This window comes from Ixodes scapularis, unplaced genomic scaffold (genome assembly GCF_016920785.2).
Source record: "Ixodes scapularis isolate PalLabHiFi unplaced genomic scaffold, ASM1692078v2 PGA_scaffold0__279_contigs__length_252992795, whole genome shotgun sequence".
Taxonomy (NCBI): domain Eukaryota; kingdom Metazoa; phylum Arthropoda; class Arachnida; order Ixodida; family Ixodidae; genus Ixodes; species Ixodes scapularis.
The window spans coordinates 39,986,274-40,130,452 of NW_024609835.1; the positions used below are offsets into that span (position 1 = coordinate 39,986,274).

A 144,179-nucleotide genomic window follows, 5' to 3' on the forward strand; every position below is an offset into this window, starting at 1 on the left:
GCTCCTAATTAACTTGCATGATAAACGTTTTAATTGTAAACCTGAACGGACAATTCTTAAAAAAAAAATTAACTTCACGGGCAGCATTGAAAAACAGTTAATTTGGAATAAAAGATCGGTTGTGCGTGCTTGGTTTTTGCCCTTTTTTGTTGTGCTACTGATGATGATGATAACGATGATAATGATGATTCTGCAGCCTTTCCCTCTTCAGCGGGCGAACTGGACGAAATTTACTGCCGTAAACTAAACTCTATCTTTCAAAGTTTAGTGTCATCTGGTGGCTGAAAAATCAGTATTACTTCCGATAAAAGAATGGCGGTCATGAAACTATTTCATCGGGCGCCGTCATTTTCACACGTCAATGGCAGATGAGAATCGCTGCTTCGATCGCCTCATAATTATTTTTTCTATCTGTTTCAGTTTCGATAGTATGAACACAATAACTGACCAGTACAAAGCAGGGACCCATAAGCACCTTGACTAAACTTTCCTCGACAAAATGCTTTAGAGCCAAATTCCAAGAGGTTTGTCGAACTACACTTCGACAAAAATACTCACGCAGCCGTTATATCTAATTCGTGCATCGTGTTGTGCTGACGTTTCGAACGATGCATCCTCCGCTTGGTAGAATCCTTAATGCCATACATTGAGGAAATGATAGTGACCAAAATTTTCCAGACTGAATTTCGAAAACTTTCTATTGTGAGAAATGTTCAATCTTGTTGGGAAAAGTTAGCTCCAAGGAACAAACGTGTTCGTAACCTGAAATCATATAAAATATATAAAATAAGTTTTAATATATCCCTTATTTCACATGCCTTCAAATTTAGTTTCCCTTTTTTCCTTCTAGTTATGTTTATGAGAAAGTTCCCACGATTCGGCAACACAGCAGAAATGCACCCAACTTTAACGCACCTGCGTCGTTTATCTATTTCTTATACCCGCATTTTGCCTCCCCGAGCTCTATTCAAATACAAACCATTTTTTTTTCTTTTATGCGCTTGTGCGAAAAGAGGAAACGCCAGTATATCGGAATGCCATGGCAGTGTGTGTAGACCACCCGAAAGGCTTTAAATGTTGCGTACCGAGATTTGACGTTATTCAATCAAACGCCGCAAGCGTGTTCTGTTTCGTCTGATTCAGACACGATAAACGAAAGTCAGCTACGGGATTCTGTAGAAAAAACATCTCCAAGATATCCGTACTTGGAAAGTTGCCGATGCTTGAAGACAAACACCACTGCGAATTTAATGTGCACCCCGGCGAGCTCATCGTTAATCACTTTCGTCTTGGCAGCGTTCCCGACGCAACTTCGAGACGAGTCTTGCTGAGACTCGCGAATAAGAGATAAGTGAGCAGGAACTGTACGCGCTCTCCAAATATCGGTCTCAAAGAGGTCTGCCCAAGATCGCACTTCTCCTCTGCAAAAACCTGCACAATGTCGATATTTTTTTGTTTTGTTTTTTTATCTTACATGCTTTCATTTATTACCATAACTGCCATTAAATGCTAGTCGCCCGGGGCGTTTCGTCACTTAATAGCACTCTTTTCAGCTCTTCTTTCTTGTGTGAGATGACAAAAGGTAGATAGATATGAAGATGAGACGTAGGTGGTTACTTCTGCAGTGTCGATATTCTTTTTGACACTTCAATGGGCGTCAGTCGAACGCTTCGAAACGTGTGTTCCCTACTCTATGTGGAACTGTACTCCGTTTCACCTTAAGATGGACAGCAGCGGACGCTGCGGGACATTCCAGCCAATCCAGCACGGCGAATGTCTCTCGTGACCACGTGCCCCCGGGCCCCGCGCACTGCTGCAGGTACAAGCTGGTGATGCAAAAACACAAACTTAATATTTTTAACGTTCGCGTTTTCTTTTTTTTTTTTTTTCTTCTTCTTTTTTTTTGCATGAGAAGAATATTATTGGTGAATATCATGATAAAAATATCCCTGGCCAAACATAGAGCGGAAGATGCGCGCTCTCAATTTCGAATAGGATCTTCTGTCACGTGGTCGCCAGTTTTAATAAATGGTACTTATATTGGAAATCTCAACTTACTACGCATATCACCAGATGCGACCAAAAACTGTCGCTTGTTGACGTAAGCCGCCACCCACTTCAAAAAAAAAAAAAAAGTTTATCTCCATACATCTAGCCATCCAACCATCCAGCGCGGTCGAAATTTTACATCATTCGGCTACAATAGATAGGGAAGTGTATAAGACAGAACGTGTAAAGAATGTGCCACGACTAACATTAGAGGCGCTAGATTGCGATGTCAAGAAGTGGACGCTGGCGTAGCCGGGGGTCTTGATAAAATCCAGGGGCCAAGCCTTGACAACTATGACAACAACAAAACCGCACGTGCGTTTAAAGGTGGTTAGCATTAAAGTATAGAGAGGGTAATACTTACACATTGCGTACTCACCGCTATGATGAAAAAAGTGAAAGAGAACTTTTCGTGGTGTTTTTTCTTGTTTTTTTAAAGGCAGTTTACAAAAATCAATCATATTTGTGGAATAAATGCTCCATGTATATAGCACAAGCCAAGCAAAATTTTAAACAAAAACAAAAAACTCTCGTCACTTTCTGTTTCATCCCAAAACCTAGAGTACGTAGTGTGAGAATATTTAGTGTAAGAGGAAACAGCATAAAACCCGTAGCGCTGTTTAGCCGTTAATAATCTAATTAAATAGACAGCCTACACCTTTCGATTATTGATAGGGTGACCATATTCATCAAGGCAGAAAACGGGACATCCCAGCCGCGGAGGGGGGGGGGGGGGGGGGGGGGGGGGGGGGCTAGAGGGAGAACAAAAGATTGAAATTGGGAGAACAAATTTAATTAAATAACTGGTCCTATTACAAAACTTTATCATATTACACTGAGCCCTGGAACAGTCACACTCAGAGTTCAGTTCCATGCACCCGTTTGGAAGCTGTTTGTGCCCGGGTAAGACCAGTTCTGAATTTTACTCGCTGGGTAAATATATTAAAGTACCTCGGTAATTTTTGTAAACTATGCTTTTAACGAGTAGGCATAGTTTCGGTTTGCTTTAGCTCGCTTGGTGCCAATTTCAAAACTATGCACTCCTGCGAAAACGGGACATGATTCTTTATTGGGACAAAAAAAACGGGACTGTCCCGGCCAAAACGGGACGTCTAGTCACCCTAATTATAGATTTATAAGGTTATCTATCGTACCATTTGTTTGTTTGCTGCAGCACTTCAGGTCTCTTGACAGAGTGCAAAGTGATGTTGACTAAGATGCAGATTAACTTTTCTTCTTCGCAATAGGCACACATACATTTCGCATAAATCTTGTATGTGCACAACACGTTCAGATCACGGAAGAAGCTATCATATTATTTTTGGTTTAACTGACTCGGTATTTCTTGCATATGCATTCACCTATTCCCAGTCATCAATCGCTCAGATGCAGAATTCTCCCCGGCGGTCTAATTAACTTTCAGATTTTATTAAAGTTAGTGTCTAATTATGACGCTGTCCACCTCATGTATTCAGCTGAGGGTTTCGCCATTTACATTCCAATGTTTCTTTTGCCTTCAGGACTAATTAACCCATTTGTAGATCTGTTCCTTCCTTAGGAAATATCCGATTTGATAGCTAGTTTTTGTTTGTTTGGCCTTCACATTTAAAATAAGAGATACCTTGAAAAACGTTGACCCCTCCTCAGGTCTGAAGAGTTTCTTTAAAGTCACAACAGCATATGCTACCTATTGTAGCTTACCTATGCCAAGGAAATTACTATGATTTGTTTTATTTTCAGCTGCTTAGGAGGCTTATGATTAAAAGTTCACATTCCGCCTCACTTTACACCGCAGTATTTTGCACGAACAAATATTTTGTTTTTCTTACCTTTTGTTCATAAGAAAAAAAAACATTCACAGGTATTTGTCGTGTCCTCCATAACCACACTGCACACAAACCATGACGCCACGATGCACATCATTGCTCCCCGTGAAGTTACGGTGTTCTTACGCGACGTCACAATTCCGCGTGACGTCATGCTGTACATGATGCCACAGTGTCACGTGGCGTCATGTGGAAACAGCGTGGAGATTTCGCCTCGACATTCAGCGAATTGTTTATGATATCACGTGACGTCAATGACATCGTGACATCATGCCACTACTTACACGGAACAGCCCAGGATCCGCCGCAAAATTTCGCCAATAACGGCTGTCACCGTAAAGGGTGGGGGTAGCTCCCCTTACTACTCCGTGATGTCAGGGAAGTAGCGCTAAGGCCTTGTCTTGCTGCACGCGAGGCGTGTGCGGCCTGGTGCAGTTTGTGCTTTCGAAGGTGCAGACGAGAGTAAAGACCGTCACTCCTTTATTTAACCCAGAAAATACAGAGTAACGAACAGAAAGGTTTCTATAAAAATCAACAAGTTCCGTCAACACATGTTACGCCAATGGCCGAATCACAGATCAGAGTAGTTAAACCTAAGCACGTCTCTTTTGGCGAGCAGGAAGCAGCTAAGTACGAGGCCTGGTACTGCCAGCAGGCTCGCCGCAGTCAAGAACGCCGGCACGGACGGCATGTATTTTTCCGCGAACGTGTCCACGAATGGTTGGCTCACGATCAGCTGCAGAGAGAAAGTCATCAGTGTTCCTCCTGCAGGAATGAGTGAACTTGGAGCAATTTTTTACCACGTGTTTGTTGCTAAGCATAGTAACATAGATGAAATAAAAGGACAGCACAAATATAAAAGAACAGCATTAAAAAAACGAACAAATACAGTGCTCCCTGTGCGTTTGTTTTTTCAAACATTCTTGTTATTTTACGATGTAATGGAACTGCACTGCCACATCAAGCTGACATCCGGGCGAAGAAGAACCGTCGGCTTGTGTGATCAATGAATTAAAAATCAGCCCTAAAACGTTTCCGGTAGGCAGTGGGCATTTAAAGTGACAACGGCGACGAGCACAAGAGTCCATGTTGTTCAGGTGTGTTCAGGTTTTTGTTTAAAAGAAACTTCCATCTGACGTGTAAAAACTTTCATCTGAAGCGGTTCCGCCCACGACAAAATCTTCTCGCGCCTGCTGTCACCCCTATCTTAGTGCAGTGTTCAGAAGGTGCTATCTTCCATGCACTGCACGATCCTGGATGTCCCAAAATAATAACCTAATCATCGTGACCCACAGGCACCGGTACTAGAGCACTGCACGGGCCCGTGCCGGGCAGCCCACGCTTCAGCTGGGCCCGGGCCGGGCACGTGCCACACCCGGGAGGCATCCGGGCCGTATCTTGGAGCGACTAGAGTGACCCAATAAAGCACAGAAGTTCACTCAATCGCTAAAACAGAAGGGCAATATGCATACAGAACACCAACTGAACCGACCGACACCCTAAAAGGGGGTCTTTCGTTTTTTTCGCTATTGGACGTTTCTTTAAACCTCCGCCGTCCCCCCCCCCCCCCCCCCCCCCCCTCCCCCGCTTACCGCGGTCCGGAGGTTCGGGTAAACACGTCCCTTGAACGTGTTTATCGTTTACTCTATTTGTCCGCGCATTCTTTTTCTAAAGCGTGTTTCACATGCAGCGATTTTGGCCCTAGAGCGGCGCGATTTCTGCCGTCGCGGCGCGCGTGCCGCTCAACCGCTGGTGCTGGCCAGAGCGCCGCGACGGCAGAAATCGCGCCGCTCTAGGGCCAAAACCGCTGCATGTGAAACACGCTTAAGAGTGGGTTGGTGAACGCGAGGCCTTCGCTGGGGTCATATCGTTTGGCGGCCCTGGATGTGGGCTTCTCGTGCGTTGCGGTCTCCAAAAACAGGTCGCGTACGGGTCCGTCGACGGCTGACAGTGCCTTGTAGATGCATGTGGCTCTGGACGAATACTGTTCCCAAGCTGTGGGCATAATGGCCGTGAGCGTTGATTTGGACTTCGCGGAGTGGGCTCCTCTCGGACGATCGCTTGACTTCAAAGAAGTCTGCCACCCGACCAGCAATATTGTTTTTCTTAAAGTTGTCAGGGGTTCTAGAGTGGACTGTCTTTGTGCTGTTGTTTCTTTCTTTCCCGTCCCATAAAGCGAACCGACGTCATCAGCTTTCAAGCCGCACCAAACGGCCCCTTTCCCTGTCCCAAGGAACAAGGCTCCCATTTGCTCTCGAGCGGCGTAGTTCCAAAAAATTCCACCAGGGAAGCCCTCTCCATGGCGACCAACGAGGTAGAGGGCCTTAGAGCGATAAACCGGGGTTCCGGTCTGCACTCGAAAGTGACCGCCATAAGGCGGCTGCCATTGTACGCAAATTTGACCACTCGTCACATGACCAAACCAAATACGTGACGTCACAGGAAAGATGGCAGCGCCCATGGAGCGGCTAGCCCCAGCTGGGCCGGAGCTTGTCGGATGCTTTGTTGGTTGTCGTTCGTCTCGGCGAGTTGATTTCAGATGCGGAAGCCGTCATATGAGGCCGGTCGAAAGCGACTTTAGAGTTCAGCGTGGTGTCTGACGTAGGTATAACGTGAAAATACGGAGGAACGGTGTGCATTTCGCTGGTGACCGACGGCGATATTGCCACGGAAGAGACAATCTGTCCTACGTTGCTCGGACCTCAAATTGACTCGGATGCTGCTAGGATAAAATTAAGGCGACGTTTCTGTGCTCTCGTTGACCATCGGAATCTTCGAGGTCTGCAGTGAAGCGTGTGCAATATATTTGGATACACAGTTTAGCGACGGAAATTGCGTGAGTTGTGCTTGACAGTGCGCAATCGTGGTGCAGCTTCGTTCAAATGACCGAAGGCTCATTTTGGTTGTGCGGCGCACCGGAGAGCTGCCTTGAAGCTGGTAGTTCCCGTGCCGTGCTAAATGATTCTGTGCTGCTTCCCAAATTGTTCCGGCGTACACGTGCACTTTCACGGAGCACAGGTGTTGCGATTGGTATTGATTCCGCTGGTCTGTCGCACGCTTCGTCGACACAAAAGTTTCATCAACACTCGTTACGCGAATTGCAAGCCGTATGGACATTTCACTGTGCGTGTTACCTACCCAGTCCACCCGTTCACGCCGCTTTGCGGCGACAGTCTGCAGCGGCTCATTCATTACCAGAAAAGTGGTCCCACATCCATTTCAGTTCACCCACGGCAGTCGCCAAACCCCGAGGAAGAGAATTTATTCGGACAGAATGCCACTAAAGCAATGCAGCTTCTTTAGTAGTCAGGGTGGTCTTTCTTCTGTCAGTTTTGTTATATTGTCCCGGATGCTTGCTCCAGTCCTATCTTCTATCAATATTTACTATTCTGGAAAGTTTCAGGCCATGCTCAGCTGTCATCGTATGTTTTGGTGGAGTTGCTCGGTACTTTACCTATAGTACCCAGCACCTCCACCAAAACATACGACACGTCGCACCTTCACTCTGTGTGCACCTTGGCGGCTCCTCAGCCGAGTTGTCCGATAACGGGACACGGGTGGCGGACCATCCCGCTTCTTAAACCCCCGGCGAGCCGTGAACCAAGTCCTATACCGAGCCCAGCAGAAAGACCGCAAGACGAGCAAGTACCACAAGGGCGAACTTCGAAAATACACCACGAAGAACCTGAAATCCGAGATGGTCGCTGCTACCAGCAGGAACCACCGGAATTCGGTCTTTTGCCAGAAAAACCGAAGCTGACTAAGCCAACAATGACAAACCTGTAGCAGCGAACCGCATCCACTCCCACCATTGTTTGTATGCCCGTCGCACCTCACACTCCGACGCCCTTTCATGCATGGTATATGAAGACGCCGAGGGCTGGATTGAACAATATGACCGTGTTTCCCGCCACAGTGGGTGGACAGACAACCAAGCCCTGCAGACCCTATACTTCTCGTGGAAGAAACTGTCAGGCACTTGTTTGAGAACCCCGAATCCTCCTCAACGTCATGGGAGTTTGCAAGATTGAGCTGAGGTGCACGTTCATCAGCCAGCATTAACGAGAGAGAGCCGAATTGCTGATTCTGTCCAGGACACTGCCCCAACAAGAACGCCGCTGCCTTCGTGGAGGATGTTTGGCGCCTGATCGAGCACCTACGCCAACGCTGGTGCTATAGACGACGAGAAACTAAGAATTCCATGCCCCTCATATGAGGGACAACACCTTCGGTAGCCTTGTCCGCAACCCCACGACAACAGTCGAAGGGTTCATATCACCGAGGCTTCCAACATTGAATGTATACTGCAGGCCCGAGCCTGTCACTCTCAACAACTCCCCAGCGTCTCGATACTCGAGTCATCCAGCTGCAACTTGGACGCCAGACTCCCAGGCATCCGCAACATCATCCACATTGTTGTCCGGGAGGAGATCAGGAAGCTACTTTCTGCCATCAGTTGCCCAGATTTTATTTTGATTGCCGAAATTGTTTCGGAACGAGTTGGACAGGCATTTCAACTGAATACTTCTTCGAGCAAAGCGGCATCTGACGAACTGAGGGCGACTTATGCCACAAAGCCACGACGTTTACCACCGGCTACCCGTTAGCATTCAATGCCCATTCAACGAGACACCCCAACGCCGAAGCATTACCGACATCGGAAAGAAGCAGTGTAGGTTCTCGCTGAACAAACTACACCGAGAAAAACGGAGGTGCTGCGAATGGTCGGCCGAAAACCACTCTGCTACCACTGCATGAGGCCGACCATGTCTACTGGAGGTGCCCGTATACCGATGGATTGGCTTGCCAGAGTTTGTGCCGAACGACCTTCGACCATGTCTTCGGCCACGATTATTTTCGGCGGCCTTTGACCCCGGTGCTGACATTACCCCGAAGCTCCTGATCCCGATCACCTCGACGGAAGGTAAGCCCGACAAAGCACGTGAGCGGCAATGCAAGGACAGTTGATTTGGTGTTGGTTGTCGTTCAAGGACAATACCTAATAATTTGCTGACACCAATTATCTGTGCCCACGCAATGAAGCACACAATTTCCAACTTTGACGGAGAATGCCGCTGAGTGACTTGAAGAAATAGAATGGTTGGTTGTTCTCAAAAGTGGCCATCAAGCATCACCCGACTTCACTTTGCCACACGAGACTTACACAAATTGCAGTGGTCGCGGAATGCAGAAAAAAACGCCATTACTAAATGGAAGTGAAATGGCTTGGATGGCAAACAAACACTGTTGCCTGTTGCCAGCCATCAAGTCAACACTACAGCAAAAGGAACAGCCACGTAAGCACTACATGCCCGAGCTTGCTGCATTGACGCAGAGAACTACCAGGAAAATTTGCGGATTAGAAGCCAGCTCCGCAGCTTCAGTGCATCAAATGTCAGTGGCCGCACACGACGTATGATTGCAAGACGGCATCTGTCGGTCAAAGTTGCCACTCGACCAAACTGAACACCGACGTGCCAGGAGCGTCATCCGACAGCAAGGAGCACAGGTACTACGACTGAACGCCTGACACGAGACTGCCACAGAAAGAACTCGTTATGGAACCATTTTCTAAGAATCAATAATGATGTAATTAAGTGGAAATAAACATATTTGATACACTAACCAGATAAACATATTTCCTCTCGCCTTTACACCTTCAGAGTCTCTACACAAAGAATTATGTTCACCGCTCGTGCTGGACCTTTTGAGGACACCCGCATCTCTGACCAATCAATATTAATTGATGGGACATACCAGACTGACAGACTGGTTGCATTGGGCTGCAGTCGTTCCACTTCTCTTGAACCTGTGGCGCATCTGAAGACCAACTCCACTGATGTGAAAATGTTGTTTATTAATTTATTCCCTCCAAGGGCCTCTGTAGGCATTGCAGAGAGGATACTTAAAGCTACACTTATGATAACATCAAAGCACACGGACATTAATGAACACAAGCCGGGCTCAGCTACCGAAAAAAAAATATTGCACTCGTAAGAAATAATTATTGCTGCAACTTGTTGAGTGCAAAAACAAGTACACCTCTGAGCACGTAGTTTAATATTATGGGTGTATTGTTATATAGCAGGACACTTCCTATACGTATGACACAATAGACCCTTTGCAAAACCTCATAAAGCAGCACATCTGTCACCAATTTTTTTCTGCGTAAAGCACACAAATGGGCCCCAGTTCACGTCAAAGGCTAATGCAGCATTCGAGTCCAATAGGCGCTGAGCCAAGTTCACAATGATGGCTGACATAACATTCTTGTCGAACAAATGCCCAAAGTATGAAGGCTTTGGGTAAATAAAGTAGTAGTTACTGTAATCTGTTTCATCACAATTTAGCAAACAGCGAAGGCTACAGTCTCGGTCAGTCAGTATGTACGTTGGAGAGAGGCACATGACAACATATCATCACAGTGCTCATCTGCACAGATTTGTCCCACACCTTCACTCCGTCTCTCCGATTTGGTTGAGGGGGCTGTGGCGGTTGCCCTTTTCCAAGTTATGGTGAAACAAAGTATAAGCGGTCCACACTTTTGAAAAAGTCGTTTGAAGAGATTGAAAGGGATGGTAGACATCATTTTTCAACTTTCTCGGGAGCTTCCTCGCTAAAAGTTGCTGCGATTGTGCAGTTGCCTAGGGCTGAAACAAATTTCCCTGGGCCCTACGTCCGACCCATACATTTCGCGTCGATTCTCAGACATTCAACATTCCAACGTTCAAAAGCTAAGAGAATGCGAAAATTTCATTCTAAAAGCACTCAAAGTACTATCGATCCTCGAACACATCCGGGAATCCAAGCAACGGTACGGCGATACGGTTGATGCTGTCTCACAGGTGTTAATATCCAGATGATCCAGAGCGATCTTGCGCAAAACGGGTATAAAGTATCATTCCTTCATATTTTCACATTATACCTGCGTCAGCGAGCGCGAAAAAGGCCGAAGTCGTCGGAAAGCAGCTGCACATCATGGATACCGCGCACCGAACGAACTCGCATCCGCCAGCTCTGGGCGCTGCCATCTTCCCGATGACGTCACGGCTCTTGGCAGGTCACGTGACGAGTGGTCACATTTGCGTAAAACATGGCGGCAACCGGGGGGTGTCACTTCCGAACTTCCGGTTTAGCACTCTAATGGCGCATTCACACTGGAAGCGGATCCGCGTTCGCGAAGCGGTCGCGGATGCGGTTCGCGAGCGACCCCGTTCAGACACGCCGAGAGGCGGTTGGCGGTTTTTCGGCGATCACGCGTGGTCTTTTGAGACTTGCTTTTGGCAACTCTGTTTTACAATCCAAAATCCACTTTAACCCCCGATCCGAAGCCAAAGTCTTGCTCTTTTGGCACTCGGAATATTTTCTCCGGAATGTTCGCACGCATCACAAGTTCAGGCAGCGGAAAAAGAAGCCTGGACCCGCCAAAATCTCCTGTGATTCCCTCGACTTCGCCCACAAGCAAAGCACAGCTAGGCGCGCCTTGCTGACTTAGAACAGGATGCTCCCGGCCTTTTCTTCGAAGTGAACCCTTCCCGCATAAATAGCTGACCTTGTTTTCGGGATAGAGGGCCAGTTTCCCCCACCACTTCGTTGTTGTTCGCTCTTATCATTTTCGAAGTTGTGAGCGGTGGGGTGGACCGTGGTGCGGGGGAATGTGTTCGGTGCTAGCCGGTCGTGGCTTCGTTGGTGGCGGACTCTCCTTTCGTCACTCGCTCGTCGATCGAGTCTACTGTTTGTTTGACATTAAGCTCAAATAAACGCCGTATCGATTACCTCTGCATTGTCTGGTACGTACACTTTATTCCTTGAGTAGGCTCCCCTTATTTATTTTATTAGTAGTAGACGTTAAAGGTCGAGCTAGCGCAGGTACCCTGCCCCCTCCGCGGTAGTGCGTTGGCTACGCAATCAAGCTCACGACGTCTCTATCGGCCTTCGTGGTAGTCATGCACGGTGTCGACAGCTTTCAATAGTTAACGCGATTATCCTAGAGGGTAGAAAAGCTGACATTAATGTCACATTCAATTGGGGCGCACCACACCGCACCGCACTGCACCGACGGACGCGTCGCGTTCACATGGTCGTGACGGTGCGGCTGCACTACGTTCATTTGGGACTTGGTGCGGCGCACGACACCGGCGCGTTGCTGCACCAGCTGCACCGTCGAAAGGAGACCGTGCAGCAGCTGCACGGTCTCCTTTCGACGGTGCAGCTGGTGCAGCTTCCGAAGCCAAAGTCTTGCTCTTTTGGCACTCGGAATATTTTCTCCGGAATGTTCGCACGCATCACAAGTTCAGGCAGCGGAAAAAGAAGCCTGGACCCGCCAAAATCTCCTGTGATTCCCTCGACTTCGCCCACAAGCAAAGCACAGCTAGGCGCGCCTTGCTGACTTAGAACAGGATGCTCCCGGCCTTTTCTTCGAAGTGAACCCTTCCCGCATAAATAGCTGACCTTGTTTTCGGGATAGAGGGCCAGTTTCCCCCACCACTTCGTTGTTGTTCGCTCTTATCATTTTCGAAGTTGTGAGCGCGCCGGTCCACAGTGCGCGAAGCTGCACTGCAGCTTCGCGCACTGTGGACCGGCGCGGCCTTGAGCTACCGCTCTCCGCCTCCTTCGGCCCCTTCTTTCCCTCGCTTCGTCTTCCCCGTCGCGGTAAACATGGCGGCTCGGGAGACTCTCGCTAGATGGCGCGCGCCGCCGCCCCACTCGCGGCGGATTTTGTTCAGTGGTCCACCCGTTTATGTTTTGCCCTTGAAGTGACCGCGCCAAGCCAACACGGCCAAGCGCGTTGCACGGCGGAATGCTTCGTGTTCACTTGGTAATCCGTCATACGCTGCATCCGCGCGGTGGCGCGGCCTTGGGGGCAGCACTTTCTCGGTGCTGCGTGCGCCCCAATTGAATGTGACATTAGGTAGATCAGGGGCGGGTTCCGACGTTCTACAGGCAGAGATTAACAAGGCAGCGAGCTTGGGCTGTGGCACCCGGAATAATAAACAAACTCTTACCCGAACCAAATCACCGTTGCGAAGCCCGTTAAAATTACGAGTCAATTCTTTTCGCGGTGGATTCAAGTGACGGATCTGAACATCAAGTTTCTCCGAAGATTTGTCGAAAGCTAAGACTACAGCGCTAGGACTACAGCGCCTTCGACGCCTCACCAGCGACAGGTGCCATCTTGTTTTGAAAGTCACTGACGTCACGTTAGCGTCGCGTTGTGATTGGTTGCCGCTTTGCGGTTCGTGAAAGCGGTGTGGAGAAATCGGTCCAGAAGCGGTTGGCAAAAACGCGCTCCAACCGCTCGATCCTAGCCGCTCTGCGGTTGAGAACGCGCGGATCCGCTTCGCGAACGCGGATCCGCTTCCAGTGTGAACGCGCCATAAGCCCCTCTACCTCGTTGATGGCGACACAGCGCACGCAGCGGCCCTGCCGCCGGTAAGAGGGAGCGGTGGCAGGGCGTTCAAGGAATCCTCGGTAGAGGCCGCCAAGAGACCTGGTGACGTCAACACGATGTCAAATATGTTAATAACCTACTCCGGCCATTAGGACGGGTACAACAGTTAACACCCATGTTACATCGGAGCGCACTTTCTGCGCTCAAGCCTAGGGTTGTTTCCGCCGCCTCAAAACGTGGCGTTACAATCGACACTGCCGCCGGGCGCCGCCGCCGGCTGTGGCAACCTAGAGTTCCTGTATACACTCCGTGCGACGCGACTGGCGCGCCGCCGCGCGGCCGGTACCGAAGGTAGGCAGTGAGAACCCCAGAGAAAACGAAACCGAAACCACGCCGCGTACGTTGGTACGCATTGAAGTCGGAGTGGTGCGGTTGCGCTGGGTTCACGGCATGAAGTGCTGCCTGTGCTGCGTCATTAAGTGCTTTAATAGTTACGCGTCGTTTCTCGTGGAGACAAAGTTTCACAGTTTTTCACCTTGCCGATGTTTTGTGGGACAGCGACAACGATGGAGCCGTGCCGTATGACGCGAGAAATTGGGTCTCCCGATCATGTCTGCTACTGTGTCGGCACGGCTGACATATTCTACACTGCCGCTTTGCGCTCTGCGTTTGTTTTTGTACCAGTAACGCCTACATGTGTCAGCGCCGATGGGACGAACTGAAATGCCATCCCACACTCGCGGGTATGAAGTGCCAATTTCGTTGGAGGAATGAACTTCAAAGAAGTTTCGTCCCCATCGTACGTGTCGATGATATTTCCGGACAAGTATGGCACGCAATCTGTACTTCACGAAGAAAGATTCGAACGGTAAAAAAAGTGACAAATATGCATCTAAAGAAAACAACAGTGAAACTCGGAATCACTGGAGAATCGACGCTTGAGTGTGGAAGTTTATGTGGTGTGCTTTCTTTCTTGGTCAGCCTCTTTTTGGATGTGGAAACGCTGACACCCCGACTTCTGTAGACAAAAATTTTTTTTCTCGGCTTTAGAGCCACCTATCACAAAGTGGTTCGAATTGGAAGTACCGTCCACTGGTCCCTTCCTACCTGTAAAGTGTGCACCTCCCACGATGAGTGGTATTACCTTGGCAGCCTTTCACGGTCAAAACTGGTTGCCATTTAGTTACGCTGCCAACACTAAATTTTCACCTGGTTTCCCTACGCCACCTTTTTTTTTTTTTGTATAATAGGTGCTTTGTCATGTTACTGTCAAGTCCAAGCACCTGTGTGCCCAAATCTGCACTTTGCACAGCCCGCTACAACACAACATTTTGGGTCCAATATTGGATATCCCGTACAGCTTTATTTCTTTATTCGTTAGAAACATAACTTTCACTTGGCACTCTTCGTGCACAAACTTGGTGAACATCTCACTCGCCTCCAAATATCATCGTATCAGCAGTCCTACGTTTACAGCGACGAGCGAAATAAATTTCCCACTCAGAGCAATTATGCTAGCGGCCGTCTTGTTTTTTGAAAAATTCCTCCAACTCATTTTTCGGCCGCAACTAGAGAAATTACCCCAGAACAGCTAAATGCCCTTCTGCCCCAGCACTCATGCAACGTCACCCTCAACTTATTGGCTCAAAAAGCAAAAGTTTCGTCCGTGCGCGCTTCCGCCGCCACAGCTTGGCATGCGAAAAGGCGCCGCAGGCTGCTGAACGCGCCTCACAGTCGAACGCCAGCTCCTCCGCTAGCGGCGCCGCGCGCGTTTTTCAAAGCGCCCCCTATAGTTCCCGCACGGAGTGTATTAGCCCCGAGAAGTTCGCGTGGCGCCCCCTTACAGCGAACCGGGGTGACGTCACGGCGAGGAGAGAATTTTTCCCCGACTCGCTCCGCTTGCCCCCTGTGGAGGCTGTGACGACGCTAGCTGTCGGCGCGCTCGTTTCTATTTAATTTTTTTAGGCGTGTTTTCTGTAGGAAGTGTAAATTTTTATATGAGCCTTTATTTAGGTATGGCCTGTAGTTACAGTCGAAACTTCAACCAACATTTTAAGCATGCTTGACAGGGCAGGCAACGCATGAATCGCAGCTGGTATATGAAAATAAAGAAATATGGCCACAATTGCAGGAGTATCATTATAGATTTACATCTCGCACAATAAATGCTGTTGATGGTCTGAATAAATTGGCAGGCTATGTATACTATTTTTCTTTTGTACCTCTGTTTTTAAACAAGATCGCCGAAGCAGAAAAGCTGCATGCTCCTCGATCAACATGCTAAATACACTCTGAGCCATGGGGAGAGAATCACAAGTAAGACAGCCCAAGCGCGGGAGCAAAGTAAAAAAAAACAAACACAAGGAACATTTATTATATACATTGATCGCATTTAACCTTTGCTGGATTCGGATAGTATTTCAAAGGACTACACGGGTGATATTTGTGGACTTGTTTATATCAACCCTTAAGTAATGTATAACAAACGTAAGCGAAGGTGTCTAGCTCGTTATTAGTCCCTTAAGCCCTAAAATTGAGATTTTACTTAAGTCAAAGTGTCCTGAAGCTAAAATACCAGAAGCTTTTCTCACGCAGACTGTCGCCCTTCACAGGTTCCACATTTTCTGTTACTGGAGCTGCATCTAACGCTGGACAGACGTTCGAATGCTTGCTTTTACTCCTGTTTTGCTCTGTTGTTAGAGAGTCCAGCTGTAGGGAGTTTGAAGGCTGAGGAAGCTTTTGGGGAGCTGCAGCAGTGTCTCTTTTATTGGAAATGACAATTCAGACTAAGCGGTGTATTTTCCGAATTCCCCAGGCTGGAATATAAATGTCAGGAAAAAGTATAAACATTCCAAATTACGGCACTATTGCTGTGCATATTTTGGGCAGTTCAATACATATCATACAGGCACCTGAGGGCAATTCGGCCGTTTTTGCTGCTACCATACAAACTAATTTTCAGTAATTGTGCATATTCTAAGAAATATGCCTGCATACGTGTATAAACTATAAACTACTATGTGTATAAACTATATAATTAATTCACGAAGAAGCTACATTTATGTAAAACAGCCCTGTTCCACGAGCACTTCAAAGATCACCAGACGCAGGGCCTTTAAAACATCTGCGAACTAGCGCATGCAGAGTGGAAGCGCAGAGTCGGGGTCGCGAGCTAATTTGCCGACCACTCGAAGGCCCATGATATAAATGCCACTTCAAATGCCTTGAAAGCGGGATGTAATATCGTCCTAAATCATGAACATGCAAGGAACAGAATTCCAGCGTCTGAAACACCTGCGCCACCGCTTCACCGACCCCTCGCAAGATTGCTTTGTGTCGTGTGGACGGGCGGGAAGGTTCATCGGCGGAATTGCCTCCTCCTATAGCTTTCGGGATGTGTAACCCAATTTTAAAAGTAAAAGGGACGAGCAGGCTTATAAAATGTACGGAAGCACGTCAATATCGGCCTAACTCAACGTCTTGTACACCGGGTAAACGAAGTCCAGCGCTTCGAAGAGCTTGCGGCACACAACGCCAAACCAGGAAACCGGTGCTGGGAAGCGAGCCGATGAGAGATCGCGGAGCGGAGTACTCCCCCTGACGTCACGGTACACCTCACCCAATCAGGGCGCGGCGACCGCAGCGACGCTTGTGTTCGCTCTCGGGGCTAATAGACTCCCTACAGGAGCCAGAGTTGCGCATTTGTTTTCCCCGCGCCGCCACGCCGCTATTCGCCGAGATCCATCACGTGAGGAGCAAAGCATCCGTTGGCGTGCAAGAAAGCCACCTTTACGGTCGCTCCGCCGACGTTTCTCTTGCCCCGGCGTATGTTTCCCTGCTTTCCGCCTCCTTTTCCTCCTCTCCAGTTTTCCACGCGCGGCGGCGCGCGCGGCGCCGCTATTCGCCAAATTAGTCAAGTGAGGAGCAAAGCATCCAGCTCGTGCGGGGAAGCCGGCGCTACGGCCACGCGCCGAGGCTGAATGCGCAACTCTGCTACCGTAGGTAGCATATACAGGAACTCTATGGCAACCGTTGCCACGGCGAAACCTGCGCAACGGACGCCGACATCCGATGTGCGTCGCCGCCTGCTCCGAGTGTTCTGCGGAAAAAGTGGCGTTCGATCGGTCCGCGTTAATTTGACTTCGAAAGTTCTGGTGCTCTCGGGAGAGGATGCCCTGGCGCTACTGCGCTGCGAAATGGTGCAGGAACTCCGTCAAGTCGAAAGTCTTGTCGTTCTTTCTATTCCCAAAGGAGTCCCGAAGCGAGAGGTAAGGTTTCGTTTTTCGTCGGTTTCGTTTGAAGCCCGTTTCATGTGGTGCGATCCAGGTTTGCGATTTTCAGTCTCGTTCGGCAGAAACCCCGTGAACACAGCACTTAAGTTGCTGCCCACGTTCATTTTTTTTTTTTTTTTCTTCTTAAGTAGGAGCGACGTTGCACCTAAAATTCGCAAGCAGATCGAACTGCACCAAGTACTAAGCGGACAGGACGACGCAGGCATGTTTTATGCCCTCGTTGTGCCCACAGACGCTTGCCTTGGTTTCGCGGGCAAGCTTGAAGAGTCCTTTTTGGCGTACATTCTCATGGTATACAAGGATGATGTGATGAACAATCTTTGTGCTTTCATGGAAGAACAGTCGGAATACCTTTGTTCAGCTATCTCCAAGAAGTTCGTCCAGATGTTCTGCTATGAACCCTGGGCATGTTCTGCTACGAACCCTGGGACTGCAGACCTAATTCTGAAAGGTATGCAGCTGCTAGGAATTGAGCACGAAAACTGTGAAGTGGGTCATCTATCAGCTGAGTACCAAAAAAAACAAACTATTTTTGTCTCTGCAGAAAAGTTTCTGCTGATCAAAACTGTAATGGTGCGATATATTTTATAAATGTATATTTCTGTAACTTGTACTCTTACGTGTTTCTTGTGATGTCCATTCTGTTATTGCTTAGTTGTATTATCTCTATATATATCTTATTCTATGTATGAGATCTGTGCAAATAAAAACGTATATATAAAAAGTAAATGTGTGCTCGTTGCCTCCTACTCACTTGAGGAGTGGCCCGGCGGCAGTAGGGGTGGCGATTGTAACGCCATGTTTTGAGGCGGCGGAAACAAGTGCCCTACGCTTGTGCGCCCCAATGAAACATGGGTGTTAACGGCTGTACCCGTTTAATGGCCAGGATGGGGTATTAACATATTTGACGTCGTCGTGACGTAATCCCACTTTTCTCTTTTTCTTTTTTCCCCGCTCATCGGTGGCTCTTTTTCTTGCTTGTTCGCTCGCTCGGACGGCCGGAGCGCTTTACAATAGCCAAGGCTACGGCTGCGCCTGCCCGGTCAAACTCCGGAGAGGCTGCACGGCCCACCTCAGCGCGGCGCGGCCAGTTCGCGAGAGCGCGCGCTCGGCCGTCGGCCGGCGAAACCTGGCCGTCTACGCCGGAGACGAGCTAAGGGGGCGGAAGAACGACATTCATGCTTTCGCATTTTTTAACACGAAATTCCCGGAGGTGAGTGCAACATGGCTGCAGTCTAAGATAATCTTCAGCTGTGTCGAGCTGACCTTTGCTGCAAGTAGATGCGGTCTTCAGTTTCCCTTTCGTGAACTTTAAAACAAACGTCGCCAAGTTGAAGGAAGCACTTGCATCGGGGCAGCTGAAGCTTGTCGCCAAGGACTCCAAAATCGAAACAAAGTGATGTGTGAAAGAAATTTGGGAAAGTTGTTGACGCAACCACGTCAGCACCGCTGGGACATGTTCAATGCAGCCCCTGCAAAGCATTTCTGACGTACACGATGGCACAAAGACTGGAACCTCGCATTCGAGCCGGCACAAACTTAAGTCATCCACGTTCGAGTATGCGAGTGTTACTTCTTTTTTCGCTACAAAGAAGTCCAGCTATCCTGCGATTGTCAAAGAGAAGTTGACAACGACTTGCGTTGGCTTATGCGCCAAAGATATGCGGCCATTTGATATAGTTCACGGAGACGGCTTTGTTCATCTAGCAGACGAGCTGATTAGCATTGGCGCCCGTTACGAAAATATCTCTGCGAATAACATGCTTCCACATCAAACAACTGTGTCCCGAAAAGTAGCCGATATAGTGAAGGAAAGTCGCTGCGCTGTTACAACTGGCATATGGACAGACGACTTTAAAAAAGATCGCATGTAGTGCCACGACGTTTAACTTCATTGATGAAAACTGGGTTTTGTAGAGCAAATTTTTCTTCACTTGCGATTTTCCGAAAGAAATAAAGACGGGCGAAAACATACGCAAAAAAAATTATTCACAATTTTTCAAAGCTCGGTTTCAGTGAAGACCTTCTGGCGAAAGTGGTGTTCGTGACCGACTAAGATACGAATATTATAAGTGCACTCCGTCCGTACACAAAGGTGAGTTGTACCGCTCACATCGAACACCCTACTCTCGGATATACTTGTCGAGTCGTCCGTTACAGAAGAGCTGTCCTCACTGCACGAAAATATCAAAGGTGTGAAATCTGTTGTGACATTTCTAAAGCCAAGTGTACTTGCTAGCGTGTTGCCACATGATGTGTATCAAGATGTGAGCACAAGGTGCTACTCCAAGCTGGCAATAACCCGGTCGGTCTTTGTCCAGTTTGAAGATATCGAACGTATTTTGGACACCAGAAGCAGCTGCTCGTTTGATGAGGTGAACAAGTCTAGCCTCATAAGAAATGACTGATTTCTTAGAGCCTTTCAGGGAGACAAGCGACGAGTTGGAACAATACAAACACACCACTTTGCTCTTTGTGCCGTTGTGCTGTTGTGCTTTGCCAAATTTAGCTAGTATTTTCAAGTGGAGCCTCGCGACTCATTCCTTATTGTAAAGTTCAAGGAGAGGGAAAAGCATTTCCTGGAAGGCAAACTACAGCTCGAAGAAATGCACAAGATAGCTACATTATGGTGTCCACATTACCGAAAACTCCGTATGCTTCCTGAAAACGAAAGAAATTTGGACTCCGCCAAAGTAAAAGAGCCAGCCGCAGTGCCGGCAAGCGCGGCACTGTGGCTGGCATCGATGAGAGACGACGTGAATATTTGAGACTTCAGCTTCGGCGAAGCGTAGATGTCTGGGTGAGTTGCAAGAATGGTGCCATCTGGAAGTAGTGCCAGAACAAAGTGATGTGGTTCACAAGTAATTTTGTGCCGAGTGTGCTGGCGAAGGTGGAATGAAGGACTTGATGCTATGGTGACAGGCTCACCGGATCACTTTTCCGCAACTTGAAGCCCTAGCAAAGAAAGTACTCTGCATCCAAGCCACAAGTGCCAGCAGTGAAAGAAACTTACGTGCGTGCAGCTGGGTACGCCATAAATGAGCGACCAACCTGCCTAAAGCAAGACTCTCTAAACAATTCATTATTTTTGCACAAAAATATGTAATATGTAAGCTTGTTCCATTCTGGCGCTGTTTGCAAAAAGAACGAGTAGCTAAAACAGTCCTTGGAAAACTTCCGCTCTTCCACGTACTGAGCATGCTTGTTTCGGTAATACGCGACATGCTCTCCTTAATATACTGTGGCTTATTTACTAGAACCAGCTTATTCATTATGTTATAAAAAAAAGGTTAAGCCGCTTCTACTTCCTCCGCACTTAATGGAGGGGTAGATTTGTCCTTTTATAAAGAGGTGACACAGAGTCCAGCCGTCTATAGCAAGAGAAAACAAAACGTAACGCACGCCGTTGAACTTGCTCCAGATTTGATGAGATATTTAACATATGCGGGTCCCAGACTTCCCGTGTGTATTCAAATAAAGACCTTATTAGTATCTTGTATGCTGTGAGTTTTGTTTCTGAGGAAGCGAGTTTAAGAGAGCGCCTAATATATTCTAGTATTTTATTAGCTTTTCCGATTATCTTGCTAACGTGTGGTGTCCAACTTAGGTGTGAGGCTATTGTAAGACCAAGGTATCTAAACTCTCATACTCGGCTTAGTGCTTTTCCGTGCATCATATACACATATTCTAACGGCGTTCGTTTATGAGTGATCGTCATACATACTGTATGGTCTAAGTTTAACGACATTTCACACTTAACACACCATTCAATAATCTGAAACAAATATTCGTTTAGCATAATTTGCTTATTAACGGACTTTACTTCAGTATAAATTACACAATCATCGGCAAACCATCTGGCTTTCACAGGTAAATCTTCGATATGATCATTAACAAAAATTAAAAACAGCAGAGGGACCAGAACAGAACCCTGTGGAACACCCGAGTTCACATCACATTCATCCGGAGCTAACCCCTTCAATACATACAAACTGTCGATGATTATTTAGAAAGGCCTTAATCCACCGAACAATCTTATTATCTCCCAAGATGGAAATCAATTGAATTAAGATTTTTTTATGATTGACTTTGTCGAATGCCTTCTTAAAGTCTAAAAATATGATGTCTGTTTGTCCCTTACAATCCGATACCTCAGAAAAATGATGCATGGTTTCTACTAGTTGCGTGACCGTTGACAGCCCATTACGGAAGCCGTACTCGTACTGGCTGAGAACGTTATTTGATAATAGAAATTGCCGGATATGTTTAGAAACGATATGCTCACGAACATTGCACAATGTAGACGTAAATGCGATAGGCCTGTGATTGCATACTGACTTAGCATCTCCACTTTTCAGTATTGGAGTTATCTTGCTGAGCTTCCAGTCATAGGGTACAGTGCTAGTCAAAATCGACTTTTTAAAAATTAAGTGTAGATACATTGCCGTCCATTCTGCATATCGCTTTAGAAAATAATTTGGAATTTCGTCTTGCCCCATGAATTTGGAAGTTTTTAAGTCAAGGAACAAAGCCAACATACCCTCAACTGACAGTTGCAGGTCATCATCGGCCCGTGTAATTTCGGCAGGTGATCTAAACTCTACGGACTGCTTATCGTCTTTTGTGAAGACGCTTGCAAAGAACTCGCTGAATGGAACTGCAATCTCTCGCTTGTCATTTATAATTCCTTGCTCCGGAGTCCGTTCTGATCTCGGAAACTGACTTCCTGGCTGGTGCCAAATGCCTCGAAAGCTTTTGCGGTGACTCACGGATAAACTTTTGGATTGTCACGTTATAAAACTTGCGTTTAGATTCTTTTAGCACAAATTTCAGCTCCATGCTTAAAGCCAAAATATCATTCCATAATTCGGAATTAGGCGTACGACGATACCGTAATCTGCGTCGTCCTATTTTACCTTTTTAAGTGAATAGCTTCTCTCGTCACCCAAGAATTATGCATTCGTTTACGTTTTCTTTTCAAGGGTACATACATATTTATACATTTATGAACGAGTGTTTTAAATTTCAACCAGAGGTCCTTAACACTTATTGACTCATCATGACTAAGTTCCTCAAACGGTCCATAGGTCCATAGTGGTAATCTAGTTCGTCAAAAAATAGCAGTGTCATCAGCCATGCCGAACTCTCTGTAAGACGAAACTGGTCTGGGCATTTTTCTAAACGGCGTCAAAGTCATGGTCACGCTAACTATCAGGTGATCTGAAAAACCGGGGAAGAGTTAAACTTCGTACAGCCGAGATGCAACCCCTTCGCTTAAAAATATGAGATCGAGAACTGACTTACTATTCCCTTGAATACGTGTATACTCTCGAAAAACCTGTTTTAGCCCATGGGAAAAAAGAAATCTAGGATCCCAGTGGCGGTTTCACGTTCCCGCGTTCCGGGCAACATTTCATCCCACATTACGCCCGCTATATTGAAATCTCCCGCAATTACAACATTTTTGTGCTGTACGCGCAAGTGGCGCAGAAAGTCATCTAATTTATTAACAGCATCCACATCTACTCCCGGAGAACGGTAAACAGTACCAATAATCGATTCTTGGGATCCTAAATACACCTTACACTACACTGTTTCCATGTCAGGCGGACTCTGTAGCACGGAGTACTTTATTCTTTTATCAATGAAGATGGGCACACCTCCCCCTCGACTGCTACGGTCATTTCTTATCACGTTATATCTAGGCGGACAAATTTACGTCCGTGCGTACGTGCGTGTAAATATACGTGCGTTCGTGCGTGTGTGAGTGTGTGCGCATGTGTGTGCGTGCGTGCGCACATGTGAGTGAATGTGGATGTGCGTGCGTCCGTGCGCGTGTTCATGCGTGCGTGCGCGCGCGTGTGTGTCTGTGTGTTTGTGCGTGGATGTTTGCGTTTTGTGCGTGAGTGTACGTCCGTACGTGCCTGCGTGTGCGCGCGTGTGTTTGTGTACGTGCGTGCGTACGTGCGTGTAAATATACGTGCGTTCGTGCGTGTGTGAGTGTGTGCGCATGTGTGTGCGTGCGTGCGCACATGTGAGTGAATGCGGATGTGCGTGCGTCCGTGCGCGTGTTCATGCGTGCGTGCGCGCGCGTGTGTGTCTGTGTGTTTGTGCGTGGATGTTTGCGTTTTGTGCGTGAGTGTACGTCCGTACGTGCCTGCGTGTGCGCGCGTGTGTTCGTGTACGTGGGTGCGTACGTGCGCACGTGCGGGCGTGTGTGTGTGTTCGTGCGTGCATGTGCGTTTTTCCGTGTGTATGTGCGCGTGCGTGCGTGCGTGCGAAACTCGCAAACTTTATACTTTCTACAGTTCGTTTACCTTTAATACCTGACGTTAAGAAAAACTTGGCACCACAACACTCAAGTACCGATCTTCCAGAATCTTCCACAAAACTCTTTACTTTCTTCATCATGGTCTTGAAGAAGGTAAGTGTCGTGACAAAAACGCCGGCTGCCACTTGACCTTTCAAGTACCTTCTACCAGCTTCGACTACCACGAAGAAGTCTTTCGTCTCCTCATTGGCACCTTGATGCATTTTCAGAAAACCTGCAGCAAGTCGAGTAATCGAAATTCTCACGTCATTGGGAGGCTCCTTCTGCCAGACCTGGTCCTTGGGAAGCTTTCCCTGGGCGTGCAGCACCTCTCGTGCCGCTCTCTCTCCGGCCTGGATGCCGCCGTTGATGTAGCCCGACCACTCGGTCGCCGTCTCCGTGCCCGCAAAGAACAGGCGTCCAATGGGATCTCGAAGCACGCTGCAAGGAAACGCAAACTCCGGTTCGTTGTCGGTTAAGGTGTTGTCGGCGCGTTCTTTACTGACGAAAACGAAGGAAGGGGACATTGCGACTAAAGACCGCTGATAAAATTCACACTTCACGTTTATGACAAATACCGTCAGCCATTATTGTACGAACGTGCGATACATGCTCTGCCCGCTCTTCAATGGGAAGAGCGGGCAGAGCCAGGGCGTGAATCAGATGCAGAAAGAGTGCTTGACATGCTCTCTTGGCCAACCAGAAGCCGAAAAGAATCCCCTAGTGGTGGTAGAGAGAAACAGTTTCAATCATAGATATGTGGTTTTATTAAGTGCGTAAGAGTGAAATGTAGTCACCCTTCATGGTTTAAAATAGGGTACATGTGATGTTTCGATTATGATCATGCAGAAAGACCAAAGAAACGAATATGCTGCTCGAACTCTGTTTTGCTCGAACAAAGTGTGACCGCTCGGACGGCAGATTCCCGGCCTTCGGCGCCTGGCGTACGGAATATGTCGATCGTTCTGCCAGTCGCGCTCTTCCACCATGATCTTGGATGATCGTGATTGAAACACCACATGGGCCATATTTTCAGTCACCACGAGTTACTCCGACGCACTTATTAATTTCGATTCCTGCGAGAAACATTATGTAAAGAAACATTGCTGCTGTTGGAAGCTTTTATTATTATTATTATTATTATTATTATTACTTTTATTACTATTATTACTATTATTATTCCTGACTGCCTGCCACAACCGTCGGCCGACAACGACAGCCCCAGACACAACACCCGCTGCTGCGCATGGTGACTCAAAGACATGGTGACTGTTGCGTTTTCCTGCCTTCCATTTTTTTACTAAGTTTTCCTATTTCTTTTAGTATATCCATATGAACTCTTTGATATCTTTTGTAAATACATGTTTTAAGAAAAACGAAGGACATTGAATCTTGTCAATTATTAACCCCAAAGAACCTCGCAACAATTAACTGGCATTCCCTCTAAGGAGACTGACATTTCGGGTGACTTCTTATACTTTGTATGCCCATGTGAATGCACGATTTTCCTCTTCCTTTTATTTTACAATGGTGGACTTGATCCTACAAGCCTCTGTGGCTTTGATCAGTCCTGGAACTGAAATGGCATATTTGCACCACGGAATAAAACTATTATTATTATTATTATTATTACTATTATTATCTTTCTCTCCGCGAGCGTTTGTGCGAAGGCAGCCATTCGTTACTTTTCTTTCTTTCGCTTCATCTGCTTTGTTTCGACGTGTTTAGATAGATGGCATTCGGGCCACATCCGGCCGCCATGACAGGGAGCCGAGAACACTTCCGGTTCGTGTCTTGTTTGTATGCTTTCAAAGGACAACAACACAGCTTGCGACTAGTATGCAGCGCCCCCCTCCAGTCCGCCCGTCTGTGGCCGCCAGGCTCGGCGGACAACATTGGTCACCGCGCCGAATAAACGCCGTGGAGCGCACGCCGCCCCGGTCAGTCATCGCCAACGTTACTAGAACACTCAGTTGGGAAACTCGCCGTCGAAACTTGGGCCGCTGGCGTCCACCGAGACCAAGCTAAATACGACAACAGCGCCACTCTTTATAATTTCTCTGTACTGTGGTCACCTTGAGCTTTTACAAAGCATGTTTTTTGCGTAAAAACAAACGAAAAAGACACTTTTTCTATCAAATTTATTGGAGTTTAGTACCAAATGGTGGGCGCGTGATGTTTTTAAAATCTTTAGGTTGCAGGGTCTTGCGGCACAATTAATATTGTTTTTATACAACCATGCCTCAGCGGTGCTTTCAGGTAGCGCGTCCCGACCTAGGTGCATTTTAACTTCGGTAGTAAGTCGCGGCGCGTCCGCTGGGGAGACGGGGGTGGCGCCCCTGTGCCCCTGTAACCTCTTCCGCTGTATCTGTTTTGGCTCCAAAGTGGTCGATTAAAGCCAAAATAGAAGTAACGTACAGCTCCTCGAGTGGCCGTGTTCGTCATTAGCTCGGTGCTCGGAGACAGATCGGGGCCACTTTTTCAGATCAGTCTCTATGGCAGTTTCCCAACTGAGTGTTTTAGTAACGTTGGTCATCGCCCACCCTCACAACCAGGCTGCGTGTCGTCTCTTCTCGGCGGGTGCTTCGGCCCCCTTCGTCCACGTTCTAGAAGGATCGTGACACTGGCGACGAGGAACCGTGGCACTGGGGTCCAACAACGAGCACGCGTTGTTGGACCCTACAGTGAACATTTTTGCCAGTCCCGCGGAATTCGTTATAAAGGCGCTTGACTTCGCGACGCAAAGCCTAGTGTTGCGCATATTTCCAAACGGATACGAAGTATATTTCTTCAGTTGGCTGGCGGTTCTTATTTTAGCGTACCTCCGGAAGGTCGTGAGCAGGCCGGGGGGCATCATGGAAGTGTAGCAACCACCAGAGTATTGCCTCCAGCCCAGTTGAACTTTTCGTAATGAATGGGCTGAAATAATACAAAAAAAAAAAAAGAAATTCCCACCGTTCAATTAATAATTTCACAGTTTCGAAACGCTGAAAAAAATGATCGTATTTTGGTGATTTCGCTAAATTTCTGAGCAGGTACAACAAAGATTTATCTGATCTTCTTTTTTTTTTTTTGGATTGATTGGTAAGTAAACTGTGACGTCATGGGAAAGGCTTCCCGTTTGCGCCCGACCGAAATATCTCGTTCACACCAGGGGCCTTTGCGCTCATGAACTTACCAGGCACTGCTCAAAGGAAGGAAGGCGAGTTCTAGATAGGAAAGATATTATCTTGTTTGCACTTTGGGGCCCTTCCTTTACATCTCTAGCTTTAGATGTGCCTTCTCAGAGTATTTACCATAATAATTCTAAAGAAAATTCTAAAGAAAAAAACAGGAAGGGTCCTAATATTTTTACGACAAAGAACAAAGCAACGCTTAATAAAACTCCACCGAGCAAAGCATTACGTAATTCCGTTCAACATTTTCTTGAAAAAAAAAAAAAAGAGGCGATCATCATATTTTCATTATTAAAAGTGTAATCTGCGAAATAGTTGTAATTTGCGTAAGATGGCATCTCATTCATATTTATACTCTTCTGTGACCACAAGACATTGTCCTAAGATGCTCAGCCATTGCAATACTGACCGAACAGGATATTAGCCAGTCAACGGCGTTTCAGCCAGCAATGCAAAAACGATAATGGAGGAAAAAAAAAAAGAGCGCCTACATGAAGTGCTTCCTCGGTATTCATGGCCTCTGCGTAACCCTTGCTTATCAACTGTTTTCTCTGTTCAGGCTACAGCTTCAACAGTGCTGTGGCTTTGTTGGCCGGAAGGAAGCTGGAAGATAACAACCAGTGTTTGGGCCCCGACGCTGAGTTCGATTAAACACGTGTATTCTATTATTTACGCATAAATTGTCAGAAGACACAAAGCATGGCGCTTGACACATACTTACGTTCTACTCCGTGTCGTATAGCGGATTTCATTTCTATGTCGAACGAGTTTTTAGGCTAGGTCACTTGCCAAGCTCTTTCCAAAGGTATCAGTGATTCGGTGATTTGGTTTACAGGATATTCCAATCGCGGACATGTTTTGGAGAGTACAATATATGCTTAGGAAGTCGCAGACAAAAAAAGCCGAATAAGGCGAAACGGTCCCACGCTGCGCAGATATTTTTTTTTTTAATTATAAAGAGATGTAAAAGCGCTTCAGGCGTTGAAGGACTTGTTGTATAAGTACTTTTGCGAGCAAGATTTATACGAGTTCAAGTAGTACTTCGCTGCAGCACAATAAATCAGCGCATTGCCATCCGTTTGAAAAACTCGAAATTCTTGAAAGTACTGTCATTAAAAAAAAACTTTTAGAGCAGTTAGAAAGTTCTTAGCGTGATAATTGCGACAGGTGAGCGAACGTAATTAGCATACCCGATGATGGCTAGATAGCTCCCGTCAGGCTTGGTGTCATCGATGGTGTAGACAGCGGGGCAGTCCTCTGCCATAGTGAACAACATAGAGCCGGAGTAACCTGGAAGCGAAAATACCTTGAAGGGCACTGGAAGGGTGGTTCGAACCTTCAGGGTGGGCGCGTCTCAGGTTTGCCGCGAAAACAGACATTCAGAAAACATTGCAATGAAAGTGACAGCATGAGTTTCCGTCATGAGGTTTTTCTACTTCTGTATAAAGAACGCTTGAATGGAATAAAAGTATAAGGATGCCCTGTTTTCAGTTGAGAAAATGTTTATAAGAGAACCACGAATATGGGCTTTATGGGAGGGCCACGTATATTGTGTTGAAAAGTTCTGAGCGAACGTCTATCTTTTGTGAAAACGTTTTATGTGTACGTTTTACGTCTGCGTGCATTGTGCATTTATGCAATGTATTGAATTCAACTTGCTTTGCTACATATAGACTTGTGCAAAAAGAGCTTTCTGTCCGCCGCCATTTTGCGAATCGAGCGACCCCTATCAGCCAGAAATTTCTACCACCCGCCTGAGCTGTGGAAACCCGGTCAGCGTGACTCCCCACCTGCATTGTGCATTAGGAGTTCGCCGGCTTCTCTTGGAAGTTTTTAACTTTATTTGCCTGTTCAGGATGCTTATTCTTTGCGTGTTACCTTCCACTGTGAGAACCAAAGAATACCAGGGCTCGTAGACTTCTCGGTCCTTGCAGGAAACGAACGAAGAGAGCGAACGTCAAGCAGCCCACGACGCCGGCACTTCGACGGTCTTGGAGAGTTATTTCTGCTGAGATAATCTCTAAAAAGCCTTCCTGGCTATGTTTCGGGTCTTCGCGAAAAATGGCTAATAGCTGACAGGGTCGGGTCCTGGGTGCGGGGGCGGAATAGACACGCATGTTCATTTGCTTTGAAGCTGTGCAGAAAAGAACCTCTCTTCTACATGTGCCCCAAAACACGCCGAATTCTGTCCGATCGTCGTGAAGTGACTATCGTCGACACTACATATTGAATATGCTGCGTTATTTTTGACCTTTCTCAACTCCTGTTCGGATAACGCGACACCGTGGGGAACGTACAATTTCTGCTCTTCGATTGATGAGACTCGTTGAATTTCATGTCGTGGGTGGAGAATATCTATGAAGTTCAGATATCCTGTGTGGTCAAATATTTTCGACGGTAAATACCTTTGGAGATTGACACGGCTGATTGTATGGTGCCGTAAAAAGATCAACATAAAATGAAACGAACATTCCAGTTGCATTTGTTCAGTCGCGCACGGACTCACCAAAGCAGCTTTCATTTCTTTGTTTTTGTTCCCAAAAATAGTACAATACCTTCTTAAAAACTCCGAGAAATTCTGTTCGCCATAGAACACAGAATAAAAAAATGGAACGCGGCAATTCAGCCGCTACCAGCGTCCGGAAGTGCGCCTACGCAGGCTGCCACAGCCCACTGACTAGAAAACCCACCGCCCAGTGCAGTCGGGCAACACTGACGTACCCTCACAAAACCAGGGACGCGCGCTATAAATCGCTTCGTTCGAGACTGCCGCTGGAAAGGTCTATATATCGAACAAAGGTTCGAGGTGTAACCGCGTCGTAAGTATAGCTTTTGTTTTCCGGAATGGCTCTATATTTCTTTTGTAAGCAGTGGCAAATGTGAACATTTTACGGTCGCTTACTTTGTGCACTCTTCTATTGGAAGCGTGCGACCAGACAGTGGTGCCACGGTGCGGCTCCTAGCAAAAGCAATTCGCATTAAAACCGGCCAGACCGGCATAAACATCCTGCGTAGCAGCCAACCTTAGTTCTTTAAAGAACGTCAGCTTATCTGAGCACAGCGCTATACAAAACGTTCGGGATCACACTCGGCGCAAACTTCCTTTTACACGAGACACAGATATCCCGTTCATGCGCCGGCGAATACCGCCTCGATCCTCTCAATCCCAGCACGTCTACTCGATCCGCCGGCGAGCGAAGGGAAATCTGATAATAAGATGAGCAGAAAATACTTCTCATGTAGATTTCAACAATTATTGGCTCTGATGAACGTCGCCTCGTCGTGATTTCCGGACCGACGAGCACACAAACGCTTCGCAGGGGCATATTCGAGCACGGATAAACGAAAAACACGGGGATGCGTTGCAGTCGTTGCAGCTGTTGCTGCGGTAGACATGTGATTACAATCGAGCTCCGAGCAACTTGTGCGGCCCGAATGACGTCCAAACACAGAGCAACGCCTGACGCGGATGGGTTTTCGAATTTCAAAGTGCGAAACCTTAATTCCGGAGCAAGGTCGAGAAACACGGCCGCGGAAAGGCACAGACGCGACGAATCCGCTAAGGGCCTTGCGGATCGCAGGTCGCTCTGCTTTTTGCGAGGGGGTTGTGGTGACGTCAGAACGCCGAGCTCTCATTGGCTCCGACGGAAGGATAGTGGGTAGGCCTCAAGGCTAGCTGCCTCGAGGTCTATTCACTTTCCTTCCAATCGAAGCCAATCAGAGCTCGGCGTTCCGACGACACCGCAACCTCTGCTCAAGAGAGCAGACGAGCTTGCGCCCCACGTATATCGGAGCTGGCAGCGTTTCATTCATGCGACGTACCGTGGATGGTGTCACTGGTGGTACCGCAAACCAGTTGCCAAGGTGGAGCACCGCGCTTCGCATTGGTGTCACAGGCTTTTGGTACAGCGTGTTTGCACGCGCTTACACACGGGGCTCGGTAAAATGTTTGACGCGTACCGCGAAGTGAGCGTACCTTTTTTTCTCCAGAAGGGCTCCTTGTAGTACACTAGGCACTTCCATACAGAGCCCAAGGGCATACGTTGAAGCAACTGGTTGCGGAGAGGTGGCAGAGGCGGCGAGTAGTGCATCTTCATCTGGATGGTAGGCGACATACCCATGATGACGTGGCTGCCCAGGAATAAAAACGAAGACGGTTGAAAAAAAACCGAGACTGCGGGTAAACGACACAACACTACAAAGTACACCAGCAATGTACACCAGCTCGTTTGCGCCCTTACTTTTTAACCATAAAAACGAAGAAGGTTAATTTTCTGACCCCTAATGTTCTCTGATATTTTGTGTTACAAAATTTAAATACTGGCAGAATGGAATCGGATATAAGCACTATAGGAATTCTGCGCGGCAAATGCAATTCAATCGAGCGCTACTGTTCATCGAGACACTTCGGCGTCTCGTTGGGGGATATACGATCACGAATCTCGAAAGCCATGTGACGATTTTGAGCGGAAAGGCCAGACCGAAGGCTTTTAAAGCCAGCAGGGTACGGCAAGGGATACAAATCCCTTTGTTACGGTCAGCTCAAAACAAAGAATCGAAAACAAAAAGAATGTAATCAGACAAATTAAAAAAAAAAAACAAGTAACTACAAGAATAACCAAAATTATAGGCGCCCGTACACATTATCGAACACAAATAAGTTAAGGAATGGTGTTGTCCAGAGGTAAGCTGGAAGTTGTTCAATACGAGAGCGAACAGCGTCTGGTGCCCTCGCATGGCTCATATTGAAGTCGTTTTCCCAGCAGGGCTGTTTTTCAGCGTATGCGGAGTGCAAGTTCGTCTGCTTCTTCCGCTGGCGTTGCGATGAAGTCAGAACGGAGAAATCCGATTGGCTCTGATCGAAAAGATGGTTGGCAGACCTCAATGCTAAATGCCTTGAGGTCTACCCACTATCCTTCCAATCGAATGAATCAGAGTTCGGCGTTCTGACGTCACCGTAACCCCCTGAGCAAAGGGGCAGACCAACGTGTGTTCCGCATAGCACAGGAAGCGTTGGCTGTCTCTTCCAGATGCCCGGCCTCCAGCAAGTACTCGATGTTCACGCTACTGGCTTCGTGACTGGTGTTTCGGGAGTTCCCTGATGGCTGAATCCTCAATTATTCACCGCGGAGCGATCACAAGATGCATCGGACTCCCACGCCCTGCGTTTCTTCAGCTATCAGCGACCACAGGGGACCATAATCGCGCTCGCTGCATGCAGTATGACATTCCCGCGCTATATGTCAGTGATTTCAGTACTGCCCCTTAATGTTGTACAAATACGAAAAACGCACAACGCTCTCGAGTTTTCAGAACAAGGGAAATCTGTCCAGAAACTGCCGTTTGACCACAGCCGCTTCGTTGTCGCCTGCCGCTTCACCAGAAAATACATAGAAAAAAATACTCCAGTCGAGTTTTCTGAGTTCTTCGATATACACAAGCAATGCTGTTGCGTTGATGTAGGGTCTCGCGCTGGTCCTGCCCGTTCGCCGCCGGCTACCGGAGCCGATGGTCACCGCCACCAGGCTGAATACCACTGAATGCAGCGACTCTGAAATCTCCCGTTTCACATGGCAAATAAGAAAAAAAAAAAAGGAAGATCCATTGGCGATTCCTTTAGGAATGTGTTAGCGATGACCCTTGGCAAAAGCCACATACGTCCCCCATAGCGCTGACCTCTTGACTCAGTTTTGGCTTCTTCTTTCGTCTCTTCAAGTTTTTCGACCTCTTTCTGGCTTCGTTACGGGGTTAGCGTTAGCGTTTCCCAAAGGGGGACCCGTGTGGCGTTTCCAACTTTCATGCTAAGGCATTCTATAAGAGCCCACCAATGGATCTTCACCTAATTTTTTTGCCGCCTACTTGAACCAGCGCTAGTAACTGGTTCACACCCCTTTTTCTAGCACAAACCAAGGCATAGGCGCTCCGCACACTTGCAAGTTCAGACTCACCCAACATCCGCGCGCGCATTGGCGTCCGCCCCGTGAAGTTGCCTCCCTTTCGCCTTTGTCCTTCACTACCCTTCTACTCTCTATGCGGCGCGCTTACTTTTCCCATTGTTTTGTCCACAAACGGACGCCATCAGCTTTTGCCTGTCATGTAGGTACAAAACAAAATCACTTAGCAGGCCGTTTTTAGAGAACCGGGAGTAGGAACCCAGCAGCCGTGGTTAAGAGCTCAGACCCTTGCTCTGGCACATTACACAGGGCACTCGCTTCATGCACAGGCTCACTTCGCTCGTATTAACATATATACTTTAGCATATTATCCTGAATGCACAACAGTCGATACTGTAACAGCGCGCGTTTGCTCAATATGGCGAAGAGTTTGGCCAGTGCCTATATGCGAAGCGAAGCTGACACACCTTGAATCGCTGGCCATCCTGAGTGGTTACGGCGACGTGGTCCGTCTCCTGCGCGACGGCCAAGACAGGCGATCTTAACTTCACTCAGTCTGCCAACAAAACAGCCAGAGACCCCAATCATGAAACAAGCGGACGAATATTAACATCGCCCATCCGCCGCGTCAGCCGGAAGTATGTTTCCAGCCCTAAACGTCATCTATTTTTAAGCATGGAATGTTTTTAACTGAACACTCTAATCCCAGGAATTAATCCGTCCATCCGTCTGCCGTGCATTTCCCCGCTAAATTTAGAAAAGAAATTGACGACAGGTAACGAGCGGTATACCGTGATGTCACAAGAGGGGGTGTCGCGTCACAGCATGATGTCAGGTCACGTGGAGTCAATTTGCCAGTTGAATTCATCGGGGAAGTCAATAGAAAATATGTCCGTAGTCACTCGCGAAAACAACTATTGAATGCCTTCTAAAGACTGGAGGTCAATTGTCGGCAAGTCCTTGCCGGCGGAACCGGCAACCATACGCGTCGGCGGAGCATCACGTGGCCCCCTCCATTGAACACAAAACGCCGGTAACAAGAGTTTTCGTTTGTACGCTGAGTGCGTCAAAATGAAATTGGAGTCTTTGAGATGTGCCGATATAAACAAGTGGCTCCACAGTATTTTTTTTTTAAATATAGACATTACCACAGCCCTCGCACCTTACAGAGTGGGATCGGTAGCCGAGTACGCTGGCGCACACCAGCTTGGAGCACACCCCAGGCAAGCAGTCGTACTGTACTGGCTAAATTTCTCGTCTGCACCTGAGACAGCAGACGCCCACTGAAGCTCACGAACTTCCAGTTTTATAAAAACACACTCAACATTATTATTATTACAGCTTACAAGATCTTAAATTATAAAATTAATGAGAGGGCAGAATATTGAATACGTGTGGTGCCGCCCACACCCACGTCGCATTTTAATTGGTACAGTTTTTTGTGTTCTTCTTCGCAGAACTGTTGCCGTCTATCAAGGCTCCCAAAAAGTCTTTCCAGCATAGTTTTTTTTTTTTTTTTATTATATGTTTTCTTTTCTTTTCCCGGGCAACTCAGTCTTCTCATTGCGGTCACCCCTCTTTTGATGTAATGTATGTTCAAGCGTCCCCCCCCCCCCCCCCCCTCCCCAAGCTGCATCACTCTACCAATATACTTTTTTTTACGGTAGGACACGCCGTGTCCCAGTGCACACTGACCTTCCGCAAGCTGACAGAAACTTTGAAAAAAAAATGGCCTCCTTTTCCCTTAATTATTTTACCTGCTCGTTGACTCTAACCATATCCATTATTTTTTTTTTTCTTCGTTGTTTTTGCTGTCTTTCTCGGAGCACCAAAGGGTGTTTGACTCGATGGCTTCATTTGCAGATTAGCGGCTCGATCCTGCCATCCGCGAGCTTGGTTTCATTTGGTTCCCTTTCCCGATACGGATGTGACGATACCGAATACAGTCCGACAGACTAGCCGCCCGACCTGTTCTAGTTCGGGCAAATTGCCGGCATGCACCTGAAAGCGCCACCCGTACGGCGCCCACTCGCCAGCCTTTGACCACGCGAACGCCCTCGCCGAAAAAAATGACATATTTTGCCGGGAAATGACCACCCGAATTAGACATAAACAAGCTTAAACGATTGTTAAATATTGCGTTCCATGGATTATAAATAGCAGTTAATAGTAAAGGTCGCGAGCCATTCATGATAAAGCCGGAGTCTAGGTAACCTAAATGTACAAATGTGCAGAAACACTGTTTAGATTTTCTCGCTACAACATACCAAATGCGCTATCAAACGTATACAGTCTCGGACGCAAGAAGCTGGATGGAACATGCCAACATCACCGCTCTAGTTTTCGCGTGCAGCTGTTTTCCCAACACCACGTAAAATTGTTTTTGTCCCTCCCTTAGATGCAGATCTGTTCGTTCACTCGCCTTTTGTTTTCGCTCTTATTTTTGCTGAAAATAAATTTATTACATTCGTGAGGCCAAGCATTACAATTCTATATACCCTTTGTTTGCAGCAATCGTTCGATTTTTTCGCTATATGAGGGTGGGGGGGGGGGGGGGGGATATCTTAAGTAATTGTCCGAGCTCGTCAAAAGGTCGTGACGATTTCGTGTGCTTCAGAAGCGTTAAATTAATCTTCGCTCTACAAACCTCCCAAGCTTTCCGCCAACCTCAAGCTGACTTGCATCATGCCTCCTTTGAGTTTTCGTTCCTGAAATTAAAAGAAACAAAAATACGCCGCAATGCATGTAAACCTTAGAAACATTTAGTAGATCATTGAATTGTGTATTCCATGACGTGCTACAAGAACAAAACAGTAACATTTTCCTTTATACAGAAAAACCTACAATAGCGTTTCCCATAAAAGAATAGTGTTTTTAATGTGATTTGAGCCCAGTACCTTGCGAATAAAGTATATCAATTGTCGCTAGAAAAAAAAAGTGTTTCAATATACCCCTTAGAAGTGCTACTTTCCCTGAAGGTATCCGCGAGCATTTTAGTGTGTCTTCATGTTCCATGCATCGCCCGCGCGATTTTTTGTGTTCTGTCCTCCCCGGAGCATTAAAAAGGAAAGTTCTAAAAACGTCACATGGTCTCTCAACCACCGACATCACTGTAGCCGGTAGGTGACGAAACAAAAATAAAAATCAAAGACCTTTACAAATCTCTGTGACGTGAAATTATAGTGCAGCTCTTGAGGAGGAAGGTGGGAGGGCACGACGAGGAGAGTATGCCTTCCTCCTCCTTCTGCGTATCGTATCCTCCTCCTCTCCTCCGCCCGCTGAATTTGTTCATGGGTGAGGTGTCACGAAGTCATGTGACGTCATTTACCCCACTAAACTTAGCGGGGAAACTGAATTGGTGTTGAGGTCGAGTGACGTCAATTCACCCACTAAATTTAGCGGGAAAATTAACATCACGTGACCTCCACCAATTCAATTTTCCCGATAAACTTAGCGGGGAACCTGTGACATCCCATAGTGCAACGCGCGTGGTTACGCCAACGGCGACGCCGCTCAACCCAGAAACGGGCGCCTAAGAGCTGCGTTCTAAAATTTAACGATGTTTACAAATCTCTGTAATGCGAAATTAGAGCGCAGCTCTTGAGGACGAGGAGAGAAGGGTATGCCCCTCCTCCCCTCCTCCACTACTCCGATCGTCCTCCTCTTCCATTCCTCCTCCTCCTCCTCCGTACATTCCCCTCCTCCTCCTCAGCACGTGACTTCAATTTTCCCGCTAAATCTAGCAGAGAAACTGAATTTGTTCATAGGTGTTCCCTGCTAAACTTAGCGGGGAAACTGAATTGGTGTTGAAGTAAGGTGACGTCAATTTTCTTGCTAAATCTAGCGAAGAAACTGAATTGGTTTATAACACAGGTGACACAAAGTCATGTGACTTCATTTTCCCCGCTAAATCTAGCGGAGAAACTGAATTGGGGTTAAGATGACGTGACGTCAATTTCCCCGCTAAATTTAGCGAGGAATTAAATTTCTGTTGAGGTCACGTGACGTTAATTTTCCCGCTAAGTCTAGTGGAGAAACTGACTTTGTTCATAGGTGACGTGACACCAAGTCATGTGACGTCATTTACCCCCTAAATTTAGCGGGGATACTAAATTGGTGTTAAGGTAACGCGACGTCATTTTTCCCGCTAAATCTAGCGGAGGAACTGAATTTGTTCGTAGGTGACGTCACACCAAGTCATGTAACATCATTTACCCCGCTATATTGAGAGTGGAAACTGAATTGGTGTTAAGGTCACGTGACGTCGATTTTCCCGCTAAATTTAGTGGGGAATTGAATTGCTGGTGAGGTCACGTGACGTCAGTTTTCCCGCTAAATCTAGCGGAGAAACTAAATTTCTTCATAGGTGACGTGACACTAAATCATGTCACGTCATTTTCTCCGCTAAATTTAGCGGGGAATTGAAATAGGTTTTGGTTCACGTGACGTCAATTTCCCCGATAAATTTAGCGCGGTTACGCCGACGGCGACGCCGACGTCGCGAAACCCGGAAACGGGCGCTGAAGAGCTGCGCTCTAAAATATAAATAATTGAAAGGTGAAATAATTTCGAGGTTATAGTTTCCAATTTTTCGTTCGAACGCTTTGGTGACGTGGCTAGAACCAAATACCATGTAAGCCAATACTGGGAACTACCGCGTAGCGCGGACGAAAAGTGATCGCAGCGCCACTGGCGAGCTCGGAGTCTCCTCTAGCAGACGAATCATGCACGACGCATCGGTTTTGCCTATCTCCCTGCGAGGTGACCAAGGGGAAAAAATTGGCACGGGTATTCGCTACTTTCAATGTTAAAAGTAGGTGCCACCTCATGTGTGAACGACATTTTCTTCGCGTGGGAACGATGCTAAAGCTTTCAGGTTTCAATATTAAAAAACTCCGTCACAACTTATGTAAGCCAGGCAAAACACGAACAAAACACAAATGTACATTCGCGCTGGTTTTTTTGTTTTCGTTCTTTTAAGGGCAATGTACAATCATTCCAGAACATAGCTGCATTTCCACTTTACTGTTGTTATCAATCGATTCGTTTTGTTGTTGCAATTCCTTAGTTCTCATGAATGTCTTGCTTATAGCCGTTTTGTCCAATAGGCGAGCTGGCTAATCCCGTTAAGATCGTCTCCAGATGAAGAAGCAAAAGGCAATTTCGAACCATGTACGTTACTGCGATCTCAGTATGCCTTGGAAGAAGTCGATTAGTCGATTATGCACATGCAAATGTGCGCCTGTTACACAAATCAATAAAAGCGGAGTTACAAGAAAAAAAAAAAGCAGACTTCTTGCGCGTGCAAAAGAAAAAAAGAGAAGAGCGTCGTTGTGCAAACAAAGTGAGTGAGAAAACGCATTTATTAAAAGAATGGGATACATCACGATTAGGTGATTTCGGTCACGGTATATAGACCTTTCCAAGAAAGAGCGTGTGGCCGGTGCCATCTTCAGTGTTCGTGCGTATGGCGAGTGCTTTCCTCGCTTTCCGAAGCGACGAACACGCACATGCTGGGCTGTGAAGATCGCACGCTGGACTGTGATTTTGTAAACATTGGAAATGTCTATACGGTGCACAAATTCCGATCGTTAGAGCCGGGGCAACTATAGTCTTCGCCTTCTTCTGCGTTAAAGGCCGACACCGTTGAACCGTCTCGCAACTCCTTCCAATTTTCAGTCTACTTTCCGTTTATGTTTGAGGCGACGCTACGCCGCTGCGTTCTTTCTTCCTCCTGCTTTTATGTTGTTGTTTTGCTTGTTTTTTTTCTGATTTTTCCCCTCTTGTTTATTTCACGTTCGGACAATCGCTTATCTTGCTTTCCCTTGTTTGGCTTATAGTTTTTACTCTCTTTCCTACGCTTCGGCGCTTACTACGGCCGGTTCGCCTGCTAAGCTGTGCCCGGACATTTTGAGTGCCGTCTGCAACTTTGTTGTTGTTGCTTTGTTCCACTGTCGTCTGCGATAACCTCTTATTTTCGCCTTTGAGTAAGTTTCTAATCCGAAATCTTCGTATCTGCTTTTCAGAATGTATTAAATACATTAAAAAGTGTAAGCTCGTTATACATTTCTCTTCGAATTCTATTTGTGTGCGCTGGCATGTGTGCTATGGATCATCGATTGTTGATCAACCGGCCGCCTTCGGGCCTACACCAGCGCATAGTTGGAGATGGCAGGCACGCCATGTAGTGCCTACCACTGCAAAAACAGGTTTTTGCGATGAGGTGGAAAATACTTCTTCCGCTTCCCGAAGACCGAAGAAACGTGAGTAATTACGTTGCTGCCGCATTCAAATTAGACTGGAAAAGCTATTCAAGTCTGGCTTCAAAATCGCCACTGACGCCTCACGAGACGATTATAACAACTCCATGGAGACCGCGAAGAACTTCACGGACGACAGGCCAGATGTTGTTGTGTGTATGTTTATACAGTTCGTCTGCCTCAGGGGGCGTCTGGTGTCTCCACTGTAGATGAGCAATTTAGCCAGCGAAGTACAACCGCTAGCCTAAGGTCTTTAACGTGCACCACGCAGTAGTGATACGCGACCGCACGCCGGTACAATGCTCATCCAGATCGAAACGGGCAGAGGTGGGGATTGAGCCCAGGATCCCTGGGTTCTGCAGCGCAAGCTTTCGCTCCACGTGCTCCGAGCTGGTGAGCGCTATAGACCACTCGGTCACCGATCCCCCCAACAGACCAGATGCAAAACTGAACACCCAGTCCTACGTAGCCGGGTGGGCAGCCAGTCAGATCTGTCATAATGCTTGCTAAGTCCAATGGCAACAATAAAAATGGAACACCTCGAAAGACATTCTGCTGAAGAACAAGAAATATTCATATGCGAAAATGACACCACCTTCTGACCTAGCTCGTCACCTACCCGGTAACATCAGCCGTGCCTTCGAAAAACAGATCTCACTGATGCATTCCACCAGACAAGAGTTCAGCTGAAGGCTGACTTGAGGCCGCTGATCGACACTCGAAACAAAGGCACGGCGTGCAACGATTGCCTGGACACGTACGTCAACAAGTATACTTGTATGTACTTTTTAACTCCTCCGTCAAGCGAGCAAGAAAAATCACGCCAAAGTCACTGAGAGAAGAAATGCAAACTTAAAACAATACACTGCTGGCACGTTGCAGATTGCAGCGTGGGACTCGTGAGGCATGGCTCGCGTGTAGCGTGGGGCATGTGTCAGCTGAACTGGCTGGACTTCGTTATTCCTAGTTATTCCTTTCCCCTGTTTGAAGTTCCTACCACTGATCTCTACTATAGGGGGCTGGATGGCGCTCAGCTGCTCTCCGAGCCTGGCTCAAGTGAAGCCACCGGAAGTTCGATTCTTATCCCGGAAGTCGGGCGTGCGCTGGGCTTCCTAGTGCATTGAGTCGATATTTTGGACCATGCTCTTTTGTGTCTTTGATTGGGTTTTAATACTCCCATTCTGGATCAAATTCCGAAAATGAGGCATTCGAACTTGAGACATATTCACAACTTTATCAACTAGAATCTCAAAATGTTTACATTGAATGGCTTCCCATGATACTTCTCGGGTCCGCATGCGCTCTTACTGCGCAAACAGCAGGCTCTCTTGAGGGAACAAGTGAAAATCCAGCGCCCTCGACGCTTTTCGAACCAGCACTCGGAAGGGTTACAAAGCCTGCCAAGCGCTCACTTCCGGGACAAGCCGCTCACCTCCGGTGGCTTCATACTTGTTTGCTCAATGCAGAGCCGTGTATTGGGAGAGTTTGGCCAATAGGCGGAGCAAAGGCCGCCGCCAGCGCCGAATATTCCCCCCACGTTTAGAACGTAAACTAAATTTGTGACACAGCGTCGACCAATCAGGAGACCGCGACGTCACAATATTGCAAACGACGTTTAAAGCGTGAAATAGAAGCGTTCAATCTCGGCCTCTCTGCTCCATCTCACAAATGTCGGCAGTAAAGACAAAAGTACAGGCGCGTGAACCTAGCTCAGCAAAACGCTTTTGTTTGTACGAGAACTCGTTCATAGGAGCCACTTTCCAAAGCCACACGCTCGTGCCCATACCTTTCTCTGTACTGCTGATGTTGGCTTGTTAGAACAGCGTCCTGTGACTGGCGGAAAGAAAACAGTGCAAAGGGTGGGGCGCGCGAGCGTCTGGAGACGCAGAGTCCCGCTCGGCTCGTGCGCTGGCTTTGGCAGTGCTTTCTTTCACCGTCTCAGATGAGACGCTGTTTCTAGCAAGTTGGCCCTGGTTTGGAGCGCACGTTCGTTTGTTCTACACTTGAATACTGGCGTGACGAACACCTCGCACGCACAAAGTTTTCAGTCACTGAGAGTCACACCTTTTCACTCTAGCGACGCTAAAACGGCTTGAATTAGTCGTGTCACAAATTTAGAGCTCACGACCACCGCTAGGGGCTGTTTCGCGGCCTGTGGTTGGCCCCGAGACGCTCGCCTATTCAAACCAATGTATGGCCAAACTCTCTCGATAAACGGCTCTGGCTCAATGCACCATCCAGCCCCCTCTAGTGGAGATCAGTGGTTCCTACCAACAGCGCGAAAGCAAATAAACAGACGTGTGACAAGCAGCTGCAAAAAAAAAAAAAGTGATGCTCTTTTTTTTTTTTATTCTGCTGCTTTCCATTGTTCTTTTTTTTTTCTTTTTTCCCTAAGCGCCGCAACGATCTTCGTTGCTGAATTGGACCACTTTGCTAGGTGATTTGTATCTTAGTATCCCCTGCTAACTTCTTTGTTTTATTCGCCGTTGTTCGCGACTGTTCCCCATTTTTTTTTTTTTTTTTTTTCGTGTGGGATGACTTTCCTGCAATGTGCGGAAAATGTTTGCACGCTCGTTACTTGTTTGTTTTTGTGATGCTCCAGCGGGTGGTGCGCTTGCTCTTGTATCATAACATATTGTTTGCGCACGTTTTAATTATCGCCTATTCAAGTAAGAAATTGTGACAACGAAGTTTGTAACGGATAAACAGCAACCCCTTACGACGTAGTTCAAGTACCTAAGCGCCTTTTTCGCGCTTCGGAGATGCGCTTCAAATGCGTGTGATCCCCTGAGTGACGTTTGAGACCGCGAAATAAACTACTCCATCTGTGCTTCTGCGCGCGTTGTTATTTGAATGTCGTTGCAGTTGCGATCAGTCGATTCCGCTTTACAATCGGACTGACCGTAATGAATTGTTTCAGCTGTTGGGGTGACGAAACGGGGCTTGCAAAGCTCGAGGACGTCGCGGAGCCTATACCTTTCCATTGCGTCGTCTGCTTCTGTAGATTGAAAAGGTTTACTCCGACTTAACATAACAAATTAATAACAAAAGGTACAGACGTTTCGCCACCTATGCAGGTGGCGAAACGTGTGATAAGTGTGATAATAACGTGTGTGTGATAAGTAGACTGGTCGACCTCACCTCATTTGTGTCAGTGTATACTGAAGATGCCACCTGCAGAGGTGGCAAAACGTCTGTACCTTTTGTTATTAATTTGTTATGTTAAGTCGGAGTAAACCTTTTCAATCATGAATTCACCCGGCTTTTGGAACATTTTTGCTTCTGTAGACTCCAAGTCCGCTAGAGGCGTCACTGTCGCGTTCGCCGCCGCCGCTCCCATGGGTTTTCGGAGGAGTTTCCAGTATTGGCGAAGCTATATCGCATTTGCTAGAACTGCGTGTCGTCAAGTCTTTCGAACGCACATTTCAATTAGTCCGGAGTGGTGCTATTAAGCCAATCCCAGGCTCCGAAAAAAGCACGTGACTAGGCGCGTCGCTGCGATTCTCCTGAAGGTCAAGTGACGCTCACAAGGCATGGGATTGGATCCGATGGCTCGTGTCATCCTTTGTGTCCCTCCGTACGATGCGACGGAGCACAGAGGATTCCCCAATTTCCATGTCACGTCGACGCTACTATTATGTTTATTCGTTACCTCTGTGTAGGTGAACAGGCTGGATGGTGGTTGTGAGTATAGTTTCTGAACGTTAATATTCTAGCTAATATACGGACATGTCGGAGTTGTCTTAGACCATATTCTTTCCATAATAACTCTAATATCTTGCCTGGCCACCGTTCTTTACGAGGAAGAGCCTCTTGACCCCACCGCACTGCTTCACGTACCACAGGAACCAGAGCAAGGATGATTCGTAGGCCTCTGAAGCCACGCTGATAGCAATGAAGAACTGGGCAAACACTTTGCCGGCACTGAAAAAAACGCAATACAAAAAGGCACGAAGTTATACAATCACTGTAACAAAACGTGGCTAGAACAGGCGAGCTTAGAGGAAGCGTCACTCAGTATGACGTCAGCTAAATAGTTTCCTAAATAATTTCTAACAAAGGAGATGAAGGCGGATCTCGCATTGCAGATTGTTTGAGGCGAAATTGACACGGAGATGGGGAATTTAATGGCTAATTTTGTATGCCCTAATATTTTTAGGCATTTGATCAATCAAAAGGTACCTCATCTCGTTTGGCCAGTTGAACGTCTGCTAGGTCTTTCATAAAACATATCTGCAGCCACACAAAATATGGGTAAAGCCGCATGTTCCACTGCAAGCCTTTCTTTTCGCTTTAGGACTCTGTAAAGTATTTTATTATTATTATTATTATTCTATTCACTAAAGCCTTCCGGGCAGCTTCTTTTTTCTGGACAATTATTCATCATAAAACCTACGATACTATCCCATAATCATGTATTGTTTCCTGTGTACATGCACGGAAAAATTAGGTGAATCTACCCGTTACGTTTTCTTCAGTGTCGGCCTGTCTTGTATCAGTATTCCTGCAGCCCCCACATTACCCAAACATGTTCATTCTCAGCGCTGGTCAGCTAAAACTACAACTGACTCGCGCTGCATAAATATGGGATTGTCTTAAACCCGTACTTTCTTATAATTTTACCTTTATATATATATATATATATATATATATATATCTTAGCAACAATTAGTCAATCAAATAGGCATTGATGTCTGATCATCAGCAGATCTTCACAAACTGTGAAGTTCAAGAAAACGTCAAACCCTTAAGGCTCGTTCACACAATTGCGTCGACTGCATTGCGCTGCGTTTCGTCGTGCAGCACAGCCCCTCCCCATTGACTCGCCGTAAAGCGCGAAACACATGTACGACGAAACCGTCCGATCCGACGTCCGACCGCGCAATACGACGGTCGGAGGCGAGGGTTTTCAACGCTCTCCGATGCTACGAAAACCCTCTCCCCCCAAAGTCATTCCGGCAGTCCGCACGTCGGATCGGAAGGTTTCGTCGTACATGTGTTTCGCGCTTAAGGGTGGCCGTACCAACAGCTCGGCGCAACCAGGCTTAACCAGACGCACGTGGTCGCAGCCGCACTCCAACGCAATTGCGTGACCGAGCGTTAATACTCGAAAAAAGAAAGTATGTAGGTTCACTTCCCTGCAGAACATGGAGACAGCCAATCACTGCAGGGAAGAGAAGAATTACAGCGAATAACGTTGCGTAAGTGAAACGTAACGCTAATTGTTCCTCAGAACATCGCATCGTTCAGATATAATCGTACGCTGGGCTTCGCTTTAAGTTGGATATTAGGGGCGAAGCTCCTTAGAGTCTAGCCTTGTCCATCCATCCGTCCGTCCGGTCGGCCGGCGTCCGTGCTCACATAAAAGAAAAAAAGTTTGCGACGGGATTCGAACTTGTGCGGGGAGACCCCAATGGATTTCTAGTCCATCGCCTTAACCACTCGGCCACGACTGCGGGACGGGGGCTCTGAGCTGTGGTAGTAACTCAAGAGCTAAGGTTTCTGTCATGGATGAAACGTTGCATGTAGCCGCTCAACGTCTATACAGGAGAGGTCGCTGCGGTCAAATGCGTGTATAATCGCGTTAAACTTTGCATGCATTGGCTCAACGTTTTGTAGACGAGAGGGCGCTGCGGTCAAATGCTCAAATGCGTATATAACCACGTTCCATACCACACATTTTCTTTCTGACATGGACCGTTGACTTAAGCGGTGGAGATGCGTTCCCACGGCTTCTAGCAGATCCAAGCTGATCCGCCAGAAGAACCACTGGCTCTGCATTTCATCGACTTTAAAGCAGTATAATAATGAAGTCGAAACGCAACTCGGAACTCAGCACTACCTGTGAGCAATAAAAAAAAATCAGCACTGTCAGCACTACCTATCAACAATAAAATCAGTATCATCAGTACCACCAGAGCTTCGCCCCAGTCAACATTATTCACCACGTGGAGATGCGGTCATTTTTCCTATGCTCGCTATGATTGCTGTTTCCGCAAAAATGAACTGATAGACTTTCTTTAAAAGTGTACAATGCCGAAGCTCATTGAATTGTTAAGGGGAACACACCTGAGAATGGAAGCTCTTCGTACGTTCAAACTCCAAATGAAGCTCACCTAGTCCAGCAGGTTTTGTTAATGAAGTCTTGGAACGTCATTCGGTCCCACTCTTCAGCGTGAGGCGCGTCCCACGGAGCATCGGCAGGAATCTGAGGATAATAAGACAGATAAGCTTTAGTGGCGTGAAACGGGTTGTCGCTACTTTTCCCCACCTCAAACCTAATACTAGGTATAGTCACTGACAGCCTGAGAAGCGCAGGGCGTGGCCAAATATGTTCAGGCTTCTTGCCTCGTGATTGGTCCTTTGGTGTTCTTATCGATTGATGACGCAATCTTATTGGCCGCGGGGCAATAGTAAGAAGCTAGCAACTCGCCACACTCTCCGTTTCTTAAGCTCTCAGTGACTATAGTTCTCTATAGTCAAGATGTTCGTTGTAAGTCGTTACAAACGCTATTCACGGAAATGCTCGCCCCCCCCCCCCCCCCCCCCCCTCCGTCACTACTGTTAGTATGGTGGGCGCCTTCCGATAAAACTACTATCGTTTATTAGTAATGTTTAGCAACCAACCGAAAAGGGACGAATACTCTCGTATTTAATCCTATCCCCTATGTGGTTAACTGAAGGCTCATTTTCGAGATGTGCGTACATGCTTTTTGTGCAATGATGTTTTCGTTGTTTCAGCGCCTCGGAGTTCGGCCTCACACATCCGTCTTGCTAGTTTGGAAAAGCGAAAGGTGCCCAAGCGTCAGGCCTATCAAGCGTAAGCTAGCACTACCTGAGCGTGAGCTTCAGACTTCCAATATAGCCGCTGATTAGCAACTAAATTACTGTGGTCCATCCACACTCACTTACGATCCGCTTTGCTGTACGAGACAGGCTCGTAACCAGGGAAGGGTTCATGGGGCCCGTCCTCCCCCCCCCCCCCCCCCCCCCCGATACATTTTGCTGCGACTTCCTCTCCCCCCTCCCCCCCTTGCAGCATTCTGTCACGGGCCCCAAGCAGTCCACCGCCAGCAAAAGGATGGCATGGAGATTTTTACCATGAGCTCAACAGGGTGACACCGCACGGACCGTATCCAAAATTCCTTGTGACATTGAAGATCGAAGGCAAATCACTAAAATTTGAAGTGGATGCTGGTGCCTCTTGCGCCCTGATCAGCGAGGAAACGTACCAAAAGGTGTGGCCCTGCAACCCTCCTCAGCTCCACGAGGACAACCTGCAGTTGCGCACCTGGACTGGAGAAGGCCTGCAACTTCTGGATTCAGCGCAAGTGTCCGTTCGCTCCAAGACCAACGACTTCTTGCTGCCACTACTCGTCATGAAAGGGACTGGATGCAACCTTCTTTATATATATTGGTTTCAAGTGCTTCGGATTCGCGTCTGTGGCATAAACCAAATGCAGCCAACTTCAGCAGCCGTCATGACGCCGGAGACACAGGAAGTCCTCGAGAAACACCGACAGATCTTCGACTATGATATTTCCGGCTACACAGGACGACCGGTTGACTTGGATCTGATCGAGGGAGCATCTCCAAGGTTCTGCAAGGCCCGCTTTGTTCCGCTAGCGCTGTGTGCAGCAGTATCGACGAAACTTGATCGCCTGGAAACTCAAAGCATCATCGAACCAGTTCAGCACGCCGACTAGGTTACCCCACTAGTGCTAGTGCGCAAGAAAGATGGCACAGTCCGACTTTGCGGAGACTACCGTTCTACAATGAACGCAGCTTCAAAGAAAGCCTCGTACCCGCTGCCCACGACAAGTGAAGTGATGGCAAATCTCCGAGGAGCAACAGTTTTCTCCACGCTGGATTTGTCTCTATCAACAGTTGAGAATCACCGAAGCAGCTGCCAAGGTCCTAACATTACATCAACACGATCAAAGGCTTTGATCGCGTTGGGGCTGTGTCGGGCAATGTGGGCAAGAGTTTCTGGATGATATTTGGATGATGTGCGTACCTCTTCTCCCATTTGATCCAACTTTCTGAGGAAGTTGTTGGTGTCCATGTTCACGAGCGGGTTCCAGAAGGTTGGGAAGTCGCCATCCCGGGTCACGTACCGCCTTCCCTGAAACATTCAGGACAGAATAGGTTTTGTACGCGGTGCCAATTGCGTTTTCAAAGGGTTGTAGCACATTGAAACTGCGCTGAACGGTCATTAGACACTGTGCTTTTTGTTTTAAGAGTTGCAAGAAGTCGGGACTACGCTGAATGGACATTAATCGCTTTATGTGGTTGTATTTTTTTTCAAGAACTGCAGATTAGTATTATGCATATTTTAGCTGAAGGTTGCAGCGATTGGCTCTACTAAGTGCACTGTAAAAAAATAACCGCACTGGATGTTGTTGTTTTTGTTGTTGTTTACAGTACATGGGTTCTTTACTATTCAAACACTAAGTTAAAGCCGACTGTTCATGAAGCGCGCCGATTGGACTTTGGCAAGGAAAAAAAAGCGCACTGTCACCGTCGCGAGAGTCCAATCGGCACTCCCGGTAAACTTCCGGCACCAAACTTTACGTTTGACGAGTCTGTGGCTCCCCGGGCTTCAATATCTCGCCCCTTTTTACATACATGTTCGCCGCACACGACGTCAGTGACTCACACGAACCGATCGCCTCGCCGCTGGTGACATGGCGATTGGCCAGTAAACAGAACCCACGATCCCCGACTATGTGTAAAGACTACGCGCCCAAAAGAAAGTAAAAGCCCAACGAACGTTGAGTGCATATTCAGGGAAGTCTACGCTCCAGGAAAGCGCGAGTCAGGGTGAGCGAGCACGTTCACTGAAATGAACGTCAGCTAGCGCTCTCGCGCCCTCGAAGAAATAAAACCAAACGCTTTATTTTTACTCCGTTTCACATCAAGTCTGACTGCAGCCAACGCTACGCGATCCAACGGAATCAATCACGCGACGGCAAAAGTGAATAGTCACGGCGATTGTTGTCCTAGTGGGCTTGCTATCGTCTGCTAAACCGATCACGCAAAGAAAAAAGCGAAGGATCGCGGAGAATTTACTGTGAGTGATTGGCTTAGACGGGGATAAGAACCATGCAGACACGACGAGCGCCGCCCTGACGATGCATTTTTTTGGCGTTGCTTCATTGGCTACATTGAATCGTAGTATCGGCTGTGATTGGACCTAAAGTGAAAAGGAGTTATAGAACATCCCGAAAGACCATTCAAAAAAGATTAGATTCTCACCCATCGTTTTTTAGGCTAGCGATTTGAGTTAAAATTATCAAAGAAATCGTGTGCGCGCACGCTACACATGTTCTCCTTACAATCTACGAAATCCGGATAGTCTACTTCACCGCAAAGCACTTGGAAGAGTAGCCAATCTCTGCAATCTTTGGAGGGAGCGCGGCGATCATCGATGTTGTAGGCTGACGTGATACGTTCCTTGGTTAAGTGTTCGGCATTTCGTGAAGCCCCAAAACTGAAGCCTGGAAGCAAGGAAGAGTGAGATAGAGGAGGAAGAACTCGACCACCTGTACGCACTGAGGGAGAGGTGGGATATCACCAGGGCCCGTTTGCTCGAAGCGCTAACCGCGGCTAAAGTTAGCCGCAGTACCTAGGAGAGGGATTTTAAAATCACATGACTAGCTCGGTAGGAATGCGGGGAAACATGGCGGTGCCCCGGTCAGTGAACACCGCTCGCTTTAAAACTAATATGTCGTTGTAGCTGTAATATCGGGCGCGTTAGTCACCAACGAATGGCGCAGGAGGCTTTCGCTTTGCCTTACTTCACTTAAATCGCAAAGCGTGAGCAATTACCTCGCCACATTTTTCTTAGCTAGTCTTTCGATTCTCGCCATTCCTAAGCCTAAATGAACGCGATAATTGTCGGTATTGCAACGTCTTTGGAAAGTGGATTGCCTTGACTCAATCGGCCAGGTATTGATAGCACACAAAAGCAGGCAGCGCCCCAATAGACCTTTTTCTAAATTTCCCAAGCACCGAGCTGCATGCTACGAGTGCAATTACGCGCGCTGCACGAGCTCGCGTCTGCAGTAGTAGATGTTCTAAAGCAAAATGTCTAAAACAAATTTTGCCTTGCACGCGCGTTCGTCAAAGCCTCATGATTATTTACTTAGAATCTTTTTTAAGAGGAAGGCCAGCGCGCGCGTACCGTAAAATTACGCTTCCAGCGTTCTCCTCGATGCTTGGGTAATTTAGAAAAAGGGTCTATTGGGACGCTGTCCGCTTTCGTGTGCGATCAGTACCCGGCCGATTGAGTTAAAGCAATCCACTTTCCAGAGAGGTTGCCGTGCCGACAATTTTCGCGTCCGTTTAGGCTTAGGAATGGCCAGAATCGAAAGACTATCTAAAAAATGCGGCGATGTCATTGCTCATGCTTTGCGATTTAAGTGAGGTAAGGCAAAGCGAAAGCCTCCTGCACCATTCGTTGCTGACTAACGCGCCCGATATTGCAGCTACAACGACATATTAGTTCCAAAGCGAGCGGCGCTCACTCACGGGGGCACCACCTTGTTTCCCCGCATCCTATACCGAGCCAGTCACGTGATTTCAGAATCCCTCTCTTAGGTACAGCGGCTAACTTTAGCCGCGGTTAGCGCTTCGAGCAAACGGGCCCAGGCGTATCAGCCCGAATAACGGTAGTATCGTGTTATTCTATAGGAACAACTCTCAAGTGTACACGTGGTACGCGTTAAACCTTCTGATGTAGAGCGCCCTGAATGGAGGTGACTGGCGTCGGGAAACTCACGGTATCGCTAAACGTTTGTAATGCTAGAACCTTTCACGTATGCGACACAATTGCCTAGTTATTCGAGATCAATTTTCAGACCCCCAAAAATGCAGTCCACCTTATACGGCGTACAAATTCGTCTGCTCTTTGCGCACGTCGTGCGTTTTTTTTTTTACCCTCGAGACGCGCCCATGTGCTATTGTTTCCCCCCGACCTCAGTCAATGATGCCCGCGCGCTTGGCTGCTTCCTCACGCCGCGTTCTTTTCGCGTTCATTATGCTGCCCTTTGATTGGTGTACCTCTCCTTTCGGTCCGATGCGCCAAAAACGCATTTTGGAACACTTGCCCGCCGTACGACACTCAGCATGCATGTAAGAAGACGTCATGCTCACGACTAAAGCTCAGACTATTGATTTAGTTATACACACATTTTCAGCTCCGTCATTCGGCTGACTCCCTTCATAGATTGCAGCGATTGACTCTCCTAGTTGCATTGCGTGGAGGTAGACGCTTCATATTTCTGAAGAGTCCTTGATGCCATACCAGGATCGTGAAGACTGATTTGTTCTCGTAGTAGACGCAGTACATCTTGTCTGCCAGGCCAACTTCTTGGCGAACGCGGAGGAGATGGTCTTGAGTTCCTCCGATGTAGGCGCCTCCCACGTCCAAGTAGCCGAAGTGTTCTCCCTGTGTTACCGAAACATAACAAACGTAAGGGTCGGAAGAGTAGTGAACGCATCATGAGTGCATGGACGCTGAAGGAACATCGTGTGAAGGCACGCTGTTCCAGTATGTTTCCCTTTTAAAATTTTAATCTGGTCAATAATGGCGGAAAATAAAAAATTCAAACAAAACAAACGGCTTTTGTGAATAGACAAGAGCTAGAAAACTATGTTAGTTTCAGTATGACTTGTTTACTCATACCCTTTTGAAACCTCTTCATGACCCAGACTCACCAAATGAAAGGTTAAGACTGCCGCCAAACCCCTAATGATAAGAATATTTTTTTTATTATTAAACAATTCTTCCCGCTGCTCAGTACAAAGTAATTATCTTAGACCTTTGATGACTGGAAAGACCCTTGAGACTTCGGGAGAAGGGATTCACCGAATCCGCATGAGAAGACATCATGCTTGCACCAAATCATCGATTGACACACTACAGCTTATTAGCAGACTGTGCAAGACGACTTAGAATTATTTTGGCTGTTTTCATTGCTTCGTTATTTCTATCATTTGACTGCTGATAATTTCACTTCCTTCAAAATTATTGCACACCTCATTACCTGCTAATGTCAGCGATTGCGAGTAACAAAGCCCAGGAAACGCCAACACTCTAAAGAACTCTCGAGCGTCTCCATTCCCGCCGAGCACATTGGAAGATCTCATTGCTGCAATCTACAGAAGCGCAGCCAATATCGGGACTGACCAGATGTTTAGGTCTAAGAAAACAGCCTCCTTTGCAATAAAGTACGTGAAACGTCTCGCTCAATCTCATATGGCAGACAGTGTTTTTATGCCTTAGCATATCTCCAGACTCGTGATTCGCCGAGCGTAATCCGTAGCTAACAGCAATTAGCTCTCCCAACTGACGCTCCCGATTTTTTAGAGTGCAGATTCAATTGGCGACGTGAGCGACCGAAATCGCCGCTGCGGTCGGCTCACCACAATTGGCCGAATGCTGACTATGACGTCAGCAAAGGATGTCTCATCGACAGGAATAAGAGGAATACAAGAACTTCAATTCTTACGGTGTTGGCAGTGTTGCTTTAAGAGCGCTATGATTTCAGGCTTCCACCATGCCCATTACAAACACCATCGAACTTGTTGTTCACAAACAAGGTAATGACGTCACGAAAGGTAACCGAACGAGGGCACCACCGAAACATCTCGCCGCTAATAGCGAGTATTCACCGGACGCCATATTTGAGGGCGCTGTTTAGAGCCCATGCTCAGAAGGAGCTCACATTATTAGGCAGCCAGGATCGGCAATCTTCATGGTGTTTAATGCACGTTGCAAAAATGACTGTGGAACAACGCTTTCGGCGCGTTCTCAGCAGTCGCGCACACAGCTACGGCCGTCAGTGAATATCAACTGGACGCCATACTTGTGGATGCTGCTCAGAGCGCGTGCTCAGAAGGAGCTCACATTAATAGGTTGACAAGACCGGCAATTTTGCTGGTGTGGAACGCACATTGCAAAAATAACTGTGGAAGCCCGCCATCAGCATGCGTTCAGCAGTCGCGCACACAGCTATGACCGCCAGTGAATACTCTCCTATAGACCAACACACTGTTTACAAACAAGCCCGCGTTTGCCCACACCATGCAGGTGTGGGCACTGCGCAAGCGCATGAACCAGATTCGCGTGAGGTGAAGCTTCTGCGCATGCGCAGTGGCGACAACAGCGCCACCGCAGAGGTGTGACGTCAAAGCCGTGTGTTAGTCTGTAGGGACTTTTAGCAAACCGTTACCACGTTCCACGTACCGCAACACTGGAACCTTTGAAGCATGCTTTTAAGCGCAGGCCCCGCGGTTACGGTATCACTCCCGGCGCGCACTGTGTGAAAGCGTGCTTTGAACGTGTTTCAAGCGTGTCCACAGATATTGGAGAGTTTTAGGGAACCGTCTCTGCACGTCCTATGCGGTATACGATGGGCAATCCGGTACGCACTGTTTCGTTTTACGTTCTTTGGCGAAGCTAGAGAACACACAGACAACCTTTCGTGCCGGAGTCAGGCTGAAGACTGAGGTCTCGTTTATTATGAGTAAAACGAAATAAAAAAAAGGCGCCTCTGGTACAGGGCGCTCAGGTTACGCGCGAAGCGGGGGAACGAATGTTTATATCTCGGGCTGCGCGCGAACGGTGGTTCTCAGTCGCTTGGACTTTGGAGCTCGCGAGCGCCGGCCCGTCGGCGACTCCATAACACGCACTGCGCATCCGCTACCACAGAAGACTCTCACATTCCGAGTACTTACCGGACGGCCCATTGTACCTTATGGATGAGCAAAAAAACGGTACCCTAAAACTCCCTCATTCTGGCATCGGGACTACAGCGAACACTGCGTCTCTTGTTTGGCGTATATATATGAGCAGAGCTTGACTGCCGCTTTAAAAGGGGCAACTTTCCGTAGCAGTGCCCATAAAGGAAAGAATGCGCGTCCATAGCTTTCACTGCATTGCCTCGGAAAGCAGTCCAGGAGTCACGAAGGCAAGTGATCTATATCCCTGCGTGTTCTACGGGGGATATGCAAAGCGCGGATATGTCGCCATACTACTTTTTACTTAAAGTGTGACCGCAGCCGACTCTATACCAACCTGTGAAGCCAATCAAGCAGTCCCAAAAGTGCATCATCATGGCGATCGTTGCGTTAGTGGCTTTGCAGTGAATGGTTAAGCCGATCACACCGAGAGAAAAACAAAGCGCAGGATTGCGGTGCATCTACTGTGCGTGACTGGCTTCATCGGGGATAAGAGACGCACAAAGGTGATGAGCGCCGCGACGACGCACTTTTGGCGCTCCACGATCGGCTCCGTCGGAGTATACAGCGTCGCCTGCGATCAAACTCGAAGTAACACTGAGTGTATAGATGGCCTAAGACTAACCGGTGCGTTTTTGTAATCTCTCACAGTCATCTCGTAAAAATATAACAGTGCAGAAGGCCCAAAGAGAGGGCGGTGTCTGAGCGAAGCTTGCAGTGGACTTTCGCCAGAAGATAACTTGACGAGGGGGAAAACCAGTGTAACATTACGGCGACACTGGATAAGAGGTGCATGTGAGGCTAAGCAACGAGCGTGGAATGAGAAGCAAAAGTTGCATTTCGCTTTCACGCGAATCGTTGCAAAATATGCAGGTTCTTCCAAAAAGCTTGCAAATCATAGCGAATGTGAGGTAGCTTTTTGAAGAAAAAAAAACAGTCAGATTCGTTGCACGACGGTTAAAAGAGCCAGAAGCACGGGTGGAATGTTGTGTGCCTTGAAATGACTTCAAGTTTCTTTGCTGAAAATGGTCAAGGTACGCCGGGCGGTGCGACGGCTAACCATTAATGCGCACCACGAGGTAGTGACTGATTACACGGCCGTGCGCGTTGCGATATTCGTCCAAGTCAAAACGGTCAGGGATGGGGATCAGACTCGTCGACGCACATCTTGGAGGTGTATTAGCTTTACCCGCTGCTAGAGAAAGACAACTCAAGGTGTTTCGCTGACAGTAAAGCACTCCAAACTTGGTTCCAAAACCAGACGCTTCATGTGATTGGATACTTTTGCGTTCATCTGCATGCTGTGTTGCTGTGTTACGCATGGTTCTCCGCGTAACACAGCAATCGTGACCGCGGTCATTGGGTGTCTTCATAGTCTGGGTTCAAACCCCATCCCTGTCCGCTTGGACCTGGACGAGCATCGTCCCAATTAGTGTCTGGTGTTTCAGCCCTAGATGAGCAATTTAGACAGTGCAGTACAACCTCTAGCCTGGGATATTTTACGTGCACCAGGCAGTAGAAAAACTCGACCGCACGCCGGTATACCGGCGTGCGGTCGAGTTTTTCTACTGCCTGGTGCAAGTAAAATATCCCAGGCTAGAGGTTGTACTGCACTGTCTAAATTGCTCATCTAGGGCTGAAACACCAGACACTAATTGGGACTGACTATGCTTCTAAACACAGAGCACAATTATTTTATTTTGGTCGGTTCCCTTCCCAACCACGTAGAGATCACGGATGTTGTTGCAGTTTCCTATTCCCCGGTATTTATGCCAACAATACACGGATTTGTCTCGACTTGTCATAACCTTATCAACACTCTAAGAAAAAGGAAAGGTCCAACAGTTCACTTTCCTTCGAAGCACAGAGCGAATAGCAATGCTCACAATCCTATTAGATATGAAAAATGGGACAGTGAGCAAGTGAAACGTCGTGTTCATTGTTCCTCCGCACATCGCATTTCTTTTTCTTTAACTGTATTTAGAACATTGTCATTCGCTGGTACTCTATTTTTACCGTGATGGCTGTCTCCATGTCTTGGAGAAAAGTGAAGTCGGATACTTTTGGGGGGTGAATGGAGTTTGTATACTGTGTTCAATACACGAAAGAGGATTTTAGTATCTTCAATGAAAGCGCAATCTGTACCTCGTTCATCGCCAGGCTCCATCTATAGACTGAATTTATTAGATTTCTCCGTTGTCTACAAGAGAGAGAGAAAAAAACGCCCCAATCCTTCCTCCGTGTGTATAGCCACTCGCATCTCAGCTGACAGTGGGGGCAACGCATCAGACACAGCAATAAAACGCGGGTGCAAGGTATGATTGCGGTCGCGTCGTGGACGTCACAGAGACCACGGCCTTATTCTTTATGTTAACCCAGCTTTCTCCATGTAAGGTTCAGTATCAGTTTTAGAAAAATGTATATAAAAGGGTCCTGAACAATCAGGAAATGTAAATTCATCTGTGCTTTTTACCATGATACTCACCCCCTGGGCCGTCCAGATATCGGTTTATCTCCAATTTCGCCTCGGTGGCTCCGGGACAAAACGGCGGCCTATGGATGGATTCCTAGGTGGCGGGTTCGACTCTCGGCTGAGGTGCCCGCACTCTGACAGAGGCTCGTTGCGGAGTAGGGCCGCCGTGTTACCGAAGTATCGGTTACACGTCCGAAGAACCCCCGGTGATCAAAATTAATGCCAGTCCTTCGCTGGGACGTACACCAGGGCCGGCTTGCTAGAACAGCGTGTCAGCTGAGACTGGGTGAAAGACACTGCGGCTATATTCCAAATTTTACTCGAGTAACCTGCCTCCTACGTCAGAGGGCAATACCACGTGACATTGCGAGTAAACGATCCGCGACTCGATTTTGGAACGGCCGGAATAATAACCTGGTTACTACGCGGATTGGCTTCGTCTTGGGCTACGGCAAAAAGAAAACAGGAGCAGCGGTGGCAGAAAATAGCAGACGGTCCTTTTGATCATAAAGAGGGCACTCGAAGGGACGATAATATTAATGACGACGCGTTTTTTTTTTTTTCGGTGGATCCATCAGCTCTTTTTACTCACCTTCCTTTTAAGCTGTATATTGAGATAAAAATTACTTACTCCTTACAGTTAGATATAAAAAAATGTGTTGTTATTAATCAGCGCGATCGCCCTAAATGCATATATTCCACGCATTGTAATTTGACCGATTATGTTTTGCAGAAATTGATTCCACACGGTGTAGTGGTACAGCGCGAGGGTGCTTTCTCAAAAATGATATGAAACTGACGTTCGCTTTGACGCGAATATGATTGCAATAAAATCATCGAAGTCTTCACAGCTTTACAAGCGTTATCCTCTCATTACACACACTCTGGAGGAAACAAAAATACTACCTTATCATTTACTGCGTTCAATGTGAATGTGAGAATACGGCATTCCCTCCAACGCCCAGGATGAGAATGCGGAGAAGCTCCTGCTTATTACGTTCGCACTCTGATAATAATAACTTCCCGGGGAAGGTGCACGGTCTGGACGTAATGCAGTCAATTCGTGCGTTGAAAACAGCAAATCGCAATAACCACACATGCTGCACCTATTCTTTGTCATTTCGAAGGTCCGCCACCAAAACCAACGGAGCAAGCGAGCTTTGACGGCTGTCGGCGCAGAAAGCAGACGACGAGCAGATCACGTGACGTATTTACTCGATTTGATCCGACGTTACCCCCCGATCGAGGAGGGTAGCGTGAGTAATTACTCCGGAGTAAACAACCCGCTTCTGCAACCCGAGTTCTGACGTCATCGAGTAAGCTCGAGTAAGTTTTGGAACGCCACGGTACGAAAACTTTACTCCGGAGTCGGATCGAGTAAATTTTGAAACACAGCCTGCAAAGGCTGAAATGCGCGCGAGCATTTTGAGACGTGGCTGAAGTCCCGCTAAACTCGTGCGCTGCTTTGTCGGTGCTTTCTTTCATTCGGTCTCAGCTGAGACGCTGTTTCTAGCAAGTCTGCTGCTGGTTTGTCAAGTAAAGGTTCCAATTTTTTTTTTTAATTTATCTGGAGCAGCATGTGTCGGATGTCAGTGTCCGTTCAAGCCCTCCCAACTGACAGGCAAAGAAAGAAGCGCCCACCTGAATCGTGTAGGTCCGTCCGCCAACACGATCCCTGGCTTCGAGGACGACCACCTCGACGCCTTCTTTTCGAAGCAGTCGGGCCGCAGCCAGCCCTGCAACAAGAACGCAAGACACATACATACATACAATCCCGTTGTTGCTTTCGGTGTTTGGACAGAGACGCGCGTATAGGGGTAATCAACTTAAAAAACGCGGGGCGTGCCGATTCTCGCGCACATCATTTAGAATTTTCAAAATACCTGAGCAGCTTCAGAGAACTTTTTTCATTGAATACTTCATAGACTCTTCAACAGAAGTTTTTGTCTTCCGCGTAGTGAGCTCTAAAGCATGCTTGCGCGTGTAGTTCCCCTTATAATACGCCAAGTGCCAATCACGGCGATTTTTCGAAGCTCGCACGGCAATTGATAAAAGCCAAATTAAAAAAAAAAAAGTTTTGTCTTATCAAGCAAGTTAAAAAATGACAGGATAGGACACTTAGAAAAATGTTACTTGAATTCACTTTCTTGCACGCTATAAAAGTTAAAATCCGTTCTTGAAACGTTATTGACGTTATTGACGCTCCAAGATCTCTTTGAACCAGTGAAGAACGGTTTCGCGTCAAGCACAATCGCCCCCTGGCGCGCTGGAACGGCAACTGGGCGATTAAGAACTCTTTTCTATCAAAAACGGAGGTTACAAGTAGCTCTTGTAGGTTTTTCACAAAGGCCCCTTTTAGGGGGTGCTTAAAAGAACATTATGTAAGGATTCTTAGGTTTGTTCATATTTTCATCCTAAAAAAAAGTTACTTCAAGCAACCCCTAAAAGAGTTCTTCGTGAAACACCTTAAAGGGGTTATTTTAAGCTCCTATTTTTTAAGCGAAAGAGTTCTTTATTGCATAGTTGCCGCTCTGGTGGGCCAGGGGGCGGTAGTGCAAGAGACGAGACCGTCGTTCACGAGCTGAAAAAGTTTTGGGGGCGTCAAAGGACGTTTCAAAGACGAATTTTTTTTTTTTAGAGTTCAGATCACGCAGCGAATTATTCACACCAAGTCGCAGGAGGATCCCAGCGATTGAAAAAATATCGAAATACAATAAGACAAAAAAAAAAAAAAAGACTATATGCGTAGGGATTATGAGGATTACGTTCCACTTTTTTATCGTTCCGGTGCACACCGCATTTGTCAGATCTAATCGTTTACTGAACAGTGTCGTTTACAATTTTCAATTCATGTTAGCGTGCGTGTGTGTGTTTTTTTGTCTGGCAGTTTTAAATGTTCTTGAATTTAAATTTGTGAATCATTATTAACTTGATTTCTGTGGTAAGTTTGAGTCATGGGAACGCCATTTTTGCTCACTGGTAGCAAAATTATTCTTAGTGAGAGTAACCCTTGCGCGCTATTGAAATATTAGAGTCACAAATTTCGAAACATGCTTTCAACAAGCTCGTGCGTGAATGAATGAATTCGTTTTTCAGGTCTACCGGATAAAATGAGCCCAGTGAGCTAGGCACGAAAATTCAGAAAACATTGGTGGTAATGGAATTTTAAGCTTCAAGTCCGGTTACCGGAAGCTTAAGAAGACATTATGCGAATATATATATATATAGCATACACACCTGGAAACAACTGGTAACAGCAAGATCATGCAATGGTCACAGTTCTGCGCATTGAAGCGATCTCCGTCAAATAACTTAAGCCCCCCTCAAAAGGTTCTTTCATTTAAAGTACTGTTTTAGACTAATTATAGCAATACATTTCGTGCGCCTAAGTTTTTTCGGATTCCTTCAGCGGATTTTATTTTTGAGTTGGCAACACTGCTTGTAATCCATTGTCCCACCTTGATGAGAAACTTCATAGCGACTCATGTCCGGTCATACCCTGAAACATATGTAACACCTGCAAGCTACGACAATAGAACATGAAAGGTAGCTATAGAAATTATCCTGCGAGTTACAAAACAATCATCGTTCTACTTATTTCTTTTATCAGAAAGCATAACTTAAATAAGGAGTTAGAAACCCTTGCTCCAACAACAAACAAAGCAAACAGGTTATTTCCGGATTGTCTTAAGGTTTTATTTGTTTTCATCATTTCTTTTTATGGCTTGGACGGGCTTTTATCAAAATACAAAGAAAGTCCTGACTCCCATTTCTGAGAAATTGAAAGTGTCACCTGTTGCATCATAATCGAATTTATTACTTTATAATAATACCTACTCATTATAATCAAATAGTTTAGATTGATTACATTTAAAATGAATTAAATTGTCATATTACAAAGTAATGTATTCAAATGTAATAAACTATATCTGGATTAATTGAGTAGTTGGCAATATTTTCGTTCACTTGAGATAGAACGGATTTTAAACTTCCACCGTGTAAGCTGCCTCTCAATTGCTTACGAAATTCTAGACAACCACATTATATGCATTGGCTGTCTGTATCTTCACAGTTATGATTAATTTCGGTAACAATATTCGAGATAGAAACTGATATATAAACGCCAAGACAGGAATATTGAAAATGCAGGAAAACTAGAGGAACGGCGACACACTCGGAAACAACACGAATCAAATGGTACCACCAAACCAAGTTAGTTTCACATATTCACAGTGATATGTGTTCATTAAAGTGAATTGTAAATGTCCGGTAGGCTACAAAATACACGTGGGAAGGCCGGATACACGGGGTAAGAAGTGCGCGTTCAGATTCTAAAAACGACGGCGACGACGAGTTCGGTAGGACCATTGTCTACATTGCCCTACAGAGGTAAATAACAATTTTATATATATATCTGCCACCGATTTCCGCAACCCCTCGTTCTTCAACGAGGGGCAGCTGTCCTCGACTCTTGAAGCAGTGACCCGTCTCCGACCAACGGGGACGAAGGAAAATGAGCCATCTAAACGCACCGCCATAAGCATGCAGCGCCGACCAATCAGCCGAATCATCCAACATCTCTGAGTGCTCCCCTGATAACGTCAAGGAGGAGTCTGATGACGAAGGTGGATGGATCACCAAAGTAGCAAAGACACGACGCCACGGATCCAATTCGAGTGAGGCGACGATCATCACTCAGCCGACTCACAACCTAGTGGTCATTGTCAAACCAACTGATCCGACCTCGATCATCACTAACATGAATCCTCTGGCTCTGAAACAGATGCTGGAAAACCTGGCACCAGACGGAGTAATCCAAATTCGGCCAAATTATCGCCTTAACCTATTGGCCCTAGATGCAAGAAATATAGAATCAACGAAGTCCCTTCTTCAACTGAAGAAGCTCGGCACAATCCAAGTTCAGACGTATGAGCCAACATCCCCATCTTCTAATGTTGGCGTCATTCGCGGCGTATCAACAGAAATCACAGACGCGGATCTCTGGGCATCAATAAGGGAAAAAGCACCAGTCATTTAAGAGAGGAGACTTGGCAAGACAGAGGCGGTAAAGCTTGTCTTCTCCACCAGGACCTCACCAGAATACGTCTTTGTGGGGCACACACGATACAGTGTCCTTTCCTACCTCAAAAAACCGCGGCAGTGTCCTAAGTGTAACCGCTTCGGACATCTGGCGAGCACATGCTCCAAAACGCAACACTGTAGCCGATGTGGTGGAGAACATGTCGTCAGCGAGTGCGAAGCAAAACAACCAAGGTGCATAAACTGCAAGAGAGGCCACGATGCCACGTCCCGGAACTGCCCAGCCCACAAAGCTGAAAAGCAGATTACTAACTACAAAAGCTCGAACAACGTCGACTATACGTCTGCCAAAACTGTCATCACGAATGAACAAAAGGTTCGAGGACTGGAGAAGCACCGTACTCCCCACAAGCAAAAGCAAAGCTTGAAAGGAGACAAGAAAGCTATCATCCCAGAGATGAATGAAGCCGATTTTCCTCCGTTGGATACGCCGTCATCAGAAATCATGCCGAAGCCAACGGTCCGTCTGCAGAGCAGCCAGGGTCTTCACCCAAGAATGCAGAAGCTGTTTCGACCCAAAATACTTTTAAAAACCAAGAAGTACCAAAAAAATGGGCAAGAGAACACCCAGCTCAAAAGAAGCCAAGATCAGTTGCAACGCCCAAGTCTCAAAGCCTTGGTAATGCGTTGTGCACAATTGTCACGTTGTTGCGCTCCTTCCTCACTTCTCTCCAGTCACCCATCGCTCAAGCAATGATCACAATTATCGACATTGTTGTTCCACTTGCCACTTCTTGGTGCAACTAGACAGCTTCATCGGGAACAACACATCGCAAAGTGAAATACGAAACATACAAAGAATACACTTCCTCGCTGTAATAAAATCAGCTTATTTCCCACAATAATACAATGGAATGTCAATGGGCTTCGAGACAAGATAAATGACTTACGGCAACATTTACGGAGACACGAAGCCGAGGTACTCGCCCTTCAGGAAACCAACTTGAAGTCAGGAGCGATCCGACTATCTCCCTATGTTATTTATACTAGTACTCCCCGAACAACATCAACAACAGACGCACCTAAGGCATCTCTATTTATACACAGAGACTTACCTCAGTTCCAAGTGGATATTTCAGATCTCTGCGACCAAAGCGCAGAATACGCGGCTGTCACGATACAAAAAGACAACTCGGACGCCATGACAATCGTATCGGTATATATTCAGCCTAGTTCTCCTTGGAATCCTTCCATCTTACGCACGATCCTTTCACGGTGTAAGCCAGCAACGCTGATCCTTGGGGACTTTAACACCCACAACGAGGCCTGGGGGGACAACCAACGTCCACTCGTGGCCGGTCTCTAGAGGATACCACTACAGCTATTGGCCTCCGGTGTCTGAATGACGGCACTGCAACCTTTGTGAGACCTGGCGTAGAGAACAGTGTGCTCGACCTGAGTTTTGCCACCGCTGCAGTACGTGCGCTCTGGCTCGCCGAACCCGACAGCTGGGGAGTGACCATCTTCCTATTATAATTACTTCCCCAGAAAAAAGACCTGTCACCCACAAGACTTGTTCTGTAACAAACTGGGATGCCTTCCGAGTGTACTTCGAAGATATAATATCTACTGGCACCACTAATCACACGACCGTCATCTCTCAGGCGCTTTGCAAAGCGACACAGAGAGTTACGGTTAGTATATATAGACCGAACCCAGACCTAAAATACCTAAGGCTACGTGCCTCGCGCCGCAAAGCGCAACGACGTGCCTTGAAAACATCAAGACAAGAGGATATACAACAGTAGCGAAGGATTGATGCGGCATTTCGTAGGCATACCAAGCGCTTACAACGGAAACAATAGCGACAGCAATGTGAGACCCTTCACTCTCCCGGTGGCGGAAGGCAAGCATGGCGAATGGCCCCCATCCTGGCGGGTCATGCTGTTCCCCGCTCACCGGTCCTTGGCCTTGTTATTGCGCAGAACATCACGTTGCCTCAAGCCGCGGAACTCCTTGCTGATGAATTCATCTCTGCTCCCGCTCCGTCACCGGGATTTGTCGCAGCCACTGCTACCAGCACGCCAGCGCAGGTGGCCAGCAACTCCGATTTCACGCTGAGTGAACTACAGCATGCTCTTCAGCGTTCTTCTTGGAAACGCACCGCACCAGGCCCAGATGGGATAACTTTTCAAGCGCTTCGTAACCTTGATGATACGACGCTTTCTGGCCTTCTGGAATACTTAAATCATATTTGGTGCTCGTCTGATATTCCTTCTGCCTGGCTCAGATCTGAGGTTGTTCCCATCCATAAACCAGGAAAACCGATAGGTGCCACCAGCTCCTACCGACCGATATCTCTTACATGTTGTCTAGGGAAGGTGATGGAGCGAATGGGTCCTACGGCGCCTTGACTGGCAGCTCGAGACATCGGGCGCCCTGCCTAATCAGCTGTCTGGCTTCCGCAAACAACGTTGTACGACAGACGCGATCGGCAGAATCGTATTAGACATGGAACAATCGAAGGCAACAAAGCAAGCAACAACAGCAATATTTCTCGATATTAAGAAAGCATTCGATGCAATTCCACACTAAACCATTATTGCTCAGCTTACAAGGCTCGGGGTTGCAGGCCGAGCACTGGCATTCGTACGCGCCTTCCTTACAGGAAGGTCTATGCACGTACGCCTAGGTGGAATTCGAAGTACTCAACGTACGGTAACCCGAGGTGTTCCCCAGGGCAGTGTTATAAGCCCTCTCTTATTTAACGCTGCTATGGCGGCACTGCCTGAGGCTCTTCGGCGTATGAAGTCATCGGGACCAGTCATTAACATCGCAATATACGCCGACGACGTGGCCCTTTGGACTACCGCCCCGACTAAGATATATAGCAAGATGCAACAAACCCTCCAGGACGAATTGACTGCAGTTGTAGACGAAATCTATAGACTAGGCCTTACGCTTTCCGCCTCCAAAACAGCTGCCCTTCAATACCATCCAACGGCTAGAGCATCGATCAACAGAATCTACACAATTAACGGAACAGACGTAGCACGTGTCCGGACGTACTCCTCCCTGGGGTTTCTTCTGGATGACCGCATCTCCTGGAAGCGTACAGTCAAGGCAACACTGATCAGATGTCGCCGCCACCTCAACGCCATTCGAATGATGATGGGCAGCAGGTGGGGAGCGTCTCAGGTCATGATGCTACAGCTATACAGAGGCCTCATTCTCTCGAGATTATTATACGCCTTGCCGCTGATTCACGTGAGCAATGCACAGTCTGCAGCCATTGAGACCCTGCAAAGGATTGCACTTCGCTTCTGTCTGGGTCTACCGAGATACTCCCCGAACATTCCAACGCTGCTTGAAGCGAGGGTCAACCTTGTCGAGAACCACGGCAGAGAGCTGACACTTCGCCACATCGCAAGGCAAACATCCTGCCGGTCAACAGGGCCCCTCTTGAACCATATTCGAAGTTGTCCTCAATCTCACCTTGGATCTCTCGCTCGAGACTTTGAAGGAATTGTGGGCACCTTAGATACTATCTACCCGGCACCACCACCTTACGCCTCGCCGCTGAACATCAGTGAATCTAACCCAGAACTCAGAAGCAAACGCTTCACAGCCCAAGTTGTCGCTCGGACCCTCGCAGAATACCGAATTGAGGTGGATTTTCTGGGATGGATGCGTGTATATACCGACGGCTCGGTACTTCATAGCCGCAAATCATCCACTGCAGCAGTTTTTATACAAGAACTAAAAATGGCCAAATCAAGGAAACTAAGCTTTCACACTACATCTACCACTGCCGAACTTGCCGCGCTTTGGCTAGGCCTTGACATCCTCGACAATATCCCTCACAGTGGAAAGGCAGTGCTCCTCACAGATTCCAGAATAGCTTTACAACTACTCGGTAGCCTTGAAGACGCCCCACAATATGCCAGATACATCGGACACATGACAAGAAACCTAGAGTCTAAAGGATGGCATATAGCTTACCAATGGCTGCCATCACACGTCGGTACCTCTGGCAATGAGACAGCCGATCGTCTCGCTAGTGCAGCTGACCACATTCACGTACCAATACTTGTTATACCAAAGAGGTATGAGGCCAAACTTATTATTCACAAAGAAATAGAGAAACTACATCCGGACACGCGCGTCTCTACCGGGAAGCCACCCGCACGCGTGCCTCCAAAGCTGTCCTGAGCCCCCGCTTCTCTACTGCACAGACTTCGCACTGGTTGTGCCTTTACTGCGAAAGCCCTTCACCATATGGACCCAACAACAAACCCAAACTGTCCATCCTGTGATGTTCCCGAGGACCAGGACCATCTCCTCTGGACCTGCCCTACTCTAGCGGACAAAAGAAAATCGTTTCTCGACGGCCTGCGGCCAGCAGGCGTAGCAAGTGCTACAACACAGGACATTCTTTTTCCCCCTGGCTCTGCACGCGATGTCTCGAGAACATTCGCCGCACTTCTCAAGTTCTTGGAGGACACCAGTTTATTTGATCGCCTCTAACCCCGGTGTCTGACATACACTGGGCGATGGCAACACATCAACAACCGAGTCTCAAGAACTGCTGATCAATCGTTCCTTTTTTTTAGAGCGCAGCACTTGGGGGCCCGTTTCCGGCTTGAGCGGCGTCGGCGTCGCCGTCGCCGACGGCGTAACCGCGCGGTGAATCATGGGAAATGTCCCATAATGCACCGCGCGAGCCCCCCCACCGGGGGTCACGTGACCTCGTGGGGGGGGGGGGGGGCACGTGACCCCCCCCCGAGGTCACGTGACCCCCCGAAGTCACGTGACTCCCCTGAGGTCACGTGACCCCCGCCGATGTCGCGTGACCCCCGATGACGTCATCGTCACTGATGACGTCACCGGCATCCACATCGTCATCGTCATCATCACTGATGACGTCATCATCATTGATGACGTCACCGGCATCCACATCGTCATCGTCATCATCACTGATGACGTCACCGGCATCCACATCGTCATCGTCATCATCACTGATGACGTCACCGGCATCCGCATCGTCATCATCACTGATGACGTTACCGACATCCGCATCGTCGTCATCATCACTGATGACGCCATCAGTGATGATGACGATGACGATGTGGATGCCGGTGACGACATCAGTGACGTCACTGATGACGTCATCAGTGACGTCGTCAGTGACGTCATTATCACTGATGACGTCACCGGCATCCGCATCGTCATCATCACTGATGACGTTACCGACATCCGCATCGTCATCGTCATCATCACTGATGACGTCATCAGCGACGTCACTGATGTCGTCACCGACATTCGCATCGTCATCGTCATCATCACTGGTGAAGTCATCAGTGACGTCACTAATGACGTCATCGATACCCGCATCGTCATCGTCACAGATGACGTCATCAGTGACGTCAGTGATGACATCATCGGCATTGGGGGTCACGTGACCCCCCAAGGTCACGTGACCCCCCCTGGTTAGTTTAACCCCCCCCCCCCCAGTGCCCTTCCCTCCTCCTCCTCAAGAGCTGCGCTCTAATTCGGCGTTACAGGGAGTTGTAAGCGGCTTTCACTTTTTTTCATTCTTCCTTCCTTTTTCTTTCTGATCCCTTTTCATCCCATTTTTCCTCCCCTCTCTTTTCAATCCGTTCTTTTCTTGACCTCTCTTCTTTCTTAAACTTTTTCTGATCTCCCCTTTCATCCCCTTCCCTTCCCCGGAACTAACTCGCCCCCACTAAAGGAGTGGCCAACATGTTCCGGCTTTCCGCTACCCTCACCACTAACTACTACTACTACTACGTTCAGATTCTGTTAAAATGGCTTAATTCGAATGTGGTATTGGTTATAGGATCGCATACAGGATGAAATAGAAAATGTTTTATTTTTATTTTTAATTTCTTTAGGGCAGGGTGGATACAACTTAAAGCACGTCAAAGCGTACTCGGGACGACTTACCTAAAACTCTGTAATCGACTTTTCTAGAGCGCAGCACTTTGGCGCCCGTTTCCGGCTTGAGCGGCGTCGCCGCTCAAGCCAGAAACGGGGGCCGAATAGCTGTGCTCTTAGGCGCCCGTCATCGGCTTAGGCGTCGCCGTCGGCGTAACCGCGCGTTGCATTATAGGAAGTTTCCCATAATGACTTCACGAAGGTCACCCTCGTGAGGGTTACGAGGGTTACTCTCACGAGGGTTACGAGAGCTACCCTCACGAGGATAACGAGGGGTACCCTCGTAACCCTCGTGAGAGTAACCCTCGTTACCCTTACGAGGGTTGCGAGGGTTAGTTACCCTCAAAAGGGTTACCCTCACGAGGGTCATGAGGGTTGCTCTCATGAGGGTCACCCTCACGAGGGTCACGAGGGTTATGAGAGTTACCCTCACGTCACCCTCACCCTGAGGTCACGTGACCCCTCCCTGAGGTCACGTGACCCCCCCGTGACCTCAGGGAGTCACCTATCTCTCAGTAGCCTTCCACCCTCCTCCTCAAGAGCTGCGCTCTAATCCGGCGTTACAGGGAGTTGTAAACGGCGTTAATTTTTTTAATTTAGCATTTTAAAGCTTTAAAGCAATTCAACCAAATTATCTCGGGTTTTCTAACTGTATTTGCCGTCTTTTGACAGTTTTTTATACTTTTCTTTATGATGAGAAATAGTAGTCTCAGAAATCCGCAGCGCCGTAAAAAAAATATTGTTATAAAAAAATGCCGGCGTGCCTATAACAATTCTGAGCGAAGAAAAAAAAACTTATATTGGATTTTAGCAGGAAGCAATAATTTACCATTCTGGTGCGTATTAAATGAGCCACCATTACTGCCCCTCTGCTGGGACCAGAAAATGAGGGCGCTGTCACCACGGTGAATTGAACAAACGAAAGCTCACACATAGCAAAAACTGTAAAAAAAGTTTTTTCCTCTTCTTCTTTTTTGCCGTGCTTTTGCTTTTTTTATTCGCCCAACAGATATCAACTCACCAAAACTAACGATAGCAAATTCGCATAAACCCTACGGAGCAGTCGACAAAAACTCCGCGGTGTGCTGCATTGTCAGTAACCTCCCGTGTAGCCCATTTCACTCAAGATGAAAAATTAGAACTGTAAGAGGCGAAATACCTTGTGCAAGAAACAAAACCCAGCACTGCACAAACATTGGACCATGCTAAAAATTTTTCTTCGATTTTTTTTTCCGAAGTCGATGGTATTTTCTGTACAAAAATTGGGAAAGTGGTTTCATTAGAATCATATTTATGGTGTCTGTGCGGTAATAACCCGCGCGTAATCTTCTTTCTTAATTTTTTTTTTATTTTTTTTTAACAGGAATAATAATAATAATAAATATTTATTTATTTTCAAGTGCCCAAAAACAACCAACAGGTCTTTTCTTTGGTACACATAATAAATGAGGAATTAAAATAACAGAGACATGGCAAAAATACACAAACGTTACAAATTGGCGACAAGCACTTTCATTTTCATCGCGAACACCCGAGAGTCGCTAAATATATCCACTTCAGCATTGTTGATGCGGTTAAAAAGCAGTTGGCAGCGTGATAAAGGCGAGAGATCACAGACAGTATTAATGTAAAAAGTATTATGATTTCTAGTGGGTCGGGAGGGAACGTGTAAATTAACATCACTTAAAAGCGAGCCACAATCAGATACACCGTTTACTAACTTATGAAAAAAGACTAAGTCGCGTTCCGCTCTTCTATCGGACAAGTTTGTCAACGAAACTTTTTTAAGAAGAAATTCATAATCGAAATAGAAGCGACGATGAGAGTATCGATCATACACGATGCGTATTAACCTCTTCTGTACATTTTCAATGTTCAATGCCTGAGTTTTATTTAACGCATTCCAAGCTACTGAAGCAAATTCAAGTCTAGACCTGACTAGGGCACAAATAACCGAACCAAGGAAGCCGGGTTATTAAAGTGCTTCGTAATACGAGATATAACACCAAGCATTCTTGTTGCACTGCCAACGACAAATGACTCATGGGCAGTAAACGTTAGAACATTATCAAGGTATACGCCAAGGTCTTTTATGACAGAAAGACGTTTGATAGGCATCCCCTCTAAAACATAATCGCAGTCTATTATGGTGTGACGCCTTGAGAAAGATACGACTTTTATTTTCAATGGATTCAGAGATAAGTTATTCGCTGTACACCAAATAGCAATCTGTGAAACATCATGCTGTAGAGCGTTGCAGTCGATAGAAGAGTGAATATTCATAAAAAGCTTGATGTCATCGGCAAACAACACAATTTGAGCGTTATCAACATATGACGGCAAGTCGTTGATGAATATCAAAAACAACAACGGGCCAAGGATGGAGCCTTGAGGGACACCAGATGTGGAAAAGAATGTGAGAAGATTTTTGCACGTTCCGGATTCCGTGCAGTTCTCTGTTGTTGTTGTTGTTCTTGTTCTTCTTCTTCTTGTTGTTCCTGATGTTGTTGCTGTTCTTGTTGTTGTTGTTGTTGTTTCGCACCCGTGTTTCAGACTTCAAGGGCAACTACGCCCACGTCCATAAACAGATGCCTATAAAACCGTCTGCTTCATCTAACAAGTTATGTGCAACGCACGCTGCCTATGCGGAGCGAAAGTTCGTCTGCTCCTTTTGCAGCGGTTGTGGTGACGTCAGAACGCCGAGCTCTGATTGGCTCTGATTGAAGGATAGTGGGTAGACCTCAAAGCAACTTGCTTCAAGCTCTACCCACTATCCTTCAATCAGAGCCAATCAGAGCTCGATATTCTGACGTCAGCACAACCCCCTGCAAAAAAAAGCAGACCAACTTGCACTCCGCAAAGGCCAACTTTACTACACCCGTTTTCACCTAAAGAAAAAACAAGTTTTGAGCATTCTTCATGCGCGGCGCGAAGCAGTTCTTACGAGATTTTGTTGTCGAAGGAAAAAGCGATGCTTTTGTCGTTTGGAACGCGTACGTGTTGATAAGAGATACCATATATCTAATATAAAATTCACCTACATATATCTTAATTATCCATATAAAGATTGAAATTAGTAACCCACTGAGGAGCCTGACTTTTTTTACTACGGTTCTTGATGGGAAAATGGCTATAGATTACCTTACTTGTGAAACTTTCGCGAAGGGGTGTACCCCCGTTCACTCACTTCAGTCTGCCTCCCGTCGTTTGAGGCGCCAACTAAATTTTCGTTTCAAAACTTCGTGTTCCATAGAGTACGGTGGAATGCCATTTAGACGCTGAGCTTCAAAACCTACGTATTCCATAGAATACGCTGCAGTTGCCATAGTAGCCGTCCGGCGCGTCGAACGACGGGAGGCGAGCCGTGGTGAGAGAGGGGGTTACCGCTCCTGCAAGCAGCGTCTATGAGCAGCTCCGTAACTGAGCTAATCTGATAACGTTATCATAGGCCGACTCGCTGTTTACAAACAAGCCCACGTTTGCTCACAACGGGTGTGGGCAAATGCCTGCGCAGTACTACAGATTCGCGTAAGGTGAAGCGTCTGAGCATGCTCCGTACCGACAGCAGTATCACCGCAGCGGCATGATGTCAGAGCCGCGTGTCGGTCTGTATAGGTGTATTCACTGGCGGCTACAGCCGTGAATACACCCTATACACCCTATACACCAGCGGGCGGCGAGGAGAACACACGCGAGGGGTAATTGGTGGTGGTGGTACTTACCGCTTACACCAGCACCGATGACGATCACAGGACCCTGTGCCATGCTCGCAGCGCGACGCTCTCGCTTCTGTCGACGCTCGCAGCAGTCGCAAAATACCCGGAGCCCCTCCGACACAGGTTTCCCGATAGCAGCCTCTCTAAAGATAGTTCCATTCGCGCCGCTTGGCGGTAAAACTGGTAAAACCTTGGCACGCCCGCGCGCGAATCCAGCTGTCCTCGCGACGTGGGAGCGTGAAGTCGGACTGCATCTCTTCGCTGCAGCCCGAAACTCGAAGCGCTCGTTGAATCGTTTGTCCGCGGAACGCCCGCGCAACAAAGCCTCTTCCGATAAAACCAGGAGCGCTTAACTTTATTTCTCCTACTTGAACAGGATGATTAGATTAAAAAAAAAAGAGAAGGAGAACCATGCGTCCATGCACGGATCGTCCTTCTCCGCTCTGTTTTGTCGCTCGAGCCAAAGTCCTTTCATACTTCTTTTACAAGTAACGAAAACCAACACAAATGATAAAGCACATATCGCTGGAAAAAAATGGCGGCATTCAGTTGAAACCTCTGCTGTGCGCCACCATTCGCCACCTAAAACCTGCATCGTCACGCAGTCAGCGCTTCAAAGAATGGCGCTACTTGTAGAAAGCTATTATCTAGGGGACTTTAGCTCGAGCGACTCCAAGTATGAAGTATTGATATATGCTGTTTCAACAAACATCGACAAAGAAAAAGATTCGAGTAACACATACGCATCTAACGAAGAAAAAAAGAGTAAATATTTTGTGCCATAAAGATTCCTGTCAGGGGATCTATTTGCTGAATATTTATAATAAATAGGCTGCTAATTTCCTTTGAATAACTAACGTTTTATTATGTAAACATCAACGGGCAATTCATAAAAATAAGAACCTTGACGGGCATGATTGAAAAGCAGTTAATCTTCAATAAAAGATCCGCAGTGCGTGCTTGGTTTTTTCCCCTTTTTTGTTGTGTTACTGATGATGATGATGATGATTCTGCAGCATTTCCCTTTTCAGCGGGCAAACTGGAAGAAATGTTCTGCCCTATACACCAACTCATGTTTACAAACAAACCGGAGCGCCCCAAGCGGACGCCACCGGCGCCGCGCATGCGCGATGGAGTGTGGGCAAGGAGCTCGCCGTCGTCCATGAACAAACCATTGAAATGCGATGTTGTCGGCGTCGGTGTGAGCCTCCCTGCCCTTTTTCGCGTTGGAATTGTTGATTCTACGTCTTCCTGGCAATGCCTGACTACTTGAGCGGCCTTATCGAAATTACCGAGGCTCGTTATACTCCGAAAACTTCGCGTGAATAATGTGAGATGCGGCGATTCATTCCACGTGGACACCGCAGAATGGACGCTAAAGCCTGATTCCCATGATGAAATTTCGCTCGCAATTTTCGGTTGCGACGTCGCTCGGGCTGCAGAAGCGTGAACCGTAGCTGAGATGGTCGACGCGTCGATACAGAAACTCGCAAACAGAATCGGACGAAGTGAATCATCCATAACAAGTCGGTGATGGCCACTGGTAACAATGATCATCATCTCCTTGTATCTACTGTCTACATCGAGCCTGCTTACCAACCTTCAAACTTAAATTTTTTTGATGCCTGCACTTACTTCTTATCGCAAGTCCAGGGCCAACATTTGGTCTAAGGGCCGGTGTCGTCTAAAAGAGCAGACTACGAGCAGAAACGTTTGAAAGAGCAGACGACAGTTCGAACGATCGGGCGGCCATTTTAACTTGAAGACGCACTGAACGTAGTCCGCAGGTGGTCCGTACAACTTGACGGTTTTTCGGCGTTCACGTTGTAACAAAACAAACCTGACGACCACAAGTATCCGTGAATTCAACAAGTGCTTCCCGCCCAAGCAATCTTGGTCCGACGGCGTCTGTTTTTCGCTTTTCGAAGCACATATCAACGTTTTCGGACGAACCGAGCACATGAAAACTGACCTTAAACCTTTCTCGACTCTTTTAGTACAGCGCCAGTCGCGGCGTTTTGACCAGAAGGAGGTTTTTGTCTGTTTTTTTTTTCTTCTTTTTTCAAAACAACGCAGGAATACATGTCTCACTTGGGGACTTCCGCCCACAGCCCCTTACCGGAAGTGCGCCCGACGCGCCACTACCGCGCCGTAACGTAACAGAGATGGGTTCGTGTATAAAAAAAAGCTATTTTTCAAAGTTCAGTGCCATCTGGCGGCTCAAAAAGCAGTATTACTTTCGACAAACGAATGGCGGTCATGAAACTGTATTTCATCGGGCGCCGTCATTTTCACGTGTCAATGGCAGATGAAAATTGGTGCAGACGCCGCACATATAATCATGGACTGCCCGATATACGATCAGTGCGCGCCCGCTTACGGATTAGTCTCGGGATACTAGACAATCGTCCATTTTTTCTCGCCAAAGGTCTAGGCGTACATTAGCTTTACTAACTGCATTTCTGAAGGACTCAAAGATAGAAGTCAAATATTAAGTTCAGTGAATACGTGTTACTGTTATAGAAGGATTTAATTACACATATTTTGTACTACTGTAGCCTATTTTACACGTTTTTTTTTTGTTTTTTTTTTTAAGGAATTACAGTTATCAAAATGCACTTGCTTATGATATTGACGCAGCACGTTCATAGTTTGCTTCGTTATTCATTATGCCCAGATTTCATAATTATTGAACATATCATATCATATTTTACCCCCATACTAGCATTGAAGCAGCCGGCCCCAATTTATGGGGCTAAAATCTTCATCTCATTAAATAAATATTAAGAAATGGTGCTTCGATCGCCTCATAATCCTTATTTTATTTGTTTCAGTTTCGATGGTATGAACAAAATAACTGACCAGTACAAAGCAACGACCCATAAGCACCTTGATTAAACTTTCTTCGTCAAAATGCTTTAGAGCCAAATTCCAAGAGGCTGGTCGGACTATTCACTGCGAAATAAATGCTTACGCAGCCGTTATATCTAATTCGTGCATCGTGTTGTACTGACGTTTTGAACAATGTATCCTCCGCTTGGTAGAATCCTTAATGCCATACACTAAGGAAATGATAGTGACCAATATTTTCCAGTCTGAATTCCGAAAACGTTCTAGTGAGAAATGTTCAGTCTTTTGGGGAAACTTTAGCTTTAAGGAACAAAGGTGGTCGTAACCTGAACGCATATAAAATAGGTTTGAATATATCCCTCATTTCATACGCCTTTAAATTCATAGTTTCCCTTTGTTCCTTCGAGTGATATTTATGGGAAATTTCCCATGATTCGGCAATACAACAGTAATGCACCCAACTTCAACGCGCCCTCGCCGTTTATATATTCCTTATCATCCGCATTTTCCCTCGCCGAGCTCTATAAGAATACAAAACTTTTTTTTTTTTCTTTGGGCTTGTGGGATGAAGAGGTAACGTCAGTATTTCGGAGTGCCATGGTAGTGTGTTTAAACCACCGGAAAGGCTTTGAATGTGGCGTACCGAGATTCGACGTCATTCAATAAAACGCCCCAAGCGTGTTTTGTTTCATCTGATACAGACACGATAAACGAAGACCAGCCACTGCTTTATATAGGAAAAACATTTTCAAGATATCCGTACTTGAAAAGTTGCCGATGCTTTAAGACAAACACCACTGCTAATTGAATGTGCACCCGGGCGAGCTCATCGTTATTTCATTTAATTCCATTTGTATTATCTTAAGGGCTTCTTGAGGGAGGCATTACGCAAGGGAGATGTCATATTCAAGGCTCGAAAACAAGACAACAAAACATTACAAAAAAAATGAAGAAAACGTTTGGAAACATCATTATATAAACATTATTCGAACATTCTAAAAATCAGCTGCAAAAAAAAACATTTATGGTCACTGGTATGTTGTCAAGCTTGTGGGCAAGCTATTTCATTCCGATATGCATAATGGAAGAGGTGAGTATTTGAATGTGCTGTTTTCGAAAAAAAAACGGGCTCTACTTTACAGGTGTAATCGAGACGAGAGGAAATATGATGGGCCAGGGAAATAAAGATTTGGGGAGACTTCGGGTTATAGTACAATCTCTGCATGAAAGAGAGCCGGTATATTTTTCTACGAGTGTCGAGAGTTTGTAGGGATATGAACTGCTTTAAAGAAGAGATGGTATTCCTTGTGTAGCTACGAGTGATAAAACAGCGTTCCGACGCAACTTCGAGACGAGTCTTGCTGAGACTCGCGAATAAGATATAAGTGAGGGGTAACTGTACGCACTCTCAAATTTTCGGTCTCAAAAAGGTCTGCCCAAGATCTCACTTCCCCTCTGCAAATACCTGATTAAAGGGGCGGTGCAACGATTTTATGATTAAAAGAATTTGCATCTTGTCATTTTTACGTTGTTTATCGTGTCCCAGAGGATAGAGAAAACATTTCCTACATTAAAAATGTCGCGATTCCGCTGCATAATCGCAAAGCAAAAGTCGAGCTTTTACCCCCACCTGCAGCCCCAAGTGGCAGCCGAAGGAACTACGGCGGAAAGATTACGTGACCTCGCTCGGCTCTAAGCCGCAGCGTAGCGCCCGCTAATGCACGCAGAGAGAGGGAGGGGAAGCGTCCTCCGAGATAGCACACGGGAAGCTACAGGGCACTCCGAATGACGTCACTGGGAGTGCGACAAGGTGTGACCCTGAAGACTGGGAGTGAGTTGAGGGGGGTGCCCGAAAGCCCAATCTTTCTCTTTTTTTTACGCAACAACTAGGAGACGCAGGCGAAATCGGTTTTCTGTTCTTTACTTCAGAAGTGTCAGGGGGCAACTTCCAGAAATCTTTGACCAAAGTCCGAAAATCGTTGCACCGCCCCTTTAATGTCTGTTTTTCTTTTTGTCCTCTCACATGCTCCCATTTATGCATTAAATGCTAAGCGCCTGGTGCGTTTAGTCACTTAACAGCACCCTTTTCAGCTCTTCTTTCTTGAGTGAGATAACAAAAGCTAGATAGGTATGAGGATGAGACGTAGGTGGTTAAATCTGCAGTGTCAATATTCTTTTTTTGCACTTCAGTGGACGTCAGTCCAACGCTTCGAATTCCTACTTTATGTGGAACTGTACCCCGTTGCATGTGTTGCGTTGGATTGGCTGGGGTGGCAGAATTAGCTGGGACGTTGGCAGGGTTGGATTGGCTGGGATGGCCCGCAGCGTACGCTCCAACGCTGCCATCGTACCACGGGACCAGGCGCCCCGCGCATTGCTGCTTCCCTCTCGTAGACCACGTGACACTGACGCGGCGATGGACTGGCTTTGGTGGCTTGAGGTGCCACCTGCCCAACGAATGGGAACAGAAACGTTATAAATAAAAACTTATTGTCTTTGTTTCTGAATGGTCACGTTACTGATCGGTTGGAGCGCACGCGGCAACACATTCAAATGAGCTCGCAAATGGAGAACGCCGAACTAGTATAGTTGACGTTTGACGCATGCTGAATCTTGCTAAAAAGCCGGCGGCGAGTGAATGAATGGGTATTGAAATACTGAATGTGCTAACTGAATGGGTATAGGCACATGTAAAACAAGCGGAATAACCACTTTTTTTTTCTTCTTTTTTTGGGGGGGGTGTGTGTGTGATGCAGTGTCCTGAGACTTAAAAGCTCTCAAAATTATAGCTGTCGAGAAAATCGAAACCCTGCGAAGAGCTCCAGATCAGCCTTCTAGACGCCTTCGTACTTTTTGAGCTGAAAATGAAAGAACAGTTTTCTCTGGAGCTTAACTGTCTTTCCTTTGAGCAGTTGCACGGGGCGAAGGGTGCTGTCAGCCATGAAGAAATTTTAGACTCCGAACTTTAGAAAAGAACATTCCGTGATAAATGAAAGCGCAAACAGGATTAAGTTCCACCTGTCAAGAAAACACTAGCTTTATCAAACAACCTATTTTATAAAACGTGTTTCTCCAAACCAGTGCGAGTCGTGTAAACACTACTATCCCACCTCAGCCAGCCGTAGTGAAAAAAGCCGCTATCCGATCCGACAGTCCGAAGCATTGTTTACACAATGTTCCCATGCTCCAAAATACGCTTTCCACTCATATTGTGCGTCGCATTTCAGAGGGCACCGCACGCGAGAGCTAAAAACAAGAACACAGTTGAAAGACGCGTAACATTGCCCGTTTTCAGCAACGATCTCCTTCACTACTTGTGGAATAGATTGGACGAAACTATTCCCCATCCTTGGTCATGCTTGTTCAATTGTAAGATATATGCTTGACGTGCTTCGTTTTGCAAAGTATTAAAAGATTCAGGAGGCTTACTCCGTCGGGAGTAGTGGTCGTAGGGTCGTAGCGGTTCCGAATCTGATCGTTGAAGCGTCCCGCTTTGTCGGATGTAGTATGCCATATTATTAACAGATGGCGCCTCCAGATCGTAGTGCATTATCGTACTAACAGATGGCGCCTCCAGACCAACAAGAATTAAAGGATGCTTGGCAACGGAAGCAGCGGGAGGCTGGAGCAGCTGGACAGCTGGCGCCGAAATGCGTGTTGATAAATCAAAGCTTACAAATGCGCCGAAATGTAGTTTTTTTTTTGTTTTTTGTTTTTTTCTTGAAGCGGCTGTAAAATGCTACGCGTGCCTTATATTTCTGTAAAACGCGGTCATTTAGAGCTCTTAGATGATGCCACGATATTCTCTAATTGAAATTATAACTTTAAATTTTGCAAATTAAAAAGTTAATTTCTCGAAAGTAATTAGGCATCTAATTAACCAAACCTTCTTAACGTACCTAAATAGGCCCCTTAAATTAGACCAATATATTGTTTCGTGCGATGCGTACTTTTTTTCGAATAGGCCTTTTGGCTGAGACCACGGTATCTTACACCATGGCTGAAACATCAACTCTTTTTCTGAGCGATGCGATTTGACCAGCGCTCCGTAAAACACTCTGTTTTTTTTTTTTTTTTTTTTGTCTGTTTCGGGTCAGGGTCGCATTTTGGTGGCGTTTTATCGGATTGATGCTAGTTCGCAAAGAGGCAGGAAGGGCGTTCACAACGTTTAGCGGTCCGATGAACGTAGTGAAGGCACGTTTCTTTGCCTTCAGGATTTGGTGAGCGTTTTGAAAGCAAAGAGAATATGGTGAGGGTGCAGGCGAGCTGGTGAATAATAACCACGTTGAATTAACCTGAGACTGGGGTCGAGAAGAAACATCAAAACGTAGAAGGGACAGAAAATAAGACGTCGCCGTGTCTAGTTTCTGCTTTTTCTAGGTTTTGATGTTTCTTTTCTACTCCTGAAGGCCTTTAGCTAAACCGTCCAACGCCTTCACGAAGTGACGATAAATAATGAGTCGTACACTAGTACCCTAGAACAAAGAAGGTAGGATGAAGGTTACTTTATGGTGTAAGAGACGTGGGCACCATTTTTGGTAAAAAGAGTCGCACTTTTCGAAATTTTGAAGACGAATTTGCGAAAATGATATTAAAAACTGCATTCATGAAATTCGAAGATTTCAAACTTCGTTCGAACTTTTTGAACTGGAACCACCAAGACATTCGATATCGTTAAAGTGTTCTCTTTTTCTTTTTTTTTTTCTTTTTTTTTTTAGCCGAATTTAGAAGAAATGAGAAATCTCCGAATTTGTGAACGTGATCTTTGTATATAAAAAAATTATTTTAATCATCCAACACAAACTTTTAAGTACATCCACATCGTTGACCTTCTCAAATCTGAATCTTGGCGGGGTTCAAAAAGCTAAAACCTTAATTAGATTGTAAATTTTCAAACCTTTCAAATTCAAACCATGGAAGGTTCGCGGCCTCTCTATTCCTATTAGATTTCCCCAAAAGCCAAACGAGCAAAACTGACGAGACAGATCTGAGCAGGTCGGCACAAACACACGACACACACTGCGTCAGTCGTTTTAGAGCGCAGCTCTTATGGTACGTTTACACTCGCGGATCCGCCAGCGGATCCGCCCAGCTTTTGCCGCTGGGGCGAAACGCTGGGCGGAAAACGCGGCGGCGAGCCGTATAATGGTACGTTTACACCTGAGAAGAAATGCGCTCCCGCGGGAGCGGATCCGCTCTCGGCGGCGGCGGCGACGAGCGGGTTGCGTTTACATCTATTTCCTTCGAGCGGCGGCGGTGGCGCCAGCTGCGGCAGCTGTTCTCGTAACATCCCGTCAAATGTGTCGAGAAGGCGCGAGAGTTCCCATCTCGGTTCTCTCTCCCGGACGTGGCTGCTCCCGGAAGAACGCGTACTCGTGACGTAGGCAGCGTCGCGCTGCGCAAGAATGTCACATCCGGTCAGCGAAACGCCTCGTTCGGCGGCAGAAATCATAGAGATCATACATACTAACTCTAGAGGAAAAGGTCCGCCATTTTCCCATACATTCTGGCTGCCGCAAGCGGCGGATCATGCAGGCAGACCTTCTGGGTCCCAAACACGGTTACATCATCAGAGCAGTTTCGTGAACTTCAAAAATTCACGAACTTACCGGTGGAAAGATATTCACGTTCCTTTCGAAGCTTTCTTTTTGAAAAGCGCGCAGATGTACGGCCTCGCGTTAACGCTAAACTAAACCATATACCCGGCTTCGCCAGTGGGGCGCGGCTGGGCGCGGTTGAGGAATACGAAACTGCGCAACCACCAGATTTCCGAGATTTCGACAGAAGGGAAGTTAATGCAGCGTAATGAGTTTATTGCTTTTTATAAGCGTTAGAATAGCTCATAATTTAGTTTACAACGTTAAATTATCACTGTTTATATTGCTAAGAGTTTTCACTCTTCGCGTTACCATGGCAACGTTGCTTTCTTTCTCTCGTGTTCTGTCGCTCTCTTTTGCGTTCGTTCACTCGGGACCCAGGATGTCGGCGCACGGGATTTGCCACTCCTCCTCACCCACCTTTACCCCCCTGGCAGAAATAGACCTTTGTCCGGAAGTGCTCTTTTTAGCCTCGACCGCAAGGAGCAAAAGCGAACAATAATCTCGAACCCAGACGCTCACGGGGAGGGGGGGCTGCGTCGGCCTGCGCCGCCGCTTCCCGTTGAAGGCTTCTTCGCTGGTGTGCCGACTGCCATTTCGCCGGCATCGGTCCTGTTTACCGCGGTATGTGAGTATAGTGCCCGTAATGTGAGAGCCGTGTGTCCATACGCCACTTTGCCGCTGTTGGTTTCCATCTAGCCGAGCCAGAAAACATCTCGCGACGAGTTGACCGCGCCGCGAGTGACGAAGAAGAAGCAAACATGGCGACGGTTTGTGCGATTGCTTTGGTGGCTCCGGTGTTGAGCGTCTTCAACGTCCTCGTGAGAAGGTTCCCCTGCCCTTCGAAGTTATTGCAAGCACCACGAAAGATGTGGAATCATCGTCTCAACTACAAATAAGCAGGCCTTCACGAGCAACAACGGTGCCGAGCAGGCGCTCGGCACATTTGCGTCAGGCTCACGCAGCCAGCGGTTGTGTTGGTTGTGTCGTCAGATGTTCAACAACGCCGAGGTATTTTCATTTATCATTGGGAATGGCTTCAAGAGTGGGAAATGAATCTATTTCGCGGATTGTTAACGCCGAGGCGAGTGCCCTCCGTTGCAGTGCCGTCGTCGCGCAAAGTGCGGAGAAAACCGGGTGGCGATGGCGGCGGTGCTCTTTGATCTTGCGCCGTCGGGTTCATGAAGTCCGGAGTAAACGTACGTACGTGCGTCTGCTGGATCGGTGTTTTGGACTTCCTCAAAACTCTTTCTCACGCGCATTTTCTTTGTGAAGCTTAGTAGCTCATTACACCTCATCGTCGACTGCGCTCATTTGACTACGACGGACGAGCCTGCGTGATGTGAATTTCACTGCCTAAGATCCTTGGTGTGTTGTAACGAGGGCTAATAAAATATCACCGCGAACTTCTGAATTAACGAGTCGAAGTTTCGTGATAACTGATCGCCTGTCACAATATTAATCAGTAGCGTTCCTAGACTCCGCCCCCACAGGCACCGTGCTTCGTTGCCCGATAGTAAGTGTTTCCTGGTACCTCGTAGAATTCCAGCTCCCATTTCAAGTAAGTACCATCCTTTATAACTGGCAATTAATAGTTTCGAACCGAGACGCTCGCAGTGTGTGTGTGGGGGGGGACGCGTGTTAACATACTCGGAGACCTCGTTTACGCCGCTTCGCAGCGGCAGACAAGGCGCCACATTACAAAAGGAAGGTAATCCGAGCTGTCTATGTAACTAGACCCATTCGCTAGTCATTCGATGAAACGTCGTGGTCTCGTTTTCATTCGCTAAAACGGCGTTCGATCAAGTGAACGCCTCCCACTTATTTCGGCTCGGGAGAGCCGCGCTGCCGCAGAAAGGCAAGCAGATCGCGAAAATCGGTCTCAAACGTGCCACGAATGTAATGTCGTAAACAAGAAGCCAACAATCAAGCATTTGAAAGCTACAAGAAAGCGGTAGCGAAATATTTACTACGCAATGAACCCGGACTGAAACGCGGATGTCAAGGGTCAGCAGACACCGAGAACATTTAAGAACAGAAAGGTTTTTTCTTGTTTTCTTGATCGAGATGGGTTCTCGAATGTTCACGACATCTTATCTGTTGAAGAACGGGTCGCGGAGGCTTCTGGTAAGGACATCGTTCACGATGTGCCGGTGCGTTCGGACAGCCTGCCGCATCCAGCTCCCCAAAGCAACGCCGCCAACGCAGCCCCCCCCTCCTGCCTGCCAGTTCTCTCCGCGTGGTGGCGCGAGCGTAGATAAACATGGCGGCGCCTTGGAATTGGCGCGGACACTGGTCTATACACCGACACGCGGGCTTGACGTCACGGAGCTGCGGCGGCGCTGCGATCGCGCCGGAGCCGGGGGGTGTGGGCAAAAGCGCGCACGTTTCGCATGGGCGTCATAGCATTTCAGCATGCCGCGAAGCTGTGTTGCCCTTAATTGCACCGAAATGTACAAGAAAAGCACCGGAGTGAGTTTCCACAAGTTCCCGGCAGACTCTGAAACGCATAGAAGGTGGATAATATCCGTGGATCGAAAAGAATGGTCGCCTCGCGCGAACGACCGTTTGTGCGGCAAACACTTTCTTGGAGGCAAGTGCGGCTTCCATTTCAATCTCCGTCCCGAGGCTTGCATATGTGCAGGGAAACCGTTGTCTGATTGAGACCACCCGGATTTTGTTTCCACGGTGTTCGCGCACAACGCACCCGGGCACCCCCCCAAGCGCTCGTCGGAGGCTCGCTACGCACGTGCTACCGAGCAGAAGGGGATCGACAACAGAACGGCAGTGTTGTAGGCGTTACAAAAAAAAAAAAAAAAGTAACGAAATACGTTACTCGTTACTTGAAAATAAAAGGTACGCGTTACTGAGCTACGTTATCTAAAAATAAAAGGACGCGTTGCCGCTACCGATAAAAAGTAAGGCACGTTACTTCTGCGTTACTTTTCTAAATTATGATGTAACACATTTTACGGTTTTGACGATACAGGTCATATACAAGAAACATTATGTTCATGCAGAAACTGAACATAATTACTTTAGCTCTTTTCACGGTTTCACCTAAACACTTACGAGAAAAAACGCAAAGAAAAACATGGCTTGACGCCTAAAACACGGAAACAATTGAAGTGTAATTTTTTTAAGACTTGGGAAGTAGTAACGACTAATGTAACTACGTTACTTGAAATAGTAACATAAGTACGTTACCCGTTACTGTGCCGAAAACGTAACGAGTAGGTTACTACGTTACTGAAAAACGTAACGCGTTCCTGGTAACGCCGTTACTTGTAACCTGTTACCGTCAAGACTGCAGAACGGACAAACCTTTACTGGTTGTAATGCCTTGTGGTCATGAGGGTATGAAAAATATCATGCCTTGACTTGAAGACGCTCTGTGTATTTAATCAATTAATGAATACACACACTTCCGCAGACCCACAGTCTGCTGATCCCGCCGGCAGTGCGGAAACCGACTCGATGTAATCGTAGACCTCGAGAGACTTGTACGCCTGCACCGAGTCGGCCGTGAACTGGCTTTGCGAAAAAACTAAATAAACGACGATCTGAGCCGTTGACTTCCGTGGCAGCAACTTTACGTCGGAAGTCCAGCAGGCCTTGTTTACGGCGTACGGATCCTCGTAGCCAACGCCGTCCACGCACAGTTTGTTTCGATACCGCTGCCGTTCAGGCTCGGGCAACGAGCTCAAATAGTCGGGCATAGCATACGACATACGTTATGAGGAAATACGACGCACAAATGAAGCTAGAAGCGTCCCTACAACGTCAACAACGAGCGCACACCATAGAGCGCAATGGCGAAAACACGGACAGCCGGGCTGCTTTTGCCCACATAGCTACCGCGCATGCGCGGCCCTCCGGCCGTGTTGGTAAACAGAGCCGCTCCGCGTGTCGGTCTATAGATCCCGGGCTCCTTGCACTGACGTCACATCGCATACTTTTGCACACCAAGTAAAAAGAGGAGAGGGAATCTGCTTTTGTAAGAATTTTGAGTGACGGGTTAATCTTCTATAATCTTCTGGGAGGAGAATAGTGACGCCTGTGCAAATCCGGGAGGCACAAAGGAGGGCCCTGAAAAGAGGGGAGCTCCTTCTTCCCCTCTTCTCTGGAGGGTATCGGAAACGACGTCATGTGCAAGGAGCCTATACGGCTCGCCGCCGCGTTTTCCGCCCAGCGTTTCGCCCCAGCGGCAAAAGATGGGCGGATCCGCTGGCGGATCCGCAAGTGTAAACGTATCATAAGTCCGGGATCTATTTCTGCCGCCGAACGAGGCGTTTCGCTGACCGGATGTGACATTCTTGCGTAGCGCGACGCTGCCTACGTCACGAGTAGGCGTTCTTCCGGGAGCAGCAACGCCCGGGAGAGAGAGAGCCGAGGAGGGAACTCTCGCGCCTTCTCGTCATGTTTGACGAGACGTTACGGGAACCGCTGCCGCCACTGCTCGAAGGAAATAGATGTAAACGCAACCCGCTCGTCGCCGCCGCCGCCGGGAGCGGATCCGCTCCCGCGGCAGCGGATTTCTTTTGAGGTGTAAACGTACCATTAGGCGCCGGTTTCCGGCTTGAGCGGCGTCGCCGTCGCCGCCGGCGTAATCGCGGCGTCGTTTCGGCATGCTGACGTTTCGGCACCGTGCCGAAAAGTCCTCGTGACCCCTCAGGACCCCTCAGGAGTTTCCTGGGGGGGGAGGGTCACGTGAGCTCAAGGGGGTGACGTGACCCCCCCTGAGGTCACGTAACCCGCCCCTTCCCGAGGTCATGTGGCCCACGTGACGTCACGGGGTCACGTGACCTCACGGGGGCCACGTGGCCCCCGTGGCGGAGTAGCAGGCAGAATGACGAGGTGAGGAGGAGGCAGGAGGGGTATACACTCCCTTCAGTATTCTTCCCTCATCCTCCTCAAGAGCTGCGCTCTAATTCGGCGTCACAGGGAGCGGTAAACGGATTTCATTGTTTACTCAAAGAAAGGTTTTCTCAAGAATTCTTCAAATGCCGCAAAAAATGAACCATAAAAACCACAGCCGCCATGGGTACAGATGAAATGGGTGTTCACACTTTGTCGCATCATATTTCGGTGTAGCGTACTATGCTAACCACTACCGTTAACCTAAATCTAAGAAAATCGTCCACAGCAATAATAAAACATAAAAAAATATGAAAAAGCAAAGCATCTCAACGGTTCACATAATTGGAACAAAGGGAGTAATAAATAAATGAACATGGGTACTTTGGGCGCTTCCTCTCGGACAAACCTTTTCAGGGATGTTTGCAGATTTTTTTTAGGGCTCAGCTCTTAGGCGCCCGTTTCCGGCTAGAGCGGAGCAGCCGTCGCCGTCGCCGTCGGCGTAACTGCGCGTTGCATTATGGGACGTTTCCCATATTCACGTCCCACTTGACGTCACGTGCGGGGTAACGAGAGCAAAAGCTTCCCGCTAAATTTAGCGGGAAAATTTCCCCGCTAAATTTAACGGAAAACTTTCCCCGTTAAATTTAGCGGAAAAATTTTTTACCAAATTTAGCTGGAAATCTACCCGCTATATGGAGCGGGGAAATTTTTCCGCTAAATGCAGCGGGGAAATTTAGCGGGAAAATTTCACCGCTAAATTTAGCGGAAAACTTTTCCCGCTAAATTCAGTGAAAAAATTCTTACTTCCGTCACGTCACTCATTACGTCACGTCTGACGTCACACATGACCTTCCCCTCCGTACCCTCCCATCCGTCCCACTTGAGAAGCTGTGCTCTACTTCAGCATTGAAGAGAATTCTAAACTCATTTATTTTTTTTTTGTTAATTTCTTGCTCATAATTATTAACATATCCTATCAAGTGCTTTCCTCTCGTCAAGCATGGCAGATGAATTTGAACATTAAAAAATGAGTGCAAATGACAGTAACCCTGAAGTAGTCTCCCATTTTCTTTTGCTATTCTATCAACTCAGTACTGCTAGAAAGTGGCACTTCTCATAAATGTTTCGGTTTTACCATCATATCTACTTTAAGCTGGTCCGTTCACTTAGATAACATCATAGCAAAAGCGTCTCGTAAACTGTGGAGTCTTCGAAGGACTATGCGACATTGTACTCCAGAAACCAATCTTGTGGCGTACACTACTTTGATTCGTCCATTATTGGAATACGTGGACATTTTATGGGACCGGTATTCACAGTCATTGATTGACAAATATGAGGGAATACAGAAGGAGGCACTGCGATTTATATATAATGCATACGGCATCCACACGTCTGTGTCATCCCTTTATGCGTTATCCGGATTAACCCAGTTATCGACCCGCAGAAAATTGAAGCGTTTGAATTTTTTGTATGAATTAATACACGATAAGATTGGAATGAAGTTCGAAGACTGTCTGGTGTACAATCTTAGTCGAGTCACACGGCAGAAGCATGAAAACCTTCCTCGAGAGTTTCAATGTAGAAAATACAATTTTAACTCTTTTTTTTTTTCTTTTTTCTTTTTTCGTTTTTTTCCTAGAACTGTCCGAGACTGGAAAGGCCTGCCTCAGAACGTTACAGGCAGTGCCACCTTCGACTCGTTTGCCAGCGCCTTAGATAGGGTTTTGAATCTATTTGACTAATCATTGCCAAGTGTTACCTCTGTTTACTGGGAAGCGTCTGTTCTATACGCCTTCTCTTTTTTCGCAACTATGTTTCTTTCTTGTTTTTTTTTTTTTTTAATCCATGTATAACTAGAGCTCTGCTGTTGTATATGTCACATTAGGGTGCCTTCATGTGCGCTTTGCTTAGGGTGGAGTCATCCGGCCATTTTGTCCCACACATTTATTTTCCTTTTTTGTTCAGAAGCGCTTGACAGAGCGTGTCCCTGCACGCATTTGTGGCACTGACTGCGCTATGGCGACATTTTGTTTTCGTCGATTTCTTTGTATTTTACCCGTGAGTGCGCGTTGTCGGCATCGGGTACTACAAAGGGTGGCATCACCCTAAACAGAAGGACATTGAGGCACCCTATGTCACATATGTACTCACGTTTCTTGGGCCACAAAGGTAGGCCGGCATTATCACTCAAATAAATAAATAAACCCTGAAAGTTAACATGGCGTCATCCAAGGCAGTGCCCTTTTACAAATTCAGCGCCATCTACCGGAATGGTTGCGAAGCTTCGCAGGTGGGCGTGAGCGGCGTGCGTCCGCCATAAGCACGTATGGTCGCATCGGCGCTTGCTCAACATGCGCTACACCACCGACACCACTGCGGCCACAGAAGGTGTTGCGCGGCTGATAGTTCGCCACATGCTGCTTCTGCGATGCCTTTTCATTGCTGTGTGCCGCTGTGTAAGCAAAAAGGACTCAAGGATGCCTCTGGCTCGCGGTTGGGCGGTGCGCTCGCGGTTGGGCGGTGGACGCACGCGACCGCTGCGACGATCGAAATGGAAGAGGTCCCCCCAGATTAGTAGCATGGAATGATATAAGCCGTCTCATGCTGCTTCTCAAGCGCTAGCGTGACGGAAGGGAGCGTGCACCTGCACCCTTTTCTTTTTGTGAACAGAAGCGATGTTGCTGGGCTTGAGGTATTGAGATAACGTTAACATTCGGGCATTTCGTGTAACCTCTCGCGAATTTGTATACTTTTTTCTTTAGAGGTATCTTTGTTCACCATCCCATCCGACCCCGCTCTCCGAAAAAAATGGATTGTTGCTATAAAACGTGACGAAGGCAAGCACTTCTCCATTACGAAGTACACTAAGATTTGCTCAGGACACTTTCGAGAGGGTGACTACATTCCGAACATCGCTAGTAAACGTCGCTACCTCAGACAGGAAGCAGTGCCGAGCATCTTCGCTTTCAACGTCTCGAAAAGGCCGCCCAGAAAGAAACCACGAGTACGACAGGCGCCGCCGTCAACGCCGAAGTTTTCCGCCGCTGATGCCGGAGTGACGAATGACGCAATCGCCGATCCGAGCAGTCAAGACGCGGTGAGCGAACCCGCTAGTGAAGAGGCAATCTACGTATTCGCCGATCTGACCGATGGACCCGCGGCACCTGGGGCGTCGAGCCAGAAGAATGCAAGCGGCGAAATCGTCACTGTCAACGCTATGGAAGACTTCACCGCTGACTTCATGTGCCACGCAGTCGCAACTGAAGACAGTGTAGTGAACGATCGTAACATCGACGACTGCGTTAATGCTGCCACAGGCGCAGTCCTCGACCGGGCTGAAAGTCTGAAATGGGCGACAAACGTGTGGTCCACGAGACTGTTAAGCGCAGACCGCATGGCGCGTTTTTCTACACGCGAAAACGCGACGCGCTATGAACGCTCGCGTGGAAGCTGACGCGGGGGCACCCGCATGCAAACAAATAGGGGTGTCGCGAACTTTTGTCGAACCAGATTTTTAAGTCGAACTCTCGGGGTTCGACTGGGTCGAACCGGTTCGACGAACCTTCGAACTTTTCCCCAAATTCGACCGGTTCGACTTTGTGGACAGTGTGGCCAGACCTTGATACAAGCATGTCTAGGTTTGGAGAATGTTTTTTTAAGAAAAGAATTATTTTATTTTATAAACAGTTGCAATTAAAAAAAACTAATTCTAATCACTGAAGAGGTTAATAACTTAATTTTTTTTATACTGTATTAAGTGAAATAACCAATGAGCGCTGCCCTTAATTTATCCCTTAGCCATTACCATCCAATCCGAAGCCAACTGGCCAGCCTGTCGCGCATGCGCACACGAGTCGAACCTCAATACAAGGTTCGTCGAATTTTCCACCAAAAGTTCGAAAAAGTCGAACCTGGTCGAACTCGAACCTCGGCCGGTTCGCGACACCCCTACAAACAAAGCCAAGCACCGCCGGCCGCGCGTTATCAGCGTTGCCAGATAACAGCATTCTCAAGACGCGATGTAAATGTTGACGCAAATACTACAAAATGAGAATTCAATGAACAAATAAGTAAATAAAACGGATTTGTATGTCAAAAGAAACAACCCTTAAATTTTTATATGGAAAATAAAAATGCTTCTGAACACTTTGAAATGTGCTGAATACGAAACAGCGGACTGCGCATGATCACGTGATAGTTCGACCGACCCTCATTGGGCGAGAGCCGCTTCGACGCCTCGGCGCGCGCGTCTTGTTCTGGGTCGGCTAGAAACCAACGCTCCCGCGAAAACGCGCGGCTGCGCGCAGGAAATGACGTCGATTTGACGCCGACGCGCCTGAATCGCGAGCAAAAACGCTCCATGCGGTCTGCACTTTAGACTGCCAGCAGCAGCAGTGCTCGTACTCGCGATGCCGTACATGCTCATGGCGGCGTTGGCGGCGCCTCCCTCGTACAATGTGGCCAACCGCACTTTTGAGCACCGTCAAGATGACAATGATGATAGCTATTGAAGTGGCCAGACTGAATTTCCGAAAGGGTCTATTCCAATTGTAATGAGGTAATTTCGTTACTAATTAGATTTCAAAGGCAAAGTACATTATCAGAGAGCCCATCCCAGCAGACAAACGAGAGGAAGAAAAAAAATAAATAAAGATGCTCGGAAGGAAGTACCATAAACTATTATCCATTTTTATATGTTTGGCGCGCTTTCAAAAATGACAGAAACGCCCTCATTGTTCCCGCAAAATGATGTTCTGTGCGGAGGGCACGTAGTCGTCAAAGCACGCGAGCTTCGCTCGGCCGGAAACCGTCGAGGCGGCGTGAAGCGCCAAACCGGAAACCGATCACACTGAAGCGTGGTTCCGTCCCCGGTGACGTCATGTGTCAAACCATTCGCGCAAAGTTCCACCGCCGTGGAGAGAGAATAATGGGGTCAGGAGGTGAAGAGCCCTGCCGAGCCCGTGCGCAACATGACTAAATCTTCCTGCCCCTCCCTTCCCGAGAAAAAAAAAAAAATCTTTTTGGGTGCGGAATGTGGCCTTCCCAAAGGTGCTGAGCAGAGTTACTAAATGAGCTGCGCATAGAGTATCGTCACTCCGTTCCCCGACGTTGTTGTCGGCGCCGCCATTTTGGTGTTTGTGCAGAGCAGACGTAACTGCCGATCGTCATGATTCAAAAGTGCGACTTCCTCAGCATCAGTTTCGGTGTTACGAAGCTCATGTAATATTGCTTCGCTTAGCCGCGAACTGTTTAAAAATTTGCGGAGGACGGAAAAGCGTTTCCTGTGATTTCAGATAAAACTTCAGTTAACTGGCAACCATGATTTTAAGCCACAAAATGGCCAAGTGTCGTTACTCTGAAGCGTAGCTTATTCGGTGGCACTAGTGCTGAGGATATTTCAACAATTTTGGTGCTTAAGGTCATGATTTCCAGTTATCTGGAGCTTTATCTGACATGGCATGAAACGCTTTTCCGTCCTCCAGAAATGATCTTTCATTTCACGACAATGCCAATCGGTATCGCCTGAGCTTTCTGACATTACATCTAAAGCTCAGAAAGTATCTTCTTTGTTTTTTGTTTGTAACGATCGCCACTGGCGCCCGGGCTGCACTGAGCGCCAAAATGGCCGCTCTCATAATACAACCGGGAAAGTGAGTGCCGCCTAGATTATTGAGTGACTCTAGTTCTCAGCATGCAACGCACCTTTGAGAATTTGGCATCCTTGATATTGCTACCATGATGTTCTGGTGGCGCCCTTTCGTGGCTCCCATCCGTGATATCACGATTAATATTTGCTTCGCCGAGTCGTCGCGAGTAATGATCCTTGCTCCGTTACATCAGTTGCGACCGACAAGCTCGATGGTGTGTGCAAAAAGCACGGTGGAAGCTTGAAGTCAATCGACAGTTTGGCGTTGGCCTCATTTCCGTCGATTAAGATGTCACAGAACTTTACATACTCAAAGAGCTTTTAGGGTACTTAGTGTAATGAAATGAACCAACTAGCCCAGCTCATCATTTTTTGTCACAAAACAGTCTGGATTAAAACTTAAACACCACGAAGTGGCGTGGAGAGAGCAAAACGATATATTTGTCGTATAACGGAGGTTCCGCAATTCAATATGGTGACGCCCCAATAGAAATGGTGTATGAAGCCCATAGAGTTATTATAGTTTACGCTAGAGGTTCAAGTGGAGCTAGTGTGCTGTCGCAAATTGAATCAGACAGCAAAAAAATCGAATATTGACTTCCTGTACTGCAATTTTATGGGAGAAAGTGAGTGCATTTTCTCCCTGCACTCGATTATAAGAGCAAATATTCCGAATAATTCGTACGCACTAGGTAGCTTGGAACATTTCTCAGTCAGGCCCACGAAATAATTGGTCAGTTATGGTCTTTTTTGTTTCAAACTCATTACATTAAAAACGTTGCTAAAAGAGCTTTGTACATGCATTTATGTACACTGTCGGACGCTGTTAGCTCGAACACGACATCAGAGCTTTTCAACAGGAGGGATATACGTGCCAAGCCAACGAGGGACATCTGGAAATCCAAGGGAGACGGCCGAAACTACGCAGAAACACTGGATCAGAAGCTCTCTGTGCATGTACGATCAAAATAAGTTGAAGGCCCCGATTATAGCCCGATTTTTAATAAGTGCAGCACTGCATCATTATTTCTGCTTTGTGTGAAGAAGCTTGTTCCGTTCAAAACATCACCCGTACGCACGAAAACTTACAGAATAAGTGCCTGATAAAAGCTGGCCGGCATGGGAAATAAATTATAATTAAACGAGACACCTTTCATAGCCCAAGTACTCTATTCTTTACGTCTTGAACCGCACGTAAAAATGCAAGACGGGATCATTTTCATATAAAGACATGACTGGCATATCAGCTATATATACGCATCACCGGTATGCTGGCGAACCTTGAACACACTCTATATGCCTTTCGAATGATATTGTGCTTTGAATCGTGGCTCGTTTTTACACACCTGCTGTGGAACATAGTTTTGGGCCTGAAGTATAGCGAGGTTAAACACTATTCACCGGTGAAGAAAAATGCGCTAACTAAAACAATTGCGCTTTTACGATGTTAATAGAGGTACATACTATTCGGTACGATACAAAGAACAAGAAGTTATTTAGGTTATTTTCCGGCGAAGATACGAAGTCCACGCACGTTTTCGGATAAGAGTGCACAGGAGCACCACAAAAGTAGACTGGTTGCTGTCCGCTTCAATTTGAGTCACGGAAGTAGCATACACACTATAGCGTCAGTTGAACCTCTAGCGTACATTATAATACGTCTATGATGAAGCTACGAGCTCGGGCCAGTATTTCTTGTCGGAAAAACTCCATCTGGCCAGTGCAGTACTATAGGGTAAGCAGTACTATAGGGTAAGCAAAATGAGACAATTTTTTTTTTTTTTAATTTCAGTCGTAATTTTTATTTTCGTTTTAATATTTAAAAAACACAGCATGAAGGTATTCTTAGATGTCTTGACTCTATGCTCAGTATATATTACTTAACAGGGACAAGCGAAACAATAAACAAAACTACAATATCTGAAAGTCATACGATGTCTCATTTTGCCCCCGCCCTGTGGGGCAGAATGAGATATCGTAGTAGAGTACCATGAGACACGCTTAAAAAACCTGATATCCGTTTAGTCTTCGCAATTAAAACACTTGAAACGCACTGTGTGAGCTTCAACGCTCTCTTATAAGCCTACTCCTTGCATTCCATGCACTCGATCCACACTGAATGCTTAAGTCTAGGGTGACCATATTCCTCAAGGTAGAAAGCGGGACATCCCCAGAGACGAATGTTAAAGATTGAGATTGGGAGAAAAACGTTTAATGAAATAACTGCTCTTATTTCAAGACGTTACAATATTGCACTAAGCCCTATAGGGCCTAGGGAACAGTCACAATCACAGTTCAGTTGCATGCACTCATTTGGAAGGTCCTGCTTCGGGTCCTTCGTTGGTGTGGGTGTATTTTGCCGACGACTGAAGTTTCCTAAGCAGGACTTTATCCTGAAAGACTCGGTAGTAAAAGTCTTCGCACTTATATGGGAAGTTCAACTCGTTTCGGTTTGCTTCAACTCGCTTGGTGCCAATTTCGGAACTATTGCACTCATGCGCAAACGGGACATGATACTTTATTGGGCCAAAAAGACGGGACGGCAGAAGCGGACCTTAAAAACGGGACTGTCCCGGCCAAAACGGGACGGATGGTCACCCCATGCTTAACTCCAAAGTGATTTAACTCTACACTCTAAAAAAAGTTTGTGCGTCTACTTTCACGCACAACCCTCGGAGAGCCAATCACCGCAACTTACGGAAGCAGCTGAGCGAATGGCAATATCGAAACATATGTTTAGACCAAAAAAACGCAGTCTGAGTTGTGACATTAAGCAATGCAAAACGTCACGCTTGCATTGCTTAATGTCACAACTCAGACTGCGTTTTTTGGTCTAAACAAATGTTTCGGCATTGTCATTCGCTGAGCTCCCTCCGTAAGTTGCGGTGATTGGCTCCCCGAGTGTTGTGCGGGCAAGCAGACGCACAGGCTTTTTTTAGAGTGTATACTCCGTTTCACATTAAGTAAGACTGCAGCCAACGCGCTATGCGGAGCGCAAGTTTGTCTGCTTCTTTTGCGGGGATTGTGGTGACGACAGAACACCGAGCTCTGATTGGCTATGAATGAAGAACAGTGGGTATACCTCAAGGCAGCTTGCTTTGAGGTCTACCCACTATCCTTCATTCATAGCCAATCAGAGCTTGGCGTCTTTATGACGTCCTCGAAACTCCTGCAATAGAAGCAGACAAACTTGCGCTCCAAGTACGATCCGGATGAGCCAATGAAGCAGCGCCAAAAGTGCATCGTCACGGAGCTCATCGTCTTTGTGAGTTTGCTATGGCCGACTAAACCAACCACGCACAGTGAAGGTGCCGTGATCCTGGGCTATACTTTAATGCGAGAGCATTAACTGTCCCATGGAGCGAAGCCGGCGTTGCCTGTAAACCTTCTGTAGCATCGAAACAGCAGTGAAATCCCCATTGGCCAAAAGCACATCAACGCAGATGCTTCGTCACGGAAGCCGACAGGGGCGCTCCAGGTCAAAGCGGTCGCGCACCAGAAATAAAACATAAAAAAAAGCGCAGCTATGCAGATTCATCGTCACGGAAGCCATGGAGCCGGCGGGGTTCGCCGCGCCTGCGCAGTGGGGGAGCCGATATCACCGCCAGAGCGCCGTCTGAAAAAGGAAGATGTGGCGCGCTCCTTGTAGGAATGCACTGCGTGTAGGAATGATTTCGCATTCCTAAACGGAAGCAGTCTTAAGTGCCCTTAGCGCACGCTATACTTTTTTTGTGTGTGCATGATCGGTTCAGCCGGTGATCGGAAACGCACATAGACGTCGAGCGCCGTGACGATTCACTTTGGGCGCTGCAACCTGGCGCTGTATCGGATCGCAGCGTCGACTGTGGTCAAACTCGACTTCCGGACTTGTAATATGACAGGGCTGGCCAAACTGCGGCTCTACCCGGGTCGTGTCATGGCTCCGTGGTGTGCATAACCCCTCCCCCCCCCCCCCCCTGCCATCCCCCCTCACCCCTCACCCGCATAAACAGAAGAAACGACATGTAGAATAAAAGACAACTAGCGGTTTGGCAGACTTGTTCAGTCATACGTTCATCAGACAAGGGTGTGTTTCATAAATGGGGACGCGTAAGAAAATTCAGATGATGTAAATTAACACAAATATGAACTTTCACGCCCCCTTTTGGCTACGGCTCGTCACGCTAAATTGTTATGTTTTATGACTATTCGTATATTCACCTGGCCACCCCTACAATATGGCATCGCAAGATTACCAGCTGGCTACAATCTGTTCTATAACGTAAAAAACAAAAATGCTGCAACGCTTTTTTTACCAGTATTTTTGGTTGAAATGAAGCGAAATGGACGCTCCGACTCCAATGATTAAGGCGCACATTACCACCCCCGTCCCATCCACACGTCGTACTGGCTTCCAGGGTCGCCGAAGTCGCGTTGATGGTGGACAGGTCGTTCATGACGTCCGTAAATGGTTCCGATATCAGAGGTTTCGCGACATTTCTGTACTACGTATCAGGCAGCACAACTGCGACGTGTCTCCGCGCACGTTTATTCGATCGCACGGCGGTGTGTTCACTCAAATATATAAAACATGAGAAGAAACGGGGGCATATCAGCTGCGCGGCGCCAGCCGCCGAAGGCGTTGGCGGCGCCTCGTCGGTCGTACACGATTAGTGTGCCTAGGTATGAGAGTGCTTCCAACTTCACGATCGGGTCACATGGTTTGCGGGTCACGTTTTCAACACTAGGTGCGGGGAGGTGAGCAAACGTTGATCGTCTGCAATCATCTCCGCCATACTTGAGCAGTAGTTCAAGTGCAGTAATTGAATTTCTGTAATTAATTTACTTTTATATGTACTTTCTGATTGTAATTCATTACTTTCGACTAAAAGGATACGTTGTGGCTGCTTGTAGTCGAGGTATTTGGTGCTTCATGCTACTGAAAGATGCCAGCTGAATGTCGGTATATTCCTATTAGCGGCGAGATGTTTCGGTGGCGCCCTCCAATGGTTCCCCCTTGTGACGTCATTACCTTGCGAACAACAAGTTCGATGGTGTTTGTAAATAGCATGGTGGAAGCCTGAAATCATCGCGCTCTCAAAGCAACACTGCCAACACCTTCGAAATTAAAGTTCTTTCATTCCTCTTACTTCCGTCGATGGTATACCCTTTCCGACGTCATAGTCAGCTTTTGAGCCAATCGTGGAAAGCCCACCACAGCCACGCTTTCGGTCGCGCACGTCGCTAATACCTTCAATTGGCATCCTTCAGGAGGCTAAAAGGAATTGTAGTTGTAGATTAGTTACCTTAATTCTTCGGTACTTTGAGAACTCGAATTACAATTATAACTACTTTCTAATTATACTGTCGCGCTGGAGTTTCATTCTGTAGAGTGATTGACAGGCAAAACTACACTGAGAGCTTGACTCATGGACCTTATGACAACTAGCGCAACTGTGAAACAGTGTTGGCACTAAAGCCGGGGTTATACCGCTTTCATATGATAGACAGTCCGCAAATACGAGTCACCGCAACATCCGTGGTTCGAATGCCGCGTGCCAAGTTTTCTTTTCGGAGTCATTCTCATGCGCCATTCGAAGCACGGATCTCACGGTGACTCGCATTCGAATCTGTATGCAGACTCTCTTTTGTATGATGTGTATAGGAAGTATTCACCGGCGGCCATAGCTGTGTGCGCGACTGCTGAGCGCGTGCTGATGGCAAGCTTCCAGGGTTCTTTTGCAACGTGCATTCCACACCGTCAAAATGGCCAGCATGCGCTACAGCACCCACAAATATGGCGCCCAGTGAATACTCCTTATATGACCCCGACTTTACGCGCTGCATGAAACAGTTTTAAAGTAATAAAACAAATGATTCGTGTCCATACTACTCCCGTACCATTCAATTGATAAAAAAAATGGAAAATAAAAAAAAAATTAAATCAAACATAAAAGACCAGTGACGAGTGTAAATCACCGTATTATGAATCCGGTCAAAAGTGGATACTAATATCTCAGTGCGGCAAACGCTATATCGCACCAGCATCACTGACCTTGGGTAGCAATTGTTCAGCGATGCTGATGTGATTACTTCGCAATATACTTTCCAAAAAAATATTGCAAATTGATTGCATCACTTTGTACAAGTAATTTCTGATCGTAATTAATTACACTCCGTGCGCTATAGTAGTTCTAATTAATTACCTTGAGAGCGAAGCAGTCGTCATTGTAATTTAATTACATTTTCGAAGCAACCTGCCCAAGTATATGGTCTCTCCACCTGTTCGTCAGCTTCCTCTTTGCCATGCTACGACGCAACGCGTGCGGACCTGCGACCAATCTGCCTGCACAAAGGCGTCCGCCATTAAACTGCAGAGGCCCTCCATGGTTTGAGTTGGTCCCTCTCTCAGATCTAGGCTCTCTGGATACGAACTCCCGCTGTGCGCGCTTAATATACGCGACCCCGATGGCGACGGACGACGAATGAACTCCGGCGGCGCTGGTTACATTCGAGGCATGCGCTCTCCGACAACTCATCGCAGCTCCGAGAAGGCATTGCCGCGCCAGCCTTGGAGTGCCGGCCTCGGCCAAGGCGATGGCTCGATTAAAGCATCGCGCCGTTCGAACGCCCGACTTCTTCGACGGGCTGCGCCTCGGGGTTCGGAATTGTCTTCCCGAGACAGGAAGTATATTCTGCTCCCGGATTACTTATCACCCACGTATACAACAAAATCGTTTATTTTTTTTTTTTTTTTTTTTTTTTTTTTTTGTAGGTACGACGAGCGTTGTTTAAATATACGGGCTTTCTGCTCAATGAATCGTCGGATTTGACGCTGGTGGAAATAAATTTGACTCAGTACAAATATGCAATACGTTATATGGTTACGGTATATTGCTTTCATCAGAGAAGCGGAAGCGTAAGTTAAAGTTTGGAGTAAAAAATGTTCTTAAGACATGTGGTTGGAAGGGAAGAGAAAAAAAAGGATATGAGCTGGTGTAAATATGAATTATAATAAGAAATATAATATGCATTGATCGAAGCAATATTGAGCTCTGCTTAAACCAGGACGGGACTCATTACATATTGGCAAATAACGTCGAATTCACGTATTCAAATTAATAAGAAAATATGTGAAAACATTCTGAAGGAGATAGTTACGTTTGTGAACCTTGGGGACTCGTGAAACATTGTAAATTATTGCCAAGTCTAGTGAGTTTTTATCAGAGGACCCATGATAATATGACCTCTTCTATGGGCAGCGCCGACCATATCGATTGGTGTATCCGCGCAAATTTCGCGATTCAAATGTTCCAGAGATCACTGGTGCTATAGACGCTTTGCAGTAGCTGTGCCTGGGCGCCGCCAAAACCGACCTTCAGTTTATGTTTCCTCTAATTCCGTTTACTTCACTTCATCATTGCCACAGCAGGACAGGTTATTGCCATTTTAGATTCTACTGTGTCCTTCTCCCCAGCATAGGACTTTGTGGAGGCTCGTCAACGCCCGCTTCAGTTGCACGGCAACTCGACGAGACAAGAGAAGGTCGGCTATGGCGGCTCGATCTCGCCCGTGTTTTAAAGCGTTTGCAAACGAAACTCGGAATCTTCAAACATGTGACAAACAGGTCAACTTCTACTGGTCACAACATTGTTGTGTATGCTACATCTACAATTGAAAAAAATATCTTTATGTATACGTTAAAAATTTCTGAAACTCAATAGCATACTATGCGTTATAAACTTTAATTGAAAATTTTATTACAACAATGCAGCAAGGTAGGAACATTAACCCGATACGCTAGCTGGCAAGAAACGACGTTCTTATGCTAATTCTGACCATGTGACGGATCATTGTGGATGTGGGCTTGACTTGAGGGCCCCATGGGGAGGCGCAGGTAGGCAAAAGGCTCTCTAGGATTAAAATTTAGGATTCCACGGACATTCTCACCCATCAGCTGACGGTGCGGTGGGAGCTACGCGTTCGCTGAACCAACCAATCGCCTCTTTCTCATCACCTGACCCCGCTCTCCGCGCGTGGGCGTGCGCGGGAGGGTGATCACGTGACGAAAGATCGGCGTAGAACTAGTCCAACGATCACGTAGTTTCCTCCGCGCTCTCAGCTTAGGGGCGAAGGGAGTATAGAGAAGGCGAGCCGCTGGAATCTGCTTAAGGCCCGTTCGGGCTGATGCCAAATGCACCGCCAGACTCAATCCTGAGGTGCAGAAAGCTCGCTTTAATAATTTACGCGTTGAGGGCGCCGATCCAAAGAGCCGTTGCCAGGACATCCTGGCAACGGCTCTTCTGAGGAATTATCTTTCGATACGAGGTGAGCATTAAGAAGAATCATGATTAGCAGTATAGTGTTGGTGACTTGGAAATCTACAGCTCTGTTTCACGATAACTTGGCAAACTGTAGAGGCTGAGGCCCTCCTCGACCCAATAAGAGCGTCAGAACGAGGCACGTCACCACTCCATGCTCAATACGAGCACTCCCGTGACGTGATGTCACGTGCATCCCTCCGACGCTTTTATTGAAACGCGGGGGCCGCAGCCTCCACAGTTCGCCAAGTTATCGTTAAACGGAGTATAGCGGGCGTAGGGCACAGAGCTGCCCAGACAGATTCGCTCACCGGTTAGGCTCACAGCATCTGCTGACTAAAACACAGAGCCGTGCCAACCAGGTTCCACAATACGTGCAAAGATATTTGATTAAAGCTAATTTCAACATATTTCTTCGTCCCAAACTTATTTTCCTAAAAACTCAAATTAAACCTTTTATAGGGGCGAAGCTCCTTGGGGTCTAGCCTTGTCCGGCGTCCGTGCTCACCTCGATTGCCATCCCATCTGTCTTCTTAAAATAAAAAAAAAAGTGTTTGCGCGGGTGACAGGACTCGAACTTGTGCGAGGAGACCCCAATGGATTTCTAGTCCATCGCCTTAACCACTCGGCCACGACTGCGGGACAAGAAGGGGGCTCTGAGATGTGGTAGTAACTCAAGAGCTGGGAAATGTCATGGATGAAACGTTGCATGTAGCCGCTCAACGTCTATACAGGAGAGGTCGCTGCGGTCAAATGCGTATATAATCGCGTTAAACTTTGCGTGCGTTGGCTAACGAAGTCGAAACGCAACCCGGAACTCAGCACTACCTATGAGCAATAAAAATAAAAAAAATTAAAAAAATCAGCACCATTAGCACTGCCTATGAACAGAATCAGTATCATCAGCACCACCAGAGCTTCGATCACCCCAATCAACACCATTCACCACGTAGAGATGCGGTCGTTTTTATACGTAAATTGTTAAAAGTGACATGTCGTAAATCAGCATGTTTACACAGAAAAAAAAACCGCAGTAATTTTTAATACACGAAAATATATTCAGAAAAAAATAAACATTGCCGCATAATTTACAAGACAGGACGGTGTCACCCATACCCGAGTGGTGGGACTGCAAAACCCAACCTTATTCTGGATCCAGAAAAACAAAACTGTGATCGCATTTACATTCAAGAAACTGCTTACTTCTTTCAATTATATTCTGATTGGTACTGCAATAAAACGAATTTGTGTTTTACGTGACTTGAGTGGCTCGCTGGATTGCGGATTGACTTCCCACGAACACGTAAGTTTCGTCAGTAATGCACGTCTTTTGTTTACTTGAATTCATCATCCGATTCAAGGCAGTTTTTTCAAAGCCGTTTGTGCTCTCAAGATCTGCATCGTTCTTTTTTTTTTTTTTTTTCTTTTTTTTTTTCGGGGGGGGGGGGGGGGGTGGTCTCGATGTTTGATTTTTGTTCTATTATGTTGGAATTTTCCAAATGCCACACACTGGGATCAACTTGAAGATCTGCAAGGACGTTTTATTTTTATGGCTCTTGAGCGTTATCTCGGAGACAATTTTTTATCACAAAAATCTTGCATTGATTTAGTTTGAGCTCAGTGAAAGACGCGAAATACGCGATTATCTCTTCTCGCTAAATTCCTTGCACGAAATGTTTGATTTATATCCACGACATCAGCTGTTCATACTTTCGTACACCTTGTCTAAAACCAAGGTCGACACTTCGCGTTTCTCTTTTTAGATCTGCAAGAGCAGCTTTCTTAATTAAACGCATACCGTACCATAACCTGTGCAACCGTACCATGATCTGTGCACCTTCGCTACCTCCTAAAACCTGAAAATTTCCTCTCGCATTACAAATACTTTCCGTAAAATGTGTTAGCAACCTTGTCAGGTTTTATAGCATACTCGTATACTCCTTGCGTACCTGTTCATGTTTTTGCTTTCCCTTTCCTTCTCATGTGTTTATTTCTACGCTACTTTGTTTTATAAATAATTTTTCATGTGATTACTTTTTTCCGACGTCTCGGTGCACAACAACCTAGACCTGTTGTATGTTTGCGGGCACCACAAAATTTCCTAATGTTCAAAACAAGAGACTTCCTTAAATGTTTTACATTATAAATATAAATATATTTAAATATATACTCGAGATCATGCAATCTCTATAGAACTTACAGGGTAAAACTTAACAGACACAACGTGTCTACTGTCGAAGTAACTCTAAAACATTTAATGCGACGTTTCGAAAGGGACCGCGAAAAACGTTCCAGTTCCATAAGGTAACTACTTCACATAATTTCGTGAACGGCCCTAACCTGACACGAATAATTTAATTATATATAAATGTTTCATGTCAGCCGCCGTGAGCGTACAACGAAGTCTTACCTGAAAGCGACATCAGCCTCAGCAGAGGGCGCGGGTAGCGGTGTCATCGCGAGCCGATATAAAAGTATATATAAGTTTAGAATAGGGGTCTACAACTCGTTGGGTCCCCCGAGCAAACCTGTGGCGTCTTTAACGCCCCAAGCTGCTCGGGAAACCCAAGGTATCGAAGCCTCCTATACTAAAACTCTCTAGTGCCACGTTCTCTAAACACTCTGTTTTACTCCGAAGCTGAGTGCATTTGCCATACAAAAACTGCCTGCAGACGTCTTCGAAGCAAGTATGAAGGCTTCGAACATGCTTGAGGTGCGTACGCAGATGATTGTGTCATCATGCCTACAGCGAAATACGAGCAGTGTGCCTATTGTGGACTCCAGCGAAATCGACGCCGCGTAGCGGCAGCGCCGAGAAGCTCAGAAGAGGAGGTCGTTTCGACCCTGTCGTCTGCTATTGCTGCTTGGTTCTCATAGAAACAAACATTGTTTCCAGTAATTATTTTTATGCTTCCACCGTGTCATTCCTACGCACTGACTAAAAAGTTTTTTTTTTTTTTTCTAATTGTCGAAAAAATTTTTTGCTTTCATATATAACACCGATTTTACGCTGTAGTGCAAGAAATTTATGGTGGTCCACTTGCTGAACGACGAAAACGACCTCCTTTCGTCCGCAATTTTGCCTGACCAACGCGCCCTTTATGTTTCGCTGGAGTCGTGAATACGGCTTTAGTTTCTGCACGGCTGTCTCCCACAGTACGTCGCAATTGAATAGTGCGGAGAATGATTTCATTCGCTTACGTATAACAACCGTTATTGCGTATTTGGACGACGGGCCTAAAAGAAAGAAGAAAAATCTCACAAAAATCTGTTAGTACGTGAGGTGAATAATAAAGACGTTACTGGGTGAATTTTTGCTTCTTAGATCGTTAATTATCAGCTTTTATTTCTACCCTCGCGTCCGCCGCGGTGGACAGCTTTATCCCGCTTGATTCCAACTGCCACTTTTTTGGTAAGTTATTCCCGGTCGTCGAAGAAACACCCGGTATTCTTAGATCTTTCAGCTACACACGATACACTGCGCGATGAAGTTCAATAAAAAAAAATGTGCGCCTTTTTTCTGTGTCAGAAAGGTATAGTATGTAGAAAATCTCCTCCCATAACCGGCCGACACGTTTGTTAATGAGCATAACTTCCGGTTTGTCCGTCAGAAATATATCGAAATTGTGCGAGGTTCATGAAATGCAAATATCTCCCCACGACGATTTTTCTTCTGATACGCGAATCGCAGCAAGGCATCAATGCTTCTAACATCCAAGTCTTTGGCATTATACCCGTTTCTGGCCATTTCGTGGTCGAATGAAGAGCCAAACAACGCTCCTTCGTTATGGCCGCGTCTCAGGCATTCGCGCAAAAAGCAGCAGCATGCACTCCGAGCTATCCGGCTGGCACTGAATCAGTCAGTACCTTTCCAACTTTATCGTCGTTTAACCGATAATCGTGACGACTTCTGCAGCCTCCGGCAAGTTCGGCGGGCCTCTTTCCAAACTGAAATCGAACCTTGTCCGAGTACCGGTAGCAGACAATTTGCTTATTTTTGAATTCAGCCCATGCGGTATAGATAACCGCTACCTTCGGCCAGTAGTCCGTGACTTGATGTAGAACGTGCGCGAATGTCATGTTTATGCATCTGAGTGCACACTAGAAAAATAACACTGCGAGACTTCTGAGGCGAAAACCTTATATGTGTCCATTACGGGAAAAGGAGGCGTCGGCGTTGTGCCCGAAAGGTGGCCATAAAAATACGTCATCAAGCACGCTCCGCTCAAGGTCCAAGCGGACGCGCCTCAGAAATAAAACCCAAAGAAAAGCAAAGCAACGCAGATGCAGCGTCACAGAAGCCGTGAAGCCGGCGCGGGCGCCGCGCCTGCGCTGTGGGGGAGCGTGACGTCGCCGCCAGATCCCCGTGCGTAAAAAAAAAGACGTGACGCGCTATTCGTAGGAATGCGCTGCATGTACGAATGTTTTCGCATTCCTACATGTAAGCAGTCTTAAGTGTCTTCGGTGTGTTTTTTGTGGTAATGCGACACATTACGTTCGTCTGATACTTATTGTTTGTTTATCAATGACAGGCAAGCGATGATATCTGTTCCTTGGTAAACCTGATAGAACTAAGATACTATATGAGATTATTAGCCAGTTTAGAAGAGCGTGTGCAAAAATATAGTTCCGTCACCTGTGCGCGTGCGTCGTGCCCGAACTGCGCTTTCATTTGATGCGTGACGACGACGGAAGCTGTTACTTTGCGTGCGCTAAGCTTTTGAGCGCTCTATTGTCAAACTTGCTAATAAATGTACACAGCGGAACATCATTCTGATTTTTAGTATTTAGATAGTGGACTTGGTGCGTCTAGAATTTGCCGAAATATGCAAAAAATGCAATGCTTAAATAGATTTTGTTTTTCAGGTCGGTATAGGCATTTAAGAAACGAAAGCGTCTTATCAAATTACGTGCCTGTGTGTCATCGTTCTTCGTAGTTAAAAATTTGAAGCTTTAGCTTTTACAACGTAATAGTTAAAGGAAACTAAATTAACTTGGAAATTTTCAGAGTTCATTGGCCTTATTCACTAAAACGATGCACAGTCTTTACTTAAACAGAGAAAAATATAATAACTGGCAGGTAACAAGATATACTTATATTACAAGAAGAAAAACTATAGTAATGAAGAAGTGCTGGTTTGTGAGAATACGGTGCTGCCGGCCAAAATTTATGTCTCGCGTGAATACCGATGTGTTTGCATGGAATAAAGATGGCCGAGAGTTTTTAAAAATAGCTGTAATGGAATCAAACTAAAGTTACTCGAAATATAGAGTTGTATTTTACTGAACTTTTGTTTGACTTGAAATTTAATTACTAATTGAAGTTGTAACCAGTAACCTGCTGTAGTAACTGAAATACGTGAAATTCGTTACTTTACATCTCAAAAATAAAGGTGAACGTTCCTTAAAAACCCACGTACGCGTAAATTTATGCCCCCCCCCCCCCAAAAAAAAAAGTAAAAAAAAGGAATTGATCTTAGCGTTGCATGATCATCAGAATACCATCATAAACTCACTAACAACAGCAATGTTGCGCTCTCTGTTCCCTCATATTTTTCAGAGAAACAACTCCCCATTACATGTTGTGTCCCCCCAAAGCAATTTACGAGTTTTTTTTTGTTGTTTTCTTCTTTTTTTTACTCCAAAAGTAAACGACGCACTGCCGAACCCTCAGTCTCGGCTCAAATGTAGCGCTAGCGGTCCGAACCAGGTGCCAAAGTTTCAGCACCAACCGTTATCTTATTCAAAAGTCATAAGTGATTTTCCAAATGTTTCAACGGGAAAATTCGGGTCGTTTCTTAGTAACTGGAGCCACTCAACTCCAACAATACGCGAGCTCCGTCGCCCGCCATTTTTCTATCCAAATATTCAGAATATCACTTATGACTTTTGAATAGGATAACCGTCAGTCCTGAAACTTTGGCATTTGGTTTGGAACACTAGCATTAGAATTCAGCGGAGAATGAGCGCTCGGCGATGTGTAGTTTATTATTGGAGTAAACAAAATCCCTGTCAATTTTCTTGAAAAGACACCTTCTACGTCAACGTCCTTAGAAAGCGAAGTTTGGCCACCGGAAGCAAGTCAACCTGTTTCCTTCTAATCCAGGGACAATTCATACCGCAGTACATCATTCAAAGAAAACTTTTAAATTTCCCTGAGATGCATCTTCTTGCGATCAAACGTCTTGAGTAAAATATCTTGGGTATAAAGTGTGGCCAAGCGAACTGTTTTGGAATGAAATGTCCCGAATGAAGTGAGTACACCTCCAGAGCATAGCGCAACGTCTAGTAAAATCCTTTGTTTTCCTTTTACACGTTCAGTCAATCAAACACGGGCCATATCTCGCGCAGTCTGTACTATGGTTGTGCCGTTTGATTTTCTATCGTGAACCGCGGAACCGTGTTCCCATCGAGCCAGATAATTCGAGATAATTTTACTCTCGAGTTCCCTCTACGCGGCCGGGGTTTCAGCAAACCTTTCTATAGACTTCGTTTCAGCTGATGTCCGGAAGCCGCCGACGATACGAGCTGAGGGAAGCGAATAAACCGTCTCAAAAACGCAAGTTACTGGGCCTTCGATGTATAACCGTCAATCGGTCCGTGCCATCAGTGACATGACGCGGCTGCAGTGACGGCTCGTTTTGTTATCGCGCGCTTCGCCGAGATTAAGCGCTTGGATCGAGCGCTGTTTTTAGATCTGCTGCTACTCCCTGCAGAAAGCGTGGAAGTGGGTTTCGATTTCGGCATCTCTTTTTGTGGGCGTGGCTAATATAACATCGTTATCGTCGCAAGTGCGACGCGATTGCTGACACATCACACGAATGAAACAATATTGTGTTGTACTTTTTAAGAAGAGAAAAGTATAAGTTACTTTTTGATTTGTTCCGCAGCCTTCCAGTTTAGCACAATCAGAACAAAAAACGACTAAATCACATTGTCTACCGATAGCATCTGAAAGGTTGCTTCCCCGATCCTCGCGCTTTCTGCGGGGAGTAGCAGCAGAGCTGAGAACAGCGCTCGATCCAAGCGCTTAATCTCGGCGAAGAGCACGATAAGAAAGCGAGCCGCCACGGCAGCCGCGCCACGGCGCTGATAGAACGGAGCGGTCGACGCCTGCCGGTGTACCGTGTACGTAGAGTGTATTCAACTGTTAAATATAACGCGGGAGCGGTGGCCGGAGAGACACTGCATGCGTCATCTACCGGCTCACTCTGGCAGCTTATGCCGCTGTTGTTTTCTGGAGTTACACTACCAGCTCCGAAACAATCACCGATGCGTGACTCAGCGATGATTTCGCTTTCTGTTGTTTAAAGGAGGTAGTATTTATCAGGAAAACTGCAAGAACACCGAGATATGGCAGCCCCGTATGGTAAATACGTAGGTGTGACTAGGGAGTGGTGACAATCGAAAGAAGAGCTGCTTTATTCTCTGCCGCATCACTGATTTAATCGTTAGACAGCTCTGATATCAGTTTCGGCCACCTCTCCCGCGTTATTTTTAACAGTTGAGCACACTGTACATGATTGGTTCCGCAATGATTTAACACGTATGCACCACCAAGTTGTATTTCATTTACAATAAGGGGGCCATGGGCTCGCCAAGCTGTCTCGACACGGCTTTTTTCCATGGTCTCCTCCATTGATGTACCATTGATGGAAATAAAATGCATTATAATTATTATTATTTCCCGTGCTGGGGCTCTAAACTCGTCAAACACAAAGTTGGGGCCGAAGTTCACTGAGCGCACCAATTGGACTATCACGACGATGACTTCGCGCTTCTGTCGCCGGCGTCCACTCGGCGTGCTTAGCGAACTTTCGGCTCCAACTTTGTGTTTGACGAGTTTAGGGTCCTTGTTTCACCTTTTCAAGCTGTATAAAAGATCCCTTTCGAAAAACTGCCCTCTGTTGGCAGTGGTGTAATCCCTGCACAATGGAGGACCAGGACCGCAACGTCACGGCACACTTTATGCGTTTGGTTGGATTAGAAGGCAATTTAAACAGACACCCACAGAAAAAGGTGATGAGCGCATGAGCGCAGTGATGTTGCACTTTCGACGCTGTTTGTCTGACTCGTTGGCTCCTATGGCGTCGGCCGCGCTTCGACGTTCGCTATCTTATGGAATGACTCGCACGTTCCTATACATCACTTGCTCCCCAAAGTACAGTGGCTCCGACTTTCTGATAATCGACACGTGACTTTCGAAAGGAGTATATCTAAAGTCCCTTGATACTTGCTTTACAAGTAACGACAACCAATACAAATTACAAAGCACAATCCGCAGGAACAAAATTGAGTCATTCAGTTCAGATCTCTACTGTGCGAAACCATTCTCTTCCTGAAACCTGCATTGTCACGCAGTCGGCGCTTCAAAGAATGTCGCTACTTGTAGGAAGCTCTTTTCTAGGGACTTCAGGTATATATGTCATCCCTTTCCAAAAATCCATCGAACAACATTGGTGGGGTCAACATTCCTTGAGCCACGCAAGCATGTGATAGGATCCGAGCGCTCTCCTAACACTGACGAAGCACTCGGTGATACGAGCTTGAGCCGAGTCCACTCCGAACACTGACGCAACCCTCGTGTACAATACGTGCTCAGACAGTGTACGTGCCCAATACAATACAACCACCCGCCTGTCGACACTTGAGCGCTCTCATGGTTTGAACGCGAGAACTTCGCGAGCACTCGACTTCGGCTCGTAACAATCAATGCCACGGCGGACACTCGAGTAGTTGCTCGTGACCAACAACTGCGGTGATAAGAATAGCCGAACTCTAACAATGCCTCGAGCTCAGCACGCGTTTTCTACTTTGCCAACCCCAGCGTGCGGCTATGATTAACGTTGCAGCATAGGATAGGCACCGGGCCACGTTGCCCGCTTCTGGTGGCTCCTCCGAGTTGAGGCGATGAACGATGCTTATATTTCTCTAATTTTGTTGGGCGACTGCCATTTACTAGAAAGAAAACCTAAGGCAAGTTTATTTGATTATTAACGTTAGGGCGTGATCCTAAGTAGTATTTAGCGAAAGCAGAAAAATCGTTTCACTGCTCCTTTAAGATGAAACGAAGCATAGACTGGCAGCATATGCTCACGCTACTATTGCATCTACCCGCGCCGCGCTTCTTTCGAACGCGGTCGTTCCTTTTATTTCACAGCTGTCTCGAAGAGGAACTGCCGGTTGCTCGGGGGAGCGACGCATAATCGGAGAATAATCCTCGAACACGAGTGGCAGGAATCGTGACCGTGCTTGCTTGCCAGCCGCTTCTACCGGGCACGGGACGCCCGACTGGAGCGGCCAGCCAAGGTCGAGGTTCCTCGCGGCACTCTTGGCCGCGCTTGGACATGCAACTTCCCTTTAACGTCTCTCTTCTAGTGGTGCATGTGACTAGTTAATTGCTCCGTTAAGTGGGCCTGTATGCGCTAAAATGGCCCTGTTGATCACCCGACTGAAGGCGCGCCGATCCTTTCTGTTGCGCTTGCTGACGCGCGAATTATAATCTCGCCGAGAAGCTTCGAAGGTTAAAGTCGAGATAATACTTTCCGGACGTGGAATCGGCGAAAGCGCAAAGGAGCGTTTCACTCTGGCCGGGCGGCGGCCGCCGCCATCCTTGAATATTGGCAGTGACGAGAATAATTTTTGGCTTCAAAAGTGGGACGGATTTTCATTAAGACGTCGATCAGAGCAAAATTGCGAGGTCACTCGCGCTCCCACATTGTTTCTGATGGCCTTTCTCCAACAGCAAAAATCCTTTTTTTTTATTTTTATTTTTTTTGCTGTTTTGCTTTTTTAGGACAATTAGCCTTGCCTCGCTTAAAAATGGAATCGTCAAGCCTATGCGTAACTTCGGTTATGGCGAGAAAAGTTCACGCGCGCAAAATCTTGATGTGACTATATGGCTTCAAGTTAAAAACAATTTATATGCGTGTAGCGTCCAGCCCTGCTCCAGTAGTTGGCATTGTTACCCACCGTCAAATATTTTGGTGTCATATACAAATTCGCTATCTTCAGGCTGATTCAGACATTCGCGCTTGAATTGACAGACAGCGAACTTATGACCACTCATGACCGCTTACGACGACGTGACACTAGTTCAAGCGTCGTAATGGAACGCAAGGAGTGGCGACGTAGCAGGTCGCGCTAAGACGCTGTTTCGACCAGTCGAACTGGTTCGACAATGAAGGGATAAGTCACACGTTACAAAAGCGTAATTAAGAAAGTATCGAAACAAAGAAACCCGGCCGTTTCCTCCACGCCCACATCGTGCCGTTCCGAGCGTCGTTTTAAGAGTCAAATAGAAGCGAAAACAAGCGGCGATAGGGGCGGGGTCTACATCCGTCAAAACCGGATATCGCACAGCAGAAGATAATAGCATCGCAACGGCCTTCCCGTTCGCATCAACTAGCGTATGACCAGTACGGACCCAGGTAAGCCGGCCTTCCAGCGACAAATATTTAGGCGGAGACCGCGCAGTGATTGCTTCTCGCTGTCGAGCGGTTGTTCCCTAGATGTAGGGGCGCGAGGGACAAATTTGCCCAACAGCAAGCGACAGTACCAGGGAAGCATTTTTTGTATTGAAGTCAAAATTAAAAACAAAACATATGAAACAGACGTTTAAAAATATAAAGGAGCGAGCAGGAATGGCGCATAAAATATGATGCAAGTGATACCATCTATTATACGGATTTGTACTGTCACTGTTCTATCGGAGCCGCAGAACTCCAGTCCGTTGAAGTGAAAATTAAAATATTGGTGATGTCACTATTCACTGATTGATTCATTCATTCATCCATCAACTCCTTTACTTCGGAAACCGACCCAGCGTTTTGTATGTCTTCGAAAGTGCCCGGTTTTTTTTTTCTTTTTTTTTTTCTTGTTTTTATTTTTTTTTTTTATTAACAGGGACACATATTTTACAGCCTAAGCAAATAAAAAAAGTTAAAAAAAGAATTGTTTTGTCTGTTTTAAGAAATGTCGAGTGTATAGGCAAGCTGCATCATTTCTAACATATTGAGCTAGAGGCATATTGTCACAAAAGAGGACACAAAAACAAAACACGTGTTCCTAAGTTTGTGGCGAAGTTTCGGGCTCAGTTGGTTACATGTTATGACCTTTATATTTAACCAGTTGCCTATTAGCTTCAGAGAGTACCCAGGGATTGACAAGGAGCCCTAGTTCTGTCTTTAGTCTGACTGGGCAATTTTATCGTTATTTTATTTCAAAAGCAGTGTGCCTGCTTTCAACCTGGTCTCGTTGTATTTCTATCGCTTCAAGCAGGAGCGCATGGTGCATTGACTTTTCTTCGCTGGTTCCCTCGGTCTACATTTGAACACAGCTGCATACGCCTCAGTGGTACCTCAGTGTAGAAAGACAAATGTTTTGATCTCCGCCGCTTGTTCGTGCAATCCCCGCTGCGCCGTGTATACGTTCAAGATCCCCGTTTAGCAGCAGTGGCGGATCCAAGGGGGGGGTGGGGGGGGGGGGCGACGAGGCGGCCACCCCCCCCCCCCCCAAACAAAGTCGACCTCCTCTCCCCCCTTCTCGGAGGGCAATTTTCCATTGGTGGACCCCCCGGTGCACAAGAAAGAATGAAAGGGTAGTATCTTTACAAATTTGCCCCCCCCCCCCCCCCAAAAAAAAAAAAAAAAAAAAAAAAATGGAGTTCTGGATCCGCCCCTGGTTAGCAGTCATACTTCACTGCCAAAATGCGGATCTGCAGATGAGAGACATATCCTTTTCGAGGTCTGACAAAGCTAACAAGTTTAAACCACGCACCCCAATTTTATTTTTCTATCGCACGTTATAGCGCTGTCGTTTCCGTATGTCCTTGCTTATTTTGTTTTCAAGATCTGTAGCGGATTTGTTTGCAGATGAATTCGTGTTTCCAATAATGTTACCACTAATTTCATCTGATAGTTTATTTAATTTCAATTGCAAATCGTGGCTATAAAAATGACCTAAACTTCTCTTGTAATTCTTTAGGAATTGTAAAATATATCTTCCCATCTCCTGTCATATTTCAGCCGCCATCGAGGCACGCTTATGCTTTCATATATCAGCTCTTACAATCGTATCTTCTTGACTGTTCATATTTTCAGTGCCAACTGAAAGTACACAGTTTCAAAATTTTGCTCCAGCAAAATTTTGGATATATTTGACGCTACTAAGTCAATTTAGTGGTTGCCAACACAAGTGCGTGTTCGCCATCAGGACCGCGTACAATTATTTGGAGTTTTGTTTTCCTCATAACTGTACATTAAGTATGTGTACACTTATAATAAAAGAATCACAGCTTGAATTGACTAAAGGCACAAATTACGGCCCCGGTGAATTAATCTGAGCGAAAGATGTAAGTACGTGGCAAATCTGCACAGGAGGAACACATTCAGACATTACGTTGTCACATGTGTCATTTTTATACGTTCTCATTGGCGGGCTGAGGCCGTAGTCTTTGCTACTTTTCCAAGCTACGAGAAAAGAAGAATCCTTCATCCTACGCCCTTTTCCAGTGAGCTTCAGGGACTGGGCCAGCCCAACACAACTCTACAGGACAAACGTTTTTATACAGCAGATAAATAAATAAACACGAAGCTATGGTGCTATTGCAGAACCTCAAGAGAGGAGGAAAAGAGGACCTTTCTTGCGAAGGAATAAAACGAAATAAAATAAAAGCAAGAGCTCGAGCACACTCTGCAACAGTTGTTTTTGGAGTAGGTTGGGGGCTTGTGGAAGGGGGTGGGGGGGTGGGGAGGGTTTGTTTAGTTATTTCGTTTCCCCGAGAGTAAAACGGCCTAGGTATGATCATGGAGGCCCCATAGGTATAACATTTCTGGGAAATTGAGTGCATGAACCGACTTCAGCGTTGTTTAACGCTTTGTTTAAACTGGTGCTTCAGTTGTAGGAGAGCTCGTGTATAATGTAATTCTTCACCATGTTGAATAAACCTGAGACTGGCACAGAAATGAACATATAAGTCGAAGGAACAGAAAGGGACAGGACGACGTCTCAAGTTTCCCTGTAATTTTTCAAGTTATGTATTAATATTGCAAAGAAGATTAGAAGAAGCTCTCTTTTTCAGAACGTTTATTTGCTTAACAAACACGTCTACGGTGGGAAAATCAATAAAATATTTTCACTGGCACTGTCGCACTTGCTGTATATGTCGGAATCGTTTTTTTTTTCTATGTTATGTTCAAATCTTTGTCCATCATAACTTTTTTTTTTCATTAGCCATGTATATTTTGCAATTCCTTTGAACTTTCCTATGTAAGGATCATAGTTTAGAGTAAAGGCGAGTGTTTCTCTTAATATATCGTGTCGAAATACTTTTTTTGGTGGTCGCACCATTATTTTAAAACACGCCCCGAACATATTTTATGGGTAGCCACTGAGAGAGGGCAGTTTCCTTGCGTTCTTTGCGTCCGCGTTGTGATCTTCTTGCACTAGGACAACTAACTGGCCATTGAAGCGGACGATTATAAGAAATTCTAAAAAATGAATATTTCTTTCTTGGTGGCTCTTTAATATATTAACAAAATAAGCACAGTTCAAAAACATGAAATGACAGAAAAAAAAGGCTGACTAAATTAGTTACGAGATTAGTTTTTGCAGGAGAAATTCATTTTGAAGCATCAATAAAAACCTGTGGGATTTAGTTTTTAAATCACACTTTAGATTATCGCTGATGTAATCTTGACTTTTATTCTCCAGCCTGGTTGAGACCCATGGGTATATAAATAAATTCCTTTAAATCCTAACATGTTCGTTTTGTTGGTCACTCGTGAAAGTTGAGTATGATGAGCTCACCACGTAAAGACACCTTTCTGAATACCCACGCTCATGATATTTGAGCGTGATAACTTGTAAAAAGTTTCAATGCATCCCATTCATTGCTTTTTTATGCCAATTTTTCTACACTCAAATAGCGAAGTTTGTTTTAACCATCAAATCTGGCACAAGAGACGCGGTTGACGCAGAAACGCCTCAGCTTCACGCATCTATCGAGAGATAAAAACGACCTGTTAAAAGTTCACATGAAGGCGAGGAATCTATGATGAGGGGCCATGTATACCGTGTAGCCTAGGATGACGGTACTGTAATAAGGTGGTGAACTGGGCCAGTTGGTTGACGTTATACAGCAATGCCCTTGTCGTGTTCGTTCTTCTTCGTAGCCCGCGTTTTCTGAGCTGTTTTCCCAATCATGTATGACAGTATACTGCGTAGCATGTTCTGTACGACGGGTTTCGCTACATAGATGCTTTGCACACGCGCAAAATTACAGCCGCCATTGCCGACCTTCTCTTGTCTTACCCAGATGCTGAGCCAGTGAAGCGGGCGTTGGCGAGCTTCCACAAGGGCCATTGCTGGAGAGAAGGACACAGTAGAACCTAAAATGGAATTAACCCGCCCTGCTGGGGTCACAAGGAAGTGAAGCACACGTAATAAGAAGAAACAACAATTAAAGGTAGATGATAGCGGCGCCCATACACAGCTGCTGCAAGCTTCTATATAAGCAAGTGCATCTACGTCACATGTAGAATTCTGAATACAAATTTCATTAAAATTGGTGGTTGACTAAGTTACCGCACTAACTGATGCCTCATTTCCAGTTCAATCACAGTTTCCGTGTATCCACTTAAAACCTATCATATGGTATTGCTAATGGGATTGGTGGGTTTGATGACAGTAGCTGAAGAGCGCTATGTCCGATAGGAACGTATCTCGCATGCATCGGTTATGATAAGTCTTATTTGTGGCACTGCTATTGAGTCATTAAAGATAATGTGCTGTTGTGATGATTTAGTGCAGCTTCAAATTGAAATTCTACTACTTTATTCATTTCTCTCCGTTTGGAGAAGGGAACAGAAGAAAACAACTTTGTGGTTGCTTGACGAGCCTCTGCACCCCCCCCCCCCCCCCTTCCCCGCAGCAGCAGAGGGGAGAGCACATAGATATACGCAATATATTAGCAATACAACTTATGACAACAACAAAAAAAAATAAAACAGGTGGTAGGGAGGAGAACGGTAATCGATTGACCCGATATTCAAGATTCACAAATTCCACGGGCACTCCCTCACAAACATGGAAGCTACACTTTGCCGGGATTCACTCAGGGCTTCTATATTCAGTTCGGTCAAACAATTTTAAAAGACGTGGCAGTGTGCTCTTCAGTATCTGACTACTATAGTTCGTTCTACGGTGCGGCACAATCAACGTCTCTACAAAAGCGAGTCTCATAGGCAACCTCCCTCAGCCTAAGGTTGGAAATTTATATGAATACATGTTTTGTTTTGCCCAAGATACCTTTTTAATGCAAGAAGAAAAATTTATAATAGTACTGATATGAAATTTCTACAATATTCAATATATTAAATAATGGAGTGATATGAGTATCGTACGCAGTGTTACATTAATTGCAAACATCTCCTTTTTCCCTTTTTTTTAGGGTATGCATTAGTTTAATGCTTGTGGCAGTCGTATTCCCACACACTAAGAAGCAATCCTTATACTTTGAGTAAAAATGGGAATTCTATATAAGAAGCGCAACCGAAATTGGGATGGTATGGAGATATTTGTACAGAAGACCTGCAACTCTCGATAGCTTATAGCTTTTGACATGTGTTGTACAGTTTCGTCCCATGACATGTATTGATTGCAGGCACGTAGCCAGGGGGGAGGCCCATGGGGCCCGGGCCCCCTCCGAAATCTTCCATTTTTCTGGGACCTCCTCTCCCCCCTCCCCCTCATACAGCATTTTGTCATGGGCGGGCCCCCCCCCCCCCCCGAACCAAAATCCTGGCTATATGTCTGATTGATTGAATATAATTCTCAGAACTTTTACGCTTTCTACTATACCTATGCAGTGTGTTCCAAGAGAAGGAATGCAGGAATAAAAAGAGTTCATATTTCATTATCACCTCTTTAGTTTTCTACAATTTATTTGTAAGAAGTTTGAATCTGTCCAAGCGTATAACTTTTTCATGTATATTCGCGCTATACTTATAATCTGATCTGTACCAGGACCGGAAAAAAATATACTGGTATCATCAGCATAGATGATGAGACACGTTGTCATCAATATTTGCAACGTCATTGATGCAGAGATAAAAAAAAAAGTGGTTTCAGCATACTTCCCTGTGGCACGCCGGCAATTCGTTACCTAAGATCCCATCTTGTTTGTATTTCTTTTTCTTTTTTATAACAACACACTGGCAGCGATAACGAAGATAACTTCTAATCATATCCAAAGCAACACCAGGAATATCGTAAAGATACAACTTCTGAAGTAATGTAACGTGATTTATGCCTTCGAAAAATCGACAAATGCTTCAAGTGTCAGCGACCTTTCTCATTGATCGTTTGAAAGAAGTTATTTTTTTTGTACAAAGAGAACTTACATTCTCGTAGGGTTCCTAATTCCGATGCGGAGACTTCTGTGTCGCTCGACTTAATTTCGATGATTTAGAACGTTTTGAAATACACCCAGTATACTGCCCTTCGGAGAATAAAAAATTATTAAATTCACTCTTCAAAATGTCGTGGTTTTGGGCGGAAATCAGCCTCACTCCCGGTAATTTGCATAGCCGAATTTGATTTTAAAACTAAGGAATAAAGTTATACATTACATTGCAAATACATTCATTTCCACTTACGCGCGCCTTGCTAGCTTCCAGTATTGTAAATACATTAGAGATTCTCAACTATTGTGATCGGTTCTATTGTATATCCTCAGGCTTTGGCTTGCTAAACAATTTTGAAATGCAAATAAAATAGCCGCGCTCCTGAGCGCCGGCACACTTTGAGTAAGCGGTTACTGTTTTATTCCAAAAAAAAAAAAAAAAAAAAAAAAACTTCCGTTGATAATGATAAAGAAAACACTGTGACGGAGTAGAATTGACAGTGGCGATAATTGTTTGGGAAACGGGCGTGGTTCAGTTGCCGCCCCCAAGAAATAAAAGCTTTTTTATATATTTTTTATGACTAGAGGCGTTTTGAATATATTTATGCGTTGTTACTGAGTTACACCTGTTGAACAACAGCCACGTTTAAGCAGCTGCAACGAAATTAACAGAAACTGACTGCAGCTCTGTGGAAAGAAAAACAAGAGAATCTCTCAGAAATTGATTGAGCAATCATTGCAAGCGAGAGTATCAACGACCGCAGCATTCAAAGGACTGAGAAGTGATATCAAGCAAACGACGCGTGTACTTTAGGCGAAACATTCAATACAAGAAAGTACGCCCGGTAACCAGCAATTCGAGACGCAAGACTCTTTTCGTTGTCGCATCTTTTAAACTGGGTCGGGGAGATAAACAAAAATCGGGTTCGCGAGATCTAACAGTGCAATCTGGAGCAGGCTGCGAGCAAAGAGAATTTTTCACGTCCACCTAGGGAAATCTGGGGAAGGGCGAACCGAAAACAGAGGCGACGGGGAAAACCTGGCGGGCGCCAGCAGCGCCGCCGCTTTTCTAATCGCGCCGCCGTTGGCGTCGCCGCCGCCGCCAGCGCTTTGTTCGCTGCGAGCGCAAAAAAAAAGAACCAGAGCGGCTAAAGCAGACGCCAGAGGAGCATGGAGGGATACTGTGCCACCGACGAAGCAACGCTCCCTGGCTGCTTCATCGTCAAGTACCTGGGTGTCCAAGACGCCACGGGCCTGTGGGGCCTCAAACACACCCGGCGGGCCGTCGACGAGCTGGTGTCAGCCGCCAAGAATGCCAAGCTCGCCACCCTCATGCCGATGGTGAAACTGGAAGTCTCTGATAAGGGAGTAACGCTCGTTGAACTCAGCGCTGTTCGCGGAGGCGGCGGAACCGGCGTCGTCGTCTCCTCCGGCGCTAACAACAGGTCGCCGGGCAAGCAGTCGTCGGTGTCGTGTGTGTTTCCCATCGAGTCCATCTCGTACGGCGTGCAAGACGTGAGCTACAGCAAGGTGGTGGCGATGATAGTGGTGAGGGAATCTCCCAGCGCGCTGCAGCAGCACGAGCACCCGTTCAGGTGCCACGCGTTCGTATGCGAGAGCAAGGCAATTGCCAAGCGGCTCACGCTCACGCTGGCCGCGGCCTTCAAGGAGTTCAGCAAGATGGTCAAGACCACCAAGACCCGGGAGATGTACACGAAAAAGTTCGCCATCGATCTGCGCGGCGAGGACGACGGCGAGTGCGTGCCCGAAGACTCGGAAGCGTAGCTCCCCGCTGCGCGCTGCAGTGAGTGCGCGCCGTGTTTTCAATGTGCGCGCTGCCGGATATTTTTTTTTTTTTTTTCGAGCTTAGTGTTTGTACAGGTTGCGCCGTGCTCCCGCGTTTATTCCTCTCGTAAGAAGGAGAAGCGCGTTTACCTTTGAACGGCGTTCAAAGGTTGCCAAAAGTGACTTCATCCGACGGAAGTGCAGCGAGACTGCTAAAGCGATGGATTGTATGGTGCAGTTACGCGTTGTAAATAACCGTTAACTTGTGTAGATAGTCACTTCTTCTTTTCGACTTCTATGACGTGTAATATATCTTCACGCGTTTTCGACTTCCGTAACATGTAATATATCTTCGTACGTTCTCCAAAAACGTGTCACTGGTGTCAGCCGTCATTTTTCATCCGTTAGCACCGCAAGGCCGGTCGCGGCGATTTTATGTGCGGTCCACTTCGGGACAACGGCAGCATTCCGCCCTCTCGCTAACGCGTCTGGCTTTGCTCAGGGTCGTTTTCATCAGATACTGGGGCGACCCGGGAAGTCACAAGTGGCACCAATTGACTCGCCCTTGCTGTGCAGCTTATAGTCGTTTGTCGAGACTCATTGGGGCTGCTTGCTCGAGTTTATTTGCCCCTTGATTGGCTGAAGTGGATGTGCTACGTCTCCAATCAACCGTACTTAAATCAATTTAGGATGATTCAAATTGTCCGGGAAATTTTAATTCCACCAACAGTTCGATGACGCTCCGTCATCGAACTGTTGGTGGAATTAAAATCGCTAACCGCTCATTCACACTGGAAGCGGATCCGCGTTCGCAAAGCGGTTGCGAACGCGGTTGTATAAAGATCCTGTACAATTGCACGCGCACTCAATGTCCTCGAGTGCGCGTGCAATTGTACTGGATCTTTATACCACCGCGTTCGCAACCGCTTTGCGAACGCGGATCCGCTTCCAGTGTGAATGAGCGGTAAGGGTGCCGGTCGCAGATTTGGAGCGCGAGGATCTGGTATAGCATAGAGCATTTCTCGGGGAGTCTGGCATTCAGCGCACAGCTTTTGCAGCGGCAAGGACCCGAAACATGCTTTCAAACCCGACGAGAAAAGAAGCGGTAGCCCGAGGAACGCGAGAAGTACGAGCGGATAATCCATCGCTCGGGACAAGTGTGCTTCGGCGTCTCGCCGCAGCGGGGCGCCCGTTACATGACTTTGTTAAAGCCCCTTGATAAAGGTGTTCTTACAAGTACCGCCAACCATTGTTGTGGAAATGCGCAAGACACGTGCCACGAGCGGGTGCTCCGCCGCCATTCGCTTCCAAGGGCCGCTCATTTCAGTGCTGCGCCGCCATTTGCTTCCAAGGGCAGCTCGAGACCTGGGCCACGTGCGCTCGAGCATTTGGCGCTACTTGCAAAGGCAAACGAAAACATATCGAGGGGCTTTAGACTTAGTAAAGCCTCTTCAGGTTTCAAAAGTAGCGCAAAGTGCGTCGATGCACGAGGCACGTGCAGCGTGCAGCTCTTGGAAAGATCATGGCGGCACAGCGCAGCACTCGGCTAGATTTCAGACGCCATGAATTTCCCAAAGTGGCGCGGGGCACGTGCCTCGAGCATTTGGACACCAATGAATGGCGCCACATTTCTCCGGATAGAGGGGCTTTAGACTCTTGTCTTCCGCTCTACCTTTTCACTTTCGGTGGTCGCGTATCGTGGCGATCTGCCAGGCTTTGTCAGTATAGAGGAGGCTATGACTCAACACATGTACACCACCTAAAAATAGTTTACAAAAAAGAAAGCTGCGCATTGTTCATACGCCGCGTAGAGTAGTTCATACAAAATGTGATTCTTGGAGGAAGTAGCGATTCTCTTGGCGTTTCAAACGCCTACGTCTTAATAACACATACCTAATCTAAAACGCACATACATAGATCTTCATTCTCCGTACAAAAGGGAAAATTAGTAATGCTCCGCGAGTAGCCGCAACCCTTTTACTACGGTTCCTGGGGTGAAAGCGACTTTAGTTTCATGTGGGAAGAATGCAGTATTGAGACGCGATTCACAATATTGGCGGTAAAAGAAATGGGTACTGTCTGCTTCAGGTCGCCGCGAGCTTATCAAAACAGCTCATTCTGGTATTCCGATAAGTTCGCTCTCTTTCTGTTTCGTTTTTCTTTCTTTGAGCTTGGGAACGACTGGGCGTGTCTCGTTTAACCCTCAAGGTAGCAAGTTCTGCTTTCCCGGCTTCTACCGGATCGGGTCACGTAAGCCAGTTAGTATCGAAGGCAACCGGCTCTTTTATGTTCACGAAGTCGACACGCTTGAAAGCGCACTTCGAAGGAGCGTCCAAGTTCGCCGTTAAGTCATCAGTTACAATGATTCATGACACGGCGGTAATCGGGATGTCACTGCAAAGAAACACCCCTTTCAGTTTCTCGTTTCAAGGACCACACTTCACACCAGAAAATGGAAGACGTCGCCCGCACACCGCGATAATAGAGTGTACGCGTTCTGAGTTATCATCCACCTTGAGCACAGATCTTACATAAGTGTTTTATTTTCTTTTTTTTTAATCTAGGTAATACCGACTTCGATTATGTCCCCTTTCAGCCCATATTTCCGCCTTTTCTGTGGGTAAAGCAACTTGTTGTTTGCCATAAACGCTGTTTTTAACGGTGCCAAGTGACTCTGCAGGGAATGCTCGCTGTCGCCACGCGTTTTACCTCAAAGCACAGAACAGCTATGGCCGCCACTGAACACGCCTCAGCCAGAGCTTCCTACCTTCGGTAATGCTTCGGTGTCTTGTGAGCCTCGCGCACGCACGCACAGCCAAGCACTATAGAAGGCAACGTCGCCTGCTGGAGGCTGCAGGTTGCCGATAGAGACGCCCTGCAATTGTCATCCTGTCGGTGACTTTATCGACATGTTAACTACTTCGGTGTTCGCTGCCTCACTATGCCTCCTCCTTCTAAAGCCACGAATTTTAACAGATGCTTTTCGGAATCGAAGACATAACGTGTACAGCTCATTCACATCATTTCTTGTGCACAAAGCCTCGCCTGCTTATCTCAAAATGTGTTCGCGAAAAATTACTTTTTCCTGACATCAGCGACCAACGTTCGAATGTTCTCCTTGCTGCGCTGAGGTCATAACTTCATCTGGCAATCTGTGTTCGGCTTTTTATCAAAGGCGCCGGCACGAGAGCGTGACTTTGCAGAGTGTCCTATATTTACGCTAGCTCATATACAAGAAAATCTTTCTTTCTATGAAGCCAGGCACTTAGTGTAGAACTATAGAGCTATCCATTCGCTGATTTCCTTGTGGGCGCCGTCATGTTGGTGTTTATGCAGAGCGGGCGCAATTGGTGATTCTTTTACTATTCGGAATAGACTATATATACTTCCATAAATCCGTCATCGTAAGCGTTGCATTCTGTGAAACTGTGAGCCAGGAGCGAATCGCGTATAGGGATCTTGCTGCCAACTGATTTCCACAATGTATATCGTCGCATTACGCCGCGATGAGGCGCTTCGAGTTTTGGTATAAGTCTATTGCGACTTCCCCAGCTTCGGATGCGGCATCAGGAAGCTCAGGTGATTTCGCTTTGTAATGCCGCGGATTGTTTTAGCATTCCCGGAGCATATGACAGCGTGACGCGCGATTTCTCATGAAGTTTCAGACAACTGACAACATTGATATGAAGCACCCAGATGACTGAAGTGTCCTTACTAAGGTATAATTTATTTATTTATTTATTTAACACGTTGAATATGTCGAACAGATGTTCAACAACGCCGCACCGAATTCCCAAGACGGGATATAGCCCGGTAGCTCTCACGTTTAAACGACTAAAAAAAGAATTCTGTGTGTTTTTTGGCTGTGCGTTGTTACGCTATCTTACATTGCCCGCGGGCGCCGCCACGCTGGCAGAATTTTATTAGTGAATATAAAATTCTGAGAAAAAATAACATTACAAGAACCAAAAAAAAAGAAGCAACAGGAAAAGCATTCTTATCGGTTTGATACGACGCTGCAAGCTCAAGCTGCATTTCTCTCTTGTTTCATTTAAACTTTTTTTCTCTCTCTCTCTGTCTTTCGTGCGCGCTAGCACGAGCGTAGACAAATGCTGACACACGCTTGTGTAAACGGGCTATAGGAAGTATTCACTGGTGGCCATAGGTCTGTGCACGACTGCTGAGCGCGTGCTCACGGCGAGCTTCCACGGTTATTTTGCAACGTGCATTCCACACCATCAAGAGTGCCGGTCTTAGCAACCTATTAATGTGGGCTTGTTCTGAGCATGCGCTGTAGACAGCACCCACAAATTATGGCACCCAGTGAATACTCCTTTAACGGAGCATCTAAAAGCATAATTTCATTTTCTTTAAGTTTAAAGAAACAAAAGAAATGCAGCTGGCGCTTTCACTGTCCTATCAAAACGATAAAAATGCTTCCCTTGCAGCTTTCTTTTTTTATGTGCGTGTGTGTGTGTGTGTCTGTGTGTGTTTGTTTTCCCACATATTTATATCCATGAATGTTATTATGCAAGCTTGTTATAAGGTCCGCGAGCAACGGGGGGAAAAAAGCGTAAATCCGCAGTCGCAATAATAATATATCCTAAAAAAAAAGAAAAAAAAAAAAGACACGGAGTGCGTTGCAGATTTGACGACAGAATTATCTGCGGATTTAAGCACGCTGGAAGCAAGTTTTCTTCACACAAATGTGCATGCTTGAAACATTTCTGCAGACAGTTTTGTTATGACCATTGTGACCGTAAACCTAGAAACAACAGTGTCATAGCCTCTTATATACTGACAAAGCCTGGCAGATCGCCACGAGAAGCGGCCGCCGAAATGGAAAAGGTGAAGCGGCAGACAACGGATGAGAGGAGAGCCACGTGACTGGCGCCCCGCTGTGGCGAGACGCCGAAACACACTTGTCCCGAGCGAACAAGTGTGTTTCGGGTCCTCGCCGCTGCAAAAACTGTGCGCTGACGTCCAGGTTCCCCGAAAAATGGCCCGTTGATGCTCTGTGCTACCAGACCCTCGCGCTCCAAATCTGCGACCGGGCACTGTATATATGACTCCGTCGTCGAACTGCCAGGATTTGTGAGTATAGAGGAGGCTATGACAGTGTGTACACACTGCCTTTTGTACGATGTATATTATCAACGACCAACCGAAACGTGACAGAAGAATATTTACATTTGCTCGCCCCTTTGGCGCTGCTTAAACATGAGAGCCGCGGGCCTATGTTGTGTTTCGATGCGCGGAAGAGGAAAATCGGTTGCAGTGGGATGGCTGGTTTACGATTGCGAATCTGTGCCAGCGAAGCTCGCGTATAAATAATCGGACCCATTTATCTGCCTCGTGCGCAGAAAAACGTCAGCACACTGCCGCCGATTCCAAGGTCTCGGGGACTCGATCCTTACCGAAACTGTCACGCAAAACATGACACGGGGAGGGCCGATAACGATGACCGAGTATGCAAATTTCTTGGGAAACGTCGAAGAAATATCCCCGGGTGGGTCAGATTAACCTTGTGCATAGGCGTAACCGCGCTTGCCTTTATTATTATTATTTTTTTTTTTTTACGGATGGTTGTTTTGTTACATTTTAATGTATCACTCACTGGCGAGTCTAGCTGCAGTTTGCATGTACAGTCGGCACTAAAAGAGATTAGCACGAGTGACCGACGGCCGGAGCGGCGAAATCGCCACACACGGCGCTGCGTTGTCAATAAATAAATAAAATAAAATAATTGCCAGCGACCATCATGTACTATTTAACAAGAAATCATTTTAATTTGTTTAGAAGATCATATACAATCTTCTATAGCATGAGTTATGTGGCATCAATATATGCATAAAAACGTAAATGTTAGGTGATGTAGAGTCACATTACATCAATTTTTCCGCTAAATTTAGCGGGGAAACTACATTTCAAAACAGTCCACGTGGCGTCGGATCTCGTGACATCAATTCTCCGCCGAATGTAGCGGGAAAAGTGAATGTCACATGACGTCAGGTCACTTGACATCAATTTCCCGGCAAAATATAGCGGGCGAACTGTACTGGTGCATAGGTGATGTGACGTCAATTGTTTCGCTAAATTTAGCCGGGAAATCGAATTGGTCTGTGTATCCCGCGACGACAGGTCACGTGACATCAATTTTCTCGCTAAATTTAGCGGGAAAATGCAAGGACGAACGGGTGGACAGATACAATTTTGGGATTGGAGTGTCGAGTAAAAAAGCATATCATGCTTTAATAAATCGAGAGTGAGAGTGGGTGGGACGTTCCCACCTTTTAAGTATAAACCGCATGTAAGCGATTTGGCGAGCGACAACAAAAGCGACGGCGACCCACTTCGCTGTCGCTCAGTCAGTCGCGCGACGAGGCAAACCGCATGAAAGCGACGGGAGCAGGCGACGAGCGACGTTTTCTAGAAATCCAAAAACCGAGTGAAGCGACGGGCTACAGTGAAAAATCGTCGTCGCTCGTCGCCGACTGTCGTCGCTATCGCCGTCGCTCCCCTCGTCGATCGCCAAATCGCTTATCCTTTAATCGTGGCGGAAATTCGAGCTGACAGTAACGGTAAAACTGCGAGCCGAAAGGGGCACCATGTACACAAATATGCATGGCCCACGAAAGCTTTGAGGCAGAGAAGCTGTATTTCAAAAGCGCGCCTTGGGAATGGCGGCTATCTGCAGACCTCCCGCATGTGCGCGACTTGGGCGCCGTGTGTCGCCCTTTCGTCGGTTCGGCAATCCATCGTGTTTTAATCTCTCTAAGCACCGACTGTACGCTATAAATTATTCATTTACTTACAGAAAGCCCTGCAGCGTCCGCTAGCATTCTAGTATTAACTCCTATTTTAGGTCGGAAAAATCGTCTCAGAAGTAGCCTATTTCTTAATTTCGTTTTATATAAAAGTATTTCGTGGCAATAAATTAAATGAACGTGATGCCAGTCGAACGCCCGCGTACGGGGCTGCGCACGAAATATATTTAGAAGGCAACAGTCATAATGTATCATGAGATGCTAAGCCCTAAATACCTCACCAGAATATCAAAGATTTGACGTTTCGCCTTTATTTATAGTGCCAATATAATATAAATAGCTCAGTGTAAATGACAACATCTACGTATGAGTACCGCATCTCTAAACAAACGAAAATAATACTTCGTTGTGTTTTATGTTTTCCGTATACCAGCCAACGGAACTGCGTATATTCCGAAGTCAGGTCTTTCAAATCTTATTTTCACCCTGCCATATCTAACGCTGGTGTCGAGCGAAAAATTCTTAAAAAAACTCCGAAGAGCGGTTTCCTTCTTTACAGACATGCCAATTGCACGAGTTCAATTGACATAAATTAGAATATCCACCCGGAGAGGCGAGCGTTCGATTTCAAATGAAAACACCGTACCATGTTGATACTCCAAAGCATCGCAACGTTACACTAAAAACAATGTTTAAAGAAGAGACTTTTCGTTTTACCGACTACGCGCGATAAGCAAAAAAGTTCCACAACCTAAAATAAAGTGATCTCATTGAAAACGTCAATGCATGGCACAACGAGCCAAAATTCCTTGGAAGAGGTCACTAGTTCACCTGTCACTGCAACGGTAAAGACAGGATTGGACATTCGCTTGTGAGCGTCACCAACTGTGTTTTTACTGCTTGTCACCTTACTTACGACCAGTTACGATGAGACTGTTACTATTTTAACAGAGATCCGCGCAAAGTATAAGTTCTAGGGTTCCGCGTTTTTGGTTTCTATTACTTCAAAATTCGGCATACTTTTTTCGCTGTTTATTTAAAATTCAATTTTCGGTTTTTTTCGGTGTATATTTATACCCAAAGAAGTTTATCGGCTTCTTTCGGTGAATTAAAATAAACACTAACGGATCAGACGATCCTTGTAGCTTTGATATTTGTGATCACTCAAAGAATAACTGCACAGATGCATTGAAAAAGAAATCGACACTTTATTTGGCAAATGTGTGCAACTGTAAAAGAAACATAAAAAAAAGACGGAAGTACAAACAAGTCAGATACGAACCCTATGCCCAAAAAACATAGAACTTTACCTTCTGTACATCGAGATTACATGATCTTATTATAGTGCACACGCATGTACTTTCCAAGGTTTTCTTCGTTCATCCGCACTTTTTCTTTTTTGTTCATATGACCCTCAGCTTCGAGAATGCCTTCTCAGCGCTAACACTGGACACTGGCGCGCTGAGGAGATGAAGCGCTGCCTGAGCGATAATCGGCCAATCAAACAGTTGTGACCGCCAAAAGAGATACGCTGCGACGTTTTGAAGCACAACAAAACATGCCAGAGCTTGCATCCAGTCTTTCTATACAACGAGTTTGAAAACAGGCTCGTACATGGCGAAGTCATGGGACATTTCGGACTTCACGTTCCGATCGATGATGCGCACATTAAACCATAACGTCATGATGGCATCCGTGTACTTCATACATTCGAACACGTTTCTATCGGTCGGCACTGACGTTCCTCTTTTTCGCCACGGCTCTGCGGTACGACTGGAAGGTCAAAGTGACCTTTTCCGGTTAAAACTGAATTTAGAAAATGAATTCGACGTACCTTTATCGGTTCTTATTGGTTTAATTCGAAAATGGCGAACCTACAATACTGACCTTTTTCGGTTAAAACCGAATTGCTGGAAATGGATTCGGCGTACTTTTATCGATTTTTATCGGTTTAAACCGAAAACTCCAAACCCTAGGTATAACGCAAGGAGTCTTTACGCATTCGATTACGCTCAAACGCAAATGTCAGAAACAGCCTTGACTTATAAGCTATGCAATTCTGTGCTCTACTTGTTTTCTGTTTTTTTTTTTTTTTTTTTTTTTTTTTTTTTTTTTTTTTTAATGCTGTTTTGGTGGCTCCGAGGTGAGAGCGCCGGCCTACGGATCCCCAGGTGGCGGGTTCGAATCCCGACCGCAATATGACGGAGGCTTATTGCGGAGAAGGCGCCGTGTAACCGAGCTTTCGGTTGCACGTCAAAAGATTCCCAGGTGGTCGAAATTAATCCTCAGTCCTCCGCTGGGGCGTGCCAGATGCCCGTCGTATGTTTGGCACGTAAAACCCCCAAATTTGACCTTTTTTTAATGTTTTTTTTTTCACGGTATGTCGTTTGTATATGGGCCGAGCAGAGCATATGCGAGAAAAAGTATACTCGCGTACGTCCCAAAAATTCGATACAGCCAAGTAAAAATGAATGGGGCTGTGTTTCTCCGCGGAATTCCGATGCAGACTTTTATTAAGGCTATGATGCAGTAACTAAATTCCAGCTTTTTTTTTTTTTTTTTTTTTTTTTTTTTTTACGCGGCTTTTTTGTCAAAGCAGAACGAGCCCGCCTTGTTCCAGCCGGGGTCGCCGCCCCTAATACAGTCCGCAGACACTGACTGGGGAAGAAAGCTTTCTTCCTTGGATGATCGGTTCTGTCGCAATGGTCATGCAAAAACTGCCTGGCGACATGTTCGGCACAAGCGAACATGCTTCGAACATACTGGGCGTGTACGCCGATAAGTTTGTCATCAGTTCTGCAGCGAACACCTTTTGCACATCTCTTTGGAACGTCGAGTATGCAGGATCATACCCACGGGGCAATGTGAAGTTTGGTTCGACCAGTGGCGCCATCTTATGTAAAACGTTTTTGCAACTCCGAGAAGGGCCGTGCGGCCGCGATCACTGGACACCAAGCTCGAATCTTCGAGCGCCGTTCTGCACTGTGACGCGTCGCTCGTTCTCAATCGCTCGGTGAAATGGCCTTCCCAAAGTTGCCCTTTATGGCCACCGGCCGCGCTGACTAGCAGCCCACCGAGGCGCCTCCTTTTTCACTGCCCTGGGGCTATACTCAGCACGTCGCTGCTTCTGTTCAGCTTGTCAGCGGTAACCGAGTGCTGACGTTCCGTTAAAGGGATACTGAACCGAAATTTCGAGCTCACAAAACAAGGCTGGACGGATAGGCGGGACGCTGTAAAACCCAAAAACATCACTCATACAGCGATATCTCGAACGGATCGTCGTATTTTGGAAAATGGGTGCGCGATTGAATACGGCCAACGAGGCATGCGACGTCACGATTCCCATTCCCCCTCCTCCTCGCTACGTCCCGTCGAGCCAACACCTCCTAGAGAAGAAGGCCAGAGCGCTCTGAGAGGTTACGTCACAATGGCGGAGGAAGGAAGTCCATGGCGCAACTACGTGAGAATACGCTATCGACGTGAAAACAATGCCCCTGGACAAGCGGCGCGGTGGTGTTCGTTCATGCGCGTTTATCCGACATTAATATACGTTTTAAAGGCGCAGTCTTGTACAATTTATTATATATATAATATAAACGTATTATATAACGCGCTACCAAGGTTGAGGGTACCAAAATTATATTTATGAGCATTCCCGTAACCGCGGGACTACGTGCAGTTCCGCAGCACCCCACATTTTTTGAAAGGACCGGCTGAACCGGCTGCGATGCTGCTGATGCCACATGGCTCCGATTCTGGTAAATTTACGTTGTGTGTGAGCTGCTGACTGTCTGAAAAGGAACGCTGAGACATCTCAGAAGGGAAGCAAACCGAAAAGAAATCCAGTCGTTGTCGCAGGGAGCGCACACCAGCGAGAGATGGGTCGACAACGTTAAGCCTTTCGTCGCCGCTGCTCTCGTGTGTGGTACTTTCGAGACTTGTTTCCCGTCGTATTTCTGTCATCACCGTAATCTCGGGTAGTTTTTTTTTTTTTTGTGTGTTCGCTTGATACTACGGCATTTACGTGCATTCGTGAAACAAGTCCTGCTACGGTTTGAGTGACGTGTGACAACTAGCCAACGAAGGCTCTGGTCGACTAATCGATAGACCTCTCTCTCGACAAAGAGAGGCTTCTTGGAGTTCGTGTTCAAATGTGTTCGTCACGGATATTGTGGGACGTATGGATACGATCGACAGGTGAGAAACAACTTATTTACGGGCTTTCTTGTTCACGTAGGACGCAAGTAAGATGCTGCAATCGTTTTTTTTTAATCGCATGATAAATTGCAATTTTGTTCCTTGTCATTATTCGTATGCAGTTGCGTCGACATTTGTAAATATGCGCGCTAATCTAGTTTTCACTGGAAGATGAAAATCAAGTTTGTGTGATTATTGAAAGTGAGTTGTTTGTGGTTCTGTGTTTATTTATACTAAAGTTATTTTATTGCCTTTTCCGCGTTTATACTAGAATCTTAACTGTATTAAGGTGATAGTATTATTATATACAAAATAAGTTATGTTTTGTTCTAAGGCAGCTCGAGCCCATAGGGAGAAGTAAATTAGTAGACTGAGTAGTAAGTTTAGTACCCCTGCCACAGGGAAACGTTAATATATTTTCATTCAGTGATATAGGATTTAATCAGCTCGCGGTCTTGAGTGATTATACGAGCGCCGCAAGCGGATTTGTCGACCCTATAATGTCATTCGATCGAAATCACATTAATTTTGCCATGTGGCCGGGGTATGATGCAAGAATTCAGTGACTGCACGCGATAACGTCGCTTACATGATCGTGAGAAACGCTTGTCTTGCCTTGTCCGCGTTGACTATGTGTACCTGATTTTTAACTGGTCTGTTTTGCTGTTTCAAAATCACTGCGTGTCTCGCCATTTTGTCAAAGTATTTCTGTATAAAATATGCATTCCTACAACAATAATTGCATGACTCAAGGTTTTCGACTTAAAACAATCACATTTTTCGATAGACGTCTTGTACGCGTACCTCGTGCCATTTCGTACCGATTATTTAGCGGTGTAATATTTTGCTCGTGTAATAAAATGTTTTCTAGACCCGTTGCTATCTGCAGCTTTTATTTTAGCTAATATGACACGCGTATGTGACTAAAAACGCGTTACGACGGTCGATCTACGCGCGTTGCATTCGCTTCGACGCGCGCCCCCGATGGCCTTCCTTTGCGACGTCACGAGAAGAGCACTACGGCCTTGTCTTCTAGGAGGTGTTGGTCGAGCCAACACCTCCTAGAAGACAAGGCCATAGCGCTCTGAGAGGTTACGTCACAATGCGGAGGAAGGAAGTCCATGGCGCAACTACGTGAGAATACGCTATCGACGTGAGAAAAATGTTCCTTGACAAGCGGCGCGGTGGTGTTCGTTCATGCGCGTTTATCCGACAATAATATACGTTTTAAAGGAGCAGTCTTATACAATTTATTATATATATATAATATAAACGTAATATACAACGTGCTACCAAGGTTGAGAGTACCAAATTTATATTTATGAGTATCCCCGTAACCGCGGGACTACGTGCAGTTCCGCAGCAGCCCACACTTTTCGAAAGGACCGGCTGCGATGCTGCCGATGCCACATGGCTCCGATTCTGGTAAATTTACGTTGTGTGTGAGCTGCTGACTGTCTGAAAAGGAACGCTGAGACATCTCAGAAGGGAAGGAAACCGAAAAGAAATCTAGTCATTGTCGCAGGGAGCGCACACCAGCAAGAGATGGGTCGACAACGTTAAGCCTTTCGTCGCCGCTGCTGTCGTGTGTGGTACTTTTGAGACTTGTTTCCCGTCGTATTTCTGTCATCACCGTAGTCTCAAATAGTTTTTTTTTTTTTTTTTTTTTTTTGTGTTCGTTTGATACTACGGCATTTACGTGGATTCGTGAAACAAGTCCTGCTACGGTTTGAGTGACGTGTGACAACTAGCCTCAGAAGACTCTGGTCGATTAATCGATAGACCTCTCTCTCGACAGAGAGAGGCTTCTTGGAGTTCGTGTTCAAATGTGTTCGTCACGGATATTGTGGGACGTATGGATACGATTCACAGGTGAGAAGCAACTTATTTACGGGCTTTCTTGGTCATGTAGAACGCAAGTAAAATGCTGCAATCGTTTTTTTTTTTTTTAATCGCATGATAGATTGCAATTTTGTTCTTTGTCGTTATTCGTATGCAGTTGCGTCGACATTTGTAAATATGCGCGGTAATCTAGTTTTCACTGGAAGGTGAAAAACAAGTTTGTGTGATTATTGAAAGTGCATTGTTTGTGGTTCTGTGTTTATTTACTCTAAGGTTACTATATTGCCTTTACCGCGTTTATACTAGAATCTTAACTATTAAGGTAATAGTATTATTATATACAAAACAAGTTATGTTTTGTTCTAAGACAGCTCAAGCCCATAGGGAGAGGTAAAGGGTGATTTCAGATAAGATCGACCAAAGGATGGCTAGTCGACATTTTCAAATCAACTGATGTTTTTATATGTTATTGTCTAGTGTCTGGTATGAACGAATCCAAACTTAGTTTTGACTAGAAAAAATACTTGGGGACAGGAAAAATCGTAAGGCATGAGGTGGTGGACAGTTGCATTAACGCGCACTGATGGAGGGGGCCCGTTTGAGAGTGAATAACTAAAGCGATAACATTAGGAGAACTCTAATACGTTTTAGGCGCAAACTATTGTATAGCTTGCTTGTAATATAAAGTAATCATATTTATTTAAAATTTATTTATTTTCTAAAAATTGACAAACATGCCTGCTCGAACGACAAATGGCAAACTTTGGAGGTCTGTATCCCATGAAATAATTTAATCATTATGATATAATTTGCAGATATTATTCTACTAATATATAGCTAATATTTAAAAATAACTGAGGTATCTGTGTGATACAATAGTTAGGATATATTTAGTCAAACACGGAAAAAAAGTCAAACAAAGAAAAATTCCGATGCGAATAAAAAAAAAACACCACCCTCGATTTTTTTAAATTTAGGTAACCTGTTATACTCTATTTCGGCATTCATTTCCATTAAAAACATGTTGCATCATTTTATTGAGAAAGAAGATACAACTCCCCAAAGTAGGGTCCTTCTTCAAAGCCTACACTTAGCAGTGTTTTATACAAGAACTGACTCTGAGTTCCAGTTTCATGGAACCAACACACATCTTTTATATATTTTTATTCAGATGAGGCCAATGATAACTAAAGAAATCGTTCACACACTTAAATGAAGGAGAAACTACTGTGTACAAAGAGGTATCATATTACGGACTAGTGATCCGAGAAACGATCATGCAGCCATCGGCCACTAGGAACTTTGTTTACTTTATTCTCCTGCGACACTATCTGCTATTCCCTCTTCCGCTCTACCTTCATCTCTCTCTCTCTCTCTCTCATATATATCCCTGATATATATCCAGAACAAAAACATGTTCAAGCATTCCCTTTCTGCGTGGTAGTGTTCTGTGGCTAGCAAAAATCATTTCCTCGCTAAGCTCACGATTATGGCAAAATAGTTGCCGGAAACCGCAGACGACACTCGTCGCTAGTTCTGGCAAAACGGCCGATACAATCTTTTTTTCGCATTTCCCCGCTCGCTGTCAAGGACAAGGGGGTTCGCTTCAACCAGCAAAACATGGCTGCCGACGCCTGTTTACTGAGCAGTCATGCCTGTCGCCATCTCACTCGCTGGCGTCACGGGCGATAATATCAGGCACAAAGGGGCACACCAACCGGCAGCATTATCCCCAAATACTCGAGCCTCGCGTAAATACATAGAGTGTAAACGCTGTCGCCATGTTATCGTAGTAAGACCGCCCCCCCCCCCCCTCCCCCAACGGGGGACTGCAGTACGCGACGGCGTACTAACACAACGGCGACGATATCGACATCGCGGGCTCCGAATTTTCCCATAGTTCTACTCCACGGGCATTTCTCGAAACGCTTGATATTGTGTACGCCCGCCTGGAAGGATTTCAGGCGCGTAGTTAAGATAAGGCGGTTCTCCGCGGCAAAAGAAAGCAATTTCACAAAAGCTTAAAAGCGGCGGCGACGCGTGTGCGGTGAACGCTTGTAGTTTTGGTGTAGACAGGGTGTGTGTGTTCTCGTTGTTGACACCAGCCGGCGATAAGGCACTGCAGGCGGTAGCTCAGTACAGCAAGGGCTAATCCGAGTGACCATCAACGTAACCCCACCGCCAACCCCTCGCGAACCGGTCGCCGACATGGCTCAGGCTGTGTCATGAACCACGTGGTAGAAGCTCGGGTGCTTTCATATCAGCGCGTGGAGGGACGACAGTGCGATTCCGGAAAGTCTTTTTCGAAAGCGGCTGACCACAATTTTTTGTCTGGAGACTTTCCCTCTTTCTTCCTTTGACGTGGATCAAGCTTTGCCTTTGCCGACAGCCTCAGTTGTGACCTCTCTTTTCAAATGTACGTTTGCAGTGAGTGAGCTCCTCAGCCTCGGACTTGTCACTTGTGCACCCAGTAGTTCTTTCACTTGGCAATTATATGCCATCAGTTGGGGTTTCATTTCTATTATTTATGTATACATTATGAAGACGTCCTGGAGCTCCGAACGAGTGTTTTGTGCAGATTACTTTTGCAAACACAAAAAAAAAGACTATACCAAAGCAGCGGAATTTTCGAAGTGTTGGCGAGTTGGACCTAAACTCGTTGAAGCAAATTCTTCCGCCTGACTGTTCCACCAAAGTGAGTGCGACGGACTACCTGTGCTACCATTGCTTCATGCACATCACTAAGGAGATCTCGATGCGAAGCTCAGAGCAGTGCCCTGACATATTTGTGCCAGGTGAAGAAGCAATTGAAGATCTAAATCGCAGCATACTACCTACAGATGTTTCGCCGCTGAGACAACCAAGCGTCGTAAGAAGTCGGGACAGGCCTGCCTATGTCAAAAGAAAGCAGACAGAACTGGAGCAGGTTGCTGTCAAGAATATACGCTCAAGGCTACGTATTGCGTACGACAGGGACGCACCATCGGGGTCGTCCGAACCAACATGCTCAACATGCACTGAGTGGGTGGACAACTTTCGGCTGGCCTTTGAAACCGCCACCTCTCTCCGGGAACGTTGTCAACTGCTTACACACCTGCCGTCAACACTGACGAAGAATGAGGTTCAAAAGATGATTCCACAGGCCTCAATGTACCTCATCAGTAAATCCCGAAAACTCAAGGAAAAGCATGGCGTGTGGTATGAGCCGGATCCTTACACGAGGTGCAAGGTGAGCCCTGAGAACCTGTCTGCTGCCCTAGAGTACTTCACGAAAGACGAGCTGCAATGTTCGCGCCAAAGTCCCAACTAGAAGAACGTCATCTCTGTCATGCTCAACGGAGAGAAAACGTTCGTGCCAAAGCGCTTCATGACACGCTCAATACGAGAGGCCTTCCGTATGTACAAAGACAAGCATCCCGATTCCGGCGTTGGGCTAACGAAATTTTATTCGTTGCGCCCTAGATGGGTCCAATGTATTCCACACCAGGAAGTGTGCGTTTGTGTGCGCTGCGCCAATTATTATCTTTATATTGCCGCTCTAGAGAACGTTACAGGCTCAACATTCAACACTGGTGAAATGAACTCGGCATTTCTGTGCGACCCAGCAACAGAACTGTGCCTTCAAGGAGACTGTGATCACTGCCCAAAAGGCCAGTTTCTTACACTCCAGGAACTTGATATCCCGGAGGATGAAGAGATTGTGCTTGCAACATGGCAGTCCGGCGACCTTGTGAAAAAAACTTTGGAACCTGAGACTTTCCTAAAAGTCATCCAAGTGACGGTTGGAAGTTGGGTACTTCACAACCATATCCGGCAAACGCAAGGTAAAGCGATCTACGATGAAAAACAGTGCATGCAACGCGGGAGCATTGTCTTTCATTTTGACTTTGCTGAAAACTGGACCATCGTGCTTCCTGACGAAGTGCAAGCATATCACTGGAAAAAAACAAAACAAGTTTCGATATTTACATGTGTAGTGACGACAAGAAAATCTACAAACAGCTTTGCCATCATCAGTGAGGACCTGTGTCACGACGCCGCTCACGCTTGATTGGCTCTAGAAAAAGTGAAGGAGTGGGTTGAAGACAACGTTGCGGTATACTCGTACGTGACGTACGTAAGTGACGGCGCCGCCAGTCATTTCAAGAATCGCTACCAGCTTCACCAATTTGCAAAGGTCGATTGCCCACAAGCCCAGTGGTTATTTTCTGCATCTGGACATGGGAAAAATGCATGTGACAGAGTTGGCGGACTCGTGAAGCACCAGGCCACGCTGAACAACCTGAGAGAACGTTCAGTAAGCGCAATTCAGACGGCCAGGACAATGGTGAGCGTTCTATCAAAGAAACTGAAAGGCCTGCATCTTGTATATCTGGACGAAAATGAGGTTGTTCGGTATCGTCACCTAGCTGTGTTTGGAGATTTATGTTTGTCCCTTGTCCCTCTTGTTCCCCTTCTCCAGGGATTATTTTCATCATTATTGTCCAGCTCGCTTGCCCCTTTGCATTTAATTGCATTATAATTATAATATTAAATTGCAAGCTTCACCCTTGTTGGTGTTAGACTGGTGGCAGCTGATAAAACCCGTTTGCTCTACTGACGTCTAACCCCTGGTTAGCTCAGTTGGTAGAGCGCTCCACTTGTAATGGAGAGGTCCCGGGTTCGATACCCGGACCAGGCGGATTTTTTCGGTCGCTCACCAGTCACCTAGCTGTGTTTGGAGATTTATGTTTGTCCCTTGTCCCTCTTGTTCCCCTTCTCCAGGGATTATTTTCATCCAAAAAAGAAGAGTGGCTGACGGTGCGCGCCTTCCCTGGCATTCAGTCTTGGCACGCGTGGCGGCTCAGCAAGTCATCAACAGAAGGTACCTGTGACGTATATGTAGCACGGACAGTCGGATCTGCTTGGAAGCAACTTTATTAAATGGGTACAGCGAGGAAAACCTTAGCGTAAAGTGCCGAATTTGATTTCCCAAGGACTGCTCATTTTGAATGCAGGGACATCTTATTTATCACATTTTGCTTCACGGGGTATTTAACCTACTGTTTTTGTTGGTGGTTACTAATAATTTTTATCTGATCACTATAAAAAAAATCCCAAAATGTTATCCTCGAGCAGGATAAAATATATCGGCTTGCCACGATTCATTCATACACCGAGAGCATCGAAGCTGCTCCAGTTAGGCACTATGGCATCCGTCACCTGAAATTGTTTGTAATCGTAAATACAGAGCCAACCTAAATATCTTACTATTATATCTTTGTTTTTGTGTGTGGAAGTAAAGTTATTTATTTTACTCTAGATGTAAAATATACCAGAAGGTACAACTTCACACTGCATCATCTTTTCTCAAATCATTAGTCTGTAATATGATACCACTTTGTACGCTTATGTAAAATGCTGTATATAGTTTCTCCTCCCTTTTACTGTGTGACCGATCGCTCTTTTTATCAATGACTTCATCTGAATAAATGTATATAAAAGATTTGTGCAAGTTTCATGAAACTGGAACTCAGAGTCACTTCTTGTATAGGACACTGCTAAGTGTAGGCTTTGAAAAAGGACCCTACTTTGGGGAGTTGTTTCTTCTTTCACAGTGCAATGATGCAACATGTTTTTAATAGAAATGAATGCCGAAATAGAGTATAACAGGGTACCCAAATTTAAAAAAAATCGAAGGTGGTGTTTGTTTTTTATTCGCATTGGAATTTTTCTTTGTTTGATTTTTTTCCCATGTTTGCCTAAATATATTGTAACCATTGTGTCACTCAGATACCTTATTTATTTTTTCAATAATAGCCATATATTAGTAAAATAATGTCTGCAAGTTATGTAATAATGATTAAATTATTTCATGAGATAGATTTACAAAGTTTGTCATTTGTCGTTCGAGCAGGCATGTTTGGCAATTTTTAGAAAACTAAATAAATTTTTAATAAATATTATTACTTTATATTACAAGCAAGTTGTACCCATAGTTTGTTTGTAAAAAGTTTTAAAATTCTCTTAATTTTATTGTTTTAATTATTCACTTTCAAACTTGCCCCCTCCATCAGTGCGCGTTATTGCAACTGTCCACCTCTCCCTGCCTTACGATTTTTCTTGTCTCCAAATTTTTTTTCTGGTCAAAACTAAGTGTGGATTCGTTTATACCAGACACTAGACAATGTCATATAAAACATCAGTTGATTTAAAAATGTCGACCAGCCACCCTTTGGTCGATCTTATCTGAAATCACCCTAAATTAGTATACGAAGTAGTACGTTTAGTACCCCTGCCACACGGAAAAGTTAATAAATTTTCATTCAGTCATATAGGATTTAATCAGCTCGCGCTCTGGAGTGATTATACGAGCGCCGCAAGCGGATTTGTAGACCCCATAATGTCATTCGATCGAAATTACATTAATTTTGCCATGTGGCCGTGGTATGATGCAAGAATTCAGTGACTGCACGCGATAACGTCGCTTACATGATCGGGAGAAACACTTGTCTTGCCTTGTCCGCGTTGACTATGTCTACCTGATTTTTAACTGTTCTGTTTTGCTGTTTCCAAATCACTGCGTGTCTCGCCATTTTGTCGAAGTATTTCTGTATAAAATATGCATTCCTACAACAATAATTGGATGACTCAATGTTTTCGACATAAAACAATCACATTTTTCTATAGACGTCTTATACGCATACCTCGTGCCATTTCGTACCGATTATTTAGCGGTGTAATATTTTGCTCGTGTAATAAAATGTTTTCTATACCCGTTGCTATGTGCAGCTTTCATTTTAGCTAATATGACACGCGTATGTGTCTAAAAACGCATTACGACGCTCGATCCACGCGCGTTGCCTTCGCTTCGACGCGCGCCCCCGATGGCCTTCCTTTGCGACGTCACGAGAAGAGCGCTATGGCCTTGTCTTCTAGGAGGTGTTGGTCGAGCTGGTGAACCGGAGCGAGGATGAGAGAAGCGCGGCCGTTTCCCCTCATTCTCAAATTCTTCCGGAGGACAGTGAAGTGAGAGACCTCGCTTGATCGCGCTCTTCTTTTCCAAAAGTACGGCCATCCGTTTCAGATATCGATGTGCGAACGATGTTTTGGGGTTCGTAGCGTCCCGTTCAACGCTTTTGCCACCTTATTTTAAAAAATCCAAATTTCGGTTCAGTATCTCTTTAATTGGAAATGCGACGTTGATTTGTGAAGGAATAAAATAACCTCTATTTTATTGTATTAATTTTCATTGCATGAAGAGGTCTCTTTCGCATCCGCGACGTGGTCTGCATCCAGTCGTTCTGGTCGAACTTGATCCTCGCTCGCTCGCAAAACGTCACGTGTTGAGGACATACATTACACATCCTGCTTAGGCTAGAGCCGCTAGACAAACAAGCTGGGCCAGCCAACACGCCCCGGTTTAAAATTAATTTGTCCTCATATCACACTGTGGGAACCATGTGTTCCCTGTCTCCCTATCTAGGCCTAGCACACGCTGGCCGTGGGGACTGCGATGGCGACGGCCTCCCGGATACGAGACAAGGCCGCATTCCTCGAAGAGGGTGAATGTGCCACCGGCGCACCCTTGGGAATAATTGTGGACGCGACCCATTTGTGGGATGAGCCACACCACCTACCCCGGGCGCGTCTATTTCCCGTAGGCTAGATAAGCCGGCCGCGAACGGCGGCCGGGGCTCGCTCGTTGGAGGGTAGGCTCTAACCTCGGAGCTTCTTTCTTTTTGAGCTTCCCCTTCCCGCGAATCTGCCTAATCTGATAGCGTGGGCCCCCTCCTGGTGAATCTCTGATACGACAGCGCCGACATTTTTCCGTTCTTTTCATTGATTATAGTTTGGCCGACGGCAAAGTGTGGTGGCACAGAAGCCAATAAAACACGTCACTCTAGGGACCCACAGACATCCTGTGTTTCTACCTGGTACCCCCCTCAAAGGGGAAACCCACAAGACTAACACGTAATCCGCAAGATAGGCCGGAGATCTGCTTGTCCATGACTGCTGCTGACCTGAAGCGCCATCCTCGACGTTGATGTCTGCTCTATAGCGCTCTTTATTGCGCGTTGGGGCATCAGATGTGTACTCGTCTTTACGTTCGACGCTTTCGTCTGAGCGATCGGAGAGCGCTCGACCGACGCAGATGTCGGATAACTACGGTGCCGTTGGCGAGCGTGGGTTGTGTCGGCGGAGTTGCTCGACGTTTGCCTTTCTTTCGTTTTGCCTTCCCTTTATGGAATGCAGCCTTTTATGACCACCGTGTTTGGGGTTTGAAAGGACTTGACCTCGAACGGGCCCTCGGAGAACGGGTCCATCGCTCTTGACCTCGCTTCGATGCTGCAGTAAACGGAGTCGCCGATAGCCATCTCCCATTACACCGTCGAGTGCATCGTCCATTCGAGGCATAGGATACAGCGGGTTGATTGTTTTCGCGTTCAATTTTCGGTAGTCGTGAACCATTCATCTGGGAGTCGAGGGATGATTCGGCTGGTTGACCACAAGCGTCGGTGCAGCATATTCGCTTTGGCTTTCGCGAACAATTTTACGCTCCCGGTAGTTTTCAACTTGTCGTTTGATAGGGCCGCGACGCCACGGGGATCTCGTCGCGCAACTCGATGGTGCCCAGTTGTTCCTCCACCGTCGTAAACACAGCCTGGTGTTTTGTGAGTATCCCAAAGCCTTTCGCGTTCTTCCGGCGAAGCTTCTTCGGTATTGCTGTCCACACATATGTGGATTCGTTGCATTAGGGCTGCTTCGATGTCACTCCGTGCTGGCTCCAATTTCATGAACATGGCCAGGTGTTCGGCTTGAGGCAATTTTTCGTGAAAGGTTGACACCAGTGCTTCTCCGGAGATTGTCGTTTTTGGAATCTTGGCGGCCGAATCGTACCGTTGAGGTAGTTGAACGATGACTATACCGTTCGAAACGTGAAACGTGACTTCTACGTCAGCGAGTTGGCGCCAATCTGATCCGAGCAGTAGGTCACGTGGCGTGGGGAGCCTAAGAAGGACCCCTTGACCGTCGTTGATCCAACGCTGATCGTCACAGACGTGTACCTGTCCGGCGTCAGTTTGTTGTTCAAAACGTTGACAAATGTTTCCCCTCGGGACCACAGAGACATGTGAGCGTTGGGGTAGTGCCCTGGGATCGATGATTGATATGTTGGCCCCGGTATCGATGCACGCATTCAGAGGACAGTTCCTCTTGGTAAAGGTGGTGACGATGCGGAGAGAATCTCCTGTCGTGCGCAAGAGGCAGCTGTGGACATGCTTCTCTCTTGGACTCTTGCCCTTTTGGGCACATTTCTCTGCCCGGATGGCCGCTGTAGTTTTCGGCTCTGGACAGTCCCGAGTCCCGACTCCCTGGAGAAGTGACGGGGCTGGTCACAACGAAAACAGTTGTTCTGCCTCGTGCGTTTGAAGGGTTTCGGTCATGGGGCATTCGTCGGGGCGCCCGTTGTTTGCTGCGTTGATTTCGCATATTTGTGCGTGCCTTGTTTGCGTGGTTGCGTCTTTTCTCTAGGGTGGCGGTGGTCCAGAGTCGTCGCGCAGTCAATGAGCTTGAGGACCGACTTACAGCCTTGGGCTGCCAGGGGATTGGCCCACTGGTGCTCGGTGATTCCGTGTAGTATTAAGGAGATCTGTTCGGTGGCTCCTAGCCCATATGGAGCTCGCTCGAGCATGGTATTCTTCGCGTAGATATACTTCACAATGCTCTCGTTGTGGCGGAGCTGTCGACGTTGTTGGTACTCCAAGAATTGTTGAAGTCCCATTTTTCGTTGGAAGCGTTCCTTGATGGCTTCCTTCCATACTTCCCAGTCATCGATCCGGGAACTGTCTGTCTTGTGCCGGTCTCGCGGCACCGTGAAGCCGGGTGACGGCGTTGAGCAGGGTGAGATTTGCTGTTCAATTTGCGAGCAGAGCCACCCATTCGATTTCTCCAAGCCACACAGCGACGTTTTTGTATGACACTCCTTTGAACGTGGGAATCGCGTGCAAAGTGTCGCTCGTGGAGTGGACGTGGAGGCGCCTTGTGGACCGTCGTAGGGTCTCGGCCTATTGTTGTTGCGTTTGGACGATGACCGACAGCAAATCGACCGTTGTTGCGCTGCCGCTTACTTGCGTTATCGTGCCCAGTGCACCGAAGCATCCGTCGTGGTTAGTTCTCGTTCTGTTCCGTTTCCGTCCGTCATGTTGACGCTATTTTCTGTCTGCCGTGTAGAAAATACGTTATTGAAGGCCATATTTAATTTCTGGAGTTGAATTTTGATGTCTTGTATTTCCTGACGCATGGTCTCCTGATTGGTGACTTCCGTTCCGTTGTTGGAGTCCGTGATCAGGGCTTGGTCACCGGTTTCGTTGGATTCTGCTGATCCTGTCGGTTGCGCCATGTCAGCGGTGGCGGAGCGCTTACGTTTTGTTACTTGGAAATGCGACGTTGGTTTGTAAAGGAATAAGATAACGTTTATTTTACAGGATTAACTTTGATTACATGAATATAGATCCCTTTCGCATCCGCGTTACCTGGCATATATCCGGTCGTTATGGTCGAACTTGATCCTCGCGCGCTCGCGAAGCGTCACATGTTGAGGATATGCATTACACATCCTGCCGAGGCTAGACAAACAAGCTGGGCTAGCTGTTGATCCTCGCGCGCTGGCGAAGCGTCACGTGTTGAGTATATGCATTACATTTCCTGCCGAGACCAGACAAACAAGCTAAGCCAGCTAACAAGCTATCTCCACTTGGATCAGATGGCTCGTTCCTCCTGCGAGGCATTGTGAAGACTGCGGCACATCGAGTGAGCGGCTCGTCCCGCGACCTGTGCATGCAAGTGAAAAGGAGCGCGTGCGTGCGATTATGAAAGGAGGACGGGGCAGGTGAACCTGACTCTCCCATGCGTGCTCATGCTTCGGAAGATGACGACCACTGTTTTCCATGGAAAAGGGAGGGGGAGGACTTGAAGAAACGTTATTGCATGTAGTATATAGTTTTTTCCTTTTTTTTTTTACAGATTTGTTTAAGAAAGTTATGAAAGCTGCACCTATGCGGTTTGTGCGAATGAGTCATACGGCCAGGGGGACATTATGTGGGTGGTTAATTTTTGTGATAAATCGGCTAATTATTTAAAATTCGTCAATTAACTTTTTAGTTAGTGAAAATAGAAATATATGGTTCAAATTAGAAGCGTACTGAGCGTCATCGAAAACCATTAAATCAACTCTTTTTAGAGCGACTTGAAGCTAGTGATGCAAAACTATCGATAAATTGACCATCCATACTATCGATAATTTCTCCGAAACTATCGATAGTGTCGCAGAGGTATCGATAGTTGACTATCAATGGTACTATCGATAGTTTTTTCATGGTTTTTTGATGGTCGACAATCGATAATACTATCGGTAGTTTTTCGATAGTCGACTATTGATAGTACTATCGATAGTTTTTTTAGTATCGATAGTCAGATTTACCGCGACTATCGATACTATCAATAGTACTATCGATAATATCGATACTACTATCGATAGTTTTGTACCACTACTTGAAGCTTGTGGGAAACTTGAGGGCGCGAAAAAGATACGGTTTGTGGAGCAGGCGCAAAGCTAGCAGTGGCGGAACGGGATAATGATCTAATCATCTGCGTTCCGCCACTGCTACCTTTGCGCCTGCTTCACGAGTGGTAACTTAGGTGCGCGCCCGAGTTTCCCACGAGCTTCGAGTCGTTCTAAAAATAGTTGTGGTTTTCGATGACGCTCAGTAAGCTTCTAATTCAAACTATATGTCTATTTTCACTAATTAAAAAGTTAATAAACTAATTTTAATTAATTAGTTGACTTACCGCAAAGATTAGCCACCCTCATAATGTCCCCCTGGCCATAACACTCACTCGCACATACCGCATAAGTGTAGCTTTCATGGCTTTTTTCTAAACATATCTGTAAATAATAAAAAAAAAAAAAAAGCCTTGTATATGAGAAACTGCCTACTTTGCGCGAGGACCTCATTTGCGTTACTTAAAAAATATCGCGAAATATAGATCTCGCCAACGCGTCGACCCCTGATAACGAATATATATATCATGGACTCTAATCTAAACACGGCGGTCGAATCCCTCGCCTACTTTTTCGCCAAGTGTCCAGATTAAAGCCCTATCGCCGAATCGCCAAATTTTGTTCCCGCGAAATAAACTCGAATCCCATCCTCTGGAAAAGTCGCGAAATAATGAGCCCGCCAAAAATAAAGTCGCTCACGGAAGTTCGCTCATGTTCGCGATTACTTTGACAGTGTCGTGTTTCGTTACTTTCGTATGCTGCTCATCTTTATGAAAAAAGAAAAAAAACTTTATTTAAGAAAACTTTTTTTTTTTTTTTTTTTTTTGTGGGGAGGCAGATTTAAGCCGATCGCAGCATTACAATGTTTCAAAATAAATGTCCTGGAAATCGTACCTGACTCGAACGATTAATGTTGACGCCTTTCGCGGTATCGTAACAGGCGTGAGTATGTGGGCCGTGCCCACATACCGCAAAAAAAAAAAAGGTATATATATATATATATATAATCGATGGGCTTCCTCGATACTTGAATTTTCAAACCGGTTTCGCACCTTCCCAGAAGCTTTGTCAACTCCGCAAGAACCATGGGTGTCTCGAAAGACGAACAACTGCCAACGTTCTGACACGAATTTACATAGTATACTATCGGCTTTAAGACCCGATAAAAGTCATATTACAAAAGAAAAGACAAAAAAAAAAAAAAAAAAAGAACGACCAGAAATGGGGGCGGGGGACTTTCTGGTGCGAGGTCACGCGCCGTAGTCTTTCCGGTTCCTGGAGCGAATAATCTGTCGCAACGCTCGTCGGGGGTTGCGCGTGAAAGAAAATATATAAATTAATTGGGGTGAAAAGCGTCCTCAATGTTTGTTTTGCCTTTGCGACAATCAGACGACGAGGGAAAGCGCGTAACGAGCGGACACTAGTTTCCCAATCCGCTTCAGTCATCGGACCCCTGCCTTTTTCTTTATCGCGAACGGCATTTTCTCTAAAAGAAGACTCGTGGAAACCTTGACACTGAGAATTTTGTTTTGCAACGTCAGAGAGTAAACATTTGGAGTCGCACTCGCATTCTACAAATACCAGACATAGCAATAACGGCTAGCTTCTTCTGCTTTCACCTCATCAGTACTAACAGTCTACATGCTATATGGTCTACGCGGACATATATCTGATTGCACTATACTTCTGCGCACACCGTGGAGTCTTGTTTAAGAATGGCGCAGGTGCGGTGCACATAGCGCTGGATTTTAGATATCGGAGCTCATCCATATCCAATTCTCAAGGCAGCGTTCCTGCCCATAGCTGCATAACCGTGCGGCCATTCCTTCAGGGAGAGTCGGGTCATTTCGGTGATCTATTCCATTCTCCGCATTTTTTTAGGACTCTACCAAAACGCTATAATAAGATTTCAGCCAAGGTCGCCACAACATTTTACTGATTCAGGTTCAGCGAAGCAACCAGCTGTCTAACTTTGCAATTAATTGCATTCGTTGCCTTAATTTTTTTTTTCGATTGATACGGTGCATTATTAGGCAGACACATCATTCTATAGTTGTACCAATCTCCCTAGAATGCATTACACCTTAAAGCATCCAATAAAAAGTGTATAAGCCTCTGTAATTGAAAGAATGCTTGTAGAGTTATAGCGAATTGGAAGTGACAGTGTGTATTAGCTCAATCAGGAGTGCAGGATTCCGGCTGAAATCTCCAGTTATAGGAGTTGAGCTGTGATTGAAAAATTGTGTTTCCTGAGCAGAAACTAAAACAAAAATCGTCGCGCTTGAAGGCAAGTGTAACGCTCCAATGTAAAATTATTCATACAACCAATCGGAGTTTTTATTCCTTCAGAGGACGCTGCATGTTCTCTCATCGTTCTAAAAATAAGAGCTACAGAAATTAATCGCTTAACCTACAACCTAATTATTGTCTACCGATTTCCTAATCGGGGTCAAAAATCGGTCCTTCTATGGGGTCACGGTCAACAAATTCGTTAGTGTCAAAAACAACCTTAAGAAATCTATCAATGGCCAGACTTCTGTCGCCCTCTTGCGCATCATATTTACCAAATACACAAACGCACTATGTGTGTGCGTGTGCGTATGTGTGCGTGCATTCGTGTGTGTGTGTGTGTGCGTGTGTGTGTATGTTTAATGTCCACTGTCTCATGTCTTTATCAAATAAGTACTTCTAGCGACTCATTATTCCCCCACTCCCCCTCTGTAATGCTTTATGACCTGAGGGTAAATAAATGAATTGAAACTCTTACTTATCTCACACTTCGCAATCACTTCAATTGTAAGCTGGCAACCTAACAACAGCGAAAATATGTTTGCATTTGTTTTATTCAACTCCTTTACACCTACCATGTGTTTCCACATTTGAAAGTAGGCCAAACAAACCGAGAAACGATATGAGATTGCTTCATTCAAACGTACTGTTTCTTCATCGACACGTGTATTGAATCCCAGCAGCTGTCCTCAGGAAATGTATCTAATGTTTTTATTTATCATTTCGCAGTGCAATTAAATCTTTATCCGCATGCACACTATAACAATTAATATATCAATTACTCAATTAAAGTCACCGACTAGTCGGGTAAAAACTTTAATCGGTGATCGGCCCTTCTAAAGATAAAACCACAAACTTTGTTCCCTCTATTGTTGTTCTTTTAACCTCGAAACAACAAAGACAAGCAATGCCCTTGCCGTGACTGCTTCAAAACCTTTCGCGCACACAATGCAGCGACAAACATGATGCTAATAAAGACAGAAAGGTCAGATCACGCGGTTAGCCGTGACCTGGTACTCCCTTTGTGCCGCGCCGGGGGAATGCCATGAAAGTCTAAACAGCTCCTTTTCTGTCGAGGAGAAACAAAGGAAAATGTTTTCCGAGGAGCAGGTACCCTCGCGTAATTGGACGCGCAATCAGCACTTTCGGCGACCGAAGCATGCAGTCAACCACCGCTTTGCTCGGAAAACGGTCGCGGTCTTTGCTCCCGGTCGTAATGGTCCCGACGAGGCTCCGAAACGGCACAGCGCGTGGATGGGGCCTGCGCCGGTGCCCGCGAGCAGCCAAGTTGGCGACACCAGAAGCCCCGCGGCGGCGCAGGGAGCATTCCTCGCTCTCAAGACTTGTCCTCCAAGACAGGAAAGACGTCCGCCATTACCGCGGCCGCGTCAACGGGTGACGGCCGTGCGCCCGGAAGGAAGTCACCGGCTCGTATACAAAACACCTCCTGGACAGGAGGTGTTTTGCTAGATTCTGTACGTCGCGTGCAGGAAGCGCGAAACGCAGATTGAACACGTGTTGAACTGGTACTCGTACTCAATCGGGGGGAAGACGAGTCCACGCCGAACCCTGACCCAGCACAGACGACATCACCTAGAATAACCGAGACCTGCGATCAACCTCCTCTTCTTCCATAGAACGTCATCCAATTGCTGAGTCGTACGGTGCCAACTCAGCAATCGGACTAGAGTCGGATGCCGAGCGTCCTTCGACGCGTTGATTGGACACGAGGCTCAGCCGAATGCTGACGCAGCACTCGTATCCAATCAGTGTCTTCGCTCGATCTCATTGTGATGACGTCAAAAATTCTATAGTGCACAGGCTTCGATTATTCTGGTGTTGGCATTCTGTGTTGTTTGCTGTTTTTTGTTCTATGTTGTTTGTGGTTTTTGATACTGTGTTGGCATTATTTTGGCGCTGGTGTGGGTGACGTAGAAAATCTAGTAGTATACGGCCTCGGTGTC

General features: G+C 46.5%; 1 protein-coding gene and 2 pseudogenes across 1 annotated transcript; 2 read left to right on the top strand and 1 right to left on the bottom strand.

Moving 5' to 3' along the window:
- Positions 1 to 4,395: 4,395 nt before the first annotated feature.
- On the bottom strand, positions 4,396 to 70,423 carry LOC8038702 (annotated as a pseudogene).
- Positions 64,145 to 64,984, top strand: LOC121837928 (annotated as a pseudogene).
- Positions 70,424 to 114,862: 44,439 nt separating the features above from the next.
- LOC8043591 lies at positions 114,863 to 115,948 on the top strand. The gene has a single exon (XM_029969592.4). The coding sequence runs from the start codon at positions 114,964 to 114,966 to the stop codon at positions 115,576 to 115,578; it is 615 nt and encodes a 204-aa protein (XP_029825452.1). The 5' UTR covers positions 114,863 to 114,963; the 3' UTR covers positions 115,579 to 115,948.
- Positions 115,949 to 144,179: the final 28,231 nt, after the last annotated feature.

What these genes read in the sequence shown, in the direction of transcription:
- LOC8043591 (XM_029969592.4), top strand. Translation starts at nt 114,964, where the DNA reads ATGGAGGGATACTGTGCCACCGACGAAGCAACGCTCCCTGGCTGCTTC.